The 121,896-nt window shown below is 31.5% G+C and overlaps 6 protein-coding genes and 1 long non-coding RNA gene across 8 annotated transcripts; 5 read left to right on the top strand and 2 right to left on the bottom strand.

Moving 5' to 3' along the window:
- The first annotated feature begins 66 nt into the window (after positions 1-66).
- LOC139488241 (uncharacterized) lies at positions 67-8,752 on the top strand. Of its 2 annotated transcripts, none has more exons than XM_071273723.1 (3): positions 67-189; positions 878-992; positions 8,513-8,752. In XM_071273723.1, exons 1-3 carry the CDS (start codon positions 130-132, stop codon positions 8,683-8,685), a joined length of 348 nt encoding a protein of 115 aa, XP_071129824.1. In that variant the 5' UTR covers positions 67-129; the 3' UTR covers positions 8,686-8,752. The 2 variants fall into 2 exon arrangements, with proteins under 2 accessions (XP_071129824.1, XP_071129825.1); XM_071273724.1 differs by lacking the exons at positions 67-189; positions 878-992 and adding exons at positions 5,564-5,692; positions 7,019-7,133.
- Positions 8,753-11,893: 3,141 nt separating this feature from the next.
- LOC139488242 (uncharacterized) lies at positions 11,894-14,949 on the top strand. The gene is made up of 3 exons (XR_011655948.1): positions 11,894-12,032; positions 13,088-13,205; positions 14,811-14,949. It is a non-coding gene; the product is annotated as an uncharacterized lncRNA (long non-coding RNA).
- A 9,795-nt stretch (positions 14,950-24,744) lies between these two features.
- Positions 24,745-28,669, top strand: LOC139488243 (uncharacterized). The gene is made up of 3 exons (XM_071273725.1): positions 24,745-24,899; positions 27,433-27,553; positions 28,408-28,669. The coding sequence occupies exons 1-3, from the start codon at positions 24,840-24,842 to the stop codon at positions 28,611-28,613; spliced, it is 387 nt and encodes a 128-aa protein (XP_071129826.1). The 5' UTR covers positions 24,745-24,839; the 3' UTR covers positions 28,614-28,669.
- A 5,541-nt stretch (positions 28,670-34,210) lies between these two features.
- Positions 34,211-41,803, bottom strand: LOC139488244 (large ribosomal subunit protein eL18-like). The gene is made up of 6 exons (XM_071273726.1): positions 41,664-41,803; positions 40,850-40,957; positions 38,772-38,870; positions 35,086-35,209; positions 34,634-34,703; positions 34,211-34,329 (listed from the first exon to the last, which is right to left on the bottom strand). The coding sequence occupies exons 2-6, from the start codon at positions 40,889-40,891 to the stop codon at positions 34,254-34,256; spliced, it is 411 nt and encodes a 136-aa protein (XP_071129827.1). The 5' UTR covers positions 40,892-40,957; positions 41,664-41,803; the 3' UTR covers positions 34,211-34,253.
- An 11,886-nt stretch (positions 41,804-53,689) lies between these two features.
- Positions 53,690-75,584, top strand: LOC139488245 (sphingosine kinase 1-like). The gene is made up of 6 exons (XM_071273727.1): positions 53,690-54,181; positions 58,899-59,048; positions 65,747-65,841; positions 70,266-70,381; positions 71,134-71,354; positions 72,078-75,584. The coding sequence occupies exons 1-6, from the start codon at positions 53,767-53,769 to the stop codon at positions 72,956-72,958; spliced, it is 1,878 nt and encodes a 625-aa protein (XP_071129828.1). The 5' UTR covers positions 53,690-53,766; the 3' UTR covers positions 72,959-75,584.
- Positions 75,585-81,912: 6,328 nt separating this feature from the next.
- Positions 81,913-117,246, bottom strand: LOC139488246 (fas-binding factor 1 homolog). The gene is made up of 31 exons (XM_071273728.1): positions 117,094-117,246; positions 113,405-113,435; positions 112,859-112,915; positions 107,884-107,921; positions 106,804-106,841; positions 106,130-106,232; positions 105,065-105,515; positions 102,397-102,501; positions 101,773-101,928; positions 101,113-101,205; positions 100,440-100,712; positions 100,083-100,173; positions 99,133-99,645; positions 98,674-98,763; positions 96,927-97,006; positions 96,196-96,467; positions 95,498-95,593; positions 94,826-94,903; positions 94,445-94,545; positions 94,017-94,064; positions 93,118-93,276; positions 92,776-92,883; positions 92,111-92,250; positions 91,398-91,516; positions 90,442-90,564; positions 89,779-89,922; positions 89,107-89,325; positions 87,979-88,116; positions 86,443-86,560; positions 85,670-85,845; positions 81,913-84,982 (listed from the first exon to the last, which is right to left on the bottom strand). The coding sequence occupies exons 1-31, from the start codon at positions 117,100-117,102 to the stop codon at positions 84,911-84,913; spliced, it is 4,239 nt and encodes a 1,412-aa protein (XP_071129829.1). The 5' UTR covers positions 117,103-117,246; the 3' UTR covers positions 81,913-84,910.
- Positions 117,247-117,322: 76 nt separating this feature from the next.
- Positions 117,323-121,586, top strand: LOC139488247 (nucleoside diphosphate kinase homolog 5-like). The gene is made up of 5 exons (XM_071273729.1): positions 117,323-117,522; positions 119,227-119,432; positions 119,773-119,873; positions 120,411-120,529; positions 121,449-121,586. The coding sequence occupies exons 1-5, from the start codon at positions 117,379-117,381 to the stop codon at positions 121,521-121,523; spliced, it is 645 nt and encodes a 214-aa protein (XP_071129830.1). The 5' UTR covers positions 117,323-117,378; the 3' UTR covers positions 121,524-121,586.
- Positions 121,587-121,896: the final 310 nt, after the last annotated feature.

A 121,896-nucleotide genomic window follows, 5' to 3' on the forward strand; every position in this document is an offset into this window, starting at 1 on the left:
TAACGTCATAAATATTCGAATCCATGATTATGTGTTGTGCATTATATCTTATCTTTAAAAGAGAGATTGTCACTTCATTATTGTGACACAGTAATATCTATCGTCAGTTTTAACACTAGGCAAATTACCATGTGGAAGGAACTATGTGTGGTATTAGTTATTTCTGTTTCAATCGTTTCTTCACTAAAGGTAGAGATAATATTTACTTAAGAAATTTTGGAGTTTATTTTTTAACAAGAATTACAAAAATATACTACTTTCGATGATTCCAATGAAAGTCAATAAACAAATATGTTTCCGTAACATGGAGGTATATACGGATTTTTTTGATTTTTAGTAGTTTTGATTATCTTAACAGAGAATATGGGTTATTCATGGTTAATATACGTGTGTCTGTTTTCCATGGAACTATGGTTGATCCAACAGTTATAATATCCTTCAACAGGTATATGTTTGGTGAAGTAAATTAGCATTTTTTTACCTGGAGGTAGAAAAAGTTAAGTGATTCGATTGATTTAATAATATTTATACTGTAAATTTACAGAAAATAAACATAGTCAGTACATGCAGTAACGGTATCATCAGCAAAGTAGTTAGCACATCTGTTTGGACACTAACTCCTTGAAAGGGGTACAAAATTTGTTCTCGAAACACCAATTCCCGCATTTTTTATTGATTAAAAATTTTAGTCTGTTGTACGTCAGACGACCGTTTTGACTACATGAGACCTCTCAGTGGCTTTAAATTAAAACAGTCGAAATGACAACTTTCGAATATTTACAACATGTACAAATAGAACAATATTTCCCGAAGTGTATACAATTGCCAAATTTTAGAGCTTATAAGATAGTATATGGGAAGTGGTTTTATAATTCAGGTTCAATGTAGACATGATACGGAATGTGGTTCAGACGAGTGTTGCTATTATCATGAAGGTCCAATGATTGTAAGCAAGAGACGATCTATTTTACCTGTCTCTGGTATGATTCAAGGTCAGTACTCGTTTATCATAAGATATTATTTCAAAAATCACACTAGCTACCTTATATTGTGATTGCTTGATCAGTTGACAGTGTATTACACTATTGATTTTAGTTTTACACTAGTAATTTTGGTTTTACATTATAAATTGTTATTTGGATGGAGAGTTGTCTCATTGGCACTCATACCACATCTTCTTATATCTATGTGGAATTTGTTTAAGTCTATGTTCGACACTTATGTGATTTTTGTTGAATAGTTTGATTGTTAATTTTGTTTTTCCTATCTGATGACTTAAAACATGATAGATATTCTTTATAGTTTATCTATATTACAAACAGATATGGCATGGTTCCTTGGTAAATTTCATATTTACAGCTCGATTGTTCAATCATAACTACTATCATGCCTTTCCAGTATATTTGAAAATAAATGTAGTCACGTAGCTATAAAATGAGGGATAATAACAGAGTAACTGTTTATGCTAATAAGAAAATATATATATAAAGGCAACAGTTGTATATCACTGTTCGAAATTCATAAATCGACCGAGAAAAAAACCAAATCCGGGTTGCAAACTAAAACTGAAGGAAACACATCAAATATATATAGAGGACAACTACGACACAACAGAAACACAACACTAAATGTAACACACACAGACACGAACTATGAAATAAAAATGGCCATTTTCCTGACTTGGTACAGGAGATATTTTAAGAAACAAATGGTGGGTTGAACCTGGTTTTGTGGCTAGCCAAACCTTGCGCTTTTATAGCAATGTTAAACATAACACTGAGATGACACCATTACATGACAGGAATACACTTCAAATAAATGCAAGAACATTCAGGACAGAAAACTACGCAAATTAACAATATAATGTAGTACATTTCGACAACGAAACAACAGAAACACTGAAGTGAACAAAAAAAACGACAATGACCCACCATGAACACACACAGAAACAAACTATACGATAACAATTGCAACTTCCTGACTTGGTACAGAACATTTTTTTAGAACAAATGGTGGGTTGAACCTGGTTTATAATGGTTTTTGTAACTTCTATTTGTACACAAACCGCAGTGGGTTAATTTGGGGTATGTGCTAGGAGAACATATACAGAGTTTTTATTTACATAAAATGCTATTGTTACACAAGAAAATTATATAATTGTAAATAAGACTAAACCTTTAATAAAAACTTGTACTGTTATCGATACAATTACATTTAAAACTGAAACTGATGGATAGGTATATTTTCAAAGTCGAAAAAAACTTATCGTTTGCCTTTATTTTATTTTGAAGATTGACAGTATAAGTCATAACTAAAACTTGTAGTGAAAATGAACAATTTGCTCAATTTGATATGTTAAAATGCAATGTAAGCTTTAGCAAAAAAAATCTTTTTTTTTTTTATTTAATATGACTTGTAGATCAAAATATTCTTCTTCCTTTTTCTTTTTCTTCTTTTTTGTTCAGTCGGTTATTGGTTATTGCTCTGATCTAGTTTACCCTTATCCTTGTTTTAGGAATTTCTTGTACTTTTTTTTCCCTATTGCGAGTTTGCAGGAGCTTGTCAGATTTTAAAGGATAACAGTATTTTGTTCATTAAAACAAAACAAAGAGACACAAATAGATTAAAAAGATGACTAAAAGAGACAGCAAGGAATATTCAAATTCGCTAGTCGAAGACAAAATGACAACCATTACCTTTATCACACTAATAGAAGTTTTATGATTCCACTAAAAGTATCGACTTCCTTTCAAAAGTACATATTTTTTACATTATCCCATCCCTGTAGTATGCACAAAAAAAAGATTTTTAAACGTAAACATAAAATGACCTACTTGTTATGATTTATAAAAACAAAAATGGCAAATGTTGTATGATTGCCTATGAAAATGTTTTGACACGAAACCAATAGAGTGGATATTAGTATTTTTCAGTAAACATACGGCCTTCAGCGATGTGCCAACACATAATGGAAAGTCGGCTATAAAAGGTCCCGTAATGAAAAAAAAACATGAAAGAATTCAAACGAAATTTACGCACTCACTTTTGACAAACAATTTACGGGAAAAATTATATATGGCAACTAATGACAACCATCTACTGACCTGTTCCTCACTTCCAGCAGGTACATAAAAATGTGGCGGTGTTAAAAACATGATTGTAAGCACTTAAAATACCTTTTTAAAAAATGAGAATATGGTCTAACTACAACATACGAACACAAGAAAAAAAGAGAAAAAAACAACATTAGAAATAGTTTGACTCATCGAATTGGAACGCAACACAAAAACTGACTAACATAAAGACAGAAGACACAATCTACTAGATACAGAGTTTCTTTTGATAAAACACGGTTACTGTTATTGTTTATTTATTGTACTTTTTTATGTATTTAGGTGGATGGTGTGAAAAGTACAAAAGTGAAGGTCAATCTTGCAGTGGAATTGCTAAGACGAATGGTCATTGTGAGTGTGGACCTGGCCTGACTTGTACTGTTGTCAGCACACATACAAAATTTCAAAAACGAGACGAATTGCCTGCAACATGCTTGCGAAGTCAAACATAAGATAAAAGCAGCTATAGCTATAGATTAGTAAATTCTTCCTATACATAATAACAAAATAAATAGAAATATTCCTTATTCAGAGTTAAAAATTATTTTATGGTTAAGCTATCATAAGTACAAGAAAGTCACCAAAACTGTCCATATAATAAAATAAATCAATTCTAATGGCATAATTTCCTGCAGATGATATTTTATACTTTGATTTTAGAAATACTAGAAGATGCCTGCAAAATCGTTGTACAATTGTCGAACAAAAAAATCTAAATTTCGTGTGCAGTACGTCGACTGAGCATACTCAGTGGCGGATCCAGAACTTTTCCTAAGGGGGGGGGCCGTTGGCTGACCTAAAGGGGGGGCCGCTCCAGTCATGATTCAATGATTCCCTATATAATCAACCAAATTTTTCCCACGAAAGGGGGGCCCGGGCCACCCAGGCCCCCCCCCCCCTGGATCCGCCTATGAAACTCGAATGTGTATAAGACACGGATCGATAACGGTCTCTGAATATGGATATTTTCTCCAAATGTGGCGTTTTATGTGGGAAAAAAAGATTGTTTAAAAGACAAATTTAGGAAGTACAAACGCCACATTTAAACGTCATATTACAAATATTTCCGACATGGTTTCAGATGAGATACGGCTCAATGAAATATGTCTAGATCTTAAGTACTACATATTTGATACTGGCATGGCATAAAGTTGCTGTTGACTTTTCCTGAACCGGAATTCAGCCAATACATATTTGCCCTCGTAGCATTTGCATGCCCTTTGTCGAACCCAAAACAACTTGCCAAAAAAAAATACAGTTTTGTCTAAAACTGCGCTGAATAGTCCATAATGAGCAATAACTTATAATATGTTTGATTCAACAACTATGTAGATTGGGGTAAAAAGATGTGTGCAAGAACCGTTGTTACTTTACAAATGTGTATGTATTAAAATAATGCATTTGTTTTACTACTTGTCAGTTGTTATCATATAGTCCGTTTCCATGTATGTTAGCGTTTGTTTCTGTTGCAGTTCAGTGTTTCTGTTGTTCTGTTGTTTTCCTTTTATAGTTTATTTTTCTTCAGTTATGGTGTGTGACCTGGACTTGTCTTCGCTTAATCGATTTATGACAACTGAACAGCGGTATACTACTGTTGTTTTTTGTTTTGCACCTTATATTCAACCTGAGAATGTAACAATCTTCTCGAAATATATTAGCGCTATGATTTGTACTACAGAAATGTTCCTTACTAAATTTATGTTTTACATTCTAAAGTCCATTTGGTTTTTTCTTCTTTTAGTCAAAACTATTAATTCTATATTGATTGCTGATGACTATTGCTGTTGTTCATGTTGGTAATCTTTTTGTTAAAATGAAGGGGGAAATATACTTGTGAATGACAACATACTAGTCACTTATCGGAGTATATATACCCTTATTGATACGATATTCTCGGGCTTGTATTTCCTATCATGATTTCCTTGATAGAGGTTTGCTGCTCACAGGGAAGTTATTAAACCAAGAGTTCCAAATTGTGAAATTGAAATCATCCCTTCATGAATTTTACGGACGCCGTTGGTTGGTTGACCGTTATGGAATAACCGTTTCACAGATGATATCTACATTATGTCGTAAAAACAATCCCTTTCCCTTCACGAATGTGACCTACCGAATTAGACTATTTACCGGGTTTGGAATAACATAAGCAACACGACGGATGCCAGATGTGGAGCAGAATCTCCTAACCCTACTTGAGCACCTGAGATCATCCTTAGCTTTTGGTGGGGTTCGTGTTGCCTAGTCTTTAGTTTTTTATGTTGTGTGGTGTGTACTATTTTTTGTCGGTATGTTTTGGGGTTTTTTTTGTTAACCATGTCGTTGTATGTTTATTTTCGATCTATTACTTTGGCTGTCCATCTGGTATCTCTCGCCCCTCTTTTATCGAAATCTTAAATATTCGAATCCGTCATAATGTACACAGCAGTATATCTTATCTTTAATCTCATAAGAGAGATAGTCATTTCGTAATTGTGGCACAGTAATATTCTATCGTCAGTTCTAACACTGATCAAATTACCATGTGGAAAGAAATATGTGTGGTATTAGTTGTTTCTGTTTCAATCGCTTCTTCACTAAAGGTATAGATAATATTAACTTCAAAAATATTGGAGTTCATTTTAAACAAGAATTACAAAAATTGTTAGCTTCGATGATTCAAATGCAAGTCGTTTACCAAATATTTTTCCGTAAACATACAGGTATATATACGAAGATTTATTATTTTTGAATAATTTTGAAGTTCAGTATATTTGTTTTCCTTTTTATTAGGCGGTATTAACTTAACAGTGAAAAATTTAATTCGTGGGTAATAAATGTTTGTCAGTTCTCCATGGAATTATGGCTGACAAACCAGTTATAATATCCTTAAACAAGTATTTGTTAAGTGCAGTAAATTCATATTCTTTATAAAAAAAAAAATTCGCTTTGGCAATGCTGTTGTTAACGAATAGTTGAGCAATTCTTTGCTAGGAACAGCTGTATATAAATAAAGGCAACAGTAGTATACCGCTGTTCAAAACTCATAAATCCATGGACAAAAAACAAAATCGGGGTAACAAACTAAAACCGAGGGAAACGCATTATTTAAATATAAGAGGAGAACAACGACATAACACTTAAATGTAACACACATAGACAAAATCCCACGAGAGATACAGTCAAGTTTTGGATGTTTCCTGAATATTCGCATCTTTATAGTTATCTCGGTTCCAGCTTCCGAGCTTGTGATCTATTATAGACATTTACAAGCTGTCGTTCAGTATAAGTGTTAAATAGAAAACCTATGCTAGGCAATTAGCAGGACGAGACGGGTGGTGTTATATTCTAAAACTCACTTTGGCATAAAACAAACTGATGAAAGATAACCGGCTTTTAATTTTGAACGCCATACTCGCGTTCTTTCACATAAGACTCGCAGTGGCGCTTAAATTATAAAAACAAATGTGGCACAATAAAAATGCAAAACAGAATATTCTGAAATTGTACTCAATACGGTATTGCAACTAATACATGGGGGCAGAAACACTTTAGTGTTTCGATTAAAACAATAATTTCTATACTGCAAATTTACAGAAAATGAACATAATCAGTTATAGAATCACCAGCCAATTAGTTAGCACATCTATGTTGACAGCTAGTAAATCAGTTTATGGGTTACAAAATGTGTTCTCGAAACACAAAATCCAGTTGTTTTTTGGGGTTTTTTTTGTTTAAATCTTAGCCTGTTGTACATCAGACGTGGGATTTGACTACATACGATTCATCTGTGGATTTCAAATTCAAACATTCGAAAGGATGAATCAAAAACGAAATTGTCGAATATTTGCCGAAGTGTATACCATTTGCCAAAGTTTTAAGCTTATAAGATAATATTTAGGAAAAGGCTCAACCGTTTAATGTTTCAGGTTCAATGTAGACAAGATACGGAATGTGGTTCAGACGAGTGTTGCTATTATCATGAAGGCCCAATGCTTGTTAGCAAGAAACGATCTATTTTACCTGTCTCTGGTATGATTCAAGGTCAGTACGCCTTTATAAAAAAATAATATTTAAAAAAACCACACTAGATGTCTAATATTTCGACTGCAGCCTGAGTGTATGTAGAAAACAAATGTAAGTCCCTACTCGCCCCTTGTGTGTTTTTTAAGAAGAGTTTGATTATCAATAACAGTTGTTTGGTTTTCCCATATGATGACCTTAAAATTATGATAAGGATATAGTATATATATATTTCCAAACGGATATGGCATGGTTCCTTGATAAATTTCGTTTCTACAGCTGGTTTGTTCGTGCCTTTTCCAGGATTTTGGTGAAAATTTATTCTCGCAGCTATGAAATGAGAGGTTAAAACGGACTAACTGTATCTGCCAATAACAAAAATTAATACACAACGGTTTCAGTAACTTCTTTTAGTATGCAAACCGATGTATCTTTTTTCTAATTTAGTGTTTTCAGAAGCTTGTCTAATTTCGAAGAACACACTGTTTTCTTGACTTAAATAACCAAAGATGCATATATCAAAAATAAATTAAATTCAAAAGATAACTAACATAGAGCCGGATAATATCAAATGGAAATTCAAACTTATATGTTTAAGACAAGCTGACAACTACTATCTATTTTCACCAAATAGATATTTACATAGAAGCATAATTCTGTTAAAATAGCCTATTTACATTCAAACGCACATTTTCTGTATCTTATATCCAATTTCTGTGCCAATGTATGCCTAAAATCCTTCTCCTAAAGTATCTGTTTACAGTATCCACGAGTGTGCTCTTAAACGTAAACATGTGAATGATTTGTATTGAGTTCAATATATAAATAAGGAGATGTAAAATAATTGCCATTGAGACAACTAAAGATAAGAAACCAATGTAAACAACTTCGGGTCACTGTACGGCCTTCAACGATAAGACAAACACATAATAGGATGGGCAATAAAATAGTCCCAGTCATGACACAATATCAATTAATTCAAATGAAAAACTAATGACTTGTTTTTTAACAAAACAATTAACAAAAACATTGGAAGATAGCAACTAATGACGATTCCCTACTTACAGGCTTTTGACTTGGGACAGATACACAAAGAACGTAGGGGGATTGAACATGTGTGTAAGTGCTTGATAATCTTTAACATATGATTTTGGCTTCATAGTACAACATTCGAATAATAGAACAATCTGTCAAAAGAAATGCACTAACATAAGACAGAAGAAACAAACTACTGAATACAAAATTTCCTTTGATAAAATATGGTTGATTATGATGTATTGTACTTTTTAATGTATTTTAGGTGGGTGTAGTGAAAAGTACAATACTGAAGGTCAATCAAAGTTTCATTTGATAAAAGAAGATTAATCATAATGTGTATTGTATTTTTTATGTATTTTAAGGTGGATGGTGTGAAAAGTACAAAACTGAAGGTCAATCTTGCAGTGGTATTGCTAAGATGAATGGTCATTGTGAGTGTGGACCTGGCCTGACTTGTACTGTTACTGTCAGCACACATTCAAAAATTCAAAAACGAAGGGAATTGCCTGCTACGTGCCTTCGAAGTCAAACATAAGATTAAAACCTAGATATAGCTATACATTGTCAGGGCAATCCTATAAAATAAAATGTCATATGCCTTGTTCAGAGTTAAATATTATTTCATAGCTAAGCTACTATAAATAGGTGAAAGTACACTAACAAATTGTGTTCATACTATCAGTACATACCATTTAGTACTATGTTTCCCTAGTGACAATACTACTTACTTTTTTTTTTAAATATTTAACACTGGCAGGTCATATAAATGTGTTTGTTCCATTGCGTCAGTAATTCCTTCCCTCAACCTGATTTCAACTAGTACGTCATTGTCGTCGTAGCAAATCTGTTTGCACAATATATGCATGAACTTTTGTTACTTTACAAATATATGTTGACATAATGCAATTGTTTTACTGATTGATTACAGTTGCTTTTACTTTACTAAAACTAAAACTGTACTAAAGTTAATTTTGTGTGATTAGTTATCAAAGGTACCAGGCTTATAATTTAATACGTCAGACGCGCGTTTCGTCTACATAAGACTCATCAGTGTAAACTTGAGTTTAATAAATTATATATTAGTACCACAGATAAAACGTCATTATGAATAAGAAAATGCAGTATAAGTACCAATGAGACAACTCGCCATCTAAGTAACAATGTGTAAAATGTAACAATTATAGTTATGGTGACGGGGGGAAACAAAACAGTCTAATCTATATAAAAAAGATAGAAACACGAAATATCTATGAACCACACCAATAAATGACAACCACTGAACAACATGCTCCTGACAGGTGCATAAAATGCTGCGAGTTAAAACGTTTTAGCAGGCGCCAACCTTCACCCGTAGCTGAGACAGTAGTGTTAGGTTAGGTGGGCCGTATTATAGGCGAACGTCCTTCAATAATAAAAATCAAACGTTTATTATAAGCGTATATCATATCGTTTGCGTAAATTTATCATATTCATTAAACAGAGATAAACTGTCTGTGGCCTAAACAGGAATAGATAGAAACGCATGAAAGTCGGTTGTTGTTGAAACCACGATAGTAATACATTTCAAATAGTTCTTTTTAAAAATATATACAACATTCAGAAAAATCTAACTTTTACATCTTACAAATTGAGCTAATACACATCCATACTACTATGGACAAGTCAAGAGATGTTCTTGGCGGATTCTCATTTTTTATTTCTAATTTTGGTTTGTCATGGTATCAAGTAGACCTAGTTGAATCCGTAAATAGTAATTTTCTATCCAACTGTTCTCTGCATACACAAAGTTAATAGTTCGGAAAACAAAAACATACAAATAATTGAAAGCAGGAAAATACATCAATCAGAATATTGAAAATCAAAATAAGGAACAAGAAGTATTTACAATAAAAGGAGCACAGTATGTCAGTACCAAAATACTATTCCCTTGATTTTCTATCACATTGTGTTCAGAATCAGGTTCAGAATAGTCATTTTCCATTTGTTTGATGAGTTTGGGCTTTTGATTTTACCATATGAAAAGGAACTTTCCGATTTGAATTTTTCTTTGAAATCATTTCTTCGTTATTCTGATTTTTTAATGTACTTTTTTTTAAGTGTAAACAATGTATTACTTGTTCTCTCATACACCTTTCTATGTTTTTTTTATGTTTTATTTATTAATCATTAAGTGACCGGGGAGGGGTATAACACAATAAAATATGTTTGCAGTTTATTTTTTTAAAGGTTAAGTAATTAAAAGTAAGATTTGGTCCAGAACTTACGGATAAAAAAGTCTGAAAATGTCAAATCGATTTATTATTTTCCATTTGCATTCATTGATCTCAAAGAAATACTTCTATATATATATATACACGTATTCTGAAGATTTGTTCCTTTTGTGACGCTTTTAAACATACAATATTTTTGTATTAATGTGTTTACAAATTAAATAGTTTTATCGGTCATAATGCATGCTACGACAGGGGATTAATGAATATGTCCGCTGTAATCTTTACAGATTTCCAAAATGTGTAAATCATCTATTATCATATAAATATAACACATGTTGAGCAAATGGGTGAAAAATATTTTGGAAAATTAATAGCTAATAAGTTTGTCAAACTGCCTTAGAATTTACAGGAATTGGAATTAGTCATAACGTACTTAAGGAACTGCATCGTGAGCAGCAATCATCAATCAAGAAAATCAAGTTAGAAAATACAAACCCTGGATTGTCGTATCAACTGGGAAATGCATTCACTGCTAGAAGGCTGCTACATAGAATAGGAAAATTCACAATTAAAAAGCTGAAATCATCTCTTGTGTCGTAAAGTTTTGTTATCAACCGACCCTCAATGTTTTTTTTCTAGTTGTAAGCCACGATATGGTTTTGTCAAGTATAAAACAAAAAACAGATATTGCTTCGATTGTTTGCTTGATTCTACTTCTTTGAGTCGCTCTTTCTTTACGATTACTAGAATTTCCTACAACAGAGTAGATAACCTGTCAAAAAAAAAGATACGCTCCGGACACAAGATTCATTTCAATGTAAATATTCTAATCAGAAATGCTTGAATCCGTTATAATGTATAAAAGAGGGACGAAAGATACCAAAGGGACAGTCAAACTCATAAATCTAAAACAAACTGACAACGCCATGGCTAAAAATAAAAAAGACAAACAGAAAAACAATAGTACACACGACACAACATAGAAAACTAAAGAATAAACAACACGAACCCCACCAAAAACTAGGGGTGATCTCAGGTGCTCCGGAAGGGTAAGCAGATCCTGCTCCACATGTGGCACCCGTCGTGTTGATTAAGTGATTACAAATCCGGTAAATAGTCTAATTCGGTAGGTCATATTCATGAAAGGGAAGGGGATTGTAGTTACGACGTAAGGAACATATCCGATATCATTTGTGAAACGGTTATTCCATAACGGTCAACCAACTCGTGATGGCGTCCGTAAAATTTACGAAGGGATGATTTCAACTTCACCATTTGGAACTCTTGGTTTAATAGCTTCCTTGTGAGCAGCAAACCTCTATCAAGAAAATCATGATAGGAAATGCAAGCACGGGAATATCGTATCAATAGGGAGATATATACCCCGTATGCAGGTGCTGCTGGAATGTTGCTACTTAGAAATGGAAAGTTCACAATTGGAAAGCTGAAATCATCTCTTTTGTCGTAAAGTTTTGTTTTCAACCGACTCTCATTGTCATTGTATAAGGCATGATATCTTATCTTTTAAAGTGAACATAAGAGGGATTGTGACTTCATAATAGTGGCACAGTAATATTATATCGTCCGTTTTAACGGTTGGTAAATCACGATGTTGAAGGAAATATGTGTATTCTTAGTGGTTTCTATTTCAATCGTTTCTTCAGTAAAGGTAAAGATATTTACCTTATTTACCTTAGAAATATTGAAGTTCTTATCCAAAAAGAATTACAAGAAATGAAATTTTCGATGATTCCAATGAAAGTCGTTTTAGAAATATTTTTCCCAAAAAATACAAGTATATACGGAAATTATTTTTTTAGAAAAACTTTTAAGTTTACTACATTTGTTTTCCTTTTCTTTTTCTTAAGCGATATCATCATTATATTATATTAGTATGTGTATATACTCTTTGCAGTTCTATATGTAACTAGGGTTGATAATTTCACTCTGAAAATAATCTAGACGGAAATGATTATATCTTTTAAGCAAGTTTTTTAATTAATTATAGTATACATTCTCAAATCAAGCCACGAAAGAATATTTTCCCACATGCATAAGCGTTCAAAGTTTATAATGACATTTTTCATTTTTTAAACTTTAATTTTTAATGAAGGATATCTGCAATCGAAGTTTAATTTGTTTCTGTCAGAAAAAAATATCAATTCACATATTATACCAGGTTTCTACTTACTTGTTACTTATATACGTCAAACTCGCGTTTCGTCTACATAGGACTCATTCAACGCGCTCGCAAATAAAGCAGTCTGAAAACTAAATCAAATCCAAATTTAAAGTCTTTAAAGTATTTAAAATCCAGATTGCTGAAAAAAATATGGTTCTAAATACTGATAATGCCGTCAATGACGGGAATAGAAAAAGCTGAGTATTTTGAACAATTTTACATTTTATATACAGTTTAGAGAAAATTAATATATCAATGATATTTCATGTCAACACAATAGTGCTGAATAATTATGTGATGATTACCTCGGTGACGAAACGTCATTCAACAGTGGCATCAACCTAGTGGCTATTAAACCTAATCACAAGTACTAAGTTTATAATCTTGTACGCCTGACACAAGTTTCGTGTAAAAATTGTTGGAAGGCTGAACCAAAAAGAGAAATTAAATTAACAACATTTTCAAAAACGTAAACGAATTTTTTTTTTATCAAAGCTGATAAGATAGTATGTGGGAAGAGGCTCAATTTTTTTATGTTTCAGGTTCAATGTAGACATGATACGGAATGTGGTTCAGACGAGTGTTGCTATTATCACGAAGGGCCAATTGTTGTTAGCAAGAAAAGAGAGTCCATATTACCTTTCTCTAGTATGATTCAAGGTCAGTACATCTTTCTCATAAAATGCTTTATAAAAATCACACTAACCATAATATGTATCAGTTGCTTTATCATTCATTTTACAGTGCATGAAAAAAGGGTGTTTCGTCCCAACTGTGACTTCTGTAGAAGAGTTTGAATGGCAATAACAGTTTTATTTGATTGTAACAATTTAATGACATGAAAATATGACAATTCTATATCAATAGTTTTTATCCATTTTTCAAAATAGATATAACACTCTGTTCTTTATAGATTTCATTTTTACAGTTCGGTTTCTCAATAACAGATATCATTGGACTCTTCATTTAAAAATGGAAAGCAAACTGAAAAATTGGTTGGATTTAATTTGTTAAAATGTATTGTTAATTATCACACACAAAATTCATAATTTTCATTGACATGATATATGTTATGCTTCTTTCATTGGAAACTTTTCGGAGAGTCATTTGGTCTGGTCTATAGGACTGTTATCCTTTATTGTCGTATTCAAGTATTTCTGATTTTTAATACAGTAATTACTTTTTTTGTGAATTATGAAGGTAATTTCAGTAATGGTCAATATATCATACTTATTCTCCAGTTATACCAATGAAATTTATTCATCTGATACCTAATTAAAATTACCAGGAATTGTGTCATTGTCATTCTTAGAATTTGGGAAATTATTACTCATGGTATATACGCAAACAAATAATTGTTTTAATGATCTACTTCTTTCTTTTCTTTTGCGTGTTTGAAGATGCTTTCCAGATTCCAAAGAAATCAATATTTGTTTCACTTAAATAAACACAGATGCATATCACACAAATACATTTAAAATATTTCTTTAAGGTACCCCGAAGACACCAACGGGAAAGATGAAAACAAATGTACATCTACTAAATTTCATTACAAATAAAGAAGTTTTATGGAAGTATTATACCTATAAGACAACCGATTTCCATTTCAATATACATTTTCTATACATTATCAAATAGTTTTGATATTTAGTGTTCAAACTCAACCTCACAAATCTTAGAAGACGTGTTTATATTAGCCACATACATGCTTTTAACGTAAACCTGTATATGATTTGTAATGAGTTCAACATTAAATAATGGAGATGTGATATTATTGTCATTTACGCAATTATCAACCAGTAATCAATTGACGTGGGTTACTTCATTTCACCGTAAAGCCTTTAACGATAAGTATTCATATCGGACAGTCAGTCATTTAAGGTATCGACATGCTCAAATAAGAAAGAATTCAAACGGCTTTGATTTCTGAAAAAACAATTTAAAATAAATTGTTAATTAGAATCCAATACAAATCACCCATGTACAGCTTCCTGACTTAGGACAGGTACATAAATGGTGGTGGCGGGGTTAAACATTAGCTTAAGCGATTGACATTCACTATGTAGATATAAGACTTTGGTCTTACAGTTAAACATACGAATACAAGAAAAACTGTAAAAACAAATGTAAAACATAGTTTGAATCAGAAGATAGGAGCGGTACACAAAACATGGTCGAGCATAAAGAGAGAACACATAAAACTAAAGTCAGTAGTTTCCTTTATAACTGAATTTTTTATTTTTATTTCACTTTTTATGAATTCAGGTGGTTGGTGTGAAAAGTACAAAACTGAAGGTCAATCGTGCAGTGGCATTGCTAAGATGAATGGTCATTGTGAGTGCGGACCTGGCCTGACGTGTACTGTTGTCAGCACACATACATCATTTCAAAAAAGAAAGGGGTTGCCTGCTACATGCGTTCAAACTCAAACAAAAGGTTAATGAGCAGCTATGAATTGCGAGATTCGTCTTATACATTAACACTGTGATTGATAAAATATACCGTGTTCATAGTTAAAGTCAATACTGTGTCCATATTATCAATTAATAACAAATATTTCATAGTGGCATGTCAAGCTAATCATGTATATTTGTATAATCGCCTTAGTAAAGAAATCTTGGGTATTATTATGTTACCCGATCGACAATGTCGGGTGACATATTGCTTTTCCTCTGTTTCCTTTTCCCTATTATTGTTATTTTTCTTCCACCTAAGTTTGTCCGCCCGCTTTCTCAGAGCCAAAGAAACCAATCTGAATGATGGTTCACTATAACAAGGAACCCTGACTTTCGAGTTGCAGTGCAACTTTGGAACTAAAAAATGGCTGCCGTTACCATGGAAATTGAACAAATGTGAGAAAATCCCCTATTGGGTTTTGGTAAATTCTTTGGAGATGCTTTAACTTAGAATCATTATATTTTGATACAATGTAGGTGCCCACTATATACTGGATTTGAGTGATTTTTGGAAATCAACTACTATGTTGCCATGAAAACTACACCAAAAATTTCCAAAATATCAAAATGCTCCAAATTTCATGAAATTTCACAGTAAAGATGAGCAACTTTTGTAGATGTGCAATTTGGCTTTGGAATTTCGAAAATGACTGCCGTTACTATGGAAAAATGGCAAATATGGTCAAAATGCTTTAAAAATCTTAAAGTAGCATTTACTTTCTTAAAATGGTAGGTCACATCCATTGAAACCTTGATGTTATGTTCCCTCCCATGTTCAAATGTGGCATCTGTCATTAAAATTTTTGAATGGTCTCTGTTACCATAGAAACCAGCCAAAATGTCAAAAATTTCAAAAATTCAAAATGCTCCAAAATTAATGAAACTTAAAATAATTGTTGACTGTCAAGTCTGCATGAGACTTTTGAAGTTGGAATTTCCAAAATGTCCACTGTTGCCATGGAAACTGCAAAAATGTCAAATATTTTCAAAATGCTTAATGAAACTTAATATTATTGTTAACTGGCATGTGACTTTTGACTTTGGAATTTGCAAAATGGCTGCCATTGCCATGGAAACAGCAGAAATGTGAAACTTTAAACAATCCTCTAAATTTACTGAAAAGAAAATTTACAGAAAGATATATCGCAATTCATAGGTCTGCATTTACTGTCAAATTTTTTTGAAATGGCTGCCGCTTAGTGTCAATAGGGGAAGGGTGAAATCCGCTATTGCTTACAATGGCAATTCTAGTTTTATTTATTTTCTCTTAATGAAAACATAAACAAAGACACAAAAACAAATGTCGTCCTGTTTAGACACAGTCGTGAAACCATTTAATTTATCAGTTATGTCCTTATCATTGACATACTTGATCTTGTTCTGAACGAACTGATATCTTTCGCTTTTACTGCCCGAGTCGATGCAAAATTTCGATTGACCTCACGTCGTCGGTCATATCAATCCTTTACACGAAACGGATTGATTCTTTATTACATGCAACGAATTTAACCAGTTTATTTTTTCTCAGTAACAGTGGGATTTGTTTGCTGTGTTGAAGCCTCGTCTGTGGCCTTTAACTGTTTTCTGCTATTTGGTTGGATCTTGTCTCTTTGACATATTTATCCGTTTTAGTTCTCAATTTTTATTTTATTAGTGTGATATTAAAACAAAACAGGTTAACTGCGAAATATGTTCTTTTGTGTAAATCTCCTTTATTTAAAATATTTATTGGAAAAAATCAATTGTCAATTGGACACTGATTCCCGCTTTATGACAGAATCTTAACGTAGCAATAATTTAAGGAGAATGCAATCATAATGAGCATATGTAATATTTAGGTGACTCATAGATCAATTGAGTCGGTTGTATATGTATTTATTATGATTTATTATGTTATTGACATATTACTGTAATTACACAAGTCACTATGATAAATAATTTTAGTCGAAAACATTGATGTAATTACACAAGTCACTATAAATAGATAAGCTATCGTTGCTTATATGTACTTCAAGTTGTCTTAGTCGTGACTTTAACCAAGAAAGAAGTTACTTCACAAATTGACAATATCATGACAAAAGAATACAAACGTCGAAGAGAAAAACAACGCCCTGCAAAATACTACCAAAGGTATAGCTTAACGAAACCCAACCAAATCCGGGGTTTATCACAGGTTTTTTGCACATATATTCAATTTTTTTGTTATCCTTTTGCGTAAAATCTTCAATGGGATGAATTTTAATGAACTGCTATCAATACATCGCTTTAAAGCTTCCTTGCAAGCAGTGAAGCAATGAACGAAGCCCACATCGCAAAGTCAGCTATAAAAGAACCGAAATGGCAAATGTAAAACAATTCAAACGAGAAAACTAACGGCCTTATTTATGTACAAAATAATGAACGAAAAACAAATATGTAACACAATCAACAAACGACAACCACTAAATTAAAAGCTCCTGACTTTGGATAAGAACTCAAATGTCGTATTAATTGAGTGAACGCTGACCAATAACAAGATGCCGTAAAACATGCAAAGAATAAATGACCCTCTCCCTCTTTCCTTTCAGAATTCCTTCACAATTTTTTCTTATTTAAACAGTTGATCAAAAGCGCTTGGACGTTAAGAATTTACGTGTTGCTTTCATTTTTTATTGCCAATACGAGAGATACCGCTGAAAAAAATATGCAAATGTATTCATGATAAATTTCTTGAAGATGATGTTTATTGGAATTTGACAAAAAATGTCGACAATCATAATTTATTATTTATTGGTTATTGTTTGAAACAAATTACATGCATTCCCCGTAGTCTTGATATCGTTTATGAACTGGAGTACAAGTCAGACCTGGTCTGCATTCACAGTGACCGTTCATCCTATCAATGACGCCGCATGACTGGCCTTCTGTTTTGTATTGTTCACACCATCCACCTTAAATTTATATTAACATTATGAAAGTAATTATGAAATCAATAATAAATAATGAATTTTATATTTGTCACGCACACATAGCTTAGGTCTGCAAGGAATATGCTTAATTTATCATTACCTTTATTTGGATAGTCAAAATAACGCAAATATACCGTCGATTATATCTAGTCGAGTAGATTGAAAACTAAATGACGCTGTCAGTCTTGTGGTAGGGTTTTAATTTTCTTCATTCTCTAAATTGTATAGCATTGTGACATCTAACTTATCGGGAAGACTTGTTTTTCCCAGATACTGATAATAATCCGATCTCAAAATTTGAACTCTGAGTCAACAGTAGACTTCTTTAGTGTTATTTGTTAAAAAAAAAAAAAGGGCATATAAAAGTAATAACAGAGTATTCAAACTCACCTTGAAAAATACCAGAGAAAGGTAATAAGGCCTGTCTTTTCTTACTTAATACAATAGGTCCTTCGTGATAGTAACAACATTCATCTGACGTGCAGTCTGAATCGTGTCTACATTCGATCTGGAACGTCAAATGTATATCCTTTGCATTATGTGTCACCGTTTAAAATATTGTTGAGGAATTATAAAAAAGTAAGATAACCAAAATACTGAACTCTTATGAAAACTCAAATCTGAAAGCCCTTACCAAATGGCAAAATCAAAAGCTCACACACATCAATCGAATAAGTTAATGAGCATAAGTTTACAAAACTAATAGCAATGTTTTGTCACAAGCAGTTAGATAGAGGCTATACAAGATTAATTGATGTATGGTGATTATTGTCAAATTAGCAATCATTCCACATCTAAAATTGAGAATGGAAATGGGGAATGTGTCAAAGAGACAACAACCCGACCAAATAAAAAACAACAGCAGAGGTTACCAACAGGTCTTCAATGTAGCGAGAAATTCCCGCACCCGGAGGCGTCCCTCAGCTGGCCCATAAACAAATATATACTAGTCCAGTGATAATGAACGCCATACTAATTTCCATATTGTACACAAGAAACTAAAATTAAAATAATACAAGACTAACAAAGGCCAGAGGCTCCTGACTTGGGACAGGCGCATAAATGCGGCGGGGTTAAACATGTTTGTGAGATCTCAACCCTCCCCCTATACCTCTAACCAATGTAGTAAAGTAAACGCATAACAAAACGCACATTAAAATTCAGTTCAAGAGAAATCCGAGTCTGATGTCAGAAGATGTAACCAAAGAAAATAAACAAAATGACAATAATACATAAATAACAACAGACTACTAGCAGTTAACTGACATGCCAGCTCCAGACTTCAATTAAACTGACTGAAAGATTATGATTTCATCATATGAACATCAGGCACAATCCTTCCTGTTAGGGGTTTAGTATCATACCATCATAACATATATGAAAAGAACATAACCCGTGTCATGCCAACAACTGTTTTTAGAATAAATGTGTTTAGTTCCGATGCAAAGACCTTATCAGTGACTCAATATTAACGCCAAAATATGCAATCTTTAATGACTTGACAACAGTATCGTAATTATATCCCTTCTTAATAAGTCTATTCAAAGGTTTTGTAAGTTTCTGAGGTGAATACTGACACCTTTGTGCTTTATAAAGAATATTACCATAAAAAATTGGATGTGAAATACCTGAACGTATTAGAAGTTTGCATGTTGAGCTATATTTACGAATGATGTCTTTATACCGATGATAAAATTTAGTAAATGTTTTGACTAGTTTGTGATATCGAAAACCCTGGTGTAATAATTTTTCAGTAATACATAAATTTCTCTCGTTAAAATCTAAAACAGTGTTACATACACGAGCGAATCGTACAAGTTGAGATACTTGTTTTCGTATTAAATTATCAGAGACGTAATAAGACAGCCTGATATATGGTAGATATGGTTTAATTTTCAATAATTCCACATCTACTTGTTTTCGTATTAAAGTATCAGAGGAGTCGTAATAAGACAACTTGATATATGGTGGATTTCGTATAATTGGCATTCCACATCTACTTGTTATCGTATAAATAAAGGCAACGGTAGTATACCGCTTTTCAAAACTCATAAATATATGGACCAAAAAACAAAATCGGGTTAACAAACTAAAACTGAGGGACGAAAGATCCAAAAGGGACAGTCAAACTCATAAATCTAAAACAAACTGACAACGCCATGGCTAAAAATGAAAGACAAACAAACAACAGCACACATGACACAACATCGAAAACTAAAGAATAAACAACACGAACCCCACATCTTCTTGTTTTAAGAGTATCGGAGCCTATATAAGACTATTTGGCGTCTTGTGAAATGGTCTCATTGGCAATCATTTCACATCTACTTGTTTTCGAAAGAGTATCGGATTTTAATTATTTAGACGTCACTGTTTTTTCTGGATTAATTTTGTTGTATTCCCCAATAACTCTTTTGTTTAACTTTTTGTGTTTATCGACTTTTTCGTGCTAAGATTTTATTTGTGTCTTTATTTTTTATTCTGTTTAACGAATAAACTCCTTTCCCACTGAATTGTTTTTCCTACATAAAAAGAAATAGTTACACGTCAACAATTGTTGCACTCATTGCATTGAATTCACTTAAAACAGTTGGACCCAAATGTTTGGTTAATGATTATATTGCAGCATTTTTAAAGGCCTCTGATGATAGTCGATGTTTTCTTTTGAGATAAAGTTGCATCGAATTTACTTAAAGAATTACACAAATGTTTGGTTAATTGTTACATTGAATCATGTTCACTGTTCCACAGATGAAAGTAGATATGTTTTTTTGAGATAAAGTTTTAAAAGACAATGAGAAAACAATACCTTTGCTGATGAAACGATTCCAAATGAAACAACGAACAGTAAAAATGCTTCCTTCAACATTATTGAATACTTCAACAACTCGAATGGGATTCAACTACTAGTAAATGGAAATGTTTCCTTTATATAGTAGATATAATGCATTGACGTGAAAATATATACGGATGTAAGTGCACCTCAAAATTCCAATTTCTGATAAACATTCATGAACTTTTGCAATCACATACCTACCTACACACATGTGTTGTTTCCGTATATATGGTCTGATACTAAAATTACTATTTTAGATAGACGCAGAAAACTTCTCTTTATAAGCCACACAAATATTAGTTAATTTAAATGTTATCAATCTTTAGCTATTTAATATTTGTAATAAAAATGTATATGTATATATATTGACGTTAGAAGACATTAAAAGAAGCGCATGAACAACAATTATTTGAAATGAAACCCAAGCTTTTCAAACCTTACACCACATGTTCACAAAGAATGAAAGAACAGAAATCAGTGAACATAATTTGTAATATTAACACTTTTTCTCGGGTTAGATAAATCCCATGAAAACTTTGTATACTTCCTATGCCAGTTGGTAAATTTTCGATTATTGCGTGTTAAAGTATAAAATACTCATACTGGCAGCTGGTATTGATTTCTATGGAAGTTTCAAATGTTATCGTTCATTACCTGCAATACGAAATAGTTGCCGCCAAACATTAACTTAACAATATGTCTGTTCATTTGACAAGCTGTGTGTTATGCGTTCGGAATCTTATTCCATCGAAATAAGTATTTAGAATGTATTACAATGATGAATTTTCATGCATTGTGGTGATTTGATACCGAATTAAGGCAACAGTAGTTTACCAGTACACAAATCTCCTAAATTGATAAAGAAGTAAAGCTCCAAAAGGAGCGGGACTGGTCGATTCGACGGGATATGCTTATCGTGTTATGCATGCAATAAGAAACTCAGTCAAAATGTCGCAATCGGGAATAGATGCAATTGGTATAAAAAGTAAAATCACAAAAATACTGAACTCTGAGGAAAATTCAAAACGGAAAGTCCCTAATCAAATGGCAAAATCTAAAGCACAAACACCATAAACGAATGGATAACAACTGTCATATTCCTGACTTGGTACAGACACTTTCTTATGTAGAAAATGGTGGATTGAACCTGGTTAAGAATTATATGACTATTATGACTTTAGATTTTGAAGATACTCATATTAACGCAGTCCGTAGTGTTTTACATGTATACATTGAGATATGTAAACGTTTTACGATGTGGTAGAGGCATTGTTACTGCTGAAAATGAGAAGCGATAAGGTAAGAACAGATGAATAGTGAATGCGATATTCTGATCTCACTGTCCTTTATGATGTTACCATTATTGTTATAATAAATTTTTTCGACAATAATTGCATCTTCCATTTTGTAGAATGTCGGAAAGTTTTGACATTTTCTTAACTGCCTCTGATATTAAGGCATTCAATATACTGACTATTGTGTTCAGGGATTTTACTTTGTTGAAAATGCATGAAATCATTTCACGGAATGAAATAATGACTAAAACTGAGGAATTTCAAGTATTATTAAAATAAGCAGATAATATTTTGAGATAATAACTGAACTTAACAGCATGCAACTAGAAAATTTTTAAATTTAAAAATTACATTTGAAAATTGACACGAGCAAGGAACTCGACAATTCGGCAATGTTTGGATGTTAGGAACTATTGCTTAGCTGTCGTGATTGTTCGGAAAATGTCAATGTTTAGTATAAACCTCAGGTCTCCACTACCACTGGTACAACCACGTTTGGTAAAGAAAATCCTAACCTTCACACATTTATCTGTGTCAAAACTTTGTTATCACGTTCGAAAAACACGGGTTTTCACAAGCAATACACCAATGATAATAAATTTTTTACTTATATTTTCGTTGTTCCTAACATATTAAAATTCACATAAGCGTGATAAGTTAAGATTTATCTTTTGGAGTTTCAAAGCCTTCATGATGTTGAACCAGACCATCGTCATATCCAACAATCTCCTGAGACAGTCCAGATGAAGAGAATCCTATCTAGAAGCACAACCGACCATAGCATTTTATGGTGATTTGTTTATACCTGTAAATTTTTTTTCTTCAAAATATGTTTCCATTTTGAGTGATAACATCAGTACAGAACTTTTTTTATTAGATCATGCAGTCACGTTTTATCCATGACAGCTGGACGGACATTATTTGTCACCTCCACTTAATCCGCAAACTACCATGTTGGACCGCTAATAGATGGCTCAACGCCATACCATACTACTTTTGATGACAGAAACCAATTCAACGATGTGAAGTCTTCATAATCATCCACGTCAGCACACACTCCAAAACTCATTGTGCACAGGCGGGTGTTATGACGTTTAACGTCCTAAAGTCCTGTATCATATATATGTGTTAGACGTGCAAGACAGTCATTTCATCGTCTGGCAACAGTGTCCTGGGCGTCATCACTATTACTACGTTTTAAACTCATCGACCAGTACTTCATCATCGTGATTTGGCGGGCTGTCCAGCTGATCTACCTGGTCCTGACAAGAGCCGTTTTGAAGAAGACTACTTCAAACCAAAATAGTGATGAAAACGCCTTCTTTCCGAACAACTTGAATACATTTATTTCAATTTCAATCACCAAAAGCCCAAGTACATCGAGCTCACCGTTCGAGGGTTTAACAACCAGTCAAGGTCGATAAAAACCAACCTATAATAGTAGCATTGAAGAGGTATCATAACATCGCCAAATCTAAGAATTTCTTGAGGCAGTTACGATTAAGATAATCCTACATTTGAAGCACAAACTACCTTGACCTTAATTGTTATCTTGGAATACCTATCATATTTGTATCATTCCAAGGGCTGACATGTGTATAGAAAATTGACTTCTTCCATTCGGCATTAAAGACTGTGAGATGGAGTTGGATCAGTTTGGTCTGAACTGGTCTATCAAATGTGCTGGCCTTTGAAGAGCGAGTGCAACAACGACTGCAATTTGAAACTGTGTTCTATCATAAGAAAAATTAGCTCATTTCTATTTTGATGAACCGTGATATAAAAATAAGAGGATGTGTTATGGCTAATGAGACAACTCTCCATCAAAGATCAACTGACGTAGAAGTATTAACATAAGTTCATAAGTTTCTTTGCATGATATTTTGTTTGTGGTCATGTACATCAGTAGTATCATTTTCTTCAAATTACGTGAAACTCAACAGGAAGTTTGATGAATTTTGAATAAAATCATAATGCATTTTTCAAAATTACTCTTATAATTTTAGTCCTTTTAACTTTTATTTAGTGCTTGACAAGGTTTTAATAATGGGCTTAATTTAGACATTGCCTGTTGTATACGTACACGTATATATCAACGTTGAACTTGAAACTATGGATAATAGAATGACAAAAAGATGTTTTACATGTAGATCTCTTTATTGGAATCGACGCTAATGGGTAAATTAGAACCAGGGTCTACAAAAAATTACAGGATTTTATTTGTTTTCACATCTGACATATTCCCATTCATTTCATTTTCGAGAAGTAGCACACATCTTGTTTTCAGACTTTGGTAACTACGTATATAACGTGGCGATATGTCAGTGCAAGTTCTGATATATATGGTGAATTAACAATAGAGATGTATTTTACAAGGTTTGATGTGTTTGACCTTTTGATTTTGCCATTTGATTTGGGACTCTTAAGCTTCCTTGGAGTCCAGTATTTTTGTGTTTTACTTTTAACTGAAAAAAAACCTTATCAATCAAGTATATGAAGAAAACTATTTATATTATATCATCTTTACTTTGTCATAGTATCCCACACGTAAATGTTCAGTTTTAGAAGAAAAAACATAATTTTGATTGTTATAAGGAATTCGTTCTCAAATGTGTCTAACTTGAACTGGTCTACTTAGTAAAGATAGAAAATCTTATCAGAGAATCTGTAACTTATCTTTAACATTGAAATATAGTTAGATTGTCACTTCAAACTTCTGGTTCAGTTAGTACTGTCGGTGTTACACTTTGAAAATCATAATGTGGAAGGAAATATTTGTACTTTTCGGGATTTCTATTGCAATCGCTTCTTCATTAAAGGTATGAAAATATTTTTCTATGTACGGATGTTTTTTTTCCGAAAAGTGTTTAGATATATCAATTAATACGTCACGATCGTGCATGTCCAAACTAGACGATCTATTGTTGGCTGTTATTTGCTCTTTGGTCCGGTTGTTGTCTCTTTGACACATTTCCCATTTCCACATGATCATGCCCATGATGATCTCGCGTTCTTAGATCTTCAGATACAAGAAAAGACGTCTAATTTGCGGAAAAAAATTATTTAATCCCCATTTTGACATTTTGATTACGGATTTGCATGCATAGAATGAGGCACTTGCTCTCTCGGTGCATCTGGGCTCGCTTCTTTTGGAGTTCACTAATTCCACAAGTTTTCGTGTATTTCTTTGATTAGTCATCTGTAAATAAATTGACCTTTTGAATAAAATTATTACTACACAATATACGTCGTAAAATTTAAATATTGCTTCATTGGTACTATAACATTCGATCTTTTTATTGTAATCGACGCTAATAGGTAAATTAGAAACAGGGTCTACAAAAAATACAGGATTTTAATATTCTTCCCATCTGACATATTCCCATGCCAGTTTTTGTGTATTACTTTGATTAGTCATCTGTAAATACATTAATCTTTTGAATAGTATTATTTGTAATGGTCATCAATTGGACAATATACGCAGTAAAAGTTATATATTGATTCATTGGTTCTAACATTGATTTTGCTTTTGAAAATTTAAAAATACTAAAAATAGATTGCTACGTGTGAACAATTATGAGCCCTCGTGATCCTACATACGGTCGAAACAGTTTACTTGTATTTTGACGTTTGATTAAGACATCTTTGAGCTGTGTCCATTTGATGTGTACTGATCGATATTTTAGTCTACTCAATTCATTAGATGTAATTCGCTTTCTACAAGCCAATGGAAACTTATTTTTTCTTATATTGTGCTGTTTCACCATTGTCCCTTGTGGGTCCTGTTTATGTGAGGGTTGAGCGATCGCAAAAATGTTTAACCCCGCCACATCAATTTTTTATGTGCCTGTCAACAGCCTCTAGCCCTTTATTGTTTGGTACATGAATCAGGCAGTTAGTTTTTTGTTGTTTGCATTGGGTTTTTTTTTTTCTTTCTTTCGTTTTTTGTCATTTAGGGACCTTTAATAGGTTCGTCGAAGTAAGTACGATATGGTACAACATGGCTGTAATGGAATTTGGACAACGCTGTCTTATCTCTGAATGCAAACAAAGTGGGAGTGTTTAGTAACAACTGTTTCGTTATACACGTTATAATAATGATCTTACAGATATACTTCGTGTTACTTTTAAAAGACATTATCATTCGTGAGATTTATGAATAGTAAATTCCATCAGAATTGGAACAATAAACAGCTTTTTCTATCGGTAGATAACAACTGGTTCAGATATACAATTAAAATATACATTGAGGAACTTTACAATAGGAATATCCCCACATGTGACGCGAGCTACAGTTGACAGTGCACATACATTAGTGTAAACTTGATTGCGCTTTTAGTCCCAATTTTTCGACTTCTTTTTCGATTGTTCTGTAACTAACTACATATACATTTTTACAAATTTGATCGGTCACTTTGAAACTGTTTTTAAACCGGTCAGACAATATGTAATACAATAGGACAAAGGTTACTAGATAAGGACAGTAAAAGATTGAGAAATTAAGTAACGCGAAAAAAATGTATTCTTTTTAACTTCAGTAAGATAGAAAACTTTCAACTGTTAATTTGTTGGACGTATTGTATTACCGGCAAAGGACAGATAAAAAAAGACGTCAAAATTCGAGCAAGGACAACTCTGGTTAAATTTTTCATCCGAATTAACTCAACTTTGTACAGTTATACAATTAACTCATTATCTCCAGCCATAACGACACCCGTTACCTTTTTGGATGAAGAATGGTATAACATAGGAAACCACTTGCCTCGGTAATTGAGTGGCGGGTGGGTGGCTTTACAATATTGGAAATCTATGATAACAAAGTTCACTTCTTCCACAAATTAAAATAAAATTTTCTAAATAAAATACGGGTTACTTGCTCGTCTTGGACATGCATGAAATATTTGCCAATGGACTTTATGCAACCAACAATCAGGCAATCAGCATCTTAGATCTGAACTCAGACGTTAAACTTAATCAAAGTAAAAAAAGAATTTATTGTACATAAGATTGTATAATGACCCCTTTTTATTTCAATCTACTATACCATTTTGTCCTTTTAAAAGATTCAAAACTATTATTATATTTGACTGGTAGTTTCCAATACACTAATTTTTGTATTGTGATGCCAGGTTAGGAAAGATACACCGAGAGTAAATCAATTATAGACCTTAAAACATGGTTGTTTTTCTGGTGATTGGACATTTTCTTACTTCAAAAGTAAATTGATCTGTAATCGGAAGATTTGCTATAAGATTTTCAATTGAATTTTGAAATGTTCTTCATAATTCTGTTGAATTATTAAAATATGTTGTTTAAGTGAAACTATAAAATTGATTTTGCTGGATTTTTTAGGTCCAGTGTAAGCATGCATCAGAGTGTGCCTCAGACGAGTGTTGTTACTATCATGAAGGACCTATGGTAGCAAGTAAAAAAAGACAGGCCGCCATTCTTCCTTTTGCTGGTATGGTTCAAGGTATGTATGCATCCAAAATATCTTATATGAATATTCATTCAAATATCTCTACATGTCAAGTATGAAAATAAACCAGTAGTTTAACAACATATAATGCTCCATGTAGCGGTATGTTTTGCCTAGCACATGAACATTACTAGTATATGAATATAAATGACTTTAAAAAAACTATAACATGCAATTGGGTTTTTTTAAAAGGAGGCAAAGGTTACAAAATGTTTAATGAAAGAAATAAACGATAAACATCATGAAATGCGAAAAACAGACGAATACATACAACCGATTACAAAATGCCCTACATAAACCATAAAGACTGAACAACATGAACCCCATCAAAAACCGACGAGGTGGATCTCTGGTGCCACGGAAGCGAGGTTTGACACCGCATCTCAATTATAACATAACGCTAGGTAATAAATTCTTTATATGCGCTATTCTATTCAAATGTTTGATACCTTTTTCAACCTTTTTTGCGACAGTTGTACACTTACATGAAACAATTTCTGTGCGCACATAATGCTTATCCTTTGAATTGTGTTCATCAATCGACCAATTTCAAGAATATAAATACAGCTAGTTTCCTAATGCATGTAAAGCAAGACTTTGGTTAGCTTGCTTGCTTAGTTTGTATATTGTACAATTGTAATTGGTACAATGTCCAATCAAATTTAAATACAATATATACAGATTAAAATATGCCTATATATTTATTGTTTGAAGATGTCAATGTTAATTACAAACATGACAAAGCTTGAATTAATGTTTATACAAACAGAGCAAGCAAGCCTATCCAAGTTTTCCTTTACAAGCATAAGAAAATTAGCTGTTATACTTTTTTAATATTTCTATTTCAGGTGGATGGTGTGAAAAATATAGAACCCTAGGTGAACATTGCAGCGGTATAGCTACGATGAATGGCCATTGCGGGTGTGCACCTGGTTTGAAATGTACTGCTGTCCAGGATCCGACACTCCCTCCTCTGACAATTGCCCCAATCAAGACGATCTTGAAACGTAGTATGCTTTTTGGTTGGCACAGTGAATGCAAAGCAGCACCATAATGTACAGACTGAAAAAAAAAAACAATAAACATCTGCTGAAGATTTGGCCTGAAAAACTGGCTTACGTCTTGTTATTTCAAATTCCAGGACAAGACCAAACATTAGCTGTTGTCTGTTCTATGGTCGGGTTGTTGTCTCTTTGACACATTCCCCATTTCCATTTTCAATTTTATACCATATTTGGTTTATAACAATGTAAAATATTTTACAAAATTATAAAAATAAATGGGGAATGTGTCTGTGTCCATGGAACACAGATGTTGCCCACGTTTGCATATCATATAATGTTATAAAGGGGCATAATTGAATAACGGTAAAAGTGATGTTAGCCAAAATTTGTACTTGATCCGAGTTTTGTGGTGATAAGCATTGTGTATTAATTTCATAAATCATGGTTTGGGCAACCTTAAATTCAAATCGGAAACAAAACAAATAGTATTTTTTTTCCATTTGTGAATAGTAAAAGCAACAGTAGTATACCGCTGTTCGAAACTTATAAATCGATAGAAAAAAAAACGGATTACAAACTAAAACAGAGCAACGACATAACATTAGAATGTAACACACACAGAAACGAAATAAGCATTAGACAAAATCCGATGAAAATAACAAATATAACATCAAAACTAAATACATGAATTTAGACTCATCATAGATACCAGGATTACATGTTTTATTTACGCCAGACGCGCGTTTATCTACAAAAGACTCATCAGTGACGCTCGAATAAAAATAAGTTAAAAAGGCCAATAAAGTAAGAAGTTGAAGAGCATTGAGGAATAAAATTCCTCAAATTTTTGCCAAATACAGCTAAGGTAATCTATTCCTGAGGTAGAAAAGCCTAAGTATTACAAAAATTCAAAAGTTTTGTAAACAGTTAATTTTTTAGAAAATATGACCATATCATAAATAATTCATGTCAGCACAGAAGTAGTGCTGACTACTGGGCTGGTGATACCCTCGGGGAATTAAAACTCCACCAGCAGTGGCATCGACCTAGTGGTTGTAAAAAATGGGTATAACTCTAGAACGGTTAAAGTGACACCACCAAAATTGAAACTTGATCTGCATTTTGTATTAATAAGCATCATGTACATTGTGTATAAGTTTCGAATCATTTAGTTGAGACCAACTAAAGTTAGAGAACGGTAACAGAATATTCAGCATTTTTCCATATGTAAAAGGAACCCAACTCTAGAACGGTTGACGTGACGTTAGAGAACGGAAACCAACTATGGGACGTACGGACGTAGTTACAAACGGACAAGGGTAAAACATAATGCCCCCTCCACTACGGCGGGGCATAAAGTACTAAAATAAACAATTCACAGAGCATGGGCGTGATGAAATGTAGCTTCGTTTCGTGATTATTTTAGTCTAGAAGCCATCTAATTAACTAGCTAACACCGATGGTCATATATATAAGCGATATAAACATAAATATAGATAGGAACTCGTACAATTTGATTTTCTAAGTCTTTTTCATTTCATTTTATTGATAACAAAATATAAATTAATCATCGTTTTCACCTGTATAAGAATGTTTTTTTATGGATCGAATCAGTCAATCAAATAATTTACCTTTGTTTCACTTTCAATGTTGACATTGTTTTTCTTTGAATAACTGAACACGCACAATTCATACGTTATCCACCTCTAACTTAGGGGTTAAATTGAAGTTCACAGGTATGCAGATTCAATGAGGTCGAATTATTCACTTGCAGGTTAATAATTCATAATCAATGTTTCTTAGCTTATTTTGACAAAATTGGACCATACTGGCAGCTAAAAGCGAATAGTAATTTCATTTTCATTTGTGATTAAACAAAAATATTCATTATTTTGATTTGTTACCACTTTGTAGGACATTCATACTTTTTTCTACGAAAATTTCTAAGATACTTTCAATACACTTAGACAGGTGTTCAGAAGGTGGTGCAAAGCCCTCTTCCCAGTAGTTATCAAAGGTACCAGGCTTACCCTCGGGGACGGAACGCCCAACAGCAGTGGCATCGATCCAGTCGTGCAAATAGTTATCAAAAGTACCAGGATTACCCTCGGGGACGAAACGTCCACCAGCAGTGGCATCGATCCAGTGGTGTAAATAGTTATCAAAGGTACCAGGATTATAATTTAGTACGGAAGACGCGCGTTACGTCTCTAAGACTCATCAGTGACGCTCATATCAAAATTGTTATATAAGCCAAACAAGTACAAAGTTGAAGAGCATTGAGGATCCAAAATTCACAAAAATTGTGCCAAATACAGCTAAGGTAATCTATGCCTGGGATAAGAAAATCCTTAGTTTTTCGAAAAATTAAAAGTTTTGTAATGTTAACAGGAAATTTATAAAAATGACCACATAATTGATATGCATGTCAACAACGAAGTGCTGACTACTGGGCTGATGATACCATCGGGGACGAAACCATTACAACAAATAATAGTATTTAAGATGATATTCTTCAGAGAATTCTTGGTTACATGCTTTCGCTATGAAAATGTTTATATTACATGTGTTGATAAGGAAAAGAACATGCTTGAAGTTGTCACCTGTCTCGATGTTACTACAAAAGAGGGACTAAAGATAACAAAGGGACAGTCAAACATAAACTGATAACGCCATGGCTAAAAATAAAAAGACAAACAGACAAATAATATTACAGAAGACACAACATAGAAAACTAAAGAGTACGCAACACGTACCCCATCAAAAACTGGGGGTGATCTCAGGTGCTCCGGAAGGGTAAGCAGATCCTGCTCCGCATGTGGCACCCGTCGTGTTGCTTTTTTTATTACAAATCCGGTAACTAGTCTTATTCAGTATATCACATTCGTGAAAAGGGAAGGGTATTGTAGTTACGACATATTAGGAACATCTCCGATATCATCTATGAAACGGTTATTCCATAATGGTCAACCAACTCGTGATGGCGTCCGTAAAATGTATGAAGGGATGATTTCAACTTCACCATTTGGAACTCTTGGTATAATAGCTTCCTTGTGAGCAGCAATCTTCTATCAAAGAAATCATGATAGAAAATACAATACGGGGGGGAAAGAAATGGAAAGTTCACAATTGGGAAATCATCTTTAGTCATAAAGTTTTGTTTTCAACCGACCCTCATTGTCAAATTCTAGATGTAAGTCAAGATATGAGGCAGACTTAACTGTATCTGTAGTATCTTTTATCTCTAGTTCGATGGGATAGATTCGTTCAACGTAGTCACTAAATTTTGTATTATTTAGTTAGCGAACATCATCTATATAGCGGAACGTAAAGTTAAAGAATATTGCTAACTTCTTATCTTTCATCCTGAGAAATTCCTGTTTGAAGTCAGCATCATAATAATAAAGAAACAAGTCGGAAAGAAGAGAGGGCGCACTTAGTTCCCATTGGAATCCCGAGTCTGTTGAAAAACACGTCATCCGAACATAAAAAATATGTTGTCAAGAAATCAAGCAGCTTTGTAATGTCAGTTTCAGAGAATTTTTTGTTTGAATCAGAGAGAATACACACCAAGATATCGATACCTAGGACTTACAATATCTGAAACTCTTGAATACGAGTGCGTGAACGAACTCATCACAGCTAGTAGTAGAGCACTTGGTGCCTTATCATCAAAATATTTTCTGGTGGATGGTTTTGATTACGAAACATACACAAAATTATTTACAAGTACAGTTGTTCCAATCATGGACTATGTCAGGTGTCTGGGGTTACAAGCCTTACGATAATATTGAAAGACTCCAATACAGAGCAATCAGGACATTTATGGGAGTTGGGAAATGTAGTCCGATTCCGGCTATTTGTGGTTATATGGGTTGGACCCCTGCATATATCCGTCGCCAGTGTAACATGATAAGACTTTGGCATACAATAACAAGTATGCACATAGGTCGAATTCCAAATCGTATTTTCCAATGGGAGTCAACTTTATCAGAAAAATATAAGAAAACATGGTACATCGAGCTAACATCAGTGAACTTTTGGAACTATTTAGCAATAACTACACAAATGGACTAAGTGTAAAATTTATTGCCAACTACTCAGAACTTTTGCTCCGTCAAAAACATCACGATAAATGGAAACTGGATATTGTGAACATGCCAAAATTACGAACTTTTAGATGTCTTGAAACAAACTTTGAAACACAGCAGTACATTATCACTAATATGACACAAAAACAGAGATCGACTTTAGCAGGATGCGTTGTGAGACTTTTCCGTTGGAATTAGAACTTGGGCGTTATCGTGGTATCCCATCAAATAGACGTTTTTGTAAAGTTTGTAATGACAATGTATCCGTTGAGGACGAAAAACATTTTTTAATTAAATGTCCTTTATATTCGCGTGAAAGAAAAATGCCTTCGCTGACTTTCAGCAACGTAACAACACAAGACCTTTCCGTTCTTTCTGATGACGAAATACTAATTAAATTGCTAACTACAGACTGCAAACTAGTGTCAAACTATATATTCAATATTTCAAAAATCAGAACTCAGTTACTTTCTCATTGTGATATTTAAATAATCTTGTTTTAAAATGTTCATGAAGTATTAATTTCATATTTTCTATATTCGCGCAAATTATAGATATTGACAGTGCTTCGTAAGCCTTTGAAGGCTGGCTGATTGACTGTGTATCAATGAATGTAAAATAAATGTTATATCAGGTTGCACTATAAATAAAATTATATATATATAATCATTCCATGCACCAAATATAGTTGCCACACAATTTATAATATCCTTATGACAACGAAAACATTGACCAATCAATTAAGTCGGGTCAGATAATCAATGCCAGACAATAATGAACGATCATACGATTATTGTTTTTAAATTCTTCAGTATATGAGAAATGGACTAAACAAAGAAAACTTTACATTGACCAATGAACCATTAAAATGCGGTCAAGGACAGCTAAATGCCAATTTGGTCTATAACTTGTCAAAGTGTAAACTATATATCAAATCTATATCTTCAAGCATGACGAGAAAGTGTGAAAAAACTGATTATTTAAGAGAATTTTTTCGAAGTCTGAGGACCATGACTACACAAAATTCGAACTTTGTACTGTTACTTGTCATGATATACCAATTATCAAATTATTTTTTTCCAAACATGACGACAAAAAAAAAAGTGTGATAAACTGATTATTTGAATGAATTTTCATATTCCAAGGACCATAACTCTGAACAAAATAATACGACCAGAACAAAATTGAAACTTGATCTGTAACTTGTCATGATAAACAATAATCCAAATATCAAATCAAATATATTCAAGGATGAAGAAAAAAAGATCAAATATATTCTATAAGGATGAAGAAAAAAAGTGGAAAACTGAGTTGCCTGACTGATGAATGGACAAGAATGGACAGACAGATAGAGTGCAAATATAAACCAACATCTTATAGTAGCTGCACGGGTTGCTCTTAATAACACAGCAAATGATGATATTAAAGAAATGGAAAATCCTTCCAACCACAGTTCTATCATGTATCAATAATAGAAAGTACAAAATTTAGACTGATGAATTTTCCTTCTGCATTCTCTTACACAAACATAACAGGCAATAGATAATAATAAACAATTCTTCATCATCTCTTTTAATGTCTATACACATTAATTTCCACTTAGGCCTTGTATCCTCTGCTCTTCCTACGTCCTCTAGCTCTCTCAAATTTCCTTCCCTTGGAGCGTACCAATGGACTGAAAAGTAGAAAAAATATTTACCATCATAACATAACAAGTATGAATTCAGAAAAAGAATTTTAAACGTGTTCACCATCTAAAGGTATTTTAAAAACATGTAATCATCATTATATTTTTTGAATAAAGTATGATTACAGGATGGGCAAGAAATATTTAGCAGTGCCAAAGAATGCAAATCAAGGCATGTAACAAATTTCAGTGATCATAAAACCATTGAGTTTTTTACTTATAAAATGAGTTTGTGTCGGGGTATTTGGATTGTAAATGATATCCAAGCACAAGGTAAAATTATAAAGCTTACGCTGTATGACTGTGTGGTACACCAGTAGCAGCACCAAAGTAACGGTAAGATTCCCTGGCTTTCCTTCTTCCTAAAATTATAAAAAAATATACCTCATTATTTAATCATTCTCCATCTTTAATGAATGGGAAAGCTCGTATAAAAATAATCAAAAACTATTTCTTTATCAAAATAAAGTTTTCAATTCATTTAAATGTATACAGTATTGTTGGTTTTCCCATTTGAACGGGTTTAAACTAGTCATTTTTGGGGCCCTTTGTAGCTTGCTTTTTCGGTGCGAGCCAAGGCTCCTATTGGAAGACTATAACCTATAATGATTTTTCTTTCACAAATTGTGACTTGGATGGAGAGTTGTCTCATTGGCACTCATACCACATCATCTTATATCTTTATACAGTCAAGAATTTTCTTTGTTTAAAAGTGTATAAAATTGCCATTGATATAGAACTTACCTTGAACAATAACGGTATTCTTCCCTCTTGGTGATTTGAGGGCCAGCTGATCAAATGTCATAATTTCTCCACCAGCCTTCAGAATTCTTGCTCTTGCTCTCTCTGTTACTCTAAGAGCACATACCTGAAATCCAAAATAAAATTTCAATATTCTATATTCGAGACTATAAATTGCACAAAACAGTTTTACAAATTTCCAGTTTAAATTATAACCAGGTGCTCCGCAGGGCGCAGCTTTATACGACCGCAGAGGTCGAACCCTGAACAGTTGGGGCAAGTATGGACAAAACATTCAAGCGTGATACAGCTCTAAATTTGGATTGTGATCAAATTTTTGACATTACATGGGTTTTTTTTACACAAAACAAATGTCAAGATTTTACAAATCAATTAAAGATTTCTTCTTCAAACTTTTTAAATCTAAAATTAAATAGTTGACACAGCATAGGTTTCTGACACAGAATGAATGTGGTCGAATGAACTTAAAAGGTTTTTTTTGCCTTTGAGCAATTCACTATGCTGTTGAATATTAATCCTCTCAAAAAAATGTTTGAAGAAATTTTCTTTTTATTTATGAAATCTGAAATGAGAAAAATTTAAACCCCCCCCCTTTTTTTTCACATCCCCGCTTCCCTTTTTCCAAAACTGATATCAATTCAAATTTCTAATGGAGTTTGCAACAATAACCACTCTTTTAAATACATCATAAAATATTAAAATGTAAAATAAAGTGCTTGTTATCACTGAATGGTAAAGATTGGTTGGTAGTAAAAGTAATTATACATTGTTTATTGTATAAAACAATAAAAAAAACTTCATCAGCAACATTTTATATTGGAAAATTTCCAATGAAGTTATTTACATAAAGTTATTGGCAAATAAAAATAGAAAATGACATCATAGTCATGTCTGGCAAATGTCCAACATACATTATCTAAAAACATTGTAGATAAGATAAGGAAAAAAAAGCTTCATCAGCAACATTTTATATTGGCAAATTTCCAATGAAGTTATTTACATAAAGTTATTGGCAAATAAAAATAGAAAATGACATCATAGTCATGTCTGGCAAATTTCCAACATATATTATCAACTACTATTCTATACAAAGAAAGATAACTCCAATTGAAAATTTCTTGCTATTGCATAATATTGTGCAATTAGATATTTCTAGCTATTGTGCAATACTGTGCAATTGAAAATTTCTTGCTATTGCACAATACTTGATATGGAATCCTGATTTGGACCAACTTGAAAACTGGGCCCATAATCAAAAATCAAAGTACATATTTAGATAAAGCATATCAAAAAAGCCCAAGAATTTAATTTTTGTTAAAATCAAACTTAGTTTAATTTTGGACCCTTTGGACCTTAATGTAGACCAATTTGAAAACTGGACCAAAAATTAAGAATCTACATACACAGTTAGATTTGGAATATCAAAGAACCCCAATTATTCAATTTTTGATGAAAACAAACAAAGTTTAATTTTGGACCCCCATTCGGACTAACTTGAAAACTAGGCCAATAATTAAAAATCTAAGTACATTTTTAAATTCAGCATATCAAAGAACCCCAAGGATTCAATTTTTGTTAAAATCAAACTAAGTTTAATTTTGGACCCTTTGGACCTTAATGTAGACCAATTTGAAAACGGGACCAAAACTTAAGAATCTACATATATAGTTAGATTCGGCATATCAAAGAACCCCAATTATTCAATTTTTGATGAAATCACACAAAGTTCAATTTTGGACCCTTTGGGCCCCTTATTCCTAAACTGTTAGGACCAAAACTCCCAAAATCAAACCCAACCTTCCTTTTATGGTCATAAACCTTGTGTTTAAATTTCATAGATTTCTATTTACTTATACTAATGTTATGGTGCGAAAACCAAGAAAAGTGCTTATTTGGGCCCCTTTTTGGCCCCTTATTCCTAAACTGTTTGGACCTCAACTCCCAAAATCAATCCCAATCTTCCTTTTGTGGTCATAGACCTTGTGTTTAAATTTCATTGATTTCTATTTACTTATACTAAAGTTATTGTGCGAAAACCAAGAATAATGCTTATTTTGGCCCTTTTTTGGCCCCTAATTCTTAAACTGTTGGAACCAAAACTCCCAAAATCAATCGCAACCTTTCTTTTGTGGTCATAAACCTTGTGTCAAAATTTCATAGATTTCTATTTACTTAAACTAAAGTTATAGTGCGAAAACCAAGAAAATGCTTATTTGGGCCCTTTTTGGCCCCTAATTCCTAAACTGTTGGGACCAAAACTCCCAAAATCAATCCCAACCTTCTTTTTGTGGTAATAAACCTTATGTTAAAATTTCATAGATTTCTATTCACTTTTACTAAAGTTAGAGTGCGAAAACTAAAAGTATTCGGACGACGACGACAACGACGCCGACGCCAACGTGATAGCAATATACGACGAAAAAATTTTCAAATTTTGCGGTCGTATAAAAATTCATTGTTTAAAACTTGTTAGGGAACGAAACTTATGTGACGGTACCCAAATTCCACCTATTTTGACAGTTTTTCACCCAAGTTTTTTATGATGGAGACAAAAATTACCATTTTGAGTTTATTGGAACAAAACTTATTTGAAGGTACCCAAATTACACCTATTTTGACAGTTTTTCACCCAAGTTTTTTATCATCGAGACAAAAATTACCATTTTGAGTTTATTATGCAGCCGCATCCTTCTATATTATATAGGTACACCAATTTGATTTTAAATCCATATTAAGTCATAGAAAAATCGGTTTGAATAGACCTCCAAACTATCCAGGATTCTGTAATGACGAGTACCCAAATTGCATCCATGCTTAAAAATTCACATCATTTAACAGATGTTTTGTTTTATTTTTTCAAATATTTCGAACAATTTGACATTAGCACAAGCTCACTTTTCCAATTTTTTTTTAATGGTTTTTTAAATTTATGTTTGTAACGTATTTTTTTTTGTTCATTTTAAAAAGATGACTTTTTGTGAAAGTCACATGGTGGCGTTGTCTTACATTTTTCTTTTCCAGTGAAAGCTTTATTTGTTGATATAAATTGTGAACATTTAGTGTATATTTGAATATATTCACCTATTTTGTAAGACATGTATAATGGCAAGTAATCCAAACATAAATTGTTTAGTCTCCAAGGAAAACTTTTAAGAATTTCTCAGCTGTTAATGTTGAATAGGTGCAATTTGGGTAATGTGACCATATATATGCATGGTAAGTAAAAGTAAAAGCATAAAATATAAATAAATGAAGGTGTCTTAAATCTATATATATCAATTTTGGAGTACCCGTGCTATTTTTTCATTTGGCCAGAAAAAAATATGTTTCAGGTTTCATCATAAAATGATAAATATAGGCTAAGGGTAGGTAGTTTGCATTTCCATTTTATTGTATTTCTTATTTTATTTTTGAGACATGATTGTGGTTGTGGAATTCATCTTGCCATAGCCGCAATTGTCCACGAGGCAAGTTTACTTGTTTTTTAATAAGATTATTTCCCTTTGTAATTGATCAGAAAAAAATGGGGGCATAGTGTTTATTACATCACACCAGTCGTGAACCTTAATAACAGGTCTCATATTCATGATTGTGAACACAAGATGTATCAGGCAGTTGATTTCTTTCATTGACAGCTCTAATTAGCTTCTGACACAAGTTTTTCATACCTTAATTTTTGGTATCTCCATTATACGGACATCATCAGTAATAGTTCCTACAACTACAGCGGTCTTGTTGTCACGTCCTTTCTTCTTCATGAGACGAACCTACAGCAAAATAAACTATACTTAAATGTGAACAATCAAACAATGATCACATCAAAGACTACATTTTGTTATCAAAATATTTACAAAAAGACCAGAAAATGTAAGCAGAATTTGTATTTAATCTTATAGTTCATTATAGAAAAGACATTAACAACTTATTACTTAATCTTAAAGTAGCATAAGACTACTGTTTCAGTTTTGTCTAACCGGTCAAATATGTGACAGTACAAGGAACTTTTATGATTTTGATGTGTAAATTTAGACTATACTACATAGTTCATGTACACATAGTTGTAAATTACTCAATATTAACAACATTGTCTGAACAATTTGGAGAAACAAACACTTTACAAAATTGCACCGGAAAAAGGAAAATATTGTCATTAAAACCAATTGTTCATAAATAAGGCTGTTAGGCCAAATAAAATAATATGTGTGTTTCCTATAACATCTATGAAAATAATAAGGTATCATAGGTACGAACGAAGTCAATTCTTTTTCTTTCATTTTTTTTTATTTACATTTAACATTTATCATTTCAACGCCTTATAATTTTATAGCGGACTATGCAGTATGGGCGTTGCTCATTATTGAAGGCTGTTCATTGACCTAAAGTTGTTTCCGAGTCATATGGTCTCTTTGGCAATCATCATACATACCACATCTTTTATATAATGAAGCCCAAAATTAACATCTAATACACTTTTGTGTTAATCTGTCCCAATAAAGTGAATAAATTAAGGTTCATCATAACCTTTTGGCCAAAATGGCTGTATTTACACCCCAAATTTTACTCTGAGTACAGACTAACCTATACACCTGCAACCGTTTTAAGGGATGGCAGGAACTAGATATATAAATTTTAAATGCATTTTATGTTTCAGAAAATTATAAACTTTTCTAGATTTTGCTATCCATTTTTTTTCGTTCCTGCAGAAGGTGCAAAAATTAACTAAGTAGTGAAAATGATTGAGAAACTCCCCTCATATAATCAATGTTGTGAGTAGTATTGATTTAAATGGACAATAGATGGACAATAGACACCTGTAACAGTGTTCCAGCTAGGTTTTCAAAAGGGCAGGGTGCCAATCCGGAAAAAAGGGCATTTAACGTGCGATATGATAATATGAAAAGGGCATATTTTAATAAAAGATGTTAATCAAACATTTGTGTTTATTCGTTGAATCACAGGTTATACAAGAACATCTTTAGCCCATATAGAACTCTATCTTTCTACTTTTAAGGCTGAAAAACTTGTCAAGCAGCTTGTCACACAAGTTTTTTTATCATTGCTTGGCACAGTTGAACTTTATATGCAGTATGTTTTGAAAGGAGATCTGTTTCATACTGTTTCTATGGTCTACCACATTTTACCAGTTTCACCTTTCTACCCCTGCTGTGCTTGATGGCAATACAGCACAAAACAGCTGTGCTCAGTAAATTCACAATTTTAGGATATAAAGCAACAGTGAAAAATAGTATCAAAAATAAAGAATACAGAAAAAGATGACCAACGCACCCTACCAACACTGCTACTAAGACCCTCTTTAACTTTTCCCATAACTCAAAATAAATACCTAAGCATATATATTCTTAAGCAAGAAGTATGGAGAGCACAGGGCGCCGCGCCGCGCCCTCTGAAAACGGCCTAGCTGGAACACTGTGTAAACAATAGGTGATTTAACAGGTTTAAACTGTGTAACTGAGTGGACCGTATCAAATGAAACTCAGGTGTTTGTTTATTTTGCTATCTTCTGCAGACTGGAAAAAAATTAACATCAAAATCCAGGTAAGTTTTTAATTTTCTGAAACGTAGACTTCATATAACTTTTATATATCTAGTTCCTGCCATGCCTTAAAACTTTCCTAGATGTATCAGTTTGTCTGTACTCATAGTAATTTCGGAGGTGTAAACACGGCCATATTTTTAAATTCCTTATGATGAACCTTAATCAAATCACTTGTGTATATATACTTACCAATCTGGCCAATGACAAAGGAGGCCTGTTTGTCTTGCTCATGAACAAACGTTTCAAAACTATCTTGTTGAACTTGGCATTTGTGCGTCTTGCCAGAAATCTGTAAAGCTATAATACAAATGAACAATATAAGCATATTCTGATTTCACGTACATGTATTAAAGTCATTTAAGTGAACAAAAATTGAAGTGTCATATAGTCTGCAGTTATATCAATGATACTACTTTATACCAAAAGCAAACACCATTATCCATGGACAAACACATCAGAACTTGCATGTTGTTTTGTTTCTCTTATAACTAGGAAGGACACAGAATATATTTTATAATCTTGCACCTCAATTTGGCTCAAAAAGAGACGAGTTTTAAAGTTTTTTTGCACATACATACTTATTCAAACAATATACATTGGGATCTCCTGTAGTTGGTGATCGCAATACTGGTATACCAATAAAATCAGATACAAGTCAAATTATCACCTACTTAAAACTCATTCATGTCAAATATTTGGCACCAATTACTATTTTTACAATACCTATTACTATTATATACTATTTACCCTTATGATATGTGGTATAGACTAGAGGTGACCTACAGATGTTAATTTTTGTGTCATTGATCTGTAGTGGAGAGGTGTCAACATGGCATACATGTATATGTATATTAATAAATTAGCCAGAAGTAGTCAAAATAATAATGACGTCTTGAAGGCTATTTATTTTTTTGGCTTTGGTATTAATTGATACCTTACAACTGAAGTGGCTAATACATGTCCATACCACGTACTGCTAACTCAGTCGTTTTTTGATACATACCTTTACAAGGAGACGAAGATAGATATCTTGACTTTTTGGCTCCTTTCTTCCAGTTTTTCTGTCAAACCTATGGGTAATATCGATACCCTGAAATAAAATTAAGAGTCAAGTTTTATTTGCATGTCACAGAAATAAGAAATAGTTATTTTGTACATTGGATGGGTCCAGATTCTTTGGGGTTATTATAAGTTTACACGCTCACCATTTTGACGGTTTTTAAAAAGGAAGTGGATTTCAACACAAGGGGAGACAAACCTGAAATATATGTATGGCGTGCACGTTTACTAAAATTTTAGATAGACCAGGAACATATTTACTGTTCCCACGTTAAATGGGTTTGAAAAATTTATTTTCGCAAAGTTGCTATTGATACCTGGTTTAGTCATACTGATTTAGTCGTAAACTCTCAATTTATTGAAATACTGTGAATATAACTTACAAACAGAAAAGTTGTTTTTAGGTCGAAATTTTGTATATTTGCTCAAAATTCAGATTTGTGTCCGTATTTTCTTTTTCGAAAGAAAGACATAACTTTTTTGTTTTAAAAAGATAAACACAAATTGTTTTTTGTTAAATAATCGGTAATTTCTGTATTTTATCAGTATCATTAAAAATTATGCAATTTTTATTCCGAAATAATTCTATATTTATCAAATGTTCATAAATAGAGGAAAAAACGTCATTTTTGCTGCATGTTTATCGAAATTAAAAAAATTGCGCTATTTACAGTTTTATAAAATTTGGGTCACATAATCTCCTTGCAAAATGAAACAAATTGAAAAAAATAGGGGTCCATGCACTCGTTTTCAAATTAAATCAGTTTGCATGATAAAAATCAGTCGAAAAATGCATCTTTTACCGATATGTCATAGTTTGACGTCGCGAAAATAACATTTTACGTCAGCAACGTCATCACCTTCCCTGTAACTGTATCGTATGCCCTTAAAGAGGGTGACTCAATTAGCTTTCGCTAATACACCTTGAGGTCCTCACAAAGAACAAACAGTACAAATATTACAAAGCTTATAGTTTCTAATATATCATGTACTAGTAACTATAAATTGTCTGTAGAACAAGAGAAAAATAAATTCATATATATATATATATATATATATATATATATATATATATATATATATATATAAGTACGTCTGAGTCAGTGACAACCCTACAACAGATGTATCCATCGGATCGCCATCAATGATGGTGATACATGGCTGTGTACATAATGTATATATATAACATCTTCCTTAGTGAAGATTAGTTAAAGGAAATCTATGTGTGTATATACATTTGATTGGACATAGAAAATTATATTCATCTGAATATCACAAACATACTAGCCGATTAAAAAAAAAAAATAATTGTCAAGATATATTATTTATTCAAATGTTATCTTATATCCTTGAGGCATCGTCCCCTGGTATCAACTGCATTCAAGTTACCTATGATGCTTCCTTGTTTGCTTTTGATACAGGTAGGAAAGAGACATTTACACACATTTTACATGCCTATGGCCCATAAGGTATCGTCCCCTGGTGTCAGCTGCCTTTAGGAAACCATAATGCTTTCCTATTTGCTGCTGACACAGGATGAGTCATGGACATGTTTAATTTCTACTTTCTTTTTGGCTAATTATTATATATTTAATTGATCCAACTTTTTGTGTACTATACATATGTGGATATCTATTTTTCTTTTTTTTTTCTTTTTGGGCTGCTTGTTTGTTATCTATATCAACCACACTTTTAATAAAATGCATTAGTATTAAAAAAAAACCAACATACTATAGATTCTTTATCTACATATTCTTTAAGAACTTAAATAGTTCTCGTTTAACTTTTTTTTTTTTTTTTATCTCATTGTTTGTATTGTATTATGAAAAAATTATTGATGTTGTAATGTTTATGCCCTTTGGGGCCCATAATTGGAAAATAAAAAATATCTTATCTTATATCTTATTCTTATATATATACATAACATACAAATCATTAGAATATTTGAGTAAGTTGTTATAAATCATTTATAGTCAAGAAATCAACACATTTTTGTTTAAAAATGTCCAGGTTTTCACAACATTTTATTTCATTTGGTAGTTTATTCCAAAGTATAGATGAGCTATATACAAAAGATTTCTTCATTGAATTTGTGTTCGGACGTACAACAGCTAAATTATTATTTGCAGATGACCTTAGATTTCTACTATGTAGATTAACAATTGGACAACAGAGTTCCTTTAAGTAATCATGCAGGTGCTTTATCGTTTAGAATTTTATGAACAAGAATAAGTTTATGATATGAAATTCTAGATTTGAAATTCATCTACTTTAGCTCTTTAAATAAATTTATACTAGGTGTAAGTATTGGTGCATCAAGTATAATCCTTGCAGCTCTTTTCTGCATTTTAAGAATTTTTTTATATCCATCCTCATAGCAATTTCTCCATATTGAGCAACAAAAATCAAATATGGGCAGAATATAAGCATTATAAAACAGCTTTCTACTACTTAATAACCAAAAATTTCTTAATTCTAGATAGCAGTGCGATACGAGAACTTAAAAGTGTTTACATACATAGTCAATTTAAAATTTCCTGTCCAAATTTTTGTCAATATATACACCCAAAAGTTTCTGTATTTCAACGGGTGTGATTGGGCTATCTTGTATACATATATTCATATCATTTCCTAGCAAAGTCCGTTTCTTATTTGTTCCAATCAACATAGAAGTAGTTTTTAAGGGATTTATAACCATCCTATTAATCAGACACTGTTATTTATGGCGTTGGCGTCGTAATTTAGTTTCCTTTCTATCTCTTCCTTATTTGTTCCATATGTATGAAAGTGTTGTAACATCAGCATGCATATCAATTGCTGTATGAGTGGCTTCTAAAGTCATGTCATTTATGAATAAAACAAACAAAGGGGGACCTAAAATGGACCCTTAGGGAATGGGAACCCCATATTTGATACATTTAGATTCTGAGGGGCTGTATTACCAGAGCACACTTTTTGTTTTCTATTAGACAGGTACGACTCGAACCATTTTATTGAATGATGAGAGACTTTGTATAAATGTAATTTATGGCAGAGAATGGTGTGATTAACGACAGGCGCGTAGCTCCCTATACGCCAACACGCAGTTGCGTGCACATCAATTCGACATGCAAAAAAAAAAATAATGGCAAAATGAAAATTTATAAATTAAATGTTTAAAGGAAACACATATATTTAATCGCTTTCTTAAATGATGGAATGTCATTAAATAGCGGCATTTGGTTTCAAAATTAAAGTTTTATTGGAGATGAAAAGATTAACAGTAACTTGCATCTTCTATTAACATATTTGAATTTGTTATACTCTAGAAGTTTCGGGGCACATTTTACAGCAATTTGTTCGTTTGTTGTATTACCGACAACACAAGGAGGCAGATAATGCGCAAAGAAGCGATTGTCTGATATCAGACGCGACTCCAGTTCCATTATCATGTGGTCTACGCAAAATATAATGAGACTTTCCAATACTGTTTTAGCGTGTTTGCTTGGGGGATTTGCTCTGGTAGTCTGTCGAACATATTGCCTCGGCATATTTTCAACGATATCGAAGGGTACTGATAATTCTAATGTCAATTGGTACATCGCATTCCAAACAGTTAAACCATCCGAACTCTGTAAAATGTGCCCCGAAACTTCTATTATTAACGATTTCACCAAAATTTTACGTTGTCGCCTATCATCTTGTAACTATAAAAGATATAAATAAACACTTTGGATAGAACATAATAGAAAAATCTAAAATCAGGTAAATTTTTGCCGAGATTATTATCAGATTCTTGATTTTAAATGAGTGATTCCCTGAAATGAGATTTGTTTTACCGGGTTTTGTGTTTTTGGCAAAAACTCAGGAAGATATATAAGGAAACTGTAAACAGAAAAGATTACCAGCAATACAGGATCAACAAAAAAGAATTATTGTTTGTCATGAATTCTCTTCTAGCCCACAATGTTTGAGAGTGAACATTGTTGAATGTGGACACAGAACTAGGTGAGCATCACTTTCTTTACAGAGCCTCTAGTTCTAAATTGATGTCACATGTCAACTGCCCAAATCTTAACGATTTTCAAATTTTAAAAATGTTCCCTGTCTATATTCTATCTTATATTAAACAAACTCATATTTAGATTTAAGTGTTGATAGTATTTTTATAAAAATAAACACTAAACTGAAAATAATTAAATATCACTATATACTAAGTATAGTTTAATTAGTCACATTATGTATATATTATGTATTGCCATAGCATGTTCTATATGCTTTTGCAAATAAAATATTCAATATTCAATTACTTTATATTACCGTCATTTACATTCCAGAGCGGTTTTCTTTGTTCATTCCATTAAACTGTTTCATATTGTGTAGTTAATAATCTTCCAATTGTTTGTTTTACTCCCTGGTCAATATTACCTCCTGACATGCATGTTATATTTGAGGAGCCTCCCCCTTTTTTGCTCTTGTAGCGCATGACTGCCAACCTACTTTTAATGATTACCAGGTTTGTTCTCCAGTATCATAATTTCCGTCAAACATTGATTACATGACGGATATATATTTTACCACATATTACATTTCCCTTGAATATATAGACAAAGGTCTGTAGCTCAGTATAGGTTTGGAACAGTCACTTTATATGTTCCTGGTATAGGTAATTGATTCTCCTTAAGCAAACACATTATTTTTTAGCAGTACCATAGTATATTAAACGGTGATATCAATAATTACATGTACAAGAATATTGAGCTTTACAGGACCAACCTGTAAATTTTGCTCGTGAGAAGATATATTTTAATACATTAAAGGATACAGTTTTAAATAAGTAAGGAGATGAGTATGATTGTCAATGAGACAACTAGCCGACGGAGTCCAAATGAAGCGGATTTTAGCAAGGCAATATGTTTAAGAACAAATTGGAAAACTCATTTATACAGATTGTGTTGACTTATATCTAAATACATTTTGTAACTGTTTACAAAACTTTCAATTGTCCGAAATACAAAGCATGGTCTACCACATGAATAGATTGCGTTAGCTGTATTTAAAAAAAACATTCGGATTTCTTTTATCTTATTTCGTTTAGCCTTTTCAGAGTTTTGTTTAAGTTCGACTGACACTGATGTCAAAGTCTTTTGTAGACAAAATGAACGAGGAAAATATAAAAGATGAGGTTTTTTTAATTCATTTGTCAGTAATCAAATAAAACATCAGTTATCGCCCTTTGACCTAATATTTCGCTTTTATTTCTACAATTTTATAAACATATATAATTTATTTAGAGGTCTTACGCGACTTCTGCCAAGTTCTGGCGCGGAGAGAATTAAGGTTAAGGTAAGGTATATTATTTAATACATATGTATTTACACCTGTTTACAGTTTGATACTCTCTGACCTAGCAACGATTTACAAATTGTATGCAAATGTCACAACATCAAACTTGCGACTGGGTTTTATGTTATGAGGGTTGCAGCGGCACACACACACACAGAGAGACACACACAATAAACCACACAACTAGTCCGTACCATCTCTAACATTGCATGAGGACTAATTTTTCAGCAAAAGACGACTCTGTTGTAGAATCGTTTAAGAAAAATTAAATGGTACAAATAGAAGAAATTTAACACTATAATCGGTTATTTAACTAATCATGTGCTCAATTATAAATAACTTTGGACACAAAATGTGATTCTATATTTCAAACTGTTTGTTAATAAAATGAAATATTTGGTGTCCATTGTAATGGAGAGTTTGATCATCATGATGGCAATAGATTTACGTCAGTGTTGTGTTTTCAAAGGAGTAGGTTCAGTAAGACCCTTTTTGGCCCCAAAATATAGCAGTTTTACAAAATTGTTAAAATGTAAACCTTTAGTTATTTATTGGACAGTAGAATGCTTCTGCTACATAAATATGGGCTGTTTTTGACAATACAATGCACATATATCCGGTACTAGCACCATTAAGTCATGCTAAATTACTGAAATCCTCATAATTCTAGCATTTTAGTTAATTTTAGACGGTTTTCGTGTAAAACGAAAGTGGCCACATTCGTGTTCATCCTTAATATTGAAATGTAAGTTGTATTTTATGATAATACATAACATATATAAAGGTTGAGGATGAACACGGATGCGGCCACTTTCATTTTTACCAAAAACCATCTGAAAAGTGACATTTTTCGGCATATTAGGTAGATTTTCCATATTTGAGCTTGAATCGGATCGTTTTTAATGACTAAATCTGTTAAAATCTTTCACATAAACTAATTAATTCAAATAAAATAGACACTTAAGTGTTTAAAAAGTGGTCAAAATCTTTCGTCCGATGAACCTGAAATTTGAGGCCAAAATCGGTCCTTACTGGACCTACTCAGGCCTTTGAATTCATTGACTTGAAAAACATTTCTCTAAATGAGTGAAAAATGCATATTGACGGACTATAGAACATATTGTATATTCTTTTTTACAATGTCCGAAAAGTCTTAAATAAAATGTTGTCCATTTTTCTACTGTTAACAATTAACTGTTAACAATTAATTTTGAATAATTGAATACTCACGGGTGTCATTCGGTTTATCGAGAGAATTGATCGTGAAAGATTACCTAATGGTGGTCAAGCGTTGCGTTTGGATCGTGAAAGATTTGGTACCGGATCGTGAATGTGATCAAATGTAAATTCTACTTCAAAATATGTGAAAAAAACCTCGGAATTTTCAAAACGCAGAACAAATATGTCTGTCAAAATGATTCAACTTTCTCAACAATACATTAACTGTGCATTAAGATAAAAAAAAAAGAAAGAAATATGCAGTTCTTTATGAGAAAGCACAAAAGGTGCAATACATGTCTATGGGATTTATTAAAGAAATACGCCTTTTGTACCTTTAACGGTCACATTCCAATATATCATGATATATTTGAAACTTAATTAGTCTTTGGTGTCTCCGATAGTACAGTAAAATAAAAGTATGTTCTTCCCTTGAAATTGTTCATTTTTTTTTTTTTATGAAAACCTCGAATTTTGTTGATTCTTCATGAAACTTGATCGTGAAAGATCAGGCAACGCATTATTTTGATAATGAAAGACAATGCGTGACCAGTCTTAGTAATTAGAAAACAATATTTTATTTACCAATTGATAAACTTGCAACTGATGGAAGCGTATAACTATTCTAATAAGAACGAACATTCAAGCTTTCATTTTTTTTCTAAATTCAAGCCTTTACCTCGAAAATTAAAAAATAACTAAAAACGTGTCTAAATATGATTTCCAAAATAGAAGGACCTCTACGAGCGTAAATTGTCGAAAAAAGGTATATACATTTTTTATGTATCTTTAAATGCATCCGCCTTGGAAATATATGCATGTTTACGCAATTTCATTTTTATAAGGGTTGTTACTTTCAGTTAAGTTAAGTGTCGTGTGTGCGATACATGGTATGACACTTTTGTTGTTTCGTGGCTGCGTCGACACAAAGACTTAGAAAACATCATTGTACCAAAATTACTGGGATTTTTTTCTTCGACTTCTAACCAATTAAGCTCTATTCTCAATCGTTACAACTTTTACTGAATGTGCACTGGTATGTATGTGATATCATACCTTTTTCAGTTCGCGTGTGAAAAATTTGCTCTGAAAATCGGTGTAGTACAACTGAGGCAGACTGCCGTTTCGTCCCCGAGGGTATCACCAGCCCAGTAGTCAACACTTCGGTGTTGACATGAATATTAATAATATGGTCATTTTATTAAATTTCCTGTTTACAAAACTAAATTTTCGAAAAACTAAGAATTTTCTTATCCCAGGTATAGATTACCTTAACCGTATTTGGCACCACTTTTTGGAATTTTGGATACTCAATGCTCTTCAACTTTGTACTTGTTTGGCTTTATAAACATTTTGATATGAGCGTCACTGATGAGTCTTATGTAGACGAAACGCGCGTCTGGCGTACTAAATTATAATCCTGGTACGGTCACCGTACCTTTGATAACTGTCTACTTACCGCCATTATTTAGCCAATGATATGGGTTTGCAACGTTTAAACACAAAAGGTTAACCATCTACTATATCTAATAGCGAAAACAGCATCTTTCATTACCAATTTGAGATTGAACGATAATCATGCAACCTTTTGTGTTGCTGTACTTTTTAAAGTTCTATGTATTTTTATATACAACGTAGCAGATGTGAAATGATTGCCAATGAATAAGAATAAGAATTTTATTAGTATAAAATCCAAACAACAGGATTGTTACTAAAATATACAACAAAAACAAACAAACAGACAGTGGCATATTAAATACAAAACGATAGTCATTAAACACTACAAACATGTAGCATTGAAAGAAAAACAAAAACATAGATTATTAGTATTAATTATAATACTATTTTTGACAGTATGACTCAATGAGATAACTATATATATATATACATATATAACAGACTAAAGAATACCAGAGCACAAATGCTGAAATGTCTCGTCTGCTTTACTTGCGATAGGTATTCTCTCACGATCATTTCTCTCGATAAACCGAATGACACCCGTGATACTGATTGATTTTGTAATTTGTTAAAACCAATAACCGAATTCGGCATTTCAAAATATAAAGATATATTTCAAATGAATAAATATAATAGTGACGATATTTATAGAACTTTTAAGATTATTGTACAAAGTTCCTAAATGTCACGTTTCCCGGTTTTAATTATCAAAACTCTTATGAATCGCTCCTGTTGATTTGAATCCTTCCTTCAATACAAACTCGTAAAATATAAACCATTTCACACGGAGGACTTTGTTTATTCAAGATCTCGTTGTTATATATATGCAAACACTGCTGGGGTACCCAGACCAAGAACTCGTCAACTTATGGTATACTATCTTTAGTGATGACTGGTCCCCTCATTCGATCTCATTGGTACACATGCATAGAGGTGTTTGCTTCAAGGGCATTGACCTTGTTTTCCCCTCATAAATCAAGTTTTTCTTACATAAATAAGGCCATTAGTTTTCTCGTTTGAATTGTTTCACATAGTCATTTCGGGACCTTTATAGCTGATTATGCGATATGCATGGCTTTGCTCATTGTTGAACGCGGTACGGTGACTTATATAACTAAGTTGTTAATGTCTGTGTCATTTGGTCTCTTGTGGATAGTTGTCTCATTGGCAATCATACCACATCTTCTTTTTTTATGTACACGTTCATTATATTCGGATGACCTTTTACAGTTTATTTTCAGTTTAGTAGGAAGCTGCATGATCCGTGTGTGTGATAGTCGGTTAAAGGGTTCATTCGAATTCATGTCTAACTAAAAGTCTATTGTTCTTGTGTACATATATCATGCCGACTTTAAATATTTACTAACTTTCTTACAGGGAATTGCATAGCTCTCTTGTTTGTTTTCATTGTATACAAGTATATATATATAGAACAGGTCCTATATCAAATTACAATTATTGAAATTGATCATGGCATCGTTTTGTCTTCTTCTGCATTAAAACCGTTGTCAAAGTGTGGCGTCTGTATACATGTAACTGGGCAAGCGGGATGATTAAATTCGCAGCCACGTCCGGTCAAAATGGTGATAGGAAGTCCAATGACTCGTGGATAGATAGTGCTACGCTTTCTATACGTTTAAAACCATTGCAACAACTCTTTGAAAGTTCCATATGTTACCTGTTCAAAGACTTATTATATTCCTGATAGTCATACTATTCAATATACCATCGTTTTCCGTATTTCAAGCCTATCATCATGGTCGACCCGGCCCCTATTACTGGTCGTACCTATGGTATTTATTGTTAATTTGTTCTTCTACTAAATATGCATGACATATTTGCCACTGTAAGTTAAAGCACACACAACAATCAATCGATGTGACTAACCACATTTCACCGGGTTTTTTTTCAGTTAGGGAAAAAGTATTAAAAAAAAACCGGGACATTGTGGTATGCCCTTTCGTTATAAAATATTGAAGATATCTGTACAATAACCAACAAAAAAAGACGCAATACTTGTTTATTTTAATTGACAGGTAACGAAAATTGCTCTTGGGGAAACTTTTGTAACTTTTCAGTAGGAATTTGGTATACCATTAGGGTAAATGTAATCTTCTTCCACATTTGACCACTTTAGAGAAAGTTGAACGAAATAGCTGTTAGAGAGTTCGATCTAAACAGCAATGAACAACTATCAGAGGGGAATTCAGAGGCCTGGGTGCCCGGTCCCGCCCTAGTGGATCTATACTCTTTAATGGTTAATTCAGACATTTTTTCGATTCTTCTCTACTCCAAATTTGTTAAGTTTGGGGCCCCTAGACTCTTTCAAAATCCTGGATCTGCAGCCGACTTTAATAGCGCAAGTTTTTGTGAATGAATTTATCATATCAGTGCGGAAGTTTCAATGAAAATGTCGTCACTGATTTTGCAGTTATACAATACCACTTCATTCTCTGACAAAAAATAATGGGTAAAAAGCAACAACAAAAATATATAAGCAAATTTTCTCATGTTTTTTAGGATGTAATGTAAACTGGCTTTCTTTGTTGATTTGTGTATGCCTACAACCCCATTGTGGTATAAGTGTCTAGACTATTGTATATTTCAATAGACATATTAGATTAATGTTAAATGATTTGGGTCGTGAACATATCCGGAATGTTACCTATATAGAAGATCATAGAAAGTTGACTAAATAGGTCGATGTTTACAGATCTAGATCTTGGCATATTTATATATAGTTAAGATCGTCGTCAGTGCTATGAGATCGGAAACTGTGTACATTTGTGATTTAAGGGGAAAAAATGTAGTTGAAATTCTATGACTATTACATGCCGACTCAAAAATTGTTCGTTCAATGTTCACTCAGTTTAGGATTTTGTATATTTTATTCATGCTTTTTATTATCAATTCGAGTCGTCATTGGTTTTTAGAAAAGTAAATACACAATACAAAAGTTACTTGTATTTTACACTTAACTATAATCCTTTCATTTAAATTAATTATTAAAGATTTATATCCGTCTGCATGATACCACTGAGATTGTGATACTGCCGAAAGTCATTCTTGACAAACTTAATATGTCTTTTTGTGCCAAAAATGAACTATTTTGCGCCAATGCCGTCTGCTGCTGCGCCACGTGCACTTCATCATAAAGTTTTAAAAACGATAGGTATCATTTGCGCCAATTAAAAAAAAATCTAATTGTGCCACTGAATTTGATGAACTTATTTACAATTTCTTATATATCAATTTAATGATTGACATCCTATCTCCTTTATACAGGCTTGAGGCCGGCAGTTTACCGAATGGCGGATTATTTTCATTTTAATTGAAAAAAAAAATGCTGAAATAAAATGCTCACTCATAGTATACAGTTAATACAATAAAATGTCTCAGTTCAACATTAATCAAAGGCTTGTATTTATAACTTAAAAAATAGAACCACACTCCTTAATTCTGTTCACTTATTATCTCACTGATTAAAATATCTAAAGCCGGCAAAATAGCCTATTTGTATAGAACTGGCAATTTTACCGGCTAGCTCTGATTAAAATATATAAGAAAATAATTTTAAAGTGAAAAATCTCATTGCATCAGTTTGTTAAAACATTATACTAAGTCAATCACATATGCTCACATATCTTCTAGCCACTGCCAAAAAAATACAGGTATAAAATACGGCGCAATTTGATTCTATTTATTGGCGCCCCAACAGCAAAACAGAGAGTGGCGCAATTGATACCTTTTCAAAACTGTAATTGGTGCAAATTAATTATGCTTATATATATACGAAACATGTTTTTAATCCACATAATCCTCGCTTTCGTTCCGCTCGGCAAAACGCGAATTTATTAACATAAAAAAGATATATTGATTGGTTCATTTTCTGCATGTCAACCAGTCTTATGAATTTGTATGTTTTTGGTTTTAAATAAAAGTTTCGACACGATAACAACTGTCAAGTATTGTCGAGAATTTGCCAGTGGTAACACAGCTTACCGTAACAATCATATAATTTCTAGCCTATTTATGGGTACCATGTGATGAGTCACATGACAGAGCAGATAAACATGGAGAATAAAACACAAGTGCTGTTAGCGGGATGTTTTTATATGTACCCTATGAGACTGACAAAATATGATGTGAAACTTACAAAACAAGGGATAACATTTAATGAATTGCCACAAAAGAAAAATGTTTTGAAAACTCAAAAAAGCATCCATTTCGGTGACGTGGTGGGATGTCGTTGTAAAAAGGGAAAATCTGAGAAGGACCCCAGTGCATATTTTTCTATTTTTTCATATCAGTTTAAAGGAAAATCAAAGCGAAAACGATCTAAATATGAACATTCATTTGGACTATGTGATTTTCAAAATTTCGAAGACAATTTAAAAGTATGTCAGAAGTGGAGAAATGTCATCGTCTGCTTGTCAAGAAACATTGTTGTCAACATTAATGGTTGGTTTGATACATAGTCTTGCTTTATTTATTCCTTAATTTTATAGCTTGTTATTTGAGCAGGTCTAGATGAACCATGGACTACTAATGCATTTATCTATTACAGTGGAGTCCCTGGTGTCTGCGCGGCCGGCTCGTTATATCAACAACGCAACGCAAACAAAATTGTTCTCGTTATTGTTTTAGCATTCCGAAAGGATAAACAAGAATAAAATTGATAAGTTCAAGATTGAAATGATAACTGCAATCCCGTGATTTACAATATTTGGCCAATGTCCATTAAAAAAAATACAGCATCAAATAAAATTTGTTTAACTTAGGTCAAATTTTTATCAGATTGAAATAAATTTTGCTCTGCATCCTTGGTGGTGTGATTGGATTGAATTTAGCTACCTTTCGTAACAGCAAATCTTTCCTCTATTCAAAATAAGCTATTTTTGGAAGGCATGCGCGAAATCACCGGACATTGGAGGAACTCTCAGAACAGGGGTTTCCCCAATTTTTGACACACATTACACAAAATCTTGAGGGTGAAACCCTACAAACTGATAATTTTATGAAATAAAAGTATGGCATGAATGTATTCACACAATATTATCCAATTATTGGTTTTGTCAGTTGAATGAAGTGAAGTCATAAGTCTTAGGTGCGCGGATACACCGGACTGCACCGTAGTCCCAGGTTGAACACTTACATTCAAATAGGAATCACCATGCAACTGTCAAATGAAGATTATAAATAAGAGAATCAATCAATTGATACTTTAAAGGGCATAGGATACAAAAAATATCTTGTTTTTCTCCCCAAATTTTTTGGACACAGTCTATTTTTATTTGTACTATCCAAATATGCAAGAAAAATATATCTTCATGACTCACTGTTTGAGATATAAATATACTATACTGTTTATATAGTTACATACATTCCTTTAAAGAAAAAAGGGGTCCATTGGCTCATATTTTAGCTACTTGTATTAATAGATTGACTTTTGTTAATGCCTGAGATCTTAATCGTTCTTTAGCTCTAATTAATTAATACATCGTATTATGTACTTTTTTTTATGCACCATTAATATTGTCATACAGCTATTCTTGCTGTACACCAAACCACTATAGGAATTACTGTCATACTACATGTACAAATGTATGTATAAAAATTTATTGAAAGTCTTGATTTGCCTTGCATTTATGTCCTCATATTATAGTTAGTTTTTGCCTGCTCAAATATGCAACATTTTAAAAATACTTTTTAAATACTCTCTATTTCCATAACCAAGTTGATGAGGTGAGCAGACTCACTTGAATGATTTTTCAGAGAATTTTGGATGATTATGCTTCTGTATCTAATGCCATTCAGGAATAACTTTCATATTTTTATTTATGCTGACTTTAATTGTTCAAAATTTATACCTGTTATATGTTCTGCTTTTTATATATTTTTGCAATTCAAGATAGCATCACCAAATGTCATATACAATTGTGCATGGCAATCTATCATAATTTTACTCCTTCTCAATATACATTGTACATGTATATGACAGAGTACAATCAAATGCACAATTACAATTGGATTACAATGCTTTTTATCTTGTATTTCGTGTGATTGTACAATGTAGTTTCATGATCATCTCGACCTTTCCAATCCATAAATGGTTAATATCACACCATTAAAATGTTCCCCAAATATTAAAGTTCAAATTGTTTGTCAATCAATCCAAAAAAATATATCTTTGAACTCAAAATTTTAAAGGGTTATTCTTATTATTTTAGTAATCTTATATGATTCAAGATAAATGTACATTTAAAATGTAATTGAATTAATTATATTGATAATCTAACTTTAAAGAAATGTTTGTTTCTCATTCCTGTTTTAGAAAAATTTAAATCATATTGTTAGTGAAAAGATGTTTTCAACCGTGTTTTTTACAAAGTTTTCCTAAGTGTTACAATGTAAGTTCCATAATTTATAATGAAAGTTGAATTCTATATTTTTTTATTGTAAAAATTTGTTATATGAAGGCGATTGAGAAGGCAATTTTCAAGCCCACAAATGCATTTATATAGAAAAAAATCTACATGTACCATTTATTCTAGACTAAACCAAATTTCTTTTTTTGGCACTATATATATAATTACATTGTAGATCACAATGTCTGAATGCAGTTATCCCATTGTGCATCAAAATTTAATATTGTAAGACAGGTCTAGGAATATTATATTTGTAGGTGCTCATCATGATCCAGGTTTAAGAAAACTATAGAATGAAATTCAAAACAGTGTGGCTGTGGCCATTGATTGACACATCCATTTACTGGAACCATTTACATGAACGTTTGTCTGTAACGACCACTGTTCACGACATACCTACGATAGACATTTAAACTGTGGGGTCACCAAAGGTTTCTTAACGCCTTTAATTATAAAATAATTCAAAAAATTAATCAGGAATAACCTTTATGTTTTGATTTATATAATTGATATAAATCAAAACATCGTGTTGTTTCTGATTAGATTTTCAAATTACTTTATTAAGGTGTTGAGAACCTTTGGTGACCCCATAGTTTAAGTGTCTTTAAAAAGTACCTAGTGAGCAGTGGTCGTTACATACAAACGTTCACCTAAATTGTCCCAGTCAATGTATGAATTTAATGTGTCAAGCAATGGCCACAGCCACACTGTTTTGAATTTCATTCTAAGTTAATTTATGATGCTTTGTTATTCTGCCCCTGCTGCTGTATTGTATATGCCCTAATAATCCGATGACAGATAATATTTTATTCAAATTAACAAAGGGAGGTAACTTTTACTGAAATTGATTTAGACATATAGGACTGAATCTCTAGGTTTTGATGTGAAAACTTATCATGCTAATGCTATGCAAAATTTCTGCTTCTACCCAAGTATTTGTTTTGTGGTCAAATTTGCTACCCATTTTATCTCAGTTAATCCGTTTAGTAGAGCTATTAAATGATGTATCCTTGACCCGAATATGCAGGATTTATATATTTGGCAAGTTGTATGTTATTAATGATTAATCAATTTGAATGAATTGAATTTATGAGTATATTCCTCTTGTCATTTTAAAGTTTAAATAACTGGTCATACTTTAAAAATAAATCTGATAGATAAACAACTACATGTATGTTTATAATGGTTAAACATAAAATCATAACTCTTTACATTGTAGGTTGCACTTTGTAAATACAGCTGTTTTTCAAAACACGCCTCTTTTGGGGAGTAATTGAATATTCATAGAAAATAAATTTTGTTTACATACTGGTTCCCAGTTATGCTCTCTGTGTTCCATATCACCGAGACAGAACTTGGGAATGTTATCAGTAAATAAACACGTGCATATTGTTTACATTGAAATCTGTGGTAACCTTTCATTCGAGGTAGGGGTAGTTAAGAAAATTAGTGTAAGTTTAAACTCTGAGAAGTTCAGGCCATAGAAACGTTGAAAATATGCCGCACAGCCCTATATTTTGACCTTTGAAAAAAATTGTGGTGCATATGAACTTTCAATTCTAGGATAAGATTTTTTTCAAAACTTCATAGTAAAAGTGGTACAGTTTTAGCCGTAAAAGGAGTTCCTATGGATATTGCATTGTCAATATTTACAGAAATGCAACCTGTACCATGTTTTCAATGATGATCATCTGACCTTGATAACCCCTTATTCTATCAATAAAAAAATAAGAAGATGTGCTATGATTGTTGATGAGACATATACTCTTTACCACAGACCAAAATTAAATGAAATAGAAGTTTAATAACAAACTATAGTTTATCATGTGGCTTCAACAATGAGCAAAACCCATTGCTACACTTACTAGATAAAGATCAGAAGAATTTTTTAGTTAAAATTCACATGAAACTTACATAAAATCATTGAGTTTTATGTGCATGTATCAGCTCTCTTAGGTGAAATTCACATGAATCTCAATTCATGTGAAATTTCCCAGGTGTATTTGCACTGAAAATGGCTTTCAATTTGAACAGACAGTCAATCAATAGATAAATTACTCAGCACAGAAAAAAAATCATTGATATGAACTGAAAATTAATATAAGAAATAACTATATATATATATACTAGAATACTATCTGTTTGTTGTGTAGTTGTACATGTATGATGTAATACTGGGTTGTTGACCCCCTCCCCTTTTTTGCTCACCTGGCCCAAAGGGCCAAGTGAGCTCTTCTCATCACTTGGCGTCCGTCGTGTTGTCGTTAACATTATACATTTTGAACTTCTTCTAGAAAACCACTGAATGGAATGAAACCAAACATGGCATGAATGTTCCTTATGAGGTGCTTACCAAGTGTTGTTACTTTGTAGCCGATCCATCATCCAAGATGGCCACCAGCCGGGGGGTTTAGTTTAACATAGGACCCTAGGGGAAATGCATACAAGAGTCTTCTTTTAGAGAACCACTGAATGGAATAAAACTCTACATAGCATGAATGTTCCTTATGAGGTGCTGACCAAGTTTTGTAACTTTGTAGCCAAATTTTATCTTTTTTTTATATGATTTCAAAAACCCTAGTAGAGTCAGGTGAGCGATACAGATACAGGCTCTTGGGAGCCTCTAGTTTTCTTGATATTAGTGTCATAAGGGATTATAAAGCCCAATTTCATCAGACATAAATTTCTTTACTTAAACTACAGTTTGATAACAAGACATCTATCTTAAACAATAACTGTTTCTGTTTCAGAAGTGGAATTTTGTACTCTACCTCCTAGTCCTACAGTATTAGTCCTTATTAATCCACGAAGTGGACCTGGAAAAGCACAACAGATCTTTGAAAGCACAGTTAAACCTATGTTAGATGAAGCTGATATTGTTTACAAAATACTTATTACAGGTGAGAGTTTTAGGATTCAGCATTTATGGTGTACAATGTATGCCTACCATTTTGATAATGAAGCAACTTGGAGATTGATATGACAAGGAATTTAAGTTAAAATGATTGTTTGTAAGGAGGTCCTGATATATTTCTGGACCTCCATAATTCGGATTCAGGATATAACCATAAATTTAGCATGGGCCTTTGGATATCCTGAAATATTTAAGGACCTCCTGAAATAAAGCATTTTGACAGATCATTTGTGGAGGTGCTGAAATATTTCAGACTACATGTACCTTTAAAAAAATCTCTTTCATGTTGCCTACCCATGCCTTGTATGGTTGATAATCAGAATCTGATGATTTCATTTTGTTTATTCAGCAAACAACATAAGTTACATGATTTTGACAAGAAAACAAGGTTAGAGAACAAATTAATTCTTAAAAAAAAATGAACTGATTTGGTTCATTAAATTTTTCTGGTAGGCTGCTTTTTATGTGGGTTAAGGTAGACAATATCAAACAGGATTTCCTGAAATCTATTTATGAAGCAGTCCTCAATGGTTTATGTATATCCTGTTTACAAATTAAGGAAGTCTTGAAATACATTTGTAATAGTTATTACTTAAATATAATTATTTGATTAAAACCTGGCCTCATATATACTTGCTACATGTATGAACCAGTTACCATGTTACAGTTCAGACGATTGACCTGTAATATCATTTAATTTCTTCATTCAAGAAGTACACTGTTCCTATTTATTGTAAAAAGTATTGAATAAAATAGTTAACAATACTGTCTGTCATTAGAAATATTCAGTATAGAGGTACATATACTATTCCTTAAATGTTGATTTTACTTGCACAAGTTTTGGAAATGGGTAAAAACCAAGTTTTCTGTCCTGTTTGGTAGTGAGTTTGAAACGTCAAGTAAATTAAATAATTTCTAAGAGCAATGTATGGTTTTTATCCTACATTGGATAATATCTTTTCATTTTCCTCTCCTAATAGTCCATTTGCCAATTACACACTTTTAAAACAAATTACCTCCCTTTGTCAATCATAGACTGGTTCCATACCGGACAAAAACATCTTTTGCCAATGCAAAACATGATGAATTGAAAGTGATGTATCGGCGGTTTAACTAATTTTTCATGAAAAATTATTTCTGATGTCAAAAGTAATTAGCTGAACAACAAATTAATGTAATTTAAAGATTCGAAAACCTTAAAGATTCTTGACATTACTCAAAGGTAAATTTGCTCTTTCTGCTAGCTCTACATTGTAAATAAAAATGTATGTCCCTCATAAGGGAGACAACTGAAAGAAGGGATCTCCAATTACAATGTCAATTACGGGAATTGGCATATAGCCAATTACAGTACATAGTTTGACATTATTTGAAAGTGGACTTAAAGAGGAAATTAAAAAATTAGAATGACCAGTGTTAAATGTAGATACATGTCCTGCTTTTTGCTAAAAAGAGGGTAGGTACATGTATGGTGCATTGATAATCTATATGGTATTATACATGTTAGCTATCTGATTTTTTTTTTGGTGTACATTATATGTAGCATAGACGTAAAGACTGGTTAGGCCAAATAAAAATATATGTGTGGTTCCAATTACCCTACCTACCCTACAGATTTTTGTGTCTTTTTTAATTAAGCACTGTTAAAGTCAGAATGTTGCTCCCATAGACTCAATGTAAAAATAAAACATAAAATTAAAAAAAAATCCCTACCTACCTACCCTAACTTTTTTTTTGATGTAACTGGAACCACACATACTATTTTATTTGGCCTGACAAAATGAAAACCCCATCAGTTGACATACAATGTACTGCATGTATTTTTATAGTTTTTTAGTGTATGGAAATTTTGACATTTATTTAACTAAATCTGTATAGAAGTACAATAAGAGCCATGATTGAAATTCAGTATGAGACAACATTCTATACAATTGTTTACAAAGGAGGCGGAGCATTGTTACTGCATGTATATTAGTGTTTTGTTCTTTATTTTAAAGTAGAAATAAGATTCAGGTTTAGATTATATCGATACTACACATCCACTAATTTTCGTGTTTGGAGGGAAAATTGAAATGTTCATGGTTTTGCCAAAATCTGATTAGAAGCTTATAGAAAATTTGTACTTTTTTAAACATTTAAATTTGTGGTTCACCTTGAATCCACAGTATTTAAATTTTCAAACTCCAGATACATTTACTGGGTTAATTTTAAATGTAGCATGATCACGGTCAATATTCACCTTTAGATAAACATTTATAAAGTACATGTAAATATAGATCAAATAACGTAACCTTCAAAGTTGTTTGTCATGGATTACAATCTAGTTTTTAACTCAACTAATTTTTTTTTATAATAAATGAGATAAACGAGAAGGATTTGAATAGATTCCCAAGGCCCATTTTTCTTTCCATAACATAAGATTATGTAACAGAAAATTTATAACTTAACTTCAACAAGACCTTCCTTTTTGCCTATAGATATATGAGATAAGAAATACATTTGTATGTCCTGTTCAAAATAGTTTTGATGTCCAATTACTTTGTTCAAGTCAAAATTTGGTGTTTAAATTCATGATTTGATGTTTGTAAACTGGTTTTGTTCCATATTTATTGTTGATGAGGTGCTAAGTGTTCAATATATATATAAGCCTTAAGTTTGACAATCATGTAGCACTGTAAAGGCAATAAGTTTGAATGCTCATAATGCTTAGTATTAACTTACTCTACTACATAAAGATGCCCTCTCCTGACATAAAAGTGCATTTACTAAGCATGGTCAGGTAAACTAAATTTGCGACAGTAATACCGATGGACGTTTGCAAAGCTTAAAAAACAAAACAGTTATCTCTTTATTACATGAAGTAACTTTTATCAGTGAGCAGCATCCTTAGAAAAGATATTTTTAATTTGAAGACTTGAAAAAAGGATGGTAGTTCTTGCAAATAGAGGATAGCATTACAAATATAATTTATTTCTCTGGCCTTTGTTAGTCATGTATCTGTTTTTAATTTTGGTTCATCAATATGTTTAGGAGTTTAGTGTGTCTTCCACTTTCTCTGAACTAGTACACATTTTTGTTTAGTGGCCAGCTGAAGCCCACCTTTCTGGGAGCAGGATTTTTTCTCTGTGTTGAAGACTCATGGGTGGCCTTAGGCTGTTTTCTGCAGGATTTTCTCTCTGTGTTAAAGACTCATTGGTGTCCTGGGCTGTTTTCTGCTCTTTGGTGGTGTTGTTGTCTCTTTGACACTTTCCCTTTTTCCATTCTCTTGGTGGTCTTGAGCTGTTTTCTATGGGATTGTCTCTCTATAGAATCGAAGACCCATTGGTGGTGTTGGGTTGTTTTCTGCAGAATTTCTTCTCTGTGTTGAAGACCCATTGTTGGCTTTGTGTTGTTGTTTTCTGCTGGATTTTCTCTCTGTTTTGAAGACTCATTGGTGGCCTTGGCCCGTTTCCTGAGGGATTTTCTCTCTGTGTTTGTGGCATTACAGCTGATTATGCTGTATCGTCTCTGCTCATTGTTGAAGGCCATACAGTGACTTAAAGTTGTTAATTTTTGTGTCATTTGGTCTCTTGTGGAGAATTGTCTCATTGGCAATCTTCTTTTTTAGATTGGGCTATATAATCTTCTTTTTTAGATTGGGCTATTTTTTGCATGATTTCTTTTTGCGCTGAAGACTCTTTGGTGTCCTTTAGTTGGGTTGTTGCCCTTTGACACTTTTCCTGTTTCCATTCTCAATTTTATGTTGATTAGGATGTTTATTCACTCATTATAGATAAAAATATTATAATTGAAAGTGAAGTTTTTAAAAATAGAAAGAAGCGAACAATAACAAAACTTAAAACTAGGTAGCGATAAATTTAAGGAATATATGCTGCTGTTAAAATAATAAGATATTACCGGTATACCAAATGTCTGACTGCTACTGCTGATGAGAATGACAGATGTCCATTTACAAACAAATCAAGTCATATGGATTAATAATTAAAACAATATCATAAATTACTTATGATATTAAAATTTTTCCTCTGATTCTTTTTCTCTACATCATGGATTAATAGTTTTTCAACCTCTGAAATATCAATGCATTAATTCATATGGTGCATAATCTTCATCAAATTTTCCATGGGAACAATAGTAATTATCGTTATATCTTTTTAAGGTATATATGTACTTGTACAGCAAGTAACATTTATTATGATAGTGCCTCTGTTTCTTTATTAGATTTCAACACCTATTTAAACCTACAATAATCATCAGGTACAAACTACATGTATCACGTTTATGAATTACAGATAATAATAATAATAACTACACAAATCATTTCAAATTCTGTTTGTCCTCAAAAAGAGCTTACAAATTTGCTGTGATAAAAAACAACATTTTTCTGGTTCCCTTACATTTAGAAGACTAAGACTGAAGAACACCAATAAGTTATTGTTATGGTCTTTAAATGACCAGAATAAATTTTATTGAGAGATCACACATTCTGTACATTTTTTTGCACAAAAATGTAGCATAGTCACTGTTTTTTTTAGTTTTTTTATTCTTAACTTGAAATAACCCATGAAGTATAATAGCCTATATTTGATGAACTTTTAAAGATTATATTTAAATTTTCACACTCCATATACTTTTTGGTTAGTTTTAAATCAACTTGGATAAACAAACATATAATAAACAAGGACAAGGTCAAATAGCCTTCGAAGTTGTTTTTCATTGATTTAACTACTAAAATTTGTATAAAATATATGGGAAGCTCTTGATGACAAAATAGCCTTCCAAGTTGTTTGTCATTGATTTTAAACTACTAAATTTGTGTAAAATTTATGGGAAACTGATAATGACAAATAGACAAAAAAAAAATAATAATCAAGGTTATTTTTTCTTTTCCTTTAAAAGGTAAAAGATGCACAGAAAGTTTTAGAACTTAATTTCAGTCTTCAACCTCTCTAAACCACTTTGTCCATAGATATATGATATCAGAAAAGAAATTCTAATAAATTTGTCTCTTTCAAGTTAATTTCACAAATGATATGCAGGTGTGATGGAGCCACTTTCTTTAGCCCCTTGAATTCAATTTTTTTTTTATTATTTTTTAAATGAACATAAAAACATGATGCAGATGTTTGTAAGTCGGTCACACATCTGTATTTATGTTTTAGAATTTTGCCTAACAATTTGCATAAGGACTAAAAACTTTTTGAATCAAGTACCATAACTGCATAAACTGTCAAAAGAGTGTCACTTGAGATCTTTTCATAAATATTTAGGTATGAGCAAAAGCATTCCATAAAAGGATATTTTGCTAACAAGTTGTGTATTAGTATGTAAAATATCTTTTTGAGTTCTGACTGCTGCTGACATATGATCTATTTTGTCTATTTGAAAATAATATCAAAGCATTTGTATTGAAAATAAGATGACAGTTCTTCTTTCCATGTTAGATGTTATAATCATCATTACATGTATTGCTTTTGGTATATATATGTTGGTTCAATAATATTGACATGATTTTATAATCCTATGATAAAGTAGTGCTACATGTACTTCTGTTTAATTATAATTTTTACAACTTTTTATGAGAGGTGACAATAATGGCAATCAAAAGTCTAAAGCATTGTTGCTAAAATAGTTTCTATTATGATAATTTTTCACGATTGTCACAGTTTGTTCAGTAGGAAGTATACATAGTTTAGTAATGGATGAAAGAATATACATTTCTTGTGAACTAAGGTCCTATAGTTAGTTGTACACTGTACATAGAAAATATGTTAATTCAAATTCTTGGCCTTGTTTTACTTTAAGGGTCCCTAAACTTTAGAGGTAAAACTAATTCATGGTTATGGTTAGGTTAGGGTTAGGTTTTATGGTTATGGTTAGTGTTATGGTTAGATATGGGTAAGTGTGAGATTGGGGTTTGGGATAGTTAAGTTAAACTCTATAAGGGTTGGGACCCCTATTTAAGTAAAAGGAAATTCTCATATACAATTAGACATGTAACACCAATTTTGAATGAATGGCAACTTATTGTGCCATCAATTCTGCAGTTGACAGTCAAGATTCATTGGCAACAAAGGGCAATCACTGTCATTTTTTACAGAAAACTAACATGATTATGAGTATTGCATATTAATGAGAACAGATTGCCAGTACAAAAACTGCATTTTGGACCACTTGAGGGTGGTAAAACTTAACTCAAATACAGTACTGTTATTCCAAGTTGCTTTGTCTATTTTACAAACATACCTTTTTAATAAAATGTTTTCATATTATGAAAAAGATTTCCCATTTGCAAGTTACCTTTTTTTTTTTCCAAACCATGCCTAATAATAAAAAAAAATCCACATTCATTGTACATGTACTGTGTCTTGCACTTTCAGATGACAGTTCATAAAGTTGATGTTGTTTTACCTCTTTTCATCAAAATTTATCTCATAACTTTATAACTAAAATTGGTAGAAGCTAGTAAATGATCACTAAATGTTAACTTTTACTGGACTATGACTGATTTTCATTTGGTTTCTTGTGGAAAGTTGTCTAATTGGCAATCATACCACATTTTCTTTTTTACAGCTTAGTTCTTTTTGTAAGAAAGAATTTGGAAGTCACCCCCTTTCAACCAATTAAAAATTACATCACTGTAAATTTGTTCACAAAATAAATTTATAAATGTGTCTATTGTAGAGTATGCTGGTCATGCTTCAGACGTTGTCAAGACATTGAAGCTAGAAGACTACTCCGGTTTGGTTATTGTCTCAGGTGATGGACTCATTTACGAGGTAAAAATTGCATTATGAATTTTAAGGTACTGTAGATGATTGGTAATAATGCACATACAAAAGAAGGAATATGATGTATATATTTATAGATCTACCAGTACTTAAAAAAACTATATGCAAAGCAAAATCTTGTTTTGCTGTTTTTCATTTCAAATATCTCAGAAAAGCCTTCAACATGGAGCAAAAACACCCAGTTGATTGACAGTTCAGTTTTAGGCTAGTTGTTGGTAAAGTACACAAAAAATGTAGCTGGCAAAGATCTCAAACAGACATATACTGTCATAAATTGCCCTACAATCTTACTGCTAAATACAGAAACAATCAACTTTTCACCAATCAAAAGGGCACAATTAAATATGTATTAAATTAAACATATTTTAGTTGCTTAATTTGCAATAAGGATGAGACAAATATGTTTAAATATGTTAAATACATTGGAAAGACTACACAACAATTTTGATAACCAGGGAAATACCGGAAGAGAAAAAAGAAGAAGCTGGCATATATAATATGTATTTGCCTGGACATCAGTTTAAGTTTTGTATGATGTAATGTACTGTATAATTTCTATTACATGTATAGGTCCTAAAGCTACTTTAAATTGACTTAAATGCTATTTAAACAATGTAATATTTTTGGATTAAAAGTACATGACTTATATCCTGTTCCCGTAAAATAATTTACTGATCATAGTGATATAATTCATACAACACTAACTGAAAATTTATCCTTCTCCAATTTTGTAGTATGGGTAGTTGTTCTTTCCTAAGAAAGATGATTTTTTTCATCCTGTTAAACACAAATTCTATTTTTAAAAGGAAGTGGGGTCAGGGGAGCCATAATGGCATTATATTAATCATTTCAAGATAAAAAGTGTTTCAAAGATGATGAAAAGGTGTTTTTTTATTGGTTAAGAAAGCCATCCTGCCTAGAAAGAACATTTGTTCTTTGTCATTTAAAATCAGAGTCTAATTTGCTTGCCAAGTGCAGGGTTCAAACTCTCAAACTCAGTGTTGGCAGGCTCGTAGTATCTTTTAAATGTCTGTGAGAGTATTAATTTGTGAAATTCTATAAATTGCTACCACAATTAATAAAATACTGTATGTAACACTTGCTTGATAAATAATTAAAAGTAATTTTTACAGTTTTTGATTGGTGTGAGGTGTTTTATTATATAATTTCCTGAGGCTTAAATGTTAGATAGAATAAGGATTTGGGAAGTGTAAAATTATAAGGAAGTTATTACAATTAAGATTATTTCATGTGATTTTACTGTGTCACACAAATTTGATGATTTGGCAAAAATATAAATTATAACAAATCTGTTATGATGTAAAATAAAGATATTTATGAAGTATTGATGTTATATATACTGTAAATTCAGAAATTATTGCGTTCATTTATTATTGCGATTTTGTCATTTTAAATTAAATGCGATTTTAATTATTACGATTTTGAGAAAAGTCATGCTTAATTCAGTTAAGATATTACAAAATGCGAGTTTTAATTATTGCGTTTACAACTCTGTCGCATTATTCGCAATAATAAAAACCTCGCAATAATTTCTGAATTTACAGTAATTGAATAATCAGAAATTGAGTATACATGTATATATAATTATTGACCATATTGCATCCTGAACAGGATAAACTGAAATATATTAGAACTAATAAAATTACACCTGAGAACATCCCCTAGTTTACGGTGGGGTTAGTTTGTGTTGCTCTGTCATAAGTTTTCTCATTAGAATATGTTGGATTTCGTAGACTGTTGTTCGGTCTTTTTGCATGTCTGTTGTTCGGTTTTGTCTCTCTGTTGTTTGTATCTGTGATATATTGGCATGATTTTTTTAATAAAGAAAAACCAGCTACATGTAGTTCAACAATTTACATATTTAATGGATGACAAGGTCTGAGGAATTGTCATAGTACCTGTCTTTGGTTCTATAAATACCAGAAGCTGTGTCAAGTTAGCAAATTATTGCACCTTTTATAGGATTGTTGTCCTTACTTTTTTTAGGTTTTTCAGGTTGCTTGAAACACTGAAAAACATATAAGTGTGACATTTTTTTCTTCTCCTGGTTGTTAGTGTGCTCATGAGTTAAACTATTTCTTATTACTTTTGAAGGTTATAAATTTTAGATTCTTATCTTATTAAATCATAAATATGAAATGTTGAAAATGCAAAATTCAACTTTTTTGAGTGGAGAAATATTGTAAATCACTAGCATAAGGAGATCTCTGTATATATATAAACTACATGTATATATCAATAATAAATATTTGCAGTTTTATGGTAACACATGCATTGTTATTTAATCTTTCATGTTTTAAAATACAGTTTTAATTTCTCTAATTTATTATGATAATTGAGCATGGGCAATCCTGTTGCAACATACTGTTGAGAATTATTTAAAAATGATGCAGGATTTATTGATTGACTTATGAATTTTTAATAATGGGCAATAATGGGATATATTGTGTATGTTGTAGAAAAATATGTTATCTAAATTAAAATGATAGAATTTGTTGTTATACCCCCCCTATAGCGGAGAGGGCAATTAATTTTACCCTTGTCTGTCTGTACATACGTGAATGTAGGACAAAATGTGTTCAATAATTATCAATTATGATCAAATAATTGCTTTGAAAACAAAATGTCACAGTGGCTAACTACCTAAATGGCTTCATTCTGCCAAGAAATATGTCCTATGTATGATTAATTTTAATAAATTTTCATTTATCAAGGCTTATGAACAATTGCCTAAACTTAGAAATAAATATATATTACAAAAAGAAAATATTTCAAGATCTTTCTCTCGTATATTCAATCAATTGTCAACAAATTATTTGTGACTTTTTGTCCTGTGACTTTCTGTCCGTTTACCTACATACGTACATCCCAAAGATAGTTTCCATTCCTTAACTTTAGTTGGCCTTAACCAAATGTTATGAAACCTGTACACAATGCTCATTACCACAAAACACAGATCAAGTTTGAATTTTGGTGGCGTCACTTGAACCTTTCCAGAGTTACTTATGTAACCCCTTTATAAAGTGAAAATTTGCTGAATTTTTCATTTCTGTTTGCCTCAATCAAATGTTATGAAACTATACACAATACTAATTACCACAAAAATCAGATCAAGTACAAATTAGGGTAGAGTAACTTTTTTTGTTTTCAGTTATGTCCCTTATAACTTTATATGATATGCATCATCTGTGCATGTCCCATGGACACATTCCCCATTTTTTTTTGCAATGTACAACCTGCTACTAAGGTTTGCAAATTTAAAAATATAGAATTTATTGATGCCCCTCCCCCTCCCTCATTGATATTTCACAGAAAATAAACATTAGGTTCTTTTTCACTGAAAATCATACTCTTTTATATAATATTGTGCATCGGCTGAATCAATTTCTGAGAGCTTTTTGAGTTGAGCTATATATTTTTAACAGAAGTTAATACTACAACACTTTAATTTATCTTTTAGTCAAAATAGAAAGTCCTTTTTCAAATGGCAAAATCAAAAGGTCAACCACATCAAACTATTTAAAAACAACTGTCATATTCCTAACTTGGGACATTTCTTGATGTAGAAAATGGTGGATTAAACCTAGTTTATTAGCTAGCTAAACCTCTAACTTGTGTGATTGTCACATAGAATTCAAAATTTTGACAACAATGTGTGTGCAATTATATTAAACAAACACAATAAATAAAAATGTCAAAAATACAGCAGTCAACTTGAGTAATATCATCTTGATAACTATTATAAGAATAAATAACTAATTCAACAACAAAAAATTAAATAACAAAATGAAACTGACTGATATTCATTCTACTTTGCTATCTTGCACCTTATTGCTGTACATTTAACTAGCTCATGCATGCACTGCGTAGATATAAATATAGATTATTACATTGATACATGTTGTTTGTACGGATTTATCCAATGGAGATAGTTAAATAATCAATTTTAAAGTCTGAGCCTCGGCGAGGACTTTAAAATTTATAATTTAACTATCGAGATTGGATAAAACCAATAATCCACACATTACTATGTAATAATCTGTTTCTCTAATGATTAAAAGATAAATTTTCCTTTTTTCTAAAACAAAATTCCCTTCGAGTGCGGCTTCCACTTTCCACGAAGTTGTCAATTTCAGAAACACCTGTTAGAACATTTTGATCATTTCAGGGAGCTGAGAAAGGTTATGACCCTTTGACTCAGCCAATCATCTTCTGAGATCACCGACAACCACACGTTGATTAAATTTTTTTATACAATGGGTTCGGAAAGGGATATATTTCCATAGAGTTAGAGAAAATAACATTATACAATGATTTGGCATAATTTGCATTGTTTCTGATTTTTCCATAAGAGAAGTAGAATTTTTTAATACATCTATACACAATTTCAGGTGATAAATGGTTTGATGAGTCGGAAGGATTGGGCCAAAGCCATCAAGTTCCCTATTGGTTGTTTACCCGGTGGATCTGGAAATGCTATGTGTTGTAGCATAAATTATCTGGCAGGGTATGTTAGTAAATAAGTTAAGATGTTACGTCTATAATTGTAATTCTTTACCATAAATTATCTGGCAGGGTATGTTAGTAAATAAGATGTTATGTCTATAATTGTAATTCTTTACCATAAATTATCTGGCAGGGTATGTTAGTAAATAAGATGTTACGTATATAATTGTAATTCTTTACCAATAAACACTGTTGGAAAATGAATTTCTCAGACAGTCAAGTTAAAATTCCCAACAACTTTTTGTTAATTGTTAATCGTTTATTAATAGGGAAAATTTGCCTCTGTGGATGCTGGTTTATTGAAAATTTAAAAACTTTCCAATCGAATTTTTTAGAAAATAGATTGTATAGTCCTGTCTTGAAAGGAGATATTTTGATGGAACTTTATTTTAGAAAATGTGGTATAATTGCCGATGAAACATCACTCCACAAGAGACCAAATGACATAGAAATAAACCACTTTAGGTCACCATATAGCCAAGGTACATGTGTTTAGTAAATTGGTTTATCAGGTATTATGAAAGACTATTCAGGTGCACCTTACAATATCGACGTTTGAGTTGTTTTCTTTTTTTTGCCATTTTTCAAGTTCTCATAATTGTATGTGCTAAGTTATGTGTACTAAACAGAAATTACAGCATGTAACACATAAATAATTTATGTTGGGTTGAACAGAGGTTATTAAAAACATGATAATAATATATTTCGTTGTTGAAAATATTTTTTTTCATCATTGTAACTCTTTTATTGCAGAGAGCCAATGGATCCAGACATGGCGCTTCATTCTTCATTTATATTAATAAAACACAGAATATTACCCATAGATTTAGTACTACTTCAGACTCCTACGGATCAGATCTACTCGTTCCTGTCTGTAGCGTGGGGAATTATAGCTGATATAGATTATGAGAGTGAGAAGTTAAGATCTATAGGATCTACCAGATTTGTCTTATATACAATCATGAGAATAATTAGTAAGTGTTTCTAAGAAAGTGGTAAATACTGTTATTTAAGTGTCCAAAGGAGTAAAACAATATCCTATGAAAAGCAGGTTACTCTGACCTACTCTTTATAGATACTCATTGACTTTAATTTCGTTTTATCTCTAATTCAGACAGTAAGGGAGCTACAATTATGTATTGATGTATTGTAAATTCAGAAATTATTGAGATGTTTTCAATTAAAGGCAAATTATTTGACTGGGTGAGTATTGCAACAATAAGAATTAACATTCTGATATTTGATACACAGTTAAACTCACATTTTTTTGTCCTTTCTTAAATAATCGCAATAATAAAAAGACATAATAATTTCTAAACTAGTAAAGCAGCTTCCCCACAACAGCATATGAATATATGATCTACATTTTGCACTTAATTGGTATTATTTTAAGTCTTGTCCAAAGTTTATATTGCATATGGTAGGTTACCTATAGTACATTTGTTTTCACTTAAAAGTTGAAATTTAACAAGTTAAAATTTAATTTTACTTCCACTTCTGTTTTAATTATTCAGCCAAATTTAGAAAAAAAGACAATGTTTGTAATCACAAATGATTAAGAATGTTTTATCTCCAAACACAGGTTGATAAACAGTAATACTTTTCACTTTTCCTTAAATTAGTAAATCATAATACCAATGAGGCAATCTATGATTAAAGCTGTCCCCATAATAGTTCATTAACATTTTATCTTTCAGAACTAAGAACATATAGAGCAAGAATATCCTTTCTACCTGTTTCAGACCAAAAGTTGAAAGAGAATGGAAAATCTTCGAAAAGTGTAAAATTTGCTCGACCAAGACGATATACTATATTTAGTAATGACTCTAACCAGGAAGCTTTGAACTCAGTCTATGAAGTTGGTTGTGTAGGAAAATTTAAAAGTTTAGATGAGGGTGATCTGAGAATAAGATCTCAGTCAATGCCTGCAAATATGTCTGGTTATATGACACGGGGAGAAAAACCAAAAAATTCACTAACATCGAAATCCGACAACAAACTATCTGAAGAAAATGAGGATGAAGAAAACGAGGATGAAGACAGTGGCCATCATTCTGGTGATGACGCATTAAATGGGGAGGTTGAAAATGGGCTTGTTGATTTTAATCTTAATTCAACAACAGATGAAGTCTTTGAAGAGTCTGTTGATGAAACCATTTCAACTATTTCCGATTCTACCGATCCTGTTCCAAGTCCTTTGTTATCTCCCTTAGATAAGGATGTTCCAAAGACATGGACGACAGTAGAAGATGACTTTGTTACAGCCTTAGCTATCTATCTACCATATTTAGGACCAGAGAATTTAGTCTCTCCAGACTCCAAGTTAAATGATGGATGTATTCATCTAATGTTGGTCAGAAAAGGAGTGTCAAAGAATGATCTTATGAAAATTTTTCTTGATTTTACCACTGGTGAACATATTAATTCTCCAGCATGTGAGGTTATAAAATGTTTAGCTTTTAGGATAGTACCCCTGACTGAGAAGGGTAACATTATGGTGGATGGGGAACGTATTGATTACGGACCAATTCAGGGACAGATACTACCTGGACTTGCCAGAATTATGGCTATACAATAGCTTATGCATTTAACGAAATTTTCACTTTTGTATTTAGGACATTGCTAGTATGGTTTAAATGAAACACTATTTGAAATTTATAAAATAATTTAATCATGGTTTTGTATCATATGCGTAAAGGTAGAGGCAGGGGTGTCCTGCTTTCGGTTGTATAAAGCACCCTATATTTTTATATTTTAGTTGTGTACAATAAATCTTAAAATACATATTGACAAGGCCCAGATATTTTTACCTTTTGATCCATTTGTCCAACCTTCAACAATCTGAGTTTTTTTGGTTTTATAGAGTTCTTTGTGAAGGTCAATGCACATGAATAACATAAAAGTTGGGGGGAAGTTTTTTTCTAGACAATTTCTGACAAACAATAAATCAGATTTTACCAATCTAGGATTGAAAAAACGCAATCCCGAGAAAAATATCGCTTATGATTTTTAGTTTAAAGATTTAGGTCACAGCAATATATTAAGACTGAAAAGGTGATATTTTTTTTGTTTTGTGTTATAATCTTTGAACCCATTGTTTATCATCTAAAACCAATTAGATAAATCATCTTCACATTAAGCTCAATCCATGACTTGTGTAGCAGTTTTAGATGACTGCAACATTATGTATGTATGATTATATTAATGAAATTTTATGAGTGTAATGATACTTTTTGTTATTTATATTGTATGAAAATGTAAAGGGACCAATCAATTTACCTCTGACCTACTGATTTGAATGATTAAACTATGTTTTTATTTATCACTATTGGATATTTAATTTGTAAGAACTTTAGAATTTATTACCCGGTACTATATTAGGTGTACTAAAACGAGTAGTTCTTAAATGATAGTCTTGGATCAATTGATTCACATTGCTTTGTTTATGATGAAGATGGTGCTTAGCCTGGACAGGATTCTGAGCATATAGTACTGTAAATTCAGAAATTATTGTTAGGTTATATTTACTGTGGATTCATTATTTAATATTCGTTAGATACCCAATGTTCATGGGTACAGATGAATCGCATATTTTACTGATCATCAAATTACAAATTTTCTATGAGGTTGAAAGGCGACTTGGTAAAACATGAGTTCATATATCCATGAATAGGAAAGTTTTCTGCAATTCACAAAAATTGTTACCCATAAAAATAAATGAATCTATAGTATGTAAATAATGCAACTGGGTAATTGTTATAATAAGAATTCAGTTACATATAACTGTATGTAGATTTTTTTTAAATCGCAATAATTTAAAATGTCTTATTTTTCAAAAATCACAAAGATAAAATTAAAATACAACCAATAATTTCTGAATTTACAAAACATGTTAATTTAATGTCGTGACATCCTGTATGTGATCACCACACCCATCATCTCAGTCTCATAAATTTTTTTGCTTTTCATTTGTGTTACTGATAAAATGAAATAAGAACTAATCACCATTATTGATAATGACGATGAAATGAAAATCCATAATGTTTTAGTGTTTTAAAGGCTAATATTTGCTGAACATAGCTTTTTGGTATCCTTAAATTATTTAATTTTGACTGCCATTCCAGTATTTTATTCTGTTACTTGTTGTAGCTTTATTATTATATTAGTTAGTAGCAACACAGAAAATCTAGCAACACTTATCTGTCCATTTCACAATTCAACTGTTGCTAGATTTTCTGTGACAATTTTGTATTTGTTTTTGTTTGGAAATCTATTTCTGTTAATATTTATATGACCATTTTAAAAAGTGCTAAAAAGATTTGTGTGATAGTAAATAGGATTTTGTATATTTTATGATGGAGCCAATTTATTGTTAATTTATTGAATTGCTATTTATCTGTACAAGTTTTGCCATGTAGTTACCATGACATTGATCAATATACCCATAGTTTCAAATCATCATGTCAATTTTTTTTTTATTTGTTAATTTTGGATTTGGGGAAAAATCCAACCATTGAATTCTCTTTAAACAGTTTTAACTTGATAATTTTTGAAAGGACAGTTATGAAGTGGTGACCCTTTAATTTTGTTGTTTTACCAAATTGTAATTTTACACTTGTGGGACTTCATTTCAAAAGATAAATATGACAATTTTTTTGTAAAATTCTCCCTGGAGAGACATATAAGTTATATATAAGTTTTCCTTAAACATAAATTGGGAAAATATAACTGAAGGAGTACTGAAATAATAAAAACGTGTTTCCTTTATCTGATACTATGCTATTTTCATGAAATCCCAATAATAAATCTCTCATTTAAGTCAAAATTCCCAATTATAAATTTTCATTATAATTTCTGCATTTTCAGTAATCAATTGCACATACCATTTTATACAGACATGATTGGCAGTGGATGCCCCCATGATAAATAAAAGAGTGAAGAGAGGGGTTCTTCATTTCTGTATTCTTCAATTGTTTTAGACCATTTTTCTCTATTTTTTATAATAATTTTTGCCCATTATTCTCTATTTATATTTTTGGTCCATTTTCTCTATTCTGTAAAACAAATTCACACCCTCATAAATAATCATTAGCAATGAAAACAAGGCAAGTCTGAATATGATATTATATGAAATTGTGATACATCATACATATATTTATTAACATCATTGTTGTGAATGTATTGATAGGGAATGAAAGAAAAAATACATTGTATAAATGAGCAGTATTGTCTATATTCTAACTGCAATGATAATTGATGTATATTTTTTATGTTGCCCATCAGCATCCGATTGTTGCTAGCCAACTCATAGCCATAACCTCTGTTGTTTGGCTACTCCGTGTAATAATCTATTTTAATCTGCAATTTTTGAAAACTACAGTACAGAATTTGTCCAAGCTTTCACATATTTTTGGATGGTATGCACTTGAGTTTTTTTGTTTTTTTTTTTAAGTTTTTGAGGTTTCATATATAAAAAAATTATGGACTTGAGTATTCTGCTAAATAGACAGGTATTTTAATAGGGGAAATTTTTTATTAATCATGTTTAAGATTCAAAAGGAAATTTAAAACTGATATGTAGTCAAATGTGTATTTTTTCACATCCTTTGGAATAATTTAACTTTCAAAAATCAGATATAGGGTTCAAATGGAATATATAAACTTGAACTGTTTGAAAAGAGGAACATTGCTCATTATTTCTTAACTATGAGGAATTAAATTAATTATTTCTTTTAAGAGTTTTTTTTCTAGAAAGAAAATCTTATTTATTTATATTTTCTGGTTGATCCAGTATTTGAAAGTTTGGGCTGGAACCCAATCTATATACACAATATATAAAGTTTTATGTTATATTGGTCTCAATGAATTGTGCTAGCTCATATTGAGTGTTTTAATCAACTCAAGTGAACCAAATACCATTGACCTATTTTATGGGATATCATTTTTAAAAAGGATTTTCTGTCATCTCTATATAAAATATAAATGAACAAAGCCATGACATAATGTATGCATACATGTATAGAATGTGATGTTTTAAAAAAAAATCATCACAAATTTAGTTAAGCATGGTAGGATATCAAAACTATACAATAGAAAAAACAACAAATTTGTATTCTTAATTATTTTTTCCTGTGTGAGGTATGCATGTTATTTTGTTGTAAAACCATGAAGGATCTATAGCACATAATATCCAATCGCGGAATAAAGGAGTAGGTTTGATAAGGCCCTGAAATGGCCCTGTTTTGTACCTAAAATTTCAAATTAGGATTTATTGACCAATATCACAATGAATTATAGGTAATACATTGACTAGATAGGAAATGAGCCTTTTTCTGGAAAATTTACGTTCCTGTGTTCTACTGATGACGTCACAAACAGTAGTTATTTTTATTTTCCATGAAAAATCAATGAAAATTGGTAAATCTTGCATTGATTATTGGACGGGAACATAGAGCGCATACATCGACAAAAAAGATCTTTGAACACAATGTTTGTAATGACATTTTGCATGTATAATTTGAATATTTAGTTTGCACTATATGTTTCCTGGTCCTAAATTTGGTTGACATCCAGCCAATTTTGTCAAATTTCGGCAAAAATTTAGACCTTTAATGGATGTAGAAATCAACGCTTTAGAATAAAACTTTGACACAATTAGTTATATTTTACCTTCTCATATAGTCTTAAAGACAACTTATAACATATTTTATCGTGTACCATTCAATTTTATAATCGGGACCAAATATGGCCCATACCGAACTTACTCCTTTAATGGAATAAAATGATTATGGAGGGACCAGGAATGATTATAAAATTTCATGGAATCATCATTTGATATCACTTACATCTTATTAATTTTTTATGCCCCACCTACGATAGTAGAGGGGCATTATGTTTTCTGGTCTGTGCGTCCGTCCGTCCGTTCGTTGTACCGTTCGTCCGTCTGTCCCGCTTCAGGTTAAAGTTTTTGGTCGAGGTAGTTTTTGATGAAGTTGAAGTCCAATCGACTTCAAACTTGGTACACATGTTCCCTATGATATGATCTTTCTAATTTTAATGCCAAGTTAGAGATTTTACCCCAATTTCACGGTCCACTGAACATAGAAAATGATAGTGCGAGTGGGGCATTCGTGTACTGAGGACACATTCTTGTTTTTTAGAATTTTAATTATTTATCTATGAAAACAAAATGCATGAGAAGAAAAATATAGTGTAAAAACTTTTGAAAATGGGACAAAATGGTTTTTTTTTTGTCATCCTAAGTTTTTTAATGTGATTGCATTGTGTGCATGAGTTTCAGAGTTATCCAATATGAAATAAACTTTGAATGATATGCAATTGAATTGTGCTAAATATTGACATATCAAGACTATCTACCAATTGAATGTGATTTGTATTATAGTTAGTTATTAATTGAACATGATTCCTTCCAATTTACTCATTTTTATTCACAATTTTGCATTCATTCTCAAACACACAAATGGCAAAAAAGGTTAAATTTTTCATAAGGCATTCTGAAATTTCATGACTTGCAAGTAAATTTACTAATAAGAATTTTTGTGTAATTTCAAATAAAAAGATGAAATAATATTGATTTAAAAGTTAAATAATGACTACATGTTGCACTAATGAGAAAGGAATATTGTTTTGAGTGTCTTGGTGAAAACCACCTCATTAATCTTTGTTTTGTTAAACTTACTGAGAGGTACTATCAATAATTTTTGTGTTGACCTTTAAAATTATTTTGTTAATCTTTTAATTTGTATAGAATGAAATTCAAAACAGTGTGGCTGTGGCCTTTGATTGACACATTAAATTCATCCATTGACTGGAACAATTTACGTGAACGTTTGTCTGTAACGACCACTGTTCACGACGTACCTATGATAGACATTTAAACTGTGGGGTCACCAAAGGTTTCTTAACGCCTTTAATTATAAAATAATTCGAAAAATTAATCAGGAATAACCTTTATGCTTTGATTTATATAATTGATATAAATCAAAACATCGTGTTATTTCTGATTAATTTTTCGAATTACTTTATTAAGGTGTTGTGAACCTTTGGTGACCCCATAGTTTAAGTGTCTTTAAAAAGTACATAGTGAGCAGTGGTCGTTACATACAAACGTTCACCTAAATTGTCCCAGACAATGGATGAATTTAATGTGTCAATCAATAGCCACAGCCACACTGTTTTGAATTTCATTCTATTATATAATAGTTCATATTGTTGGTTATTTAAAAAAAAAAGACAAAGAAAAAAAAGATGGAATGAAGATTATTTTGTTGAAAATATCTGTATTTTTATAATAATTTGGAAATAGAAATGTTTGTTTGGAGTTTTTAAATTATCACTTTCAGATCCTGATATTTCTTAGCCACATTTTACATTTGTAAAGCTTCTAGTTGATATAAAATTTCAACTGTTGGAACGATTTTTAATCAATTTATAAATAAAAATCTATTAATTTTAATACAAATAATGTAAACAGAGTCACAAATAACCTTGAAGCTAACAAGTTTATGATGCAGTACCATACATATTATAATGTGGATTCATTTTTATTCGTGGTATATCAATTTGCGTGGATTTCGTGGGTAAAGGTGAATCACGAATTCAAATGTTCAACGAAATACGAATGTTCTGTATGTAGACTATGGCAAACCATGAAATCAAATATCAACCAAAATGCAATGTTTCCTGAAATGAAGAAAATTGATATCCACGAAAATAAATGAATCCACAGTATATCTTAGAATAGTAAAGAACTTATAATGGTGCACATGACTCACAGTATCAATGTAGAATTTTGTTGTGTAGAAATCAACTATCTGAACTTATTTCAGAAAATTATAGGTGCTAATGTAGAGTAGATTAAGGAGGATAAGTTCTTCTTAAATTGTGAAAATATAACTATTGCACACACATATTAATAAACAGATTTTGTCAGAATATTTTTAATTTTTTGTTGTTGCTATTTAAGTCAGTTATAATTTATTTTTAATTTGAATTCCATTATTGGAACATTTTGTTGTGACTTCATGTTTTTAATTGATTTCTTTATTTTGGTTTTATTTCTGTAAATCAGTCTGCATTAAACATTTCCACTTTGATCAATTTTCTTTATTTTTATTTTACTTATACTCTAGTTATATTATATCCCAACTCCTGGCTATATAAGTATACAGTAACCCAACTCTCAGTTAGGGCTATATTGCATTCTCTTTGATCATTTATTTTTTGTCTGTCAATCCCTTAATTCAGCAAATATTTCTATCCCATTTTACCTAGATAATACAAAACAGACTTTGCACATTCACAACTCCAATGGACGTAAACACTTTTTGAAATTTCTGTTCATGTCTTCAAACTGTTCAACTGATATCAAGTGTTGTCTTTACAACATCATGTTGAAATGTCTTGCCTGCTTTTATTTATGACAATTTATGTTGAAAATATTAATATTAAGGTCTGTTATATGACGGTTTCACTACAAGTATCACACCAATAATCCTTTTAATGAGGCCAAGGTTAGATTAACCCTGCAAGACACACATGTACATCTTTCCATCATACCATATATAACATATATATATAGCATGTAAAGTTGGCTATTTTCTTATAGTATCCATGTAAAGACCTTAATATACAAACTGAACATTGAATATTCCTTTGAGTTCAGGATTTTGAACCATAAAAATACAGAGGTGGATTAAGAGGTTTTTTAAGGGGGCTGGCCCCCCTATTGTGAAAAAAAATGGGTTGAGTATATAGGCAATTACTGAAGCATGATTGGAGCTGCCCCTCTCAGGAAAATTTCTAGATCCGCCACTGAAATGGGGTCAGATGAATCCTTGAAGTCAAAATGTACACCATGCATTCACTCCATACACAAGGAAAGTTGACATACTACTTAAAGTATCAGATAAATTATAGAACCATGAAAAATCAGCATTGACCAAAGAACCATAAATTTGACCTTAGATTTACACTCAGACTGTCTTTCAGTCTGGCAAATCAGTTTTCAACACTTTTTTTCTTCATGCTTGAAGATATTGGTTGATATTTGTTGTTTCGTTTTAGCATGACAAATGACTGATCAAGTTTGGTTTTTTTTTCCAGTCTTGTGATTTATTACAGAGTTATGGTCCTTTGGCTTACAACAATCACAAAAATAATATAATCAGTTTTCCACACTTTTTTTGTCATTTTTGAAGATATTGATTTGATATATATAATTGTTATATAGTTTTATCATGATGAGTTACAGTTCAAGTTTGAATGTTGTTCTGCTCTAATGATTTTGTGCAGAGTTAAGGTCCTTTGACTTAGAAAATTCACCCAAATAATTAGTTTTCCACACCTTTTGGTCATGGTTAAAGGCAATTCACAGATTAATTCAAATTTTGTTCTAGTTTGATGATTTTGTGCAGAGTGATGGTCCTTGGACTTAATTAACACCATGACAAGTTATAGATCAAGTTGGACAATTTCTGAACATAAACTCTGTAAAATAAGCATCTTCAGACAAGGTACCTTCGAAATATGAAGCTTTATAACAATTAGTTTATGCTGTTGCTGGATTGTAATCCTATGTCTTTGGGACTTTCTTTGCATGAGTGACCAAAAATGAAAAGACAAACCAGTCTATATAATACTATGCAGAAAGTTGAAGATTAAAAAATATGAACAATCCAAAATCTTTGGATGAACATCTGTGCTTCAGAACGATATGCTGTTTCTATTCCCCTAGTGGCAGGTGTCCTGTTGCTATTGACAAGCAAAGGACTGGCTTCTGAATTAACAAATGGAACATATCTTTAGTCTTGTTTAATAGCCATCAATGATCGAAGTCCTTAAAACATTACATGAGTCTGGCAAAATAGTGTTTACTGTACTGAGTACTGAGTCTTACCTTGACCTACTTGAGTGAAAAATTTGCTAAAGGCCATTTTACATGTCTGATAAGATATAATTCTCATATCCCCTTCACATACCGAATATAAAAGACCCATTACGTATAATTCTTATCCAACTAAAACTTCACATGACCACTGGCTTGTATAATGAGTTCAAGGACATGTGGCAATGACTGACTGACATAGTCTCATTACAAACATCCCCTAAACAACTTGTTATTCACCTTGGTGCAAGCTTAGTTCCCCATAGAATATTACCAAATCTTATCTACCACAGCTTTCACTGTAAGCATGCCAAAAATCAAAAACATATCGCTTTTATCATCAAGGCAGTTGTAAACAAGAATGTGTCCATCATTTTCTATGTTCAGTTGACCGTGAAATTGGGTTCAAAAATTTAATTTAAATTAAATTATAAAAATCATATCATAGGGAGCATGTGTACTAAGTTTAAAGTTGATTGGACTTCAAATTCATTAAAAACTACCTCAACCAAAAGCTTTAACCTGAAGATGAACAGACGGACAAACAATTGGACCCACAAACCAGAAAAGATAATGCCCCTCTACTATCATAGGTGATGCATAAAACTTTTAAAAGAACAAACATATACTTGTATAATTTTTTTTAATAAATATTGATATCACAGACTATCTCAAGTATAAAACTTGTAAAATTCACAACAGTAAAATTATACCAAAATAATATTTTGATACAACTAACATGACTTAAGTGACATTGATGAAAAAATATAAATTTTATTGGATTTGTGCTTTACCTGTATTCGTCATATGCTGCACTAATACATTCAATGTTAACAATGTCACAACCAAAATTCATGAAAAGTATATGAGTCATGTTTGTTTTCAGGTATATTAAAAAAACTAAATCAGTAAATCAAACAAAATTTTAAGCTTAGAAACATAAGAAAATCTACTGTTTCAAGTCCATAGAAACCTAAAAAACAAAAAGCTTAAAAAAAATAAAAAACTTAGCAATGCTCCACACATTCATTAAAGTGTAAATCCTGATACCCGCCCATAATGAATACTTGTAATTAAAACAAAACATTAGGTGCAGATGCTTGATTTCACAATTTAATTTGCAGTCAGTTGTATTTTGGATGACAATGGTGATCTAAATGAAGATTTCTGTTGGAGCTGCTAGCTATGACGTACAATTTACATCATAAAACACTTTGGTTTTTAACCGGATTTTTGTGACAAAAATGTCGGTTATTGATTCAGGGATGTACGGCAGTCGGGCGGCAACCAAATGTTGTCTGTGCATTTACTCATCAACCGTTCAACCAAAGCTTTTAAAATTTCAATATGTTGTTACTGACAACAAAATGAAGGTCAGGTTCAATAATGACGATTTTGACTTTTACCGTTCAGGAGTTATGGTTCTTGAAAGATTGAAAAATGGCATTTCAAGTCGTGTCTGTGCATTTGCGCATGAACTGTTCAACCAAAGCTTCCCAAATTTTAATATGTTGTTACTGATGACAAAAGTGAGGTCAAGTTCAAAAATGACGATTTTGACTTTTACTGTTCAGGAGTAATGGTTCTTGAAAGATTGAAAAATGGTGTTTCCAGTCGTGTAGGTGCATTTACTCATGAACTATTCCACCAAAGCTTTTCAAATTTTAATATGTTGTTTCTGATGACAAAATGGAGGTCAAGTTCAATAATGTTGATTTTGACTTTTACCGTTCAATAGTTATGGTTCCTGAAAGATTGAAAAATGGTGTTTTCATTCATATTGTTGCATTTACTCATGAACCATTCAACCTAAGCTTTTCAAATTTTAATTTGTTGGTACTGATGACAAAATGGAGGTCAAATTTTATATTGACGATTTTCACTTTCACTGTTCATCAGTTATAGTTTTTTGATATTGCCAGGACAAAAAATAAATGTTAATAAATCCGGTTTGCTGTCATTGTGACAGCCTCTTGTTCAGAATTTATACTTAAAAAAACTAAATCACTGCCATTTTAATCTATCATATGCTTCTAACGCAAAAAAACTTCTTATCCTATTAACCAGCTAATATGTTACTTCATATAATGAGATTTAGTTCCTACAACCCTGAATTTGTGCAATGCTGAAAAGACATAATATTTTCATTTAATTCAAAACCAATAAGACGATTTAATTCTATGATAACTAAAAAATAAGTAAACATCAAAATATATAAAACTGTAAAACATTCAATACTTGACAAAACTATCTTGATATAAGAAAAATGTAGCATTGCTATCAAATTTCTTGCTTTCATATTGATTGTGTACTCTTTACTAGTGTAGCCATTGTGTAAGTTCACAAAACTGAAGACAAAGCATGTAACAATAACTTAAAATCTAACTCATAAGCAATACACTATTTTTCAGCTCATTACACATTTATTCAAGTTTAATTACTTGCTGCAAACTTGCTTTACATAATACATTTATAGACTAGTAATACATGTACATACAATGAAATGGCAATGTAAAATTCACCAGATGTGTTTCCAATTTTAATGTTCATCTTGATTGGATAAACCACAAATTTCAGGGTATCAATTCCACTATTTATGTCATAAAGACATTTTGTGACTGATTTTAAGATTTATGATTCAACAGTGCTTTTTTTCTGATACAAAAGTTATTGACTATTGTTGGTCATCTCAACAAGATTGATTTTAAGGCAAAAGTTAGAAAAGCAATCAATTTGAGATGACAAATGATAATCTGTTTATCGCTATTTCACTTATGACAATGTTGTTAATTTCTCTGACACTGGCATGTGCACCCTTAGTTTCTAGCAATAATTATTCATATCACTCTACTGTGATGAAAAAGGAAATTATCAGTCAGTAAAATCAAAGGAAAATTTTGTAAAATAGCAATAAATGGTGCAAAATATCAACTAAAATTAATATGCAATATAAACAACAAAATAATTGTATAAATACAAAACATGGACGGCACTTGATCCTTTGTGACGCAAAATGTTTTATGAGTACAATGTATATCAATGACATTGGAAGATTTTTAACACATATCTATTGTTTGAATAAGTACACACTTACATTTGAAAATATGAGAATCATAAATTATACATCAAAATCAAACAATTTCAATTCTAAAACTTCAATCAGACTTTGAAAATTCCTTTCAGCAGATCATTTGATGTTGGAAGTTACTTAACTAAAGTTTTACTATTCCTAGTGAGATACATAAGAATGTTTTGCATCGAAATATTAACAATATGGCGGCAAATACGATAGCAACATTTATAAAATAACAAAGAGAACCTACTTTCAATACTACAATCATTCTATTAAAGCACATTTCAAGTTTGAAAAAAAAATTCCTTTAAATGTATATTTTCTCTTTGATGAAGTTCTTCCACAACTGTATAAAATATTTTCAGTACTGAACACTTTTTTTCATATCTGAATCACACAACAGTTGCAGATTATATCTGACAATCATACTTCAAATAAAAACACCGTCTCAACATTTTAACATTAAGTTTTTTAGACAGAAAAAACACTGTTATTGTATAAAACTTCACAGTATTAACTTGGCACATTACTGATTCTTTTAACATTCATATTCATGGATTACTGTATGGCATCTGTTTCAGGGTATATAAAAATAAACTTTCTTCTTCTAAATATTTCTGATCCTGGAATGTAAAGGAAATCATGTAAAAATATACTGGAAAGCAGTTATTGAATGTACAGATTATCTTAAAATTTTATACAAACAATTTTAAACAATTTAAGTTCATAAAATTTGGAATTGTATCTACGCTCTAAATATTCAAACTTGTATATCTTAAAATAAATTGCTGTAGAAATCTCAAAATTTTAAATATTTGGACCATTTTTTTTCATAATAAAAAGTTATGCTTCTATTATCCTAACTCCATTGTGTGAATTTGTAATAATATTAAATATAAGCAATTGTAATTATATCTCTGTGAAACTGCATGTAGCCACAGACAATTTGAAGATAGAAATATGCTTAATATAATTAAGTCCGTTAGTTTTCTCGTTTGAAATGTTTTAATGGCATTTTGGCGCCTTTTATAGCTGACTATTGGGTTTGGGCTTTGCTCATTGTTGAAGATGGTGACTTTTAGCTATTAACTTCTGTGTCATTTGATCTCATGTGGAGAGTTGTCTCCTTGGCATCCATACCACATCTTCTTTTTTGTAAAATAAATAAATAACAAATATTTATTATGAATTTTCTAGACATATATAACACTTAACACTTCATTATGTATATTTAAACAAGACTCAAGCTATTTGTCAATGAAAAGCATCTGTTTTGTTCTAATACTTTAAAATTTTGGTCCATAGAATACCTTAAAAGCTTCCATTTTCCACATTCTGATAGATCGGTCAGCCTTTATAGATTCTGTGACTGAATTAAGTGACACATGCCCTGATTGTGGACGTGAGGTATTTTGGTAATGTACAGGATAAGTTGTGGCTGGCACACCAGGAAATTGGTCACTAACTGTCCCATTAGTCATATGACCTATGAAATAAAAAAAAATAAACTGATTAAACTATAGTATGGCAATCACTATAGTACTACTTCATTTTGTAAAGCATGTACTTAAAAGTAAACCTGGCATAAATGTGCATTGATTTCACTACTTTGAATGTAATCACAAATGGATCAGAATCTGTTTACCCTTCCGAGCACATATAATCATCCACCAGTTTTTGGTGGGGCTAGTTTCTACACTTTTAGTTTAGATGTCTCCTTGGTGTCTTCTGTCTCTTTATTTAGCTTTTGTTGTACTTCCTTAACTTTCCAAGTCTCTTCTTTTAAATAAGCAGTTGTCAAAATTGTGAAAATAAAATAAACACACCATATATCCTTATCATTTTGTTTGATTATCGTTGCTTATCTTTCAATGTATATTTTTTATAAATCATTAGCATTGGATCATCAACCTTCAACTTATCACAACCGTCTTACACTTTACAGACATGGCATACTTGTAAATTTAGATTACCAAACCAATTTAGTGGAAAGAAGTTGACAACCTATTTATTCAAATCTTATAAATCATCTTTAGTTTTATTTGAAAAGCAATATTATTCAACTGTTCCTATAATGACTTACCATTTGTCTGCATTACAACCATTTTATTCCCTGATGACGGTGATCTACAGTTAGGACATAGAGCAGCACTTCTCAAGTTTTCTACTTCCTTCTTTTCTTTTGATAGTCTGAGTCTTTCCTGAAATACACATGAAATATATTTAAAATACAATCACATATTTATATACCCTACAAAACCTTTTTGTTATAAAAATCTTATCAAAAGTGCTCCTGTTTTTAAAACAAGCATAACTACTCCCATATGTTTTTTCTTTTGACATTTGAGTCTTCCTGAAATACACATGAAGTATGTTACAATTATTTCATGATATACACTTCTTAAAACTGTGTATAAACATCTTACTAAAAATGTTCCTGTTTTAAAACAATCATGGGTACTCCATAATGCTTTTCATTCTTGGATATATCTATTTGTTATCTATTAGTGGCTGTTCAGAAGTTAGTAGGACATTTTCAATTACTGTGGATTCATTAATATTCGTGGATTTTGTGGGTACAGGAGAACCACGAAATTCAATATTCAACGAATTGCAAATTTTCTATAGGAATGTATGCAGACTTTACAATAAACAGCTGCGCCATGAGCCACGTCTTGTGTGGAAGTTTTATGCAATAATCGTAAATAGTTTCTGAGAAAGTTTTAAGCAATAACCATATATTGTTTTTTAGACACGGCGCGACATTTGAAACCCCAACCCTGTTTTTTTTTTACAAACTAAATATCACTAGAATAAAATTTTGAATCAAAACCAAAAATTATACAGATCTTTAGATTAATATAACAAAGAAGTGTGTCAAGTTTTAAGCAAAAATCATAAATTATTTTTGAGATACGGTGTGACATGTAACAAAAACCTCCCCTGTTTAACAAGTTACTCAATAACTCAAAAATGAAACTTTGAATCATCTCCAAAAAGTATATAGATCTTAAGATTAATATAACAAAAACATTTGTAAAGTTTTAAGCAATAATCATAAATCGTTTTTGAGATATGGCGCGACATGTATAAAAACCTCTCCCTTTTTTACAAAATACTCAATAATTCAAAAATGAAATTTTGAATCATCACCAAAAAGTATACAGATATTAAGATTAATATAACTAAGAAGTCTTTAAAGTTTTAAGCCATTATCAAGAATCGTTTTTGAGATACAGTGCGACATATGAAAAAAACACACCCCTGTTTTAGTTACGAAGTGCCGTAACTCAAAAAGTTTAAATCTTATTTTCACCAAAAAGTATACAGATCATTTGACCATCATAAGAAACAACTATATTAAGATTCATGAAATTTGGATAAGTTGTTCTTAAGTTACGGTGCAACATGTTTATGCCAGCCAGACAGACGGACTGACAGACGGACAGACGGACGGACACCGGACATTTGTATACCATAATACGTCCCGTCAAAATTTTGAAGGGCGTATAAAAACCACAAAATTAGATAGCCACGAATTTGCAAGTTTTCCTCAAACCACAAAATTGGTACCCACGAAAACTAAATGAATCCACAGTACTTTGACTTGAGTACTTACCTCGGATATTTGTTTCTCTTTATTCTGTAGCGACTGCATCTGTTTATGTATTTTATCCAGCCTCTGATTCTCCTCAGCCTCTATTCTCTGTGAAGCCTCTAATGCCATCATTCCTTCTTCATATTTACTATTGGCTTCCTATAAAACCAAAATCATGAATAAAGCTGTTTTCAACGGAATAATCAAATCATTTGTATTAGTGTTGTTAACATTTGTTACAGGATTGATTACAGCAGACTGCATTGAGTGTATAGGTAATGGTAATATCTTTGGTTAGCTTGCTTGCTAGCTCAACCGTGAAAGCATTATAAGGTAAGGTAAACTACCCTCCTTTCGAGGTAGCCTAGTCCTACATACAGGTAGATAGTTTATCTGTCGGACTAGTCTACCCCTAAAGGAGGATACTTTACCTTACCTAATTATGACTTTACGGTTCAGCTAGCAAGCAAGCTAACCAAATATAGCACCTTTACCTACACACTCAATGCATTCGTCTGTAATTGTTGGTGTTTAATGCCACTTTCAGCACTTCATTGGTGTGATCAGTTTTTATTGATGTAGGAAGCAGAAATGCACGTAGAGAAACAAGACTTTCAGAAGGAATACTGACAATTCTGGTCAATTAAGGTGGCTCGGGACTATTCGACTGCGCATAATTTCACGCATGAATTACAAAAGTATTTGTCGTAAATTCGATATATTTTTATTTTAAAATATTTTGATTGATTAGAAATGTTAAATTATTGCTGTTATGTGATTAATAGAATATTTTCGTTATTATTTGTATTTGTTAAATGGTCAAAATGACATTTCACCCATTTTCACCATTTTTCCGCCAAAACTCAACCTCAGTGCTGACAGGCTAGTCATATGGTAGAAAAATTCTTATACTACTCGGTCACTGAGGTACCCTAAATAGGTTATAGAAGAATGGTAAATTAAGGGATATGGAAAAGTCCAGAAATATCTTAGACTTTAAGGTCATCTATATAGTTTATTCACTTAATTTATTTTGGAATCTTGAAATTACTAAATTCAATACTTAAATACTAAAACAACAAATGAAAACTTTCTAAGGCTTGTCAGTGGGAGGTAATCTCTATATGTTTAGCCTTAAAAAATACATACTAAATAATATTCATCCACTTGTTCAGATTTTTCTTTGATTAACTGTGCATGTTCTATCAGTTCATCTTCCTTGGCTTTTTGTTTAGCTTTCTCTGATTGAAGTTTGCTTCCTTCTTCTTCTATTCTTTGTTCTTCTTTCGTTAATTCTTCCTTTCTGCTATATGATTTATTCTTCTCTTCTGATATAACTTTCATAATGGCATCAAATTCTGTCTTAGCCTAAATGAAACACAAAATCAGCTATCAATTTTGTAATCAAAATTTTGCTTCACATCTTCATGTGGTACATACTATAAAGTTACTGCTTCATAAAATCAACAAACAATATGGTAATCATAACTACCAACTAAGATGATACATTCAGTACCATTAACAAACAAAACTTTCAAAACTCAAAACTGGCAAATTTATGGACAGTGTGAATTAGAGTTTAAAGTTGGTTACAAACATCTATCTGAAAATATGGAAAGCCTTTAGAAACATATAAAAAACACAATTCATAAAGATACTAGGCTTATAATTTTTACACCAGACACATGTTTCTTATCTGTGACATTTAAATTACAAAATTTAAAAGGCCAAATAACATATGAAGTCAGGGAGTAGGTACCCAAGATCTAAATATACAAGTCAAGAGTGAAGAAAACATTATTATATATAACCCTGGTTTACCTGAGAAAGTTTGACAGTATAATTTTCCAGGTCATCTCTGCGTGTTTTCTGTGTCACCATAAATTGCGTTCTTTCTTCTGCTAAGGCCTGTCTTTCTCTGTGTAGTTGTGTTAAAACAGATTTCTGTTCTTCTAATAGTGATTCCTATCAAACAATGCAAGAATATAGTCAAAAATATATCTTTTAAAGAGATCACAAAAAGCAATAGTTCACAAAATTAAATATTCACATACAAGCAAAAATCATGTCAGTAGTTTGGAAACATTATTTTCTTTTGACTGCAAAACATAAAATTTGATAACAGTTATCAAAAGGCTGTCTTACAAACACTCTGAAAACATGATTATTAAATTTAATAGTGCTTTTATTAAACACAAATAAATTCCATATTTTATTAAAGAGTACACAAGAAATTCTTTATTGAACCAACATGAAAGGTTATAATTCTTATTTAATGCATAAAATTAAAGTTTGCAGGATTTTCAGGCTTTTCATTATTTTTCTTAAATTATAGGCATTTTTAGGCTGTAAATGTGAGAAATATCCTTCTATGCTTTTATCTAGTTTTCAAGGTGAGGTGAGTACCACTGTGGTGAGAACCCTGAACAATTGCCCTTTTTTAAATAACTATGTATTATAACGTAAATTATGTACAATACATACCCTGATTTTTTCAATATTAGTCCTTTCTCTGGCTTGTTGTTCTGTCCACAGTCGTCTCTCTTCCTCTAGCGTAGTCTGTAAACTCTGCATTCTGTTGTGTTCTTGTTTTAAACTCCATCTTTCCTGTAGGACAAAATAATCATATTATTAAATAATGAAAAAAATAGAGTAAGTAAGCTTAAAAGAGTATCACTTGCATAAGATATAAAGTATACTGTGGATTCATTTATTTTCGTGGGTACCAATTTTCGTGGTTTGAGGAAAACTTGCATATTAGTGAATATTTAAATTAAATGTACCCACGAAATTCAAAAAATTAGTATCCAACAAATATTAATGAATTCACAGTAACAGAAAACTGTATAAACTGAATTCAGACAAAACCAAACATCAGATTCAACCCACCAAATTTTATAAGTCCTGATGCATTGTTAGTGGAGTATTTTGATTGACATTGCATAAACCAAACTCTCTAAAAACTGAATACTGAACTCTTATTTACGTCCCTTCTCATTAGGTAAACTTTATTTTTTTTTGTACTGTTCACATAATCTTCACCTTTAAAAAATTGATAACCACCTAAAATCAGTGTTTAAATTGGGATGTTATTCTGGTGACGTTTACTGATAACTGTGCACTGAGTAAATGTGAATTGGTGTATTTATTAAAGTATCCTCCATTTGAAATGGAAACTCCACAGTGGAATAATACCAAGGAAAGTTCAATACCCTCAGCACAATAGAGTTGATAGCTGAATAGTAGAAAATATCAAAACATTAAATCCTGTTTGTTTTGCAAAATTATTTTGACGTGTCTCATCAGAGGAGGAGAGACAAATATTTGCATAGTGATCAGTGAATTCAAAGCATGAGAGCCAAGTCCAAAACTTTGTAGCCTTGGTTCATGGACCCCTGATTATCTTAAGATAGTTGTTTCAAGTGAGAATGAGAACTCACCTCATCATGTACTCTGCTTTGCTCTCTGATTTGTGTTTCCAATCTTGTAATTAGATCCTCTAAACGTTTTCTTTCATTGTCATTATCATCTTGCTGCTTTCTTAGTCTTTCTTGTAATACTGTAATACAGAGTTAAATTTGTAGTTAACTACTTCAATTAATGATAAAATTAGTTAAAGGGAATACTTTTCCATTTTTATGACTGCACAAATATAATTTGTTAAATTCTTTTATTTTTTGTGACAATTATAAAGGCAAGGCATTTAACAATATTAATTATATATGGTAGAATAAACTCTTCCTAAAAATTAAAATGCATATACCAGTACTTCATACAATTAAATGGAATAGGTGTATTGATATGATAGAATGAAGATCATAAAGTCTTTACAAACAAACTAGTTACCAAATTTATTGATGCTGTCATCACCAAAAGAATAATTTTTAAGACATATTTGACAGATATCTGGTTTTAATGGATACCAATGGATGTAAACAGCTTTTTTATTAAGGAGCCAGGTGATGCCTAACTTCAGGTGCAGGATTTTATCCCAGCTTTGAAGACCCATTGCTGGCCTTCAGCTGTTATCTGTTCTTTGGTCGGGTTGTTGTCTCTTTCACATATTCCCAATTTCCATTCTCAATTTTATTAATACAATGTACATGAATGCAATAAAACTTATTCTGTATTCATTCTGAGTTTTGTATCTTACTTTTTAATTGTTCATCTTTAGATCTGATAGCTATCTCTCGTTCATCCATTCCCATACTATGCCACTGATCTAACTTTTTCTGAAGTTCTCCAACATCTCTAGCATTAGTCTGTATCATTTCTACAGCTACTGCCAATGATCTGAAAAATTTCAACATTTCATGTAATTAAGACTTTCAGCTAATCAGAATATAGTATTAACAGGGAATGTTGCTGAACTAAATCAAACTTGTTTCAGCTGTTTTGCTGGTATGTTTTCTAAAAAATGGATACAAAAAGAAAGAAGGTATCTTTTTCATTGGAAACAGTGGTTGTTGTTTATTGCTGTATATCATATCTGTTTCTTGTTATTTGTTTTGTACATTAATCAGCTGTCAGTTTTCTCGTTTGAATTGTTTTACACTTGTCATTTCAGGGCCTTTTATAGCTGACTATGTGGTATGAGTTTTGCTCATTGTTGAAAGCCGTACGGTGACCTATAGTTGTTAACTTCTATGTCATATGGCCTCTTGTGGAGAGTTGTCTCATTAGCAGTCATTCCACATCTTATTATTTTTATATAGTCTCTATTTGCCTTTAAATGACTTGTATCTAACTGTCATTCCTAGGTGGTAGTATCATGTGAATTGCTTTGGCTTGTATTTGACTATCTAGTCTAACCTTTACCTGGTAGTATCATGTGATATAGCTACCGCCTCTATTTGACTGTTTTTAGCAGACTTTAACCTTTGAATTGATTCTTCATGATCCTTCCTCAATTGTTCAATTGCATTCCTACAAAAAAAAAGTTGCAAAATGTAAATGTCAATAACCCTTAAATCACTACTAAAATTATGAATGCAAGTTTTTATTATTGCAAACCTGATTTTGCCACGTTTTCGTATTAATATATATACATCACGATATTTTCTGAATTTACAGCATGCAATAAAATAATATACAACTTTTTATTTTGACAAAACCATATCAAAAGAAGAATGATTTTTTTTCAAAAAGATGGTCATTTACCTATGAATTTCTTTAACTTTGGAGAGATCTTCCATTTTTTCTCTTTCTATCTCCTCTATCTTTTTAAAGTTCTGTGTGATTATATCTGACTTGTCTTGTTCTATTCCTCTTATTTTAGTTAGATGTTGTGACATCATATATTCATTTTCTTCTCTCAGTCTGAAATCATTAAAATAAAATATTATACTTGCATTTATATATATACACAGTATCAGTATATATTACTAATCTGATATTAGAGCTTAAAAAAAACAAAAAAACAAAAACTTTAAGTAGAACTCATAGTTGACTATTCATTGAGCTAAACTTAGAAAGATAAATCATTTGGAAAAACTATATGAGAGGTGTAGAATGTTATTAAGAACTAACCAGATGCTCTGCAGGGCGCAGCTTGATACGACCGAAGAGGTCAAACCCTGGACAGTTGGGGCAAGTATGGACACAACATTCAAGCTTGATACAGCTCTGAATTTGGATTGTGATTAAAAGTTGATACAGAATGAATGTGGTCTAAGAACTTAAAACAAATTAAATTGGACATTTACCTATTATGGTCCAATATCCAAAATCTAAATACATGGTTAGATTCAGCATATCAAAGAACCCCAGGAATTCTTTTTTGATGAAATCATCAATTTGAATGAGTTGCTGATACAGTGTAACAATAATTTACAAAAAGACAGGGTCATTGAAAAGTTAACATCCTCATGCATTTCTAGAATTTCAGCATTTGAAAATTCATATTTTCTATACACTAATATGTGCTTTTTCACACGTTCCTAAAATTAATGAAACAAAAAGAATATGACGAAAAACAAACTGATACTTATAATTATTTTGGTTCATTTTTCATGTTGAAAAAACATAATCTGTCATTTGCATTACATAATAGCTTGTACCTTTTCTCTTTACTTGTGTGTGTTTCTTCTAACATCTGTAATCTTGTACTGGAAATAGAATAATTAAACGTTAACATATAGAGTGCTATCTCTACAATTACATCTTACCATTATATACCTTTTCTTACTTTGGAAGAGGTTATTCAAGCAGATATCTATAATTAAAGGTTATTCCTTACCTAAACCCAACATGTATAGGTCATAAATATTCCCTCTTTAAATAAAAGATATGCAGTATCAAATATTTCAATAAGGATTCACTTCTTTCCTTTCATTTGTTTTACATTTGACAATAAGTGTCCTTTCCTTTAAGTTCTATCAACAGAATCTGATGTTTTAGGCTTACTTTATATGTTCAGGTGGCCTATCCACACAAAATACAATAAAAAGCAATACATCAGGGATAATATGATCTAACCATAACTTACTTGTAAGAACTCTCTATATCTTTTATTTCATCTTGATGTCTCCTCTTAGTTGATTCTAATAAAGAATTGGCACAATCTATTTCTATCTCTAGTTTTCTTATCTGAGAATAGAATACATTTAACATGCAATGATGTATTTTACAATAAAGCTTAAGATATAAAATATTAGAAAACAGAAAAAGTTGTTTAATTATTATATTAAGCAAGAAAGACACCACAAACTTTTTTGAAGATACTTCAGCAGAGAAATATCATTGATATAATACAGCAGATTTTCACTGAAGAACCAATACTAAGTTAATGCATGTAGAACAGGCCAAAACTATACGGTAGCTTAATAAACACATTAACATTAGTTTAACTGATATTTAAAAACCTTACCCTTGCCTCTGGGTCCATTCCAAGTGTCATACCACTATTTCTTGCAAATGTGTCTGACTGTACACTAGACATTGGTTGCTGAAATAAGGTAGTAAATACATGTATAAATAAGATGCAGAATGATAGAACAAAGCATGTCGACAAGTTAAAGTAAACAAATGTATATAAAAGATATTTAAGGATACATTACAGTGCTTAAGATAGTAATGTGTTAACAGTAATAATCCTCATACACAAATGTGAATGCAAATTAATAATAAATTCAAAGAAACCATAACTCTGAAGGAGCTAAGGTTGAATGATGCAGATGATGGATTGGTGTATAACTTTAAGTGGCAAATATTACATGTACCAGTATACATATCAGAAATGTGATATCAATATGCACCCTTCTTAGTACCAGACTGATCAACAAAGTCAGATTTATAAGCTGCAAGGTATTTATAGAACATTGGGGAAACACATCAACCTATCCCAGACCCTACAAGACTCTTTGCTCATACTCTTAAATGCTGTGTGTTAAGCAGAGAAGCTGCTTTTAAAGATTTTTAAACTGACCCACATAGGGATTGAACCCATGACCTCGTCAACTCTTGTAGGCAGCAAAAGAGTAGACTAATATTCCCATATGATTTATACAGGTGTGACATAAATATGATCAATCATTTTTACCTGTGTCTGAAGCATTTGTTGATATTGTTGTTGTTGTAGTTGTAGAAATGCTTGCATCTGTTGTTGTGACATCTGATCTGATGGATAGCTTCCTTTCTGCAGATATAAGAAAAGATTATCAATATTTTTCTTTGAAAAAATCTTTATCAAAATTTTAGAAATTTAGAGTGGAAGTTATTAATCTTAAAATGATACATAGAGAATTTAGGTAGGTCTAAAGATAAAGTGACATGAATCAACTGACAAGCTGTTCTATTTAAAAAAAAAAATTTAAATACCATTTCTTATTTCTTTAATTAACAGTTTCTTCTGAAAGTCAGATTTGTATTACACTATCATAGTACATACAATATTAATCAAATTTGAACAATACTCCAAAAGTGCTTATATATTTTTCAAGTTTAAAGATGAAAGTTTGAAAATCTGTCTTTGAACTTTAATATTGCTTTAAAAATCATGTCACTCAATAGATGATGACACAATTATATTTTTTTATTTTGCACAAAATTGGCACACTAAAAATTGTAAAGTCACTGATTTATTTTGGGAGGAAGGGGGGCATTTTGTCTTAACATATATTTTTTTAGGTAAGTTGTACATGTATTGAGTTCCTAGGAAACCCTCCAGTCTAAGAACAGTTTATATTTTTGAATAGTTCTTCTTTCTGTTACATTTATCTTTTTCTCCCTAATTTTTACCTCAGGACTACTCTGAAGTCTGGCCTCTTTTTGTCTCTGCTTATCTGCCATACTGAAGTTAAAGAAATCAGTAGTTCTTGTTTCAGATTCTGGTTTACTGGACAGAAAATCTGGTTCCTGTCTATGTGACAGGAAGTTAGGCTCTGGTTTGGAAGACTGGAAAGTTGATTCTGATTGGTTGGACAGAAAATCATGCTGACTGATATCCTTTTGCTGTAGTTGGGTTGATGGATGTTCAGATATTTTTACATCGTCAGAAATGGAAGACTGTCCTGTAAACATGATTTAAGATACAATATACATACTGCGAATTCACAAATAATGCAACGTTTTTCTTGATACTGGTGAACATCTAAATAAATTAAGTCTTTTCTTTATGATTTTTGTTTTAGTAACAACATTACCAGGAATAATATTTCAGTATTGTTGGTTGTGGAATATTTGCAATGCACAGACGATCTGAATTTATAGCATGTATAGCATTTATTGCAAACCAAAGTTATCTCCTCTTGGTTATGGTATTTAAACTTTTGTTAAGACTCTGAAAAATTTTCATTAGGTTCGCAATAAATTGTAAATTATAATTCTCAGTAATTTTGAATAGTAGTACATTTTTAATAGTAAAGGTAAACATTGTGTTAGTATAAATGTTAAAAAAATGTAAACATTATCATTGTTGTAATTAATGTCATAGCTTTTATATAAAATCACACAAAGAATTTAGAGCCTACTTTGAAATGAAAGGTCTGCTCCTCTATCTGCACTACCAGATCTTGAATTCTTTCTTCTGGAACCTGATTCCCATGTTGGTCTACAAAAGCAATATTAATCTTTACTCATTACACTATGTCTGTGATAGTAATATAAAGGTGATCAATCTGACATTCTACCATATTGAGATTTATTTCCTTTTTGGGATTGTGTCTTAATATAAAGTACAGGTTCAATATCACGTAAATTTTTCAAATAAAAAATATTGGAAGTCACCTCACTTCTTAAAATGATTTGCCTCAATATCTATTGGCCACATCTCTTTTGGGACGACATCAAAAGTTCAATGTAGGATAAAAATTCATATAGTTTTTTTCACTGACACCCCTCCCCCCACTAAACCCCCTTTAACCTTATTTGGGAATTGACCAATAAGGATATATTCAAAATCGATGTCAATTAAACAAAAATTGCAGCAATTTTGACCCCCACTCCCCAAACTATTTGAATTAAGTTTTTTATCCTTCATTGATTTTTTAATGTCGTCCCTTATTGAAAAGGATCTATTTTATAGGGCACCATTATAATAGATTTTAGGGTTGTTTTAAAAAATGAAATTAATTAAAACCAAATGATTCCTAAATTTTCAAATGATTTGAACTATTGAACCCTTAAAACCTATATTCAGGACCACACAAAGTAACAATTCATCTGTATTTCTTTACATGTGTCAAACAATATCTTAATGTAGTTTTTTTATTGAATGTTAATTAAAAATTTTCTTTCCAGTCAAAAGCATTTGCATAAACAAACACAACCTTTAATAAATAGTAAAGCCTTTATTATTATTCAAAACAAACAGCAGTTTTGCATTGTTCATCAAAAAGTTATATGAAATCATTACATGTTATAACACATCTCATATCAGCCATTAAAATTATTTTTGCAACAGATAATGAATTCAGCAAACAAACACACTTCTAAAATAAATTTGATTTGCAGCAACAAAATTTCTGTTTCAAATTTTGTATTTCAGACTAATTCAAATAGACTATAAGTAATACGAAAAAGGCTCTCAAATTGATATCCTACAAATTCAGGCCCTGCATAGTTGGTCAATCAGTTTGGAGGTCAGAAAATTGATATTGACAATTTTTGGGGTTGAAATAAGCCTTCTTGAAACTCTATAAATTGGTGTTGCAGGGATCTTAAACATACCACTAATCTATCAATGTCGATGAAATGAATCATTTGTCAATTTGTAAAATGATAATGACGTGCTTAAATTTAAAAAAAAATATATTGCAAGTAATCACTTTTATTGCAATTCAAAGAACTCACAAAACTGTTTACCCTTAAGTTTGATGTTTGTTATGCATGCATTCACTTTAATAAAATACATAAAAAAAACAATGAATTGCATTAAATATCACAGCAAAAATTCACTGAACATACATTTTACTGAAACCCTGAACTACTTTCTTTTTAACTGAACGTTCCTTTACATGATGTTTGCTCCTGAAATACAGTTAATTTATTGATTGATTTTTTAAGTTCTTTTTTCCCTTCTCTGTAACAGAGTAAACATCTTGAGCATAAAAACATATTTAAGTACCATAAATAGTCTTTTCGTAAACATTAGACAAAATTATAGAATAAGCTTGATATAACAGTTGTGTATTTTGTATTTCATATTAAGAATAGTTTTAGTAAGATTTTTTTTTAAAAATCTATGCAAAATGTATAGACTTTCTTTTATTTACTTACGTATGGTCTATCTTAGCTGGAGTAGAAAATAAATCTTTTTGTGATTCTGATACACGACTTCCACCAAACAAAGGAGAATCTGGTGTTTTTCTGTTAGAATAAAAAACATGCATGTAAATAAACAAGGCAACTGTCATGGAAAGAAATAGTTTGTTTTAGTGTCATTAGGTTGCAGTCTTATTGACATATACCCCATAATCCTTTTAATCATATATACAATTCTACCAAAAAGTATATCAAAAAATTTCTTATGAGATTATGTATTGCATTTATAATAGGTGTTTAAGAGTGTTCGAGATTTGGCTCATTCTAATCAATAAAGAAATTTGGTATCAATAATACCATTTTTGAAAAGGAAATAGAGAAATTGAATATTGAAACTATGAATTATAAGGGTGATACTTAAGAGAAAAACTCTTCACTCTGTAAATAAGACAAAGTGAAAACAAAGTAACATACTTTAACATTGAATCTAAATCAACTTCACCACCAAGACCTAGATAATCGTCAGGTGACTGATCCACTTCAACTGGTTTCTGTTCAAACTTCAGGTGATCTGGTACTTTAGACTGAGGTGGGTTAACAGCGGCAAGTCTCTGCTCTCCCGTTCCTGGTCTAACTTCAGGCTGTTTTGGCTTCATCCATTCAAAGCCATCATCCTCATCGTCTTTCAAACCTAAATACTCAAACGGGTCAACTTTAGGTTTGTTCATTGTTTTTGATGGTGTTTTAGCAACTGGTGGTGTTGATGATTTTAAGGCATTAGTGGGCTCTTTAGAAGGAGCATCCTTTATTTGGGACTCTTTAGCCGGGGTTGTTTCATCTTTGCCTACCGTTTCTTTGGTGGGTGTAGATCTTGGGGAAGGACTCATGTGGTCAAGCCACTCCATTCCTTCTGGTTTCTTGGTAGCAGGTGATCTCCCTCTAGATGGAGGTTTATCAAAACCAAAAATATCATCTTCATCTTGAAATCTACAAAAGGTGCAATAACTTATTTTGAATAACTGTAAACAATCTGACTTCCACATATATTTGTTTTCTCTATTTAGCTTCTTCCAGCTGACTTAACATGTTTTGACTTTGTTGACTTATTTTACAAAAAAGATTGATGATTGTTAAATTCACAAAGATGTATATTTGCATTATTTTTTGACTGGTTTGAATCCCATTTACCAAATGTAAATATATTGTTCTTAAATGTACAGTTATAATTCTGAGTTGTTTGCAGTATTTTTATGTTTGATAAGCTTGAAGAAACTTAATTTATTTGAGTGTTTGCTTAAAAAATTGTCATGAAAAACTATTGTTTTTAATTGAATCTGAAACTGTTTCCTTTTGTACTACATGTTGAATTGTTGTATGTCACTTGAGGAATACTATAGGAAGGAAAAAAAATAAAAGTAAAATACCTGACAGATCTACGAGAACCTGGTCTTGAGCCCCCACTAGCTGATCCTGCTGAAGGCATGTAACTACCAAAGGCATAATCTTCTTCATCTTCTGTAAAATACCATCAACCAATTATCTCTTTATTTTCATTTAATAATAAGTTGCATTATTGATATGAGTAACCTTGGTCAGTCCTTTATTAAGTCATAAAGTCATCTTATTATAATTCTAAAATCAAATTTAGCTTCTCCATTAGAACTTAAAAAGATTTGATAACAAATGATCATAAGAAAATCTTACCTATACATTTATATATTCTTATAAAAATAACATTTTAAAAAGTTTTACATGTTTTATGTGTTTGCCTAAAAAGTTACCTTCATCAGGCTGTGTATATTTCTTATCTAGTACAAATTCCTTCCTCTCTTTTGTTTCCAAATGTTTTGTGACATTGCTGTCTTTTCCAAGTAATTTGTCAAACATTCTTGGTGCTGGCTTTTCTTCAGAATCACTATCAAAATCTTCTATCTCTGGCTTTGGTTTAGAGGCTGTTGATGGTGCTGAGCCTTTGTCTTCTATACCTAACCCTCCCAAGAAATCATCATCATCACTGAATATACCAGCATCTTCCTTCTTCTTACTAGCTGCAACTGTAAAATTTCACACACATATATATATTTTTTGCTTTCATATACAAAGGAAGTAATCAATATTTTTTTTGTGAATCAAATCCTTGTTTTCCTGTCTTAAATTACTTTCTGATGTGTTTTTTAAGGTTTGAATTAGTTTTCAAATTCATCACCAAAAAAAAACTTAAATTATATTTTATTTTCATCCATTTAAAAATAACAAAATGAAGGCTTGTGCCTTGAAACTTTTATTAAAAATCTGAGCTTTTGTACAAAGAATTCAATTTTGTGATATTTTCACTTCTTGAGCATCCCATGTTGCTTCATAAGAAGTCAGATACAAAGAGTAATTTTCAACAATATGGACTAGAAGGAAGCATTACTTTGAAATAAGATAATATAAGCAATATAAAAAGATTACCTTGTTTAGATACTGCTGTTTCAGGCTCTTCGTCAACCTTTTTGTCACTTCCACTCCTTGTAGGAGGTCTATCATACAGATTCTTCCTTGGTTCTGTAATCATCAAAATATTTGGTGTTAAGGATGTACTTAGGTGTGGTTTTGGAATTTGTGTCAAATGTTCAGACTCCTTGCTGTTTTTTCATACAATACATGTAATAAATATTTTGCCCCATAACACCCATTTATTTTTTCATACAAGACTTAATAGCTCATGAAAGGCCATTTACCAAAATTTTAGAAGATTCTTAATTTTCTTTCTTTTGTTTTGAGACCTATTAATACCAATGCAAATATAAGGTAAAAGTCTGAGTCAGCCTTTTCCCGCCATATCTTAAATCTCAAATATCTCGAAAAGGAGGTCCATGATCTATCAATATTTTTAGCTTATTGTTATCCTTAATTGATGCTCTACCAGCTTATAGCATCAATTTTAACTTCTTAATTTATTAATTTTGACCTAACCTCAACTAAGGTTGGTTTGTTATGCACAGTATTCATGTATCAATCTATTACTTTTTAAATCAAAGTCAAATTTTAAATAATCATTATTTACTCAACTTTCATCATCCACAAATGTAGTGTTAAACAAATGAGATACATAATCATCAACTATAATACCTTCAACAACTTTAACAGGTTCTGGTTCTTGTTTTTTGACAACTGGTTCCTCCTTCTTTTTCAATGAGGATCTTTTAGCTGCAGGTTTTGTGGCCCAGGAATCATCATCTTCATCATCACTTAATAAACCAGCTAAAGGATCATCTTCATTAAACTCTGCAATATAATATCAACTGTAATTCAATTTTCTTTCAAAGATTCACCAGAGTGTGCTTTACATTCAGGTGTGTTTAATTCAAGGAGAAAAACTCTCCTTCCACAAAAGAAAGGATGTGTGCATTTTTTTTTTTATTATTATTTTATTTCACCCAAAAAAATATTTGAGGGGAAGGGTGCTGCCAATTTCAATTACTAAAACTGTCATAAATTTTGAAGATTTGTGCTAAAAATCATGGTTTTACAAAAATTCCTCTTCATCATTACGTCATTAATGACACAATTGGTAAAATTATTTTTTAACTGAAACAATAAGACAATTTAACATATGTTTTCATCAAGTTTTCATAACATTATCACAGTGAAAATTTCCAGATTTTGAGGGCCAAAATTATGAGGTAGTGAACCAAATTCTTTTTATTTCTCCTTCATAATCAATCCTCTTCATGGCCATATTTATATCCTTACCTCCAAAATCAAACTTTGGTTTGGCCTTTGGTACAGTTCCTGGTCTTTCTGTTGGTGGTGTTGCACCTGGCCTTAAACTCTCTGATCCGTTACCATTATATATGTCTAAAAGAAAACACATTTTATGTTTACAAATTGTATCTGTTATTTTTACATCAATACAATATATGTAATATAAAATTGGTATTAAACAGGCCTAAATTTGTTGCATATAAATGTATAAAAAAATATTTTATCAACAATTTTTATTTATAAATAATTATTTCTTTCTTTCAGTGCAACATCTAGACAGAAAATTGAACCAGCAGACCTAACTTAGAAATCTGACATCTGAAAATTATACACAAGAGTGCACACACTGAAATGTCTTGCCTTCTTTAAGAATCATTGATATTATGTTGATAGTCCTAAGTATAAAGCGTTATTACAACTGTCACATAAACTTAACATTAAACAAGATAGTTAAACAAAGACCAATGAACCATGAAAATGAGGTCAAGGTCAGATGAACCATGCCAGGCAGACATGTACAGCTAACAATGCTTCCATACAACAAATATAGTTGACCTATTACTTATAGTTTAAGAAAAATAGACCAAAACACAAAAACTTAACACTGTCCAATGAACCGTGCAATTGAGGTCATGGTCAAATAAAACCTGCGGGACTAACATATAGATCATAATATATTTCCATACACCAAATATAGTTGACCTTTGGCATATAATATTAGATAAAAATATCAAAACTTAAAAACTTAACTTTGACCAATGAACCATGAAAATGAGGTCAAGGTCAGATGACATCTGCCCGCTAGACATGTACACCTTACAATCATTCCATACAACAAATATAGTAGACCTATTGCATAAAGTATGAGAAAAACAGACCAAAACACAAAAACTTAACTATAACCACTGAACCATGAAAATGAGGTCAAGGTCAGATGACACCTGCCAGTTGGACATGTACACCTTCCAGTCCTTCCATACACCAAATATACTAGCCCTATTGCTTATAGTATCTGAGATATGGACTTGACCACCAAAACTTAACCTTGTTCACTGATCCATGAAATGAGGTCGAGGTCAAGTGAAAACTGTCTGACAGGCATGAGGACCTTGCAAGGTACGCACATACCAAATATAGTTATCCTATTACTTATAATAAGAGAGAATTCAACGTTACAAAAATTCTGAACTTTTTTTTCAAGTGGTCACTGAACCATGAAAATGAGGTAAAGGACATTGGAAATGTGACTGACGGAAACTTCGTAACATGAGGCATCTATATACAAAATATGAAGCATCCAGGTCTTCCACCTTCTAAAATATATAGCTTTTAAGAAGTGAGCTAACATCGCCGCCGCCACCGCCGTAGCCACCGCCGCCGGATCACTATCCCTATGTCGAGCTTTCTGCAACAAAAACCATTTTGATCATCTTCAGGCACATTTCATTGGTAGATGATTACAATGAAGTTTCAAACGTTCTACCAATCTTTATTAACCAACTAAGTACATTATTGCCAAAAATTACTGGTTATTAAAAATAACATATTTTCTGTAATGGCCTTGTTTTTTTCTGTAATGGCCCTGTTTTGCTGTAATGGCCCTGCTTTTCTGTAATGGCCCTGTTATTTCTGTAATGGCCCTGTTTTTTTCTGTAATGGCCCTGTATTAATGGCCCTGTATTAATGCCCCGCTTGTCTGTATTAAGCCCAGTTAGGGTTTTTAATAAAGTAAATAAAATTAAGCTGTAAAGAGTATATTACCTTTTTGTATTTTATTTAATTTAGTAACCAGCATCAAACATTAAAGAACCATATAAAGGGATCACTGCAGTTCATCCTGTTTTCAACACATAACTTCTTTCAACTTAATATCTTGGACATTTGGTATATTCAAAGCTTGATCATGGTGAAGTACAATTTTTTTTTCAAACTAAACTGTCATTAAAACAGTAAGAGAGTATATCAAGTTGGCAGCAACACATACACTTTTTTCAGTTGGTTAATAAATGTATTAAGAAATGGGTGTTTTTATAATGGCCCTGTTATATGTCCTTGGTCAGTAATAATGGCCTCGGATGTCTGTAATGGCCCTCAGTATTGCCTTGGGCCATTACAGACTTCCTCGACCATTATTACAGACCTTGGACATATGACAGGGACATTATAAAAATACCCATTCATTAATACTATAATACAAAATTTAAACCTGCCACATTATTTATGTATGTGCCTGTCCCAAGTCAGGAGTCTGTAATTCAGTGGTTGTTGTTTGTGTATGTGTTACATATTTGTTTTTTGTTCATTTTTTTACATAAATAAGGCCGTTAGTTTTCTCGTTTGAATTGTTTTACATTGTCTTATCAGGGCTTTTATAGCTGACTATGCGGTACATGCTTTGCTCTTTGTTGAAGGCCATACGGTGACATATAGTTGTTAATGTCTGTGTCATTTTGGTCTATTGTGGATAGTTGTCTCATTGGCAATCATACCACATCTTCTTTTCTATATTAGATATGATTTGGTTATAAATACCAGTATGCCTATTATTCAGAATTATGTTCCCTCTTAAAAGTCAGAGTGGCAACTTAGAGCCAGATTGGTGGACTCGAAATAAACTGTACACAAAGATGGAGACAGAATCAATATAGTCATGTACCATTCATTTTCCCAGGAGCTGTACTAGGTTTAGGTATGGTTACATCCTGCTGTTTATAAGCTGGAACAGATGCTTCAGCTTTCCTACCCCCACTTCCTGGTCTGTCTCGAGACACTCCCCTGGGACTGGTTGGCTGATCACTCCATGTTACTCCACCTTTACTGCCAGCACTACCAGGTCTTTCTCTAGATCCACCTCTAGGACTGATAGGCTGATCCCAGGTTGATGAAGGTCCACCTGCTCCTACTGGACTTTTTGAGGTAGGGGAAGTAACTCTAGCCTGAGGTGAAGTCACTCTCTGTTGAGGAGATACAGCTCTTGGGGTAGTACTACGAGATCTAGGAGTACCTCCCCGACGTGGTGTATTTGTTTTACTAGAACTTCCTCCTTTTGTACTTCCCTTTTTCTTTAGTTTTCCTCCAAATAAGTCAGCATCCATATCTTCTAAATCCTGTAGAATCAAAACTTAGTTTTTTTATTTCAATTTATGTAATTGGTAACTTGGGATAAATTTCTGAAAGCTGAAATAAAAAAGAGAAGATCGAAGTGTGATGAATTCACAAAAAATTATATTCGTACTATTTTTGTACTTTTAAAAATTAAAGAGCCTTAGTGAGGGTGCTCACATACCCCACATCTCCACATTGTCACTGGTGAAATAAAACAAATGTAAGAAAAAAAAATTGTATAGGGAAAACACTTTGAATCATAATTTCCTGTCGATATGCACATCTACATAGTATGTCCTTATTATCTACAAAGTTTTATGAAATTCTGTAGTGTGGTTTCAGAGGAGTTGCAAAGACAAACTGTTGCAGTAGTATATTGAAGCTAATAAGTTCAAAGGGGCATAACTCATAGAAAAAATTGAATCCTAATTTCCTGTCGATATACACATCTATGTAGTATGTCCTTATTATCTTAAAAGGTTTCATGAAATTCTGTTGTGTGCTTTGAGAGGAGTTGAAATGACAAGAAACAGAACTGACGGACAGACATACATGGGGTATAATAATAATAATAATTAGCTCTAAAAACTAGTTTATTAATTGTATGGGATAATACCTTAATACTCTGTGCCATCTCTTTAACATCAGCTTCTGATACATCAGAAAGTCCATCTTCAGCACTAGCAGCAATGTTACTATAGAAATCTTCATCCTTCGATCTGAAAAAAAAACACATCTTAAAATTGTTACCACAACTACGCACACACCAAAAAAAAATTATGTTCCAACAAGCTAACGCTGCCTAAGTTTTACAGTGTCAAGTTTTTCCAAGTGCACGATATATATACTTTTGTAAAAAATTGAAATGTATAACAAATTCAGAATTGATCTGCTATTTCTTTTAAGTATAATCATTAATCAGATAATCTGATCTCTTTCCATTCAATGCAACAAATATGTGGTAAACATATTATATATATCATGTCATTCTAGTGTGAAATGTAGGTCATAGTGCAAAAAATTGAACAGATCTAAGAAAAGTCCTTCATGTAAGAAATGAAAGTCAATAGATGATGACTATTACTAATAGATCTCAAACATTGCTGATTAATAATGAACTACATACAGAGAAATGAGGCGTTCAGATAATATCAAAAGTCTGTAAGAGTTAAGTTAATATGAAATTGATTTAAAACACAACTTCAAGATGTACAGACAAGAGTACATTTGAGTCACATTTGCAGTGACATGAAAAATTTAAAAATAAAATGGATTTGAACAAATATTTACCCCTTCTTTCCTTCTTGTGATCTTGTTCTTACAGCAGGCTAGAATTATAAAAGTAAATATACATGTTAAATATAAGAATAAGTTTAAAAGAGCTATAAGAAAATGAAAAATATATTTAATTATTTTCATTCTAAAGTTATTTTCATTAGTAGCCTAAAAGAAATGTAGAGTCTTATTGATTGAAATTGTTCATATGTTAATGCTTTTCTGAAACAAATGTCATCACAACAAATGAGCTACCTCTGCATTGGAAACCATCTTGTCCCTATGTAAATCACATAATCATGAAACAAAACATCTATGCACTTTCAGAACATATTTATGTCATTCTCTGAAATTTAGATTCTAACAAAAAGTTACTTGCAAAATTTGAAAATTTTAGAGCTAACTTCCTAATGTATGTATATTAAGACTTTGGATGACTTGCTGCTTTTTTGGTATAAACGTTTGCTTAAGCATTGTAATTAAGATTACACATCTGCAAACAATAAAACAAGGCAAAGTTAAACCTATATACATCTAATCTAGATTTAATTGGACATTATAAAATGATCAAAGGCAAAGTTAAACCTATATACATCTAATCTAGATTTAACTGGACATTATAAAATGATCAAAGTTTATGTTTAAACAAAGCAAGCAAGCCAACCAATGTCTTAATCTACATGCATTAGAAAATTAGCTCTAATTCTAAATAAAAGTTCAATATAAGTTTTGATTCCTGCAATTTTTCCTATGATCTTAAAAACTTGAATCAAGTGTCTTACAACTAATAACTGATAGCCATACAACCCAAAAACAAATTAGCTGCATTGGATAAAAATCAATCTTATGCTAATAAATATCAGTACACCTGTTAACCTATTTCAGGATGAACAAAATCTAGATGGAAAGTCTGTGACTGTTCAAAAAAAATAGTTGCATAAATATATAAGAATCCTACAAAACAGACAGAAATTTATCTTTTATTTTGTAATTGAATGTTCTAAAATCAATCAAAGTCTTAAAAATGTACATATTTATATCCACTTGCATAAGGTCTATTTCTATTCAATGCAGCTCAAATATTATACTACTTACAGCATGTGAAGGTGGACTTTTCTTTTTTGGTGAGGAATCTATAATAGTAAATTACATTTGTTATACTTTTTTTATTCTTAAAAATACAAAATTAAAGAAAGACAATCTATAAACAAACTTCATGTTATTCATGCAAATAATCAACAAATATTCAGTATCTGAACAAACTCAACTGCCACTTGCAAAGAGAAAATAAGTAGTACCAGTATATGGACCATAATTTGGTATTCGGCCTTTGGTTTTTTTTTGTATCCTTTTTTATAAGTTCTAAAACTTTAACTTTTATTCTGTGGGTTGTGTTGATGTTAGAATAGTATTAATGGAACAATTGAGTTTTTCGAGAAAAAATTAATACATTTTGATTCACCGTTTACGTGACAGGAAACAAAACAGGAAACCAATCTTTATTTTCTTTATTTTGCACAATATGTTTCAAAAGACATAAATGAACACCATTACTAGTGTTACTTGCTTCATGTTAATATTTAAAATCTATTTTCAATGTTAAATTAAAGTTTTTTTTAAACGCGACAGGAAACCATAACAAACCGAAAGCATTTTTTTAGTTTTATTTTATTGCAAAATCTGCTTAAAATGATCTGAACCGTATACTTTTTCTTAAAATCCATCTTAAATGTAACAGCATTATAAAACTCCTAAATATGTGCTTGTTTTGAAAACAATTTGTACAATTTATTCAGGAATTTCCGTATTTTCTTCATTGATACAGGATACCATAATCGTTGTATCTTGATGTTTTAGCCAAAAAAATGTATTTATATTTGGTTTTGAAATTCCAGTTATATACAATTTATTCCAAATCATTGGTAATGTAAAATTCTTTAAATCCAGTAAAGAAAACAACTTTTAACTTGGAATTAGCATCTTTAAAATAGGCACCATGTGATATTTGTGACCTGTACACCATCTACATGGTTTCCACATTTTAACCTACTTTAGTGGGCTAAAATCAATAAAGTACTTCCTTTCAAGTCATGCATGGTAAAAGTTTACTTTTCCTTTGACAAGTTTATTGCGTTTCTGATAAGTGTTTGCAGAACATGAATAAAAAAAATTAATTAAAAATTGTGACAAAGATACCAACTTTGTACATTCCAAGTGTAACGGTACATTAACATGTATTTTTTATTAAATTATCTTTATTCACTTAAAATATCCAGTAATATTTACTGCTGAAGCTAAATCAATCCAACGAACATCGGCACCATGATAGGAGACGTAATTTCGATTAAAATTTTCCAAGGACCCTTTACATCGTTATTGGGAAACGAAGTGTGTTAAAACGTCGGTCAAATCTGAAATCGATTTTGTCAAGTCATTGGGCATTTATTTTCACACAAGATCGTATGTAACATTATGCACATAGGAAAAATAATAGACCCCCGGCGCAATCTCTTTGAAAATTGTATTTTCCTTTTTTAAACAAGACGAAACAAGCCTACAGATTATGTTTGCTTACATCCCGTTGGAAACAAATACAATGTTTAGACCTAGTATTTCGTATATCCGGCTGTATGGGCGTGATCACATGTTAGTCACATGTTTCACGTATGACCGGAAATGATTAGAACTTAAAGACAAAAACAATTTTAATAAATAAATGGACTTCTGTTTCTTGTGAAATGTAACGCATAAAGATAACGTCATTATCTAACTTAATTATTACGAAGAACAAAACAAGAATGTAAATCATCTCTGATTTACCTGTTTGAACATCTCGCGAGAGTTCGTATTTGCATACTGTTGCAAAGAATTCTTTTACAACAAAGCAGATTAAACCATCTAAAATGTGCGTTACGAAATGGGAAACCAAAATAACGACAGTGTTCTTACACCTGCTACAGAAATACTTATAGTTCTCGGCATTTTCTTCTCACTATTCTTATTGGTCGATGTTCTTTGTTATTTTAAAGCAAAAATTACGAATTTGCCGGTGACGATTATCTATAAATTAGTCAGCGTTATGCACTTCGAACGCGAAAAGTAACGCGAGAAACGACACATAAATACGGTCGTATAATCTTTGAAATTTGTTAATTTCAATTTTTTTTCTAGGGAAGAGTAGCACACACTTGTATGTTGATAAAAATAATGGCATCTTTAGATGTAGTTACAACTTTTCTTACAGTAATTCACATTTTATCACTTTTCTATAGTTATAGGAAACGGAGCCCAATAGCAAATTATGGTCCATATGGTAAAATTTACCCCTGCAAAAAGGTCACTTATTAATCTTATAAGGCCACACCAATTTAATTTCTTGTTCTACGGATTTTTGGACTCCCAAAAATTGGGGCGAGCGAGCGATTTGAAAATTTTAATAAAAAAATATTTAATTTGCAAATTTTTGAGGCGAAGCTTGAAAAGTAAAGGCGAGCGATTATATTTTTTTTTTGTAAACATAAAATAGTAGGTTTTGACAATATTAAAACTTGATTTATCACTTGTACTTTGACATTTCTTTAATTTATGAAGTATTTTTTTCCTTGTTCACCAAGAAACAAGGTTGGGTGGTAAATACCACCCCCGGTATTTGCCAGTGGTAATTACCGGTATTTACCGCCCCGGACAATACTCCCCAAGTGGTCAATACTGGCAAATACTGGTCAATTGAAATTTTCCTAGTTGTTTTTTACTATTAATTGAAGTAAAAACTTGATAAAAAGTTTAATATACTTAAACTTTAATTTTTATGCATGTGTCTGCTTATAAAATTAATGAATTTGATGTTTTATTCATTTATAACACTTATTCCTATTGATTTAAAATTTAGTTATTATAAATTATGATATTGTATACTTTTAAAGATATATATAAAAATTTACATTTTATTTCAACATTTATAAATCAATATATTTTTTTTCCAAAATGTATGATTTTACAGGTAATTAAATTTAAAATTAAATAAAACTACAGGTAAATGAAGTTACATGTGTCTTTTTACCTATCACCTGGCATTGCTAGGTGTGAAAAATTAATTACTAAAACAACAGCCCCCAATAAAAGTTGACATTACATGGGTTGAAAGTAATAAAAGTGATATTTGAAGACTCCCTTAAACAATAAATTATTTCCTGTATATTTAACTGTGTGACAAAACCTTCTTCATGCTGGAAATAGAAATTTTTTTGAAGCAGGGGCAAAATGTTTTATCTTTTGCTACACATTAATCAATATAGATCCCTATTTGAATTTACAATTGAAATGGAATTGAAAGCATTAAAAATCATTTGAACACTTTCTATATTTAATTATTGATAGTAATTATAATATTTAATTGACCAGGTAAAGAATGGTTTATATAGTAATGACCACTCAAAATTTCAATCGACCAGTATTTGCCGGTATTTCCCAGTATTTGCCAGTATTTCCCGGTAATTACCGGTATTTACCACTGGCATGGTCAATACTAGTATTGACCACTTTTTTGCCAACCTTGCCAAGAAATAATTGAATAATTAGAATTGGTATATCTTTGTGTGCCAATTAATGAGACAATTCTTCATCCAAGTCATAATCAGGTTAAGAACAATTTTATAAGTATCCCTTTTTTGAGGGGTCAAAATAAGTTATAATGTATTTTTTTTTGTAAATAACACTTTTTAGTACAAGAGGGCTCATATTTTCGCAAAGAACTAAATATCTATCTGGTATTAAATGGTAAAAACATGTCCAAGAATTTTGTGATATTCCTTGACCTTAGCCATGTTTAACACATTTTATTTAATACTATTTAAAATAAGTGGACCCTCTAGTTGTTTAAAATATGACGTATTTCTCCTCTTTTTAAGTAAAAAAATCGAAGTTTTTCAAATGATTTGTTTAGAAGCACTATACAAATCCTTGGTATTTCTTTTCTACAACAGTAAAATGATCCCACATGTGCCCTGTCCCTGTACACAATTCGAACAGGAAAACCAACGATCTAATTTATATATACAAACGGGAAAATACCAAATAATTTTTACGAACATCAAAAAACGATATCTACATTGTAACTGGTGAACGACAGGCCCCTGAATCAACCAGGACAGGTGCATAAACATGCAGCGGGTATGGATTAGTTTTGTATTGCCAGCATACAATATAATTGCAGTTGAAGGCATTTCTTTCCGAAGTTCTTTGAAGTTTATTCTAACAACGAACATTTCTTGATAGGGAATATACGTAAACCAATGTTTTGTTCTGTACTGGTATAAACGTATTTACACTTTTGGTATTTAGCTAAATCTTGCCTCCGAATGACCTTAGATCTACTCCGAATCACCTTTTGAGGTCATGCAACAATCACTTTTAAATTGTGACGTCAAATATTTTAAATTATGATGTCAAAGTTTACGGGAACCTGTGTGATTCTACGTAATGGCGGACAAATTTGCATACAAGTGTAAATACGTCTATTGTCCTCTGTTATATATTTCTATCGGAGCACTCTCGCTTGGGATAAATGTGTATCATGCTGAATCAAATATTATTTCAAAGATTTACACAGCGTAATGGGGTGCTTACATGTTTAAAATCGTTATATACAGGTAAGACTGTGATTGTAAAAAACAAGTGTAAATATCTTTTTATAATATTTACAAAAAAACGGTGCGGGAAATGGGCACGATTACATTTCTGGATGCGGGAAGCGGGAATATAAAAAAAATTTTAAAAATCTGTTTTGCAAAAAATGGGTGCGGGTGGGTCCGTCGAACAAGGAATCAAATTGGTGTGGCCTAAAGAATCATTCTTCCAATAAGAACATTAGCGTTAGCATTCCACTTCCAACTGGACAACATGCTAAATGAACTAACAAGAAAAACACCCCATTTTTCACTAAAATAAATTTGGAATTGATTTAAAAAAAAAGTCTAACCTACATCCTGGATATTTCGTTATACATAAATTTATATCTGATTAGGGTAACAAAACCTTATTTATCTTTAATGATAGGATTAAAAATTCCTACCTTCATGAAGCAGATCTCCAAGTAAATCATCAAGACCATCAGAACCTTTCTTTCCTTCTGAAATAACATAGATATATATATATATATATATATTATATAGATTATATGTGATAAGAAGGGCTATAAAAGTACATTTAAGTGTAGCTAAAAAATGTTTTATTTAGAATGTTAAACCTTTGTAGTCAATAAATTTTAAAAGACAAATTTAGAAATGATTTCAAAAATGAATAGAACACAAGCATCAAATCTTTTTATTACCATGGTAAAACATACATATTAGCATGTTTATCAATCCATTGCTGATTAGAAATTTAATGTTATTAATACATCATTGAATAATGGAGACAAATAAGTTCTTACCTACCATTAGACAGTTACATAGACTTTATACTCTGAATTTCAAAAAAATGTATTTGTTAGACACTTTTATAGATGTGAAGCATACCGGTACATCGACACCATTTGTGTATTGTAATGTAAATTTTGTTCTTTATATGAGTAATTTTAAATGATAAGCCAAAACAAAATAACTAAATTTATACATACTTTGCTGTTTCTTGCCACCAGGTGTCCAAGCCTAAAATAAAAACATGCATATGGTAGACTTTCACTTATAAAGATCAGATAAAAGGATTTACTATAGCTAAAAGACAACATTTATGTGTGACAGACTTTGGGTTAAATACAAAATAAATATGCAATGAGATTGAAATTACATTAACATTAACTAACAAATTTCAACAACAAATAATAGAACAAATACCCTTTTCAGCCTAAACTTCATTTCATTAATCAGTAGAAATTGTGAATCACATATGCATTGAACAAATTATTTTGCAAATTTGAAAGATTATTTCTATGTTAAAAAAGTAACATTTAATCATTTATTATCATTATCAATCCACTGTAGACTGTTAGAAATTACTTTATTGGTTGTTGGTTTTTTTGCGTGTTTAACATCACTTTCTGCACTGTTGCACTTTTTGATGACATTCAATTTATAATGTGGAGAAAGTTAGTGAGCCCAGAGAGAACCACCAATTTTCAGTAGGAAAACTGACAATCCTTGTCGATTTTAAGATTAAATCCAAGCACCCTATGCCACATGCTGGATTTAAACTTTATGACACATGGGGGATTTAACCTTAAAACAGGCAAGTACGGCAGCAGTTGTAACTATATAGACACGCCTTGTTGATTTATAAGTCGGTCAGAGCCTCCAAGTTGTTGCTACTCTTGCCTGAGTTGTTTGGTACAAGTCAATCAATCCCCAAACTGATGAGACCCAAACTTGATCTGACTAAAAGTAGATCCGTCCCACTTCAATCTGAACCCATGTCAATCCTTCCCCATAATAAGATAATGAATAATCTATGTTAACTTTATAGAATTTGGTGACATATTGGAATCAGGATAAATGGAATTTGTAAAAAGTTTTAAGTATCAATGACAGCAGGTGAGTGATGTATGCCCAATTTGAATAACTATTTAAAATAGATAAGAAAACAAGTGTAATAGATACTATTTATAATGCAAGGAAAATAAGTGTAATAGATACTGTTTATAATGCAGTATCAGCTTATTAATATGAAGTTATTTTCCATGATAACTTTGAATATCCGCAGGAATTTTATTCTATGAAATCATTATAATGCAGCATTCACACAGTATTGATTATGTCTCCTGTTTGAGATAAGACAACGATCAGACAAGAAAAGATACAAAGTAAGATTACTTTCCTTGATCAATCATTGTCAGAATGCAGTGTACTTTTGTTACTGGTTCCTGCTGATCCAGTAAGGTGACGGTCAGGAGAGATCAGGTATGATCAGGAGTGGTCGGCCAAGCACATTGACAGTTATGTGTGTCACATATGATTCCCGGAGATTCAGCCAATTTTGTCAAGAAGGATTACAATTATGACTATGCCATGACAGATAATCTGCAGTTTCGGATCAAAAAATTGAAAAATCAATGATTTGCATTGCTGCTTTTTCCGTTTGAATTTAGATTGCAACCTCATCTTGCCAAATGTGAACAATCTTTTCTGAAATATTTTTTTATTCGGGCCGGATTAACTTTAAATATGGTGACAGAATGTCGTGGACCGGCAGCCTGGGATGGATCGTCATGATCATGATGAAAGCGAGTTGCTCCATAATTGTAGCAGTGGATTAGATGTTATGGGTACACGACAACTCGTACTTTCGGCAAGTCGTACTCAACCAACTCGTACCCTATTTTTGCCAACTCGTAACCATGTTTTATTTGATATTATTTATCAAGTTTATATGCATAGTTATTGTAACTTTCTTTCGTATATCATTATATAGCAAAATACAAATAAAAAAACAACTTTCATTGTTAATAAAATTCAATCATAATTGTTTTAAATAAGCTTATAAAATGCTAATCGTTATAATCATTAGTATTCCTTATAATTGATTGTTTGAAATTGTTTGCACGACAATTTATTTGATATGCACATTAAAATAATTATGAGTACACAATATGCTAATCAGTGGTCATTAGTGGATAACATACCTACAAAAATAGAATGGATTTGTTAAAAGTAGAATAAACAGAGAGAAGTAAATGAAAACAAAAAATCGGTATAAGTGCGGCACTATGATCATCAAAGGCCGTTGAGTTATACTTAAACAATCACCATCCTCACCGAAAAGAAAATGCATGGCTTAAACGTTGTAAAAACCAAGCTTAGAGAAAAAATATATAAACTATGGTGAAATGTATGATCATCTTCAATTGCAATCATGGTTCGTCCACATTGTAATGTATGCAAGACGATATATAAATTGTGTATCTCAATAATATTTTCCCCTAATCCTGTTATTTGGTCCATGTTTGGGGCCAATAAGAGTATATATTTCAAAAAGCTGTATTTGTAGGACCCTTATTACTATTATTAATAGCAACAAAGCCTTGTAAAAATGTCTTACAATGTGTGTGTAAATAATAGTGATACTAGTGGGTTTTTTTAATACGCCTCTCGTAATTCTTCTAAATATTGGCTTAATTTTTATTTTAACTTTTATCATAATTGAGGTCAATACGTATATAAATGATAGTAGTATTGTGATGAAATATACATTTTAAAATATAGTGCAAACGTACATGCAGAAAGATTAGATCAGGTGTGAAGTTGTTTTGATAACGGTTAAATAATTAATGGCACGTTTCGTGTGTGAATAAGGGCCGATTAACTGGTAATCGACATACTTCAGGTGTGAAGCAATGATCAATCAATTAATCACCGGCACGCGAACTGCAATAAATAATTTGTGTATTAAGGTTTATGTTTAAAGGCTGTGGATTTTCTATAAAAATCTTGATTTATTTGCCACAAAGTCCTTTTTTTTTTTGAAGATCTCGTCTGATTGCTTATGAGACAACTCTTCACTAGAGACCAAAATGACACAGAAATGAACAACTATAGGTAATCGTACAGCCTTCAGCCATGAGCAAAACCCACCCATACCTCATAGTCAGCTATAATGACCAGTAAAACAATTCAAACGGAAAACGAACTGACTGCCATGCTTATTTAAAAAAAAAAAAAAAAAAAAAGTGTTAACACATCAACAAACAACGTGTTTATCGCAATATTCAGTAAAAATCTCTTCAAATATTCTAAGGATCGAGCACACCTTGACACTTGAGGATTTTTTTTCAGATACAAATCCTATCAGTAGATAAATCAGTAGGTGAATAATAAAATATGAAGCATTATAATGTTAAAAATATTTTCTACTAACACGAAAAAACTAAGACATGTTCAACGCAATGTTCAGTAAAAAATATCCTTTTCATATTCTATGGATCTACCTCAGGGTGCACTGGGATACTTCAGGGAGTTAAAATATCCATATCTACTGATATAAACGTAGAAAACTTATATTATAATGCTAAAAAAATATTGGGTACGACTTAGAAGAAGTACGAGTTGGTAGAAGTACGAGTTGCCGAAAGTACGAGTTGGCTGAGTACGAGTTGCCGAAAGTACGAGTTGACATGTATCCGATGTTATCATGTATTAAACTCTGATACCAACTATTTAGCATTAGCAACACAAAATGCATATCACAATCGGGAATACATGAGCAATAAATGAGAAATTCTTATTATACTGTTTGGACATGTCATGTGTGTGCATGCAACACTTTTTGTTCTTTTGCTTTGAAGTTGAAATTTCTGAGTTTTAATGCAAAATTTACATTAGCCATGATGTATTTCAATATTCCAATCAACAGAAATGTATCTATAGATGTGCAGCTTTAAACATTTCGTTTATATCTTTCAAACAAAATCATTTTCTTGTAGACATTATCTGCTTCCTTTAGTTTACGTTTATTGTAACATTGGGGAATACGGCTGTTGGTTATTTTAAACGAGGAACCAGTCAGTTCTTTGAAATCTCGTACGGTGCACCGTACGTGAAAATGCGAGATCATAATATATTTCTTAGCAACAGGACGCCATAATATTTTACAAGGGACAAAATGACAGGAGAGAACGAAACAGTTACAATGGATCCACCACATGTTTATGTGGAACGGACATTAGCAATTATCAAACCAGATGCAGTTAATAAAGCAGAAGAAATTGAAGATATTATTTTGAGATCTGGATTTTCGATTTTACAGGTAATTTAAGAAATAAGAAAACATGCTTTCCTATTCCTCATCAATCATCTTGTATACAGCAAAAGCACATCGAATTTTGATTACCAAGTCATTACTTAGTCTCATGTTTCTGTATATGAGGAAGGCGCCATCTTAAATGCAAGCTTACCAAGTCGTTATGTACCTACGGCCTATACATATTTTTTGCCGTAAGTAGAAAGTTTACATAGGATTAAACGCTTTTTCAAAGGAATTTATTGGTATATAAACTCTACCAGTGACTTGGTCCAGTTTATACACCAATAAATTCCTTTAAAAAGGCGTTTAATCCTTATAATTCTTTAAAATTGGAGCTAAGGAATATATTTTTCAACACTCGTAACCTCTATCACACGTAAATTGTATATTTTTTGTCATTGAATAGGCATGGCGCATGAATATATTTGTTGGTTAATGCAAAAATATGTACTCATTTAAATTTGCTATCTGATAAAAAATAAACCACAAAGACTCGAGTTATCATTCAAACAAATGTTTTTGTGTTTATTATTTATTTTAATGAGTACGTGCAGTGAAAATAAATTTTGTTCAAGTCGATGTTATTATTGCCGCCATCTTGTTTACATTGGTTACAAAAAGAAGTTCGGCCAACGTTGCCTATCGAAAAATAAACAACATCAAGATCAACTACCGGAAGTCATCTCCACCAATCATATCAACGTATTCACTAATATGCAAATCATATAATGTAAGAATTATGATGAAATATTTGGAGTCTGTATCCACCTTATTGATATTAAAAGTTCTGTCCCGCTTGTCCCTTGAATCTGCTTCTCTTGAACTTTTGACGTCATACAACAATTACTTTCCATTGTGGCGTCAGAAATTTTCTATTATGACATAAAAAAAATTACAAGAACTTTTATGGCATACAGTAATGGTAGACAAATAGCGATAAGGTGTATTTTTATCTGCTGAAAATAATTTTATTAACGATTAATGAGTCCAAATCATCATGATGTCTTGAAAGGCTATTAAACCTTTTGCTTTGACACACTAGCTATAGAGACTGTAAGGTGTCAAAGCAAAAAAATATAGCCTCTCAAGACATCATAATTATTGTGACAATTGATTCATCTTATTTACAATGCTTACATTCATTATCTTGTGCCATTTTCATATCCATTTTTGCTTCTTTTCAAATATTACAAAATTTAAAACAATAAGACGTTTGTTTAATTTCAAAACAACAATGTACAAATACATGTACAATTCATAACTTTATCAAATTGTTGATTTCCATGAAGAGGTGGAGGATTTTTTTCATCAATAATAGGACAATATTTAAATTTGTATTGAAACCAATGCTTTCTGTTTGTTAAATAATTATTTTATGTTAATGTCTAATTTAGCTGGGTGTTCATATTGTATTCCCATTTTCCTTTAAGGGTTCTTACTAAGGATTTTATTACAGGAGTCCACTGGGAAATCATAATGTTTTGCAATGGCTTGTCAAGCAGTGGGAGGAAGCAATTTTATTGATAAACAATATAATTTCAGTCCCCATGACAAAATGGAGCAAGGAAATTACACAAAATATAAATTATTTTTGAACTTATGTTTTAAAATGATGATACATTTGCTCATTTATAATTTTGTTTCAAATTATAATCCTGAACATGTTACATTGATTATATAATAATATATGTGCTAATTTAATTGCAGAAGAGAAGGGTCCATTTAACACCTGAACAAGCTAGTGATTTTTATGCTGAACATTTTGGAAAATTTGCATTTACAAGTCTGGTAGCTTACATGAGCAGTGGTCCAATGATAGCACTAGTTCTAGCGCGTGATCAGGCTATATCATATTGGAAAGAATTAATAGGACCGACAAATTCTGTAAAAGCAAAACAGACACACCCTGACTGGTATGCATATTAAAATGTTTAAAGAAAATCACAATTGTCATTCTCATATGAAGTTGACATAGTCGAGCTATCTCTCTTTTATTTGTAGTTTGGTCATGGAAACTGTTTTTTATGTGTGAAATGAAATTCAATGGTTTAAAAATAGCAACAAAAGAATATTCTACAAATGTAGTACATATATTGAAGTCATGAAGTGATACATGTTTAACAAATCATATTATGTTAATAAATACTATATCAAATATTGAAAGTTATGTAAGAAATCTGATCTGTTAAAAGGCTTTTAGTCCAATATAAAACCAAATGCTAATACTTGATTTACACCACCTTTGAATTTTAGTTTGAGAGCTATATATGGAGCAGATGATCAGAAAAATGCATTACATGGCAGTGACACTTTTTCAGCGGCAGAGAGGGAAATAAGATTCTTTTTTGCAGACAGTAAGTTGCATGAATACTGTATATCACTTTTTTTAGACACAAGATTATCAACTTCTCTATTTAAGTACAAAATGTAGTCAACATATAGACTAGGGGAAATTATATTTCTGGCCTCAGTTTGATAGTTATAATCATTTACCTACCTTCAATATATGTACAAATGTGCTATATTTACTTAATTTAGAGGGCAACATGACATCTAAAAACCATTTGCTTTGTCCTGAAATAATCAGTTCCCTGAATGTTATTCAAGTCATTTCCAATTAAGTTAATGTTTCAGGTTAAAAAACATGTACATGTTGTACAGGACTGAGGAATGATGATGTCTTTCATAAGATGTAATTAAAATAACATGCAAACTATCTTTCCCATTTTACCATATACACAAAGCCTTTGACAAACTAAGATATATTTTAAATAAGAATACCTTATACATGTATACCTTTATTGTGATATTTTATAGCTAAAATCAGTTAACATGTACATGATAACATCATTGCAAACAAGATTGATATGTTAAAAAAATTTCTAAACCAGGTGTAATAGAACCAGTCCAGACAGGCCAAGCTGCAAAAGATTACTTGTCTAAATCTGTAAATCCAACATTACTGAAAGGTCTGACAGAATTATGTAAACAGAAACCAATAGATCCCGTGGTAAGTTTAATCACCTTAATAAAAAGTTTGAGCTTTCACCTAACAGTTGGGTATATTAATAAATCAACAACATTGCAATACACCAAATAATCAAGATTCTATCAATAATACCAGAACATACAACTGATTCTTCATGTAAGGTATTCATACTAATTGTCTTTCAATGAAACAACCTTTTGTTTGAAAGGTTGATAGACATTAGAATTAATATGGTATAGAATATCGACATTAGAATTAATATGGTATAGAATATCATTAATTTTTTCCTGTAAATAGTCAGTCAATTTTTAGTTAGAAGATATAGTTCACCAAACTCCTCATTTATATTTCCATGAAATGTGAGGCTCATACATAAACATCAAATACATGTATGTAAGGGGAAACCACTCTTTGCAGAGTAAATGAAACATTATACGTTGAAGTTGATGATTAATAGAGGGCATTAATTACTGAGGTACATAAATAGCATTTCTGGAAATGAAAAGAAAATAGGGCACACATAATTTCTTTCTCCTCCTTTCAAAATTATTGAAAAACAAAATGTTTTATAGTAATATCTAGTTTATCTCCCCCTGAATTGTACACATTTGTGCTTAAGTTATCTCCCATGTCAAAATTCTTGGATTCATTAAAATGTTATTAATTGTTTTTTTCTCAGTTGGGTCTTATTGTTTGCAAATTTCAAAATTACAATATTTGATTATATACCTATTTAAACAAGTATTGGCTGATCAAAGATGTTGACTCATTTAAACAATATCTATCTACTTAAAAATATGCTTCAATCACATTTAAATTTCATTATTGATATGAATTAAGAACACACTACATTATATGCTGTTTACATTCAGGCAAACATTTCAAGTAGTAAAAAACTCATTCCAATATTTTGTAATAATTTATTTTAATTCTTTTGTAGATCTGGCTTGCAGATTGGTTGCTTGAAAATAATCCAAATAAACCAAAAGTTCGACAACTGGTGGAAGAACTATAAACTTTATTGACATTTACTCCCTTGTGTATAAATATTTGTAAATAAAAAATTAAATAATCATAATTATTAGTGATTTAAGATTGGAAACTGATAGAATTATAGAATGGAAAAGTTTTAAAGATTGAGATGAGGAGTGAAATTCGTTTAATCAGCGGCCATCTAGAGATGAATGAGAGCATACATCATAAAGTTTGCATCTTCCAAAAAATGATTTCTGGTTATTCAGTAAAAATGACCTGACATCTCAATTTAATAACATGTCTGTCCGTTCCTTCTGTGTCAGTTCAGATTATCCTTAAAAATTCTATAATATAACAAAACATTTAAAGGCACAGAAAAATATTTTTCTTTCCAAGATATATGTGACTATGTG

This window comes from Mytilus edulis, chromosome 9 (genome assembly GCF_963676685.1).
Source record: "Mytilus edulis chromosome 9, xbMytEdul2.2, whole genome shotgun sequence".
Lineage (NCBI taxonomy): Eukaryota > Metazoa > Mollusca > Bivalvia > Mytilida > Mytilidae > Mytilus > Mytilus edulis.

Excerpts from the sequence above, each read along its gene's own strand:
- LOC139488247 (XM_071273729.1), top strand. The coding sequence starts at position 117,379 with ATGACAGGAGAGAACGAAACAGTTACAATGGATCCACCACATGTTTAT. Across the intron at positions 117,523-119,226 it reads CTGGATTTTCGATTTTACAG|AAGAGAAGGGTCCATTTAAC; the intron begins GTAATTTAAGAA and ends ATTTAATTGCAG. Across the intron at positions 119,433-119,772 it reads AAACAGACACACCCTGACTG|TTTGAGAGCTATATATGGAG; the intron begins GTATGCATATTA and ends TTTGAATTTTAG.
- LOC139488244 (XM_071273726.1), bottom strand. The coding sequence starts at position 40,891 with ATGAGCAAGACAAACAGGCCTCCTTTGTCATTGGCCAGATTG. Across the intron at positions 35,210-38,771 it reads TGGAGATACCAAAAATTAAG|GTATGTGCTCTTAGAGTAAC; the intron begins GTATGAAAAACT and ends TTTGGATTTCAG. Across the intron at positions 34,330-34,633 it reads GTACCACACAGTCATACAGC|TCCATTGGTACGCTCCAAGG; the intron begins GTAAGCTTTATA and ends TCTACTTTTCAG.
- LOC139488246 (XM_071273728.1), bottom strand. Across the intron at positions 96,468-96,926 it reads AGCAGACCTTTCATTTCAAA|GACAGTCTTCCATTTCTGAC; the intron begins GTAGGCTCTAAA and ends TCATGTTTACAG. Across the intron at positions 84,983-85,669 it reads GGAAAATGGAAGCTTTTAAG|GATCAGAAATATTTAGAAGA; the intron begins GTATTCTATGGA and ends TTTACATTCCAG.
- LOC139488245 (XM_071273727.1), top strand. The coding sequence starts at position 53,767 with ATGAGTCACATGACAGAGCAGATAAACATGGAGAATAAAACACAAGTG. Across the intron at positions 54,182-58,898 it reads CATTGTTGTCAACATTAATG|AAGTGGAATTTTGTACTCTA; the intron begins GTTGGTTTGATA and ends TTTCTGTTTCAG. Across the intron at positions 70,382-71,133 it reads AGCATAAATTATCTGGCAGG|AGAGCCAATGGATCCAGACA; the intron begins GTATGTTAGTAA and ends CTTTTATTGCAG.
- LOC139488241 (XM_071273723.1), top strand. The coding sequence starts at position 130 with ATGTGGAAGGAACTATGTGTGGTATTAGTTATTTCTGTTTCAATCGTT. Across the intron at positions 190-877 it reads CAATCGTTTCTTCACTAAAG|GTTCAATGTAGACATGATAC; the intron begins GTAGAGATAATA and ends TTTATAATTCAG. Across the intron at positions 993-8,512 it reads TGTCTCTGGTATGATTCAAG|GTGGATGGTGTGAAAAGTAC; the intron begins GTCAGTACTCGT and ends ATGTATTTTAAG.
- LOC139488243 (XM_071273725.1), top strand. The coding sequence starts at position 24,840 with ATGTGGAAGGAAATATTTGTACTTTTCGGGATTTCTATTGCAATCGCT. Across the intron at positions 24,900-27,432 it reads CAATCGCTTCTTCATTAAAG|GTCCAGTGTAAGCATGCATC; the intron begins GTATGAAAATAT and ends TGGATTTTTTAG. Across the intron at positions 27,554-28,407 it reads TTTTGCTGGTATGGTTCAAG|GTGGATGGTGTGAAAAATAT; the intron begins GTATGTATGCAT and ends TTTCTATTTCAG.